The 144179-nt window shown below is 41.3% G+C and overlaps 2 protein-coding genes and 1 long non-coding RNA gene across 3 annotated transcripts; 2 read left to right on the plus strand and 1 right to left on the minus strand.

Annotated features, from left to right (window-relative positions):
* Positions 1 to 18115: 18115 nt before the first annotated feature.
* On the plus strand, positions 18116 to 55312 carry igsf10 (immunoglobulin superfamily, member 10). The gene is made up of 10 exons (XM_061878131.1): positions 18116 to 18346; positions 21414 to 21681; positions 29098 to 29227; positions 29291 to 29681; positions 34861 to 35616; positions 37758 to 39431; positions 47035 to 48225; positions 48318 to 49221; positions 51224 to 51590; positions 51668 to 55312. The coding sequence occupies exons 2-10, from the start codon at positions 21467 to 21469 to the stop codon at positions 53183 to 53185; spliced, it is 7146 nt and encodes a 2381-aa protein (XP_061734115.1). The 5' UTR covers positions 18116 to 18346; positions 21414 to 21466; the 3' UTR covers positions 53186 to 55312.
* Positions 29117 to 115364, minus strand: LOC133537207 (uncharacterized). The gene is made up of 4 exons (XR_009802619.1): positions 115271 to 115364; positions 79276 to 79377; positions 29560 to 29649; positions 29117 to 29491 (listed from the first exon to the last, which is right to left on the minus strand). It is a non-coding gene; the product is annotated as an uncharacterized LOC133537207 (long non-coding RNA).
* On the plus strand, positions 101936 to 114723 carry p2ry12 (purinergic receptor P2Y12). Its single transcript, XM_061878132.1, has 3 exons — positions 101936 to 102045; positions 106839 to 107101; positions 111175 to 114723. The coding sequence occupies exons 2-3, from the start codon at positions 106850 to 106852 to the stop codon at positions 111985 to 111987; spliced, it is 1065 nt and encodes a 354-aa protein (XP_061734116.1). The 5' UTR covers positions 101936 to 102045; positions 106839 to 106849; the 3' UTR covers positions 111988 to 114723.
* Positions 115365 to 144179: the final 28815 nt, after the last annotated feature.

The raw sequence follows: 144179 nt of genomic DNA on the forward strand, positions 1-144179 counted from the left end.
AAGCTATTAACGTTGTCTTCCATCATTTCCCCAATATTTAAACTCATTGTTTTTTCTCTCTTTTGTTTTTCCACATTTCTCAAATTATCATTACTGTGCACTTTAACAAATGTTTTTGCTAAAGGTTCTGCTGTTTCTTTACCCGTGACTACATCTTCTTTGATAAATGTGGCACATCATCCTCTTTACCCTTCATTCCTATCTTTACGAATCGTTATATATCCTTTTATTATAAAGTTTAATTTTGGCTTCAGCCCTGTTTCTTGAATACAAATTATACGTGGTTTAGTTTTCATATTTTTAATATATCCCTTTAATTCATGTTCGGTTGCTATCAAACTTCTGGCATTCCACCGGACAATTAACAGGGTGTTGGAATGTGGTAACATGACTCCGTCACGTCTACTCTCCGTAGTACAGCTTGCACCCGGTACCAAGATAGTTCTTTCAACAACTTTGATGCTGCTTTGACAATTATTTTGATCTTCTCAGTCTTATTTTTACTTTCATTTTGTATCAAAGCTGAGTTGTGCTCTCTGGTTTATTTTGCAAATGAACCGACAGAACATGATCATGTACAAGACTCGCCTACCCACAATGCACTGCAGCCCAACGCTCCTGGTCGGATGTTTTTTTCGGGGTTCATGGAGAGATGCGGTAAAGAGTGGTAGCCAAGACACACGGTCACACACGGTCACACACGGTCACACACGGTCACACTCGGCAATTATTTTGACCTGGGGAGCAGATATAGAGGAAAAAATGTGTCTGGGGGGCCGGGATATCTGATTTTCAGGTACAAAAAACTTCACAATGACACAAAATAAACACAACAGTTAAACCTCACACTAAAAACAAGACATTGACTTGTACGTTCAAAAGACAGAATAGAACAAGTCAAGACATGCAATGCCATCTACAAAATGTTATGTAAATGTTAGTCATTACACACGCGGCTATGGTTTTGATGTATTTGTTACAGACATGTTTACGTCAAGTAACATCACATGGTTCCATTTGCACCTTTCAACAAATCTGAAAAGGAATATTAAGAAGTAAAACTTATATTTAATCCTACCTCTTCTCCGAGCACACGGTGACTGTACATACGGGTCGAAAAATGTTGACCTAATTCAGCATTTCTCAAAGTGTGGGGAATAGAGACATGACAGGTGGGGCGCGAGGAAAGGGAGGAAATTTTTTATTTTTGATTTTTTTTTACTATGCTTTCATTTTCTATACACACTGTAAATCACTTTGTGATTCTGTCTGTGAAATCCGCCGTATAAATAAATGTAAATTACTTATTTTTCCTGTAGGCTTTAAATTTCTCGGCAGGAGCGAAAGTTTGACAGACATAGCAACAGTAACTTTTGCAGGCGGGGCTAAGAGGAACAAACTTTCGCGCGGATGGGTAGCAGGCTAATGTGCGAACCACAATTACACAAAATGGATACATTTGCAACTCGCACCTCAAAGGTCTGCGGAGAAACAAAAATATGACGGGTCTAATCAACCAAAAAGTCAACCTAAAAGAAAATATGGCGAAGGGTATCTTGCTCTTGGATTCACGGCAGCGGAGGTGGGGGCAGAGGAGAGACCCCTGTGTGTTCTTTGTCTAAAACGGCTAGCAGCAGACAGCATGAGACCCAACAAAGTAAAGAGACAACTCGAGACCTCACATGATGTCCAATAAATTGTTTTGTTGGGGCGATGGGGGTAGGTGGGCCTTGAAAACTAACCCCTTAGTCTAAAGTGGGGATGACAGAAAAAAAAAAAAGTTTGAGAAGCCCTGACCTAATTGTACGGATCTCACTTTAAACGGCAAACCGATCATTTAAATGTTTTCACTTTGAATATGAAACGAGGAGTAAAATGTTCAATATTATCAATTATTTCACAAGGACATGTTTTAAGGATATTGTACAGTATAATTAAATCTAAAATGAATGTGATCACTTTCAGGATCATTTTATTTTTAGCCAGTAAACAACTGTTATGTACTTTTGAATCGGGTTTTCCCCTTTAAATAACAAAAATTATAGAATTTTACAATATTCATTATTATTAAATATTAAATGTGCCAACTAGTTTTACGGCATACATCATTCCCCCTTTACCCATTTGTTAAAAAGACGAAAGTTGATGCGAACGCCTACGTGCTGTCAGAAAACTAAAAGAAGAAGAATGCCTTTGTGCAATTACTGCTATCCTGGCACAAGTTATAAAACAAACAAAGTTACCAAATTTTTTTTCTGAGGAGACAAAACGAAAAAGAAAGAAAAATAATAAATCAATCAATAAAATGCATCAGTCAAATAGTACAGGCAACTTCGTTAACATGGAGCCACAGACAATTTCATTCAAAAAGTCCCAATTGCTAACATAAAGATACAACAACAAATAAAGGCAAAGAAGGCCTAGTAGGTAATTACAACAACAGACAAAGTATTAAAAATGTCGGTCCAATAACTGCACAGGGATGGGCAGAGCCAAAACATGTGTAGCAAGTAAGCTGGAGACTGTTGACACTGAAATAAGGCTATATGTGGCACAGATACAAGATTTATAAACTCTACTTAAAGCCCCACTTAAGAATTTTCAGTTTTGGTTTATATTGGCCGCACCAGTGAACCAAAGCGATGGCGTTTTCCCAAAAGGAAAACCACATTTACCATGAGGACTAGCGCATATAGCGTCCAACTGACACGATAATGCCACAATGATTCTGTATTACTGAACTTTGCACAGTAGGAACCTACATTCGTTTTCTACCACTTATTCCCTTTTGGGGACGTTGGGGTCGCTGGCGCCTATCTCAGCTACAATCGGGTGGAAGGAGGTGTACACCCTGGACAAGTCGCCCCCTCATTGCAGGGTCAACATAGATAGACGGACAACATTCACACCAACCTACATATTTTACTCAAACCTTATATTTGCAGTTTGAAGTCACTGCATTGTTTTTTCCTTGTACAGTTCTTTTGAGTTTGTTGCGTGGTTGGTCAGTGTGGAACTGCAAAGTATCGCGCTGGTGGGTATTTATTGCTACCACACAAATTTCCAGTAGCTAAAATTAGTATTATTATTCTGATTTGAGCATTGAAAGTCACTTACTAGTTTAGCAGGAACAGATCCAAAGCAGCATTGGTCTAAAATCTCTTGTCTTTTGACCTCACGCAAGCTAGTGAAAGTCGTGCCATTGTTGATCCTTGATTGTCCCTCCCTTTTTCTTTTTTTTTGAAAACCCGATTCAAAAGTACATAACAGTTGTTTACTGGCTAAAAATAAAATGATCCTGAAAGTGATCACATTCATTTTAGATTTAATTATACTGTACAATATCCTTAAAACATGTCCTTGTGAAATAATTGATAATATTGTACATTTTACTCCTCGTTTCATATTCAAAGTGAAAACATTTAAATGATCGGTTTGCCGTTTAAAGTGAGATCCGTACAATTAGGTCAGGGCTTCTCAAACTTTTTTTTTTTTCTGTCATCCCCACTTTAGACTAAGGGGTTAGTTTTCAAGGCCCACCTACCCCCATCGCCCCAACAAAACAATTTATTGGACATCATGTGAGGTCTCGAGTTGTCTCTTTACTTTGTTGGGTCTCATGCTGTCTGCTGCTAGCCGTTTTAGACAAAGAACACACAGGGGTCTCTCCTCTGCCCCCACCTCCGCTGCCGTGAATCCAAGAGCAAGATACCCTTCGCCATATTTTCTTTTAGGTTGACTTTTTGGTTGATTAGACCCGTCATATTTTTGTTTCTCCGCAGACCTTTGAGGTGCGAGTTGCAAATGTATCCATTTTGTGTAATTGTGGTTCGCACATTAGCCTGCTACCCATCCGCGCGAAAGTTTGTTCCTCTTAGCCCCGCCTGCAAAAGTTACTGTTGCTATGTCTGTCAAACTTTCGCTCCTGCCGAGAAATTTAAAGCCTACAGGAAAAATAAGTAATTTACATTTATTTATACGGCGGATTTCACAGACAGAATCACAAAGTGATTTACAGTGTGTATAGAAAATGAAAGCATAGTAAAAAAAAATCAAAAATAAAAAATTTCCTCCCTTTCCTCGCGCCCCACCTGTCATGTCTCTATTCCCCACACTTTGAGAAATGCTGAATTAGGTCAACATTTTTCGACCCGTATGTACAGTCACCGTGTGCTCGGAGAAGAGGTAGGATTAAATATAAGTTTTACTTCTTAATATTCCTTTTCAGATTTGTTGAAAGGTGCAAATGGAACCATGTGATGTTACTTGACGTAAACATGTCTGTAACAAATACATCAAAACCATAGCCGCGTGTGTAATGACTAACATTTACATAACATTTTGTAGATGGCATTGCATGTCTTGACTTGTTCTATTCTGTCTTTTGAACGTACAAGTCAATGTCTTGTTTTTAGTGTGAGGTTTAACTGTTGTGTTTATTTTGTGTCATTGTGAAGTTTTTTGTACCTGAAAATCAGATATCCCGGCCCCCCAGACACATTTTTTTCCTCTATATCTGCTCCCCAGGTCAAAATAATTGCCGAGTGTGACCGTGTGTGACCGTGTGTGACCGTGTGTGACCGTGTGTCTTGGCTACCACTCTTTACCGCATCTCTCCATGAACCCCGAAAAAAACATCCGACCAGGAGCGTTGGGCTGCAGTGCATTGTGGGTAGGCGAGTCTTGTACATGATCATGTTCTGTCGGTTCATTTGCAAAATAAACCAGAGAGCACAACTCAGCTTTGATACAAAATGAAAGTAAAAATAAGACTGAGAAGATCAAAATAATTGTCAAAGCAGCATCAAAGTTGTTGAAAGAACTATCTTGGTACCGGGTGCAAGCTGTACTACGGAGAGTAGACGTGACGGAGTCATGTTACCACATTCCAACACCCTGTTAATTGTCCGGTGGAATGCCAGAAGTTTGATAGCAACCGAACATGAATTAAAGGGATATATTAAAAATATGAAAACTAAACCACGTATAATTTGTATTCAAGAAACAGGGCTGAAGCCAAAATTAAACTTTATAATAAAAGGATATATAACGATTCGTAAAGATAGGAATGAAGGGTAAAGAGGATGATGTGCCACATTTATCAAAGAAGATGTAGTCACGGGTAAAGAAACAGCAGAACCTTTAGCAAAAACATTTGTTAAAGTGCACAGTAATGATAATTTGAGAAATGTGGAAAAACAAAAGAGAGAAAAAACAATGAGTTTAAATATTGGGGAAATGATGGAAGACAACGTTAATAGCTTTACCAACACTATGGATATGACATTTTCTTTGAATGAAATGGTTCGAATTTTGAAAAAGGTTAAAAATACGTCACCGGGGAAAGACCTAGCGGGTTATCAAATGATCAAAAACTTAGGTGGCATCGTCAAAGAAGTGGTCTTGAAATGATATGACAGGATATATGAAGAAGGAGAATGACCGGCAGAGGGGAAAATTAGCGGTAACAATTCCAATATGCAAGTCAGGGTAAGACCCGGAAGAGGCAGGAAATTATAAATTTGGGGAAAAGTAATGGAAAAAAAAAAAAGATTAATGAAAGACTAGTATTTTATTTAGAGTCAAAAAGAAATAATCAAAAAACTAACAAAGTGGTAAATAATGTTCAAGACTGGGGAACGGCTTGAGGTTTAAGATTCTCTGTTGGAAAGACAAAAGTCATACATTTTACAAAGACAAAAGTACCAAACAAGCTCCAAATAAAAACTCTAAGGTGAAAATATAGAAGAGGTACAAGTATTTAAATATTTAGGAATATGGTTTGATAAAAATATGAACTAGTCAACCCACATCAGCAAAATAGATTTGATTAGATTAGATTAGATAGTACTTTATTTATTCCTTCAGGAGTGTTCCTTCCGGAAAATAAAAAAATAGGGGAAAAAGTAAAAAGGTGTTAAATATAATGAGGTCTTTGAGGGGTAATGATTGGGGGGCTGATAGGTTAACGTTGAAAACAATACATGTATATATTTATAACTTTAATTCCATCTGTTATTGATTACGGATGCATTATTTACCAATCTGCTTCAAAAACATGACTTGGGAAAATAGACCGGATCCAGTCACAGGCTTTAAGGTTATGTTGTGGAGCTACTACATCAACCCTAGTGCCAGTATTACAAGTAAAAATGAACGAAAAACCTTTGGACAAGAGGAGAGATCAACTCTCAGCAGTTTATCGGGCAACTTTAAAAGGATCCAAGCAAGGATATCCGACTTGTCCAGTGCTACCAATCTGCCAAGAAAAAGAGAAAACAAAAAAGAATAGTTTTGGGTGGATTATAGGAGACATATGTAATAAAGTTAAAATTGACAATATTAAAGTTAGTCCTACAGTACCAATGCCTGCAATACCACCGTGGATGTTTGATAACCCAAAAGAAAACATGCAATTACTAAAGAATAGAAATTTAAATAGTTACCGGATAGAAAAATGGATTGAGATATGATATATACGGATGCATCAAAAACTATATAAAAAAAAATAAAGGTAAGAGCTGTAGCAGTTATCCCACAAGGAAACATAGTATTAAATAAAATAATCAGTGATAAACTATCTGTTTTTACGGGGGAATTGGTAGCAATTTATATGGCAGTTAACTGGATAGAGGAAAACAAAGCAAGGAAAGTAGTTGTGTGCTCGCAGTCCAACAGTGCATTGATGAGCATAAAAAACATAGCATCAGAAACAAGACAAGATTTAGTTTATGAAATAGTTCAGGCAATCTATAGAATAAATAAAGCGGGAGGTGTGGTAACATTTCTTTGGGTTCCTTGGAAGATATTGTAGGATGGAATTCACAACACATAGGATATAAAGCATTATACACGTATTTAAAAAACATTGGGTTAAATAAAAGAATATAGAGTAGGGATCCATCTTGATCCACACTCCATTTCAACCAGAAGGTTGCTTGGCGGAAACAACCGCCCACCTCCGGAATCAGTCCCCGCCCATTCCCCTTAGGCGCGAAATTCATTTGAGCGAAAGACATTAGAGTGAGAGGAGCTCTTTAAAGCTCCTGAGAATCTTAAAAAGCTTACAGAAAACGAGAAAAACTTACAGCGGGTGCCTGTCGGACATTCACCGTCGTTTTCGATGATTTCCCCTCGGAGCAAGGATTCGATGTCTGGAGTCTTTGGCGCAATCAAGCCTTCTCCTCTGCCTGGAACGGCCGTTGACGGACCCGCCAGCGTTAAGGGAGACGAGCGAGCCGGAGATGTAAACGGAAAATCTGTAAGTAAATATATGTATATATGTATCGTATACCGCATGTTTTTTTTTCTTGTAAAATGAGAATCATTTGACTCACCAGACTGCGATTGTGTTAAAACGATCGCGTTAGGATCTTACGGCAAATCCTCTATGAAACTAAATAATGAATACACATAATATTAAATAATTTGAAGGTTTAAACACACCTCGATAATCATCTTCCAACTTTGTAAGATCGTTTAAGCAAAGTTCATCGTCTTTCACTTCGTCGTCATCGGCTGTAAAAAAAAAAGTATTACAACGTCGTACAAGTGCAATGCTTTTAACGTTTAAATGCTTAAATGGAGTTAAACCAATGTCTAATAACGTGGTAAAAACGGAGGTAATGGTGTGTGTGTGTGTGTGTGTGTGCGTGTGTGTGTGTGTGCGTGTGTGTGTGTATGTGTGTGTGTGTGTGTGTGTGCGTGCGTGCGTGCGTGCGTGTGTGCGTGCGTGCGTGTCCTGTTGTTTCAGACGATCGTAAACATTTAAACTGTCGGATGGGTGGTCAGTAAAAACTGAACCCTGCTTTGTCCCCCAAACTGACCTGTTGTTTCAAACGACCGTAAAGACCAGTTGCTACGTGACACTGTGTTCTGCGATAGTTTTTTCCATCTGTTTAAATATGTTTTCGTGAGGTATGGAAGTTGTTTCAGACGATCGTAAACATTTAAACTGTCAGATGGGTGGTCACATGCTGCTCAGATGACATTGCTTTCTTAAAAAACTGAACCCTCCTTTGTTCCCTCGTCAGGTCTTAACGATGTGTGCGTACGAATGTGTGTGTGTGTGTGTGTGTGTGTGTGTGCGTGTGTGTGCGTGTGTGTGTGTGTGTGTGCGTGTCCACCAAAAACTTCCCAATCCACGGTAGATAACGATGAAAATATCGAGAAAGGGCTTCCGTCTCTTCTTTCTTTTAGCTGAAATAAGCAGATATCACCCATTTCGTATCTGAATACAAATCCAAAAGATCCCTCCATCCCTAACCCTTCCAAGTCCCATTTCTCACGCAAAGACTCGGTCGGCGGCATCTGAATACGATTTAGAAACACTCGACTTTTTTGCGGAGCGTCAATGTAAGTTTTATTATTTTTATAAATCGACACAGGCGTTTCACTAATCATGACCGAATCGAACAAAGTCTTTACGCTAACGTATAAAGCTCCAAATAATGACTAAGCCTTACACCGCCCTTTTGTACCCCTCCTCTGCGTGTGTGTGTGTGTGTGTGTCTGTGTGTGTGTGTGTGTGTGTGCGTGTGTGCGTGTGTGTGCGTGTGTGTGCGTGTCCACCAAAAACTTCCCAATCCACGGTAGATAACGATGAAAATATCGAGAAAGGGCTTCCGTCTCTTCTTTCTTTTAGCTGAAATAAGCAGATATCACCCATTTCGTATCTGAATACAAATCCAAAAGATCCCTCCATCCCGTACGCTTCCAAGTCCCATTTCTCACGCAAAGACTCGGTCGGCGGCATCTGAATACGATTTAGAAACACTCGACTTTTTTGCGGAGCGTCAATGTAAGTTTTATTATTTTTATAAATCGACACAGGCGTTTCACTAATCATGACCGAATCGAACAAAGTCTTTACGCTAACGTATAAAGCTCCAAATAATGACTAAGCCTTACACCGCCCTTTTGTACCCCTCCTCTACGTGTGTGTGTGTGTGTGTGTGTGTGTGTGTGTGTGTGTGTGTGTGTGTGCGTGCGTGTCCACATCTCCACACGTAACATTCCCAGCCATCAATACATCGAAATCTGGAAGTTGTTTCAAACGATCGTAAACATTTAAACTATCAAATATATGGTCACATGCTGCTCAGATGACATTGCTTTCTTAAAAAAACTGAACCCTCCTTTGTTCCCTGTCAGGTCTTAACTCCACCCTCTTCCTGGTTTAACCACTCCCACCGCAGGTCTTAACTCTGCCCTCTTTCTGTTTAAAACTCCACCCTCTTCCTGGTTTAACCACTCCCACCGCAGGTCTTAACTCCACCCTCTTCCGGGTAAGCCACACCCACTTGACCTTGACATTTGAACCTGACCTTTGACTTTGACCTTTAACCTCGACCCCTCATAAATCATTTACCTTTGAACTTGACCCCTCATAAATCATTGGCCTTTGACCTTGAGGGGTCATAAATCATTGATTTATGGGGGGTCATAAATCATTTTTGACTAAAGGTGTCCCCTTAAATTCTCTTCCCTGCTTGAGCTGCTGCCCCTGCGACACCACCTCGGATAAGCGTAAGAAGATGGATGGAAGGATGGAATCGGGTCGTTTCTTATCGAACAATCTCCATAGTCCGCCATGGACTGGACTCTCACTATTATGTTAGATCCACTATGGATTGGACTTTCACAATATTATGTTAGACCCACTCAACGTCCATTGCATCCGGTCTCTCCTAGAGGAGGGGAGGGTCGCACACATCTGCGGTCTTCTCCAAGGTTTCTCGTAGTCATCCACATTGACGTCCCACTGGGTTGTGAGTTTTTCCTCGCCCTTTTATGGGCTCTGAACCAAGGATGTAGTTGTGGCTTGTGCAGCCCTTCGAGGCACTTGTGGTTTAGGCCGATATAAATAAACATTGATTGATTGATTGATTGAGAACCGGTTTTCGAACATCATCCCGAGTCCAGATGTTGGAGTAAACAAGATAGAAGACCCAACGATTAACCACTTTACTCGTCCCAGTCAATGGGGACTCCTATAATCCCTTCGTTCCAAACTGGTGAATAAGTCACTGTTTTGTCTTCTCGAAGAAAAACAACTTCTTAATCTACGATTTCACTCCCTCGAATGGCCTTGATGCAATCAGGAACAGGCTGTTCTGAAGAACTCCCCTGAGGACTCCTCAAAGATGGACGTTTTCGACCTTCCTTTTTTTCAACAACACTTAGTGTCCAACTTTGAGCTCGGCCCCAGTCCACAAAAACATTTCAACATCTCTCCCAAGTTAATTGGGCATACATGCACGCACACCCCCCCACCCCCAAAATCAACGCCTTCACCACCGCTTAATTCCTCTGGGGTTGTGGATGGCTGAGTAGTGCTCTATAGCAGCATCCGGCCTCCAGGGCCTCAACTCACCACCCCCTCTGTTGCAAGTTGATGTGATTATACGTACCATGTTTAATATGTGCCATGCTATGTGAGGTTTTCTCCTTGGACTCACCAGCCTTGGCGTCACTATAGACAGCGATTTTAAACTAGACAAACAAGTCAATGGCGTTTGAAATCGTGTTTTTATCACCTTCGTCTTTTAGTAAAGGTTAAACCATTTTTATCTTTTAACCTTTTTGAACACGTCGTGCATGCTTTTATTTCAAGTGGCCTGGACTACTGCAATGCACTTCATGCTAGCGTTAGCCAAAACGCTCTCTCCCGGTTGCAGTTAGTCCAGAACGCGGGAGCAGGACTTTTAACAGGGGCCAGGAAACGCCAGCATATAACCCCAATTCTTCAGAGTTTGCACTGGCTCCCTGTTCATTTTAGAATTGATTTTAAAACATTGCTGTTTGTTTTTAAATCTTTACATGGACTGGCACCTCAATATATTTCGGACCTCATCTCTGAGGTCCGAGAGCCAGCTCCAGCTCGTGGTGCCCAAGACCAGACTTAAGACCAGGGGAGAGAGGACCTTCTCTGTGGTCGGCCCTAAACTCTGGAACACTCTGCCCCTCCATGTTCAAACTGCTTCCACAGTGGAGTGTTTTAAGTCTCGTCTTAAGACCCACTTTTATTCTTTGGCTTTTAACACTACGTGAGTTGTGTGGTCCTCTGTTGTCCTGTGTTTTTATACTTTTTGATTTCTATTTTAGTGTTTTAATTGGTTTTACCCTTTAAAATAGTTTTTAATCATATTTGTTTTTATATTGTTTTTATTTTTATTTATTTTTTGTTTTATCAGTCATTGGTGGAGCATAATATTGTTTTTTAATCAATCAATCAATCAATGTTTATTTATATAACCCCAAATCACAAATGTCTCAAAGGACTGCACAAATCATTACGACTACAACATCCTCGGAAGAACCCACAAAAGGGCAAGGAAAACTCACACCCAGTGGGACGCCAGTGACAATGCTGACTATGAGAAACCTTGGAGAGGACCTCAGATGTGGGCAACCCCCCCCCTCCCTCTAGGGGACCGAAAGCAATGGATGTCGAGCGGGTCTAACATGATACTGTGAAAGTTCAATCCATAGTGGCTCCAACACAGCCGCGAGAGTTCAGTTCAAGCGGATCCAAGACAGCAGCGAGAGTCCCGTCCACAGGAAACCATCTCAAGCGGAGGCGGATCAGCAGCGTAGAGATGTCCCCAACCGATACAGGCGAGCGGTCCATCCTGGGTCTCGACTCTGGACAGCCAGTACTTCATCCATGGTCATCGGACCGGACCCCCTCCACAAGGGAGGAGGGGACATAGGAGAAAGAAAAGAAGCGGCAGATCAACTGGTCTAAAAAGGAGGTCTATTTAAAGGCTAGAGTATACAGATGAGTTTTAAGGTGAGACTTAAATGCTTCTACTGTTACCGGGAAGGCATTCCAGAGTACTGGAGCCCGAACTAATATTGCTTTTAACATGGCTGTGCAGCACTTTGGAAACGTTATTGTTGTTTAAATGTGCTATATAAATAAAGTGGATTGGATTGGACTCAGTCTGGACCCCTCCTGAGGGTCTAGCCTTGGATTGCTATTTTTTTTTACTCCCCCCCCTCTCCCAATGTCACCCTTTTCTCTCCTTTTTAAGGAGCGCCGTAAGTGGCTGATCTGTTGGCGGTCCCGTCTTGTCCCCCTTGTAACGTATGTCTGCTCTTAGCGGGACTCTGCCGAAAATACAATTTCAGCTCTTATGTGTCTTTCACAAAATAAAAATGAAGCTTGTCAATCCATCAACACATTTATTAGGACGTTATCTGATCTGCTTGCTTATTCCTCCGTGGTTGCAGTGTGGCTCAAAGTTCAACCTGTGCTTAAATAGATCTCGTCTGTCCTTTTGTTGCAAAGAAAAGAGCCTCTGGTCCTTGAAAGTGAATATAACACTCTGTTGTATTCCCCCATGTAATAATGTGTGTGTCAGTTCAAAGTTGCGCTCGTTTGTTGACACTAAGAGGGTGGCGGTAAAATAACAACAATATTTATTTTAGATATATCAAGGAATTTGTTTAGGGGAGGCCAAATACGCACGGTTGTTGCTGGCGGATTCTGTTTCAAGGATAGAGTTTACAACTGAGTGACTCAGAAATGCTGAGGTCACAAGACACAAATAGAAAACATGTGCAACACAACACACACAACACACACACAAAAAGTTAAACGATTTTAGACCTGTGGCTTTGACATGCATTGTTGTGAACATTTTAGAGAAGATGGTCATGGCTGGGATCTTAAAGGGGAACATTATCACAATTTCAAAAGGGTTAAAAACAATAAAAATCAGTTCCCAGTGGCTTGTTGTATTTTTCGAAGTTTTTTTTCAAAATTTTACCGGTCCCGGAATATCCCTAAATAAAGCTTTAAAGTGCCTTATTTTCGCTATCTTCAAAACCACTATCCATTTCCCTGTGATGTCATACAGTGCTGCCAATACAAACAACATGGCGGTTACCACAGCAAGATATAGCGACATTAGCTCGGATTCAGACTCGGATTTCAGCGGCTTAAGCGATCCAACAGATTACGCATGTATTGAAACAGATGGTCGGACTATGGAGGCAGATAGCGAAAACGAAACTGAAGAAGAAATTGAAGCTATTGAGCGAATAGCTATTGACGCTATTCGGCCATAGCGTGGGTGTACCTAATGAAGTGGCCCATAGCCGTATTAGCATCGCCGGTAAAATGTGCGGACCAAACGATCAGGACTTTCGCATCTTGTGACACTGGAGCAACTTAAATCCGTCGATTAGTAAGTGTTTGTTTCGCATTAAATGTGGGCATCTAGTTTCAAATGTACATACAGCTAGCGTAAATAGTAAAAAGAGCTACTTTTCAATTGACCAACTCGAGGGGATCTACCTCATTTATATATATCATTTATATTTATTTATTTATGAAAGAGACATTTTTGTAAACAAGTTAAATGTGTTTAATGATAATACAAGCATGTGTAACACATATAGATGTCTTTCTTTCACGGAGACAAGAATATAAGTTGGTGTATTACCTGATTCTGATGACTTGCATTGATTGGAATCAGACAGTAATGATGATAACGCCCACATTTTCAAATGGAGGAGAAAAAAAGTTGTCCTTTCTGTACAATACCACATGAAAGTGGTTGGTTTTTGGCATCTAATTCATCCAGCTTCCATACACTTTAAAAGAAAAACATTGGCGGCAAATTCCGTAGCTTGCTTGATTGACATTCACGGCACCCGAGGGTCTTGTGAGATGACGCTGGCTGCTGCCAGTTCATTATTATGAAAAAATGACAGAGAGGAAGGCGAGAAACACTTTTTATTTCAACAGACTTTCGCGCCGTCCCTTCCGTCAAAACTCTAAAGGCCGACTGCACATTTCCTATCTTCACAATAAAAGCCCTGCTTCATGCTGCCTGCGCTAACAAAATAAGAGTCTCGGAAAGCTGGCGTGCACAAGATATGTGCACGCCAGCTTTCTGAGGGATCGCTTGTGCTCGCCAGTTTTCCGAGACTCTGTATTTAGTTAGCGCAGGCAGCATGAAGCAGGGCTTTTATTGTGAAGATAGGAAATGTGCAGTCGGCCTTTAGAGTTTTGACGGAAGGTACGGCGCGAGAGTCTGTTGAATTAAAAAGTGTTTCTCGCCTTCCTCTCGGTCATATTTTCATAATAATGATCTTGCAGCAGCCAGCGTCATCTCACAAGACCCTCCGGTACCGTGAATGTCATTTAAGTGACGTCTTGGTGAAGATTGATGATCACTAATTTTTAGGTCTATTTTTTTTAAAAGCCTGGCTGGAGATCGACTGACACTCCCCCCGCGGTCGACTGGTAGCTCGCGATCGACGTAATGGGCACCCCTGCTCTACAGGTTATCCATCCATCTCTGTTCCATGTCTGCCTTAGCACCGCCGGTAAATAGCATGTTAGCGTCGATTAACGTAGCATGTTAGCATCGATTAGCTGGCAGTCATGCCGTGACCAAATATGTCTGATTAGCACATAAGTCAACAACATAAACAAAAATCACCTTTGTGATTCCGTTGACTTAATCATTGCAAATGCATCTGCAGGTTATCCATACATCTCTGTGCCATGTCTGTCTTAGCATCGCCGGTAAAATGTGAAGACACTCTGGCACATTCAATGAGGGTCTGGCGGCAGATTTCTTGCCAGTGGTGCAACTTGAATCCCTCCCTGTTAGTGTTGTTACACCCTCCGACAACACACCGACGAGGCATGATGTCTCCAAGGTTCCAAAAAATAGTCGAACGGAAAATAACAGAGCTGAGACCCGGTGTTTGTAATGTGAAAATGAATATGGCGGGTGTGTTACCTCGGTGACGTCATCGCTAAAAGACCGATAAACAGAAAGGCGTTTAATTTGGCAAAATTCACCCATTTAGAGTTCGGAAATCGGTTAAAAAAATACATGGTCTTTTTTCTGCAACATCAAGGTATATATTGACGCTTACATAGGTCTGGTGATAATGTTCCCCTTTAAAGCAAACTCAGATGGAATAAGATCCTCTGCAATGTGCATACACTGACCCTCCAGCGGTTTTGAGGATACCACTAGGACTCTTATAGATATGCTTTTAAAACCTTTGGACAAAAATGGAACCATGCCAGACTTTGACTTTTCTTCCAGTTTTTTACCAGTTTTAAGATCCTGATTAGAAGGTTGACTCAGCACTTTATCTTGACTCACAATTTGATAGGCTGGATCCTTCATTTTTTAACAAACAGAACCCAGAAAGTCAGGGTCAATGATGTCTTGTCTGTCAGGAAAGGTAGTTCCACGAGGTCATCCCAAAGTTACGTGTCGACTCCCCGGTTTATTTTATCCACAAATATGTGTCAGAGTACATATAACAACATATTCACCATTAATTAGTTCAATCAATCAATGTTTACTTATATAGCCCTAAATCACTAGTGTCTCAAAGGGCTGCACAAACCACAACACAAACCACTACGACATGAAAATTAGTTACATATTGGCTCTTAATTAGTCATTATTAAGTACTTATTAATTCCTTATTCTGCATGGCTTTATGATACAACAACTTGTAAACAAATGCCATTGGTGGCTCTACACCTGGCGTCCACTGTAATGATACCAAGTACAATAGCGTAACTAGTCAACACCACTATGATTACGTCGATATTTTTTGGCATCATATCGTCTTTTTGTTCAATGTTTATAAACTCAGGAAATATCACACATGAGGACTTTGAATATGACCAATGTATGATCCTGTATCTACTTGGTATCGGATTGATACCCAAATGTGTGGTATCATCCAAAACTAATGTAAAGTATCAAAAAACAGAAGAATAAGTGATTATTACATTTTAACAGAAGTGTATATAGAACATGTTAAAAGAGAAAATAAGCAGATATTAACAGTAAATGAACTAGTAGGTTAATAATTCATTTTTTACCACTTGTCCTTAATATTGTGTACAAAATAAGTGTATAGATGACACAATGTCAGCAGCTGAATTAGGAGCCTTTGTTTGTTTACTTACTAATAAAAGACAAGTTGACTTGTATGTTCACTACTTTATTTACTTGCAATAATAAAACATATGTTTAATGTACCCTAAGATTTTTTGTTGAAATAAAGCCAATAATGCCATGTTTTTGTGGTTCCATTTATTTAGAAACGTACCGAAAAGTATCAAAATATTGGTCTCGCGTCTTGTGATCATGTTTTGTTTAGTTATGCTCTGTTTTGTTTAAGACTCCATTGCTTCCTGTTTTGTCACCATGGCAACCCATTAGATTCCCCTGTCTCACGTGTTGGAATCACGTACCTGTTTCAATCATGTCAGAATTATTCATGCCTGGTTTTTCAGTAGTTTGTTGCATGATGTTTTCACACTCTGCGTCATGCCATGTTTACTCCTTCTTGCAATTTCATAGTCTATGCTGCCCTGCTCACGTCACCGCAAGTACGTTTTTCCTTATTTATGCCAAAGTTAGCATCTTCTGTTTTCTGTCCTTAGTTTACGTCAAAGTGCTTTTAGTTCCCTGCGTTAAGTTTTGTACCTCCGCTGCGAGCGCCTTTTGTTTGTACCCTTTTTTGAGTAGAAATTAAAAATGTTCCTACCTTCAAACCATGACTGGTCTAGTCCGATTGCATCCCGGGAGAACAATCCCCGCTGCAAGCCGCAACCCCCGCAGCAAGCAGCGATGGACGGGACCGACTCTTGCTGGTGTTTCCTGCCTTTACCCATTCAACGTATCTTTACCTGCACATTATCTACCTTCCCTGCATCCTGAGGTCACACTGGTGCTTCTTTCTTTCACCCATACACGCTGGTGCTTCCTGCCATCACCCAGACAACATGTCTTTACCTGCACGTTACCTCCCTTCTCTGTATCCTGGAGTCAAACTGGTGCCTCCTTCTTTCACCCAGTCAACATATCTTTACCCGCACAGTACCTACCTTCTCTGCATTGTGTGGTCACGCTAGTGCTTCCTGCTTTTAGGCGGCCATCTTGAGACGGCAGCAGCATCAGCTCAGCAGTTCTTTGAAGGCTCGTAAAATCAAAACCTGGAGCAGTTAGAAAAACTCTTTCATCAACTTTTAATCAGAAGGGTTCAATCTCTTTCCTGTGCTAGTTTGAAGCCGACACAACAAACGCGCTCAGAGGAGATAATGTTTGAAAAAAGGTGACAGGTTTTTCCAGAAATTTTGTTTTGAAGGGGTAATTTACAACTTCCTGTTGATTTTTGCTGAAGGATGTTAATTAATGAAATGTAGGTCTCAGTGAGACCTACATAAAAGTTTTTGTTTGATGTCTCTACGACATTCCTACCGGAAGTTACAAGCAGTTTTGTCTGTTTTTTTCCCAAGAGCAGTTTTGTCAGTGTTTTATTCCTAGGGGGCGCTACAGTGGAATTTTGAGTTTTTACTATTTTATTTTTTTTATTATATTGCAAGTTTCATCAGTCCTGATGTGTTTGTCGAGTCTGGTGAGTTTTGGAACATTTTAAGGGGGTCAAGTTACAGCTAAAGGAGAAAAAAATGTAATTTTTTAGGAAACTTTTGTTTTGAAGGAGTATTTGCCGACTTCCTGTTGATTTTTGCTGAAGGATATCATTTTATGAAATGTAGGTCTAAGTCAGACCTACATAGAGGTTTTTGTTTCATGTCTCTACGTAGTTTTATCTGTGTTTTTTCCTAGGGGGCGCTAGAGCGCAATTTTTAGTTTTGGGGCTTGGTTTTTTATTAGATTGCATTTTTTGCCAGTCCTCATGTAAGTGTAAAATTTGGTGAGTTTTGAAGCATGTTAAAGGGTTCAAATTCCAGCTCAAAGAGGCGGCAGTATAATAATAATAATAAAACCTTAGAAATACAATAGGGTCCTCTTTCCCAAAGGGACATACGGTCCCTAATTACTATTTTTTTCATGTTTTGTAGACAGATTGGTGGCATGTCCATTCTGATATCCTTATAAAAAGACAACCGTGCTAAAATACAAAATCATACTTCATAAAAATGTTGATTCATTTTGAATGTCTGCTTTTATTCCTGCTATGAGTTTAGAAATAGACACACATGTGTCAGCTACTATTAACTTGGCAGAAAACGGGTGGTTCCGCTATGTTGGCAAGCTTCAGCACTCTCCAACAGATGTGCGCTGTTTTTCAACATGCTTTGGACTTCACAGCTACCCGGGGACCACATTTGTGCAGGTTGCAGCGTAAGAAGGGGGGAGGCGGAGGAGACCAAAAGGAGCTCTCTACTTCAGGCGGACCCTCAGACATGCAATCCGCACTCTGCGGACTCATCTGGGGATTCTATCTGGAGGCTTACTAGGACCCAGTTTGGACCATTTTCTTCCCCGGGATTTTTTTGTTTGAACTGTGGTTTGAAGCCGTGGTTTCTTGTGAGGGGATGGTAAGAGATCAACATTGTTTTTTTTCTCCCACAACATTATGTAGTATATTAAGCAAATCCATATTTTGGTAACACTTTAGTATGGGGAACATATTCACCATGAATAAATTGCATATTAACATGCAAATTAATAACATATTGGCTCTTAATTAGTCATTATTAATGCCTTATTTTGCATGGCCTTATTATACAACTCTTAGTCATTAACTAAGAGTCTTACCTCAATAACCTCAGAATTATTGCTTATTAGTAACCCTAACCCTTATATGTTCCCCTAGTGTCCAAATAACTCTAAATTAAGTCTTTGTTACTTTAATAAGCAACTAAATAGAGGTGAATATGTTCCCCATACTAAAGTGTTACCGAAAATGCAAACGAGGAGCACAAAAATTACACTAAGACTGTATTTTCTAAATATGAGGAATTACAAAAAGCATTTACTTAAACCACATGCATTTTTTCAAATAAAATACGTAAAAAAACAGTCAAATTTGACTTTTTTACGTCGAACTTCACTGCCTGTTAGAAAAAGTAATGTAGGCCACATAGTGAAATAAATATACCCTCTCCAAAATAAGTGAACATATTTAAAGTTCAACTTATATTTTAAAAGACACTTGTGAACACAAACAAAATAAAAGTGTCTTGAAAAAAAAACACACATTATATTAGCAATAAAAAATACCCTACACACAAAAAATATATATATATTATGTGTAAATTAGGTAACACTTTAGTATGGGGAACATATTCACCATGAATTAGTTGCTTATTAACATGCAAATTAGTATCATATTGGCTCTTATTTAGTCATTATTAAGTACTTATTAATGCCTTATTTTGCATGGCCTTATTATACAACTCTTAGTCATTAACTAAGAGTCTTACCTCAATAACCTCAGAATTATTGCTTATTAGTAACCCTAACCCTTATATGTTCCCCTAGTGTCCAAATAACTCTAAATTAAGTCTTTGTTACTGAGAATATGTTCCCCATACTAAAGTGTTACTCATATTTATTTTTTCCCATGGCAGGGTAGCTTGAGATATACAACTGGAATGACTGTTAAAAGTACATAAATAAGGGTGAAAGAAAATAAATATTGAATGTGTATTACATCATGTGGAATTGCAACTACAGTGGACTACATTTCATTATGCTCGCTTTAATATTTTATATATATACATTGGGGGAGTTATATATAAAATCAGAACAACATTTGGAAAAAAAAAAAAATACAAAATTGTTTATTTGTGCTACAAAATTATAAATCTGTTCGTTTTCACCTTTTTTTTGTCCTGTCCAGCTACTCAGGCAAATCATATAATTGATGTAGATGCCCATATCGGCTGTATGTAATGATAACTTGAAATACAAAATAAAGCAGAAAAATGGAGGGGAAGAAAGAAAAGCCAGCTATATTAACCTTGTAAATTGTTATAGTAACTATAGGTTAAGCTTTGTCAGTGTGCCAGTTTACCCTAGGGCAACAACGTTAGTATATGTTTGATGAAACGTGATTATATGCATGAGTGTATGTATGTATATGTACTTGTATATGTATGTTTGTACAGTGAATGTATATGTACATGTGTGTATATATGTATGTTTGTACTGTGAATGTATATGCACATGTATGTACAGCTAATGTATATGTACATGTATGTGTATATTAATGTTTGTACTGTGAATTTATATGCACATGTATGTGTATATGTATGTTTGTATAGTGAATGTATATGTACATGTATGTGTAAGTGTATGTTTGTACAGTGAATGTAAATGTACAGTGTGTGTATATGTATGTTTGTACAGTGAATGTATATGTACATGTATGTGTATATGTATGTTTGTACAGTGGATGTATATGTATGTGTATATGTGTTTGTACAGTGAATGTATATGTACATGTATGTATATATGTATGTTTGTACAGTGAATGTATATGTATGTGTATATGTGTTTGTACAGTGAATGTATATGTAAATGTATGTATACATGTATGTTTGTACAGCGAATGTATGTACATGTATGTATATATGTATGTTTGTACAGCAAATGTATGTACATGTATGTATATATGTATGTTTGTACAGTGAATGTATATGTACAGTATGTGTACTGTATATCCATATGTACCGTACGTGTATATGTATGTTTGTACAGTGAATGTAGTATATGTACAGCATGTGTATATGTATGTTTGTACAGTTAATGTATATGTACATGTATGTACAGTATATATGTATGTTTGTACTGTTAATGTATATGTGCAGTATGTGTATATGTATGTTTGTACAGTGAATGTATATATAAATGTATGTATATATGTATCTTTGTACAGCGAATGTATATGTACATGTATGTGTATATGTATGGTTGTTCAGTGAATGTATATGTACATGTACGTGTATATGTATGTTTGTACAGTGAATGTATATGTACATGTATGTATATATGTATGTTTTTACTGTTAATGTACATGTATGTGTATATGTATGTTTGTTCAGTGAATGTATATGTACGTGTATGTATATGTACATGTATGTTTGTACTGTTAATGTACATGTATGTGTATATGTATGTTTGTTCAGTGAATGTATATGTACATGCATGTATATATGTATGTTTGTACTGTTAATGTACATGTACAGTATGTGTATATGTATGTTTGTACAGTGAATGTATATGTACATGTATGTGTATATGTATGTTTGTTCAGTGAATGTATATGTACATGTATGTGTATATGTATGTTTGTTCAGTGAATGTATATGTACATGTATGTATATATGTATGTTTTTACCGTTAATGTATATGTGCAGTATGTGTATATGTATGTTTGTTCAGTGAATGTATATGTACATGTATGTATATATGTATGTTTGTTCAGTGATTGTATGTGTACATGCATGTATATATGTATGTTTGTACTGTTAATGTACATGTACAGTATGTGTGTATGTATGTTTGTACAGTGAATGTATATGTACATGTTTGTATATATGTATGTTTGTACAGTGAATTTGTTTCCACCTTAACAGCTCTCTGCTTTGCGCTCCCTAGGTGCATTTTTAATTTTTATTGACCAAGAGGGCCAAACAAGTTTTACATCCACGATGAGCACCTGCAGAGTTTCGTACCTGCGGAGGTGTGCGCTCCCCTGGGCGACCCTGTTGTTGTTGTCGATCCCGTTGGCCGCCGCCCTGCCGGCGAGGGGTGACTGCCCCCCGTCCTGTGTGTGCTCCGCGCCCAGCGAAGTGCACTGCACCTTCCGATACCTGAACGCGGTACCTGCCCACATCAAGCCAGCCGTGGAAAGAATTAATCTTGGGTGAGCGTCTACATTTTTTTTTCTTCTGTAACATTTAGCAGACACATTGATATGTGTCAAACACAAAAACACTTACTGTGCCATGAAAGGCACGAATCTATGGCAAGAAGTGAGCAATCAGGCATCAATGGTGTGTAGAGGGTGATGTCGCCAGGCTGACTGCCTGGCAACTACAGGCTTAAATGGTGCTGTGATTACTGACATGTAATTTATCAACAACATCCTCCACATATTATTGTTTATTGTTCCATTTTTATTGTTCCATGTTTATTGTTCCATTTTTATTTTCACTCTCCGTCTGATCCTATTATTTCCTGTTTAAGTCGGTCACCTGTTTCTCACGGCCCTGCACACCTGTCCTCACTAGTCACCTGCCTTATATAAGCCTGCATCTTTTGTTGTTCAGTCTGGGATCCAAATTTGTTTCTACACAACGGTACGTCTGCTTTGCGCTTTTGCTTACATGCAAATTTCTGTATTATTCTCACGAGCTCTCACGCTGCGCAATTTTATTCAGTCTTAGCTCTCATGCTAAATGTTTTGTTTTCCCCTTTGTGTGCCTATGTGCCAGTTTAGTTTACCATTTGTCTATCCTAGCTTTCATGCTAGCGTCTTTCGTTTGCTTTTTCTTAGCTCCGGTATTTTTGTTCTCTAGCACCTTTTGTTAAATAAAATCATTAGTTCATACCTTTTGCTGTGTTCAATTTTCGGCGCATCCTCGAGGGAATCGAACCCGGCATCACAATGCCGAACAGGCGTAACACCAATAATCAAAACTGAAAGTGAACCAGTGAAATAAATCAAACAATGTTTCAATCTCTACCTCAACCAGGTTTGCCGACGTCACTACGACAAGTTAACCTCCGACAAAATTTAAATGGGAATGGAAGTGAATTACATTTATATAGCGCTTTTCTCTAGTCACCCAAAACACTTTACATAGTGAAATCCATTATCCGAATTGCATTTAAACCAGTGCGGGTGTCACTGGGAGCAGGTGGGGTACAGTATTATCTCGCTCGTAGGGGAAGCGGGAATCGAACCTGGAACACTGAAGTTGCTGACGCAGCACTTCCTGATGAGCCACGCTAACCCATTTTCTCGAGAATGCTACCTTTTAATTTACTCCATTCTCTACAAATTGTCCCCTGCCTTATCATTTTGTCCTTTGAGGAAGAGAGACGAGGTATAGCCGCCCAAACACACCTGCTCATTAGCCGGCTTTCTTCTTCTTCTACTCTACTCTACTGTTCTTTACTGTGCTTTGAAGTAAGTGTGCCATGGATACAGTATGCAGGATGTCCAAACTTATAGACCGACTGACATAGGTGCCAATTAAATTGAATGACATGCTAATGTCAATGTCGATCACAAAATTCAATAAGCCATTATATAGTGTTGAAAAAAAGGGAACCGTCCCAAAAATTGAGCCTAAAAGTGGCACACTTTGTCTTGTGTTACTGTGATAATTGATAATAGTGTGTCTAATGTCAATTGGCTTCATGAATGGCAGTGTGATTTATAAAACATGTTCAGGCTGGGCGATATGGACAAAAAAGTGATATACAAACCCCGTTTCCATATGAGTTGGGAAGTTGTGTTAGATGTAAATATAAATGGAATACAATGATTTGCAAATCATTTTCAACCCATATTCAGTTGAATATGCTACAAAGACAACATATTTGATGTTCAAACTGATAAACATTTTTTTTTTTTTTTTATAAATACTGATAAAGTTGAGGAATGCTCATCAAACACTTATTTGGAACATTCCACAGGTGTGCAGGCTAATTGGGAACAGGTGGGTGCCATGATTGGGTATAAAAACAGCTTCCCAAAAAATGCTCAGTCCTTCACAAGAAAGGATGGGGCGAGGTACACCCCTTTGTCCACAAATGCGTGAGCAAATAGTCAAACAGTTTAAGAACAACGTTTGTCAAAGTGCAACTGCAAGAAATTTAGGGATTTTAACATCCACGGTTCATGTCATCAAAAGGTTCAGAGAATCTGGAGAAATCACTCCACGTAAGCGGCATGGCCAGAAACCAACAATGAATGACCGTGAACTTCGATCTGTATCAAAAACCGACATCAATATCTAAAGGATATCACCACATTGGCTCAGGAACACTTCACAAAACCACAGTCACTAAATACAGTTTGTCGCTACATCTGTAAGTGCAAGTTAAAGCTCTACTATGCAAAGTCAAAGCCATTTATCAACAACATCCAGAAACGCCACGGCTTCTCTGGGCCCGAGATCATCTAAGATGGACTGATGCAAAGTGTAAAAGTGTTCTGTGGTCTGACGGGTCAACATTTCAAAAATGTTTTGGAAATATTTGACATTGTGTCATCAGGACCAAAGGGGAAGCGAACCATCCAGACTGTTATGTGTGATGGTATGGGGGTGCATTAGTGCCCAAGGCATGGGTAACTTACACATCTGTGAAGGCACCATTAATGCTGGTTCACTATGATGTCGGTCCACCTTTTGCAGCTATTTGTCATGATCCGTGTTTTCTGTTAGTTTTGGACTCCTTTAGTTCCTGTTTGTGCATCTCTGAGTTTGTTTTGGTTCCCATAGTTGCTCATTATGTTTACCTGTCTTTGATTAGAGTTTGCATGCTCACCTGTTACCCGTGCAGTAATCAGAGGTATTATTTAAGCCTGCCTTTGCCAGTTAGTCAGCCTGGCGTCATCGTTTGCTGTATGCAACAGTCACGTAGGTTCATGTCTTGTTTGGAGTTTATGCTAAGTGTTGGCTACATGCACCTGTAACGTGAGTTTTGCCTTGTCCATAATCCATGCTAAGTATTTGCTTTAGCTTCGAGTGCGATCAGGCACGTTGTTCTGACGGCTCGTTTTCTAAAGACGATAATACTGCTGCCATCTTCCACTAGTTTTTTTAATATATAAATCACCCTCTTCTACGACTCTATCGTCGTCATTTGGGATGTCTGTTGTGATTTTCGGTCCTGGTTCCATAACCCGCTCTATCATGCCTCTGATTGGCTTGTCCTTAAAGTTTTCCCCTAATCTCAACCAATGGTGACTCATCACAGTAAACAACCAACCAATCACGGATGTTCTTTTACGTGCAAGCACATCTTGGAAGCAGGAAGGGGAGGGATTTAGTAGCCCATGAGGGGGAGAAGAAGGAACACAACAAATAAGCGGTAGTTGGTCATCTTAACGTGAAATGAATTATATCGATAACGATATTTTCTTAATTCATATCTTGTTTAAGAATATATCCTTGTATCTTACAAACTCAATATGTCGCCCAACCCTATTACCGTATTTCCTTGAATTGCCGCCGGGTATATAGTATGCGCCTGACTAGAATTACTGCCGGGTCAAACTCGTTTCGCAAAATAATTAGCGCATGCTTAACAGTACCGCCGGCTCAGGATTAACTCGTTTCGCAAAATATTATTTTTATTAGCGCACGTCTAGAATTTCCACCAGGTCGAACTCGTTTCGCCAAATAATTAGCATATGCCTAGAATTTCCACCGGGTCAAACTCGTCACGTCACGAGTGACACTTCCCCTGTCATCATTTTCAAAATGGAGGAGGCTGATTTCAATCATTTGAAATCGCATAAAGGGAAGAAGATTAAGAGCTATTCAGTAGGATTTAAAGTCCAAGCTATTGAATATGCTAAAAAGAACAGTAAGGAGCTATGTTTTATTAATATACCGTAGCTGCGTGTGTCAAATATGAGTCATTAAATGACTCCCGCCTCCTGGCGGTAGAGGGCGCTAGTGATCCTTATTGCAACTACTCGGCTGCAGAAGAAGTGACAACAAGCAGCGTTATTTTTTCCTCTCGCTTGCACTTTAAACCTGAAGAAAGATAAGGAAGACTTCTATAAACAAGTTATCGATGCTTTTGATCAGAAGGAGCTGCGCATGGACTTCATTTATAAGTAAAGTTTTTTTTATCAAATGTGCTTTTCATGATGGTATCCTTACAGTATATCACACACAGGCCTAAATTTACCGCATGCCTTTGGTAAGCGCCGGATCGAGAAGAGGTTTTAAATTAATTAGCGCCCCGCCGGCAATTCAAGGAAATACTGTAACTGATTCCCAGCCCTTTCCTGATCAGTCACCGCTGACAGAATAAAATAGCAACATGTACTTACTCTCCCGTTAATCCGGTCACTCGAACGAGTATGACGATCCTCCTGGTAGGGGTGTATCCCTTTTATGGAGGATGCCTGTGCGTGACGTAGTGCACAAACAGTCACCACACGATCCTTGACAGAATCGGGTCAGGGTCCAGTGGCATGGAGTCCAAAACGACTGGGGACCCTTTTCTGCTGCAGCCTTCCTCCGCCATCGCAGCCGTTGTGGTAGTTCTTAAATCTACCGTCTTCCGCCTGCTCCGCTCATTGAGGTCTTCACCGTATCCCTGGCTAGGGGGCAGACAGGTACTAGGCCTTTGCCATGGGCCACCTGGGGTAACAGTTGTAAAGGGTTCATCTCCTAATGCCCCAAGACCCCCATAGAGGAGCCTCCACTGCCGGATGCATTTTAACGTCATGCCCAGGACACAACGCCCTGGTGGCGTAGTAAACCAGTCACCATATTCAAAGCGGTTAAAATTAATTACTTCCGCCTGTATCTCTGCTTATTCTCTTAGCTTTGTCTCCGAATAATCTTCTCCATTTTTCTTATGCTTGCCCCCTTTTTGCTGTCAGAGTTAGTTTGTGACAAACCCCAAGATGCAGAAAAGGAGGCAGGCATTGAATGGGAGAACATGATTTAATAAAACACTAAGACAAAACCGAACAAAAGGGTACAAACAAAAAGCGCACACCAGGCGGATAACAAACTAAAAGAGCTAGCATGAGAGTTAGAAAACAAAACGAGCTTAGCATGGAAGCTAGCAAAAACAGAAAGGGCCTAGCGTGGAAGCTAGAGGGTAGCGAGCAGGAAAACAGAAGTCGTACTTGTAATATAAAAACAAACTGGAAGCAGGGAACAAAAAACAGTAAGCTACAAACAGCTACCAAAATATAGCTTACCGCTACGACACGACACGAGCATCAATATTTGACAGTAATCCAGCATAGACTGATGGAGAAAACAGGTCTAAATAGGCTCAGGCTGATTGACACCAGGTGTGGTCAGGTGCCAATCAGCCACAGCACTCAGGGAGAAAGACAGGAAACCAACAAAGTAAGAGCGCTGACAGGAAACACTATACACACACAGAGGAAACAAAGAAAAATGCAGAGGAAAAAACTAAAACATAGTCAAACTGTCAGGGACAAGCTTGACAATTGCGACCCGAAACCACCATTACATGTGTTTTAGTTTCACCACAATAAGAACAAAAGGTCTGATGACATTGGGATCATCCTTTTTAAACACTATTTTGATTTTGGTATTCTCACATAATCCAGATGTACTATAGCTGTGGAAATTCAGCCAAGTGAAAACATGTGTTTCTGAGTGTAAAACCATCTTAAACGAATTAAAGTCGAGAAAAATGTTGTATGGAACTGTTCAATGTTCAGGGTGACTTGACCTCTCATGTCGTGTAAACCCCCCCCACCCAACTCGGTCAGGGTGACTTGACCTCTTATTTCGTGTCCTTCCCAATGTATCTAGGTCAGGGGTAGGGAACCTATGGCTCTAGAGCCAGATGTGGCTCTTTTGATGACTGCATCTGGCTCTCTGATAAATCTTAGCTGACATTGCTAAACACGATAAATAATAATTCCGCTGGTAATCAGTGTTAAAAATAACGTTAACATTTTTAAAACATTCTCATGCATTTTAATCCGACCATCCGTTTTCTATCGCACTAGTCCAGGATGTTGCAATAATGGTAAGAAGTATTATATTTATTATTGGTTAACTTTAGAATAACAATGTTATTAAAAAGAATAAGAGACTTATTATACTCTAAAAATGTTGGTCTTACTTAAAAATGCACGCTTTTAGTTGTACTGTATTTCCTTGAATTGTTGCGGGGCGCTAATTATTTTAAAACCTCTTCTCACGACGGTGTTTACCAAAGGCATGCGGTAAATTTAGGCCTGCGCTTATAAATTTGAGTGTGATGTAAGGATACCATCATGAAAAGCACATTTAATAAAAAAACAGGTTATTATGGTCTTACCTTTACTTATAAATGAAGTCCAGGCGCAGCTCCTTCTGATCAAAAGCATCGATAACTTGTTTACAGAAATCTTCCTTATCTTTCTTCAGTTTTAAAAGTCTCTCCTTCTCGCTGAAGATCTTCCTTTATTACCTCCTGCTTCGATTGAAAGTCCAGTTTAGAAAACTGTTTTATTTTTGATATGTAATCCTCCATGTTTAAAGTGCAAGCAATTAATGAATTGACAATTGTTGTCACTTCTTCTGCAGCCGAGTAGTCGCAAGAAGGATCACTAGCGCTCTCTACCACCAGGAGGCGGGAGTCATTTAATGACTCATATTTGACACACGCAGCTACGGTATATTAATAAAACATAGCTGCTTATGGTTCTTTTTAGCATATTCAATAGCTTGGACCTTAAATCCTACTGAATAGCTCTTAATCTTCTTCCCTTTATGCGATTTCAAATTATTGAAATCCGCCTCCTTCATTTTGAAAATGATGACAGGTGAAGTGTCACTTGTGACTTGACGCGTTTGACCCGGCGGAAATTCTAGGCATATGCTAATTATTTGGCGAAACGAGTTAGACCCGGCAGTAATTCTAGGCAGGTGCATACTATATACCCGACGGCAATTCAAGGAAATACGGTATTCAGTGTTAAAAAAATATTATATGGCTCTCATGGAAATACATTTTAAAATATTCGGCTTTCATGGCTCTCTCAGCCAAAAAGGTTCCCGACCCCTGATCTAGGTGAAAGTTACCCAAAACATATTTAGGACAGAAATTAGCCACTACACTATGAACTATGGGAGACCGGGCTTTCTGCTCCGCCGCTCCCAGTCCGTGGAACGCTCTCCCCGACCACCTGAGGGCACCTCAGACTGTGGGTGCTTTTAAAAAAGGCTTAAAAACCCTTCTTTTAAAAACAAAAAAAAACCTTTATAGATATATGCATACTAGTTCTAGCTATTAGGCTGTTCTAGTTTTTATATTTTATTTAATTTTATTATTATTATTTTATTTTTATATTGTTATTTTTAATACACTTTGAGGTTGTTTGCTCAATTTAAAGTGCTTTTTACAAATAAAATCTATTATTATTAGCAGCAATAGATATTTTAATCCATTCTACATTGAATAAAAATACTTTTTTCAAACGTGTCTGTGTTTTTGGGGGATCGCTTTTAATCAAAAACAATATTTGTCTTTCTTGTACATGTACTGATCAAAGTAAGAGCTCCAAAAATAATTCAACACTGAACAACTTTCTGAATTTCCTTTGTTGCAGATACAACAGTATAGCCGTCTTACGAGAGACATCTTTTTCAGGACTGGATAGATTAGAAATACTGATGCTGCATAGCAACCTTATCCACAGTATTGAAGACAGAACATTCCAGGACCTCAGATCGCTACAGGTGAATCATATTACTAAGTTTAACTCACCTTTTGAGTCTAAATGATCTGTTCTGTCCTCCAAGGCCCTGAAGGTGTCCTATAATAAAGTAAAGGAACTCAACAAACAGACATTCGAAGGCCTTGAAAGTCTGCAGAGACTCCACATGGACCACAACCACATTGAGTTCATTAGCCCCGAGGCGTTCTACGGCCTCACCCGTCTGCAGTTGGTCAATCTGGAAGGCAACCGTCTGCAGCAGCTCCACCCGGACACGTTCATCACCCTGAGACACAGTCAGGTTTTCAAGGTGTCCTCGGTTAAGACCATCTACCTGTCTGACAACCTTCTCACCAGCTTGCCTGAAGAGATTTTCTCAGGCTGCGGCCACCTGGAGAACCTCTTCCTCCACGGCAACGGCTGGATGTGTGATTGTCGAATGACCTGGTTTGCACCGTGGACGCGGAAGCACACAGGTGAGTTGGATGGCAGTTGTAGCCTGTATGTTACTTAAGTAAAGCACTGTACAAGTACTAAGTAAACAATGAATTATACAACTGGGCTAGATCAGAATAAACTAAATCCAGCTGTAGGAATGGAGAGTCATGAAGACTGAACACAGGATTTAAGTTTAAATGGTACCAAATTATATTGAAGAATTATAGGAAAAACAAACAACAACAAACAGACATGTATATTCAAACGGCCATTCACATTTTCATCATGAATTAAAGAACGTTCAATATTTACAATGTGATACAGTACTTGATTCAGTCCTTGTTTTTACCAAGAATGGTATAAGCCAGAGGTTGGGACCAAGTCATTGTTTTGCAAGTCACAAGTAAGTCTCAAGTCTTTGACCTCGAGTCTCGAGTCAAGTCCCAAGTCAAGACAGGCAAGTCCCGAGTCAAGTCCCAAGTCCTGCATTTTGAGTTTCAAGTCATTTCAAGTCCAAACGGGCGGAAGGCGGGGTACAGCCTGGACAAGTCGCCACCTCATCGCAGGGCCAACACAGATAGACAGACAACATTCACATTCACACACTAGGGCCAATTTAGTGTTGCCAATCAACATATCCCCAGGTGCATGTCTTTGGAAGTGGGAGGAAGCCGGAGTACCCGGAGGGAACCCACGCATTCACGGGGAGAACATGCAAACTCCACACAGAAAGATCCCGGGCCTGGATTTGAACCCAGGACTGCAGGACCTTCGTATTGTGAGGCAGACACACTAACCCCTCTACCACCGTGAAGCCCCATTCAGACACTAAATAATACTACTGTTTTCAAATAGCAACTATACTTCTTAATATTGTACAATACATTTTTTAATGAATCCAATTAGAATAAATAATATAATAATTGTTATATCAAAATATTAATTCTCTAATGTCAAAATGTACCCATTGCATCCACAAATAAGGTGCATAGCAGACAGTGGTTGACTGGACTGCATCATAAAATGCGTTGGATGCATAGCATTGACAACCATCGAACAATTAACACAACCCAGGAACAAATCAGACAATTGTTGACAGTGCTAACGTTTCATTCAGTTTAATATATTCAGAGAAACAGGCATAGAAGTAGATGCTAACATCCATCCATCTTCTTCTTCCGCTTATCCGAGGTCGGGTCGCGGGGGCAGCAGCCTAAGCAGGGAAACCCAGACTTCCCTCTCCCCAGCCACTTCATCTAGCTCTTCCCGGGGGATTCCGAGGCGTTCCCAGGCCAGCCGGGAGACATAGTCTTCCCAACGTGTCCTGGGTCTTCCCCGTGGCCTCCTACCAGCTGGACGTGCCCTAAACACCTCCCTAGGGAGGCGTTCGGGTGGCATTCTGACGAGATCTGGGTCCTCTCGATATGAAGGAGCAGCGGCTTTACTTTGAGTTCCGCCCGGATGGCAGAGCTTCTCACCCTATCTCTAAGGGAGAGACCCAAACTCATTTCGGCTGCTTGTACCCATGATCTTATCCTTTCGGTCATGACCATAGGTGAGAATGGGAACGTAGATCGACCGGTAAATTGAGAGCTTTGCCTTCCGGCTCAGCTCCTTCTTCACCACAACGGATCGGTACAACGTCCGCATTACTGAAGACGCCGCACCGATCCGCCTGTCGATCTCACCATCCACTCTTCCCTCACTCGTGAACAAGACTCCTAGGTACTTGAACTCCTCCCAGATGCTAACAGCTCCATTCAAAACGAATGTAGCGGCTAAGCTACACTGATGCAACTCACCAATTCCGCAGATAAATCACACTTAAACACTCTCGCACGGCTTCAGTAGTTGGCTCCTGCAGTTCGACATTATTACATTTCAGTTAAAAAGCTTAGTTAATAATTAAAGCGTCAAAACCGAGTCACATACCTGCAGCAACGTCAATCTCGCTCTTCCTGGAAGCAGCCCACTACCGGGTTTTATGCTTCCCGCAATAGGTCACGTGACCACATGACGCGCATGGTCACGTGACCGCGTGACGTAATAACGGACGCACGGACAGCTACGACAACGAAAATAAATATTTAATTGGGATTTGAAAGGTTATTTAAATAGAAAGGATATTTAAGTAAAATGATATCTAAATAGAAAGATATTTAATTAGAAATAATATTCAATGGGGTTTTGTCACCTGGGTTACACAGTACCTTTATTTCAAGTTGCTCTGGAACTTGTCATGTCCAAGTTGGAATAAAAAAAACGGCTTTATAGCGTTCGTTACAGGACTCCAAGTCAGCAATCATCCAATTAATTCAACAGCTTCTCTTTGATTGTTTTGTCAGTTTCATTTCAATACATAAGAACATTGTTAGGAAAAGAAGAACAAAAAGAGAAGAATCCGTATTGTATTATTATCAAACGTATCTTTATTTTTTATTTTTTGTTGTACTACCAATAATTCATTAATTCAACTTACTCAGTGGCAGCACGGTGGTACAGGGTTTAGTGTATGTGCCTCACAATACGAAGGTCCTGAGTTGTCCTGGGTTCAATCCCAGGCTCAGGATCTTTTGCATGTTCTCCTTTGTGACTTAAATTTAATTGTTTTTTGGATTGTTTTTTATTTTTTTATTTTTTTAAATGTAGATGCTTGAGGAACATAAGTCACTCACATTTGTGTTACTTTTATCTAATGACAATTTTTTTTTGCATTTTATATTAATAGTGGCTTATTTTTAAACCATTAAGAATTATAGTGTAACCCTAAATGTGTTGCGTCCGAACACTAAGGGATTTTACTATTTGTCAAGTGTTGTTGTTGAAGAAAAAAACAAAAAACAAAACAATGAAAGTGTCAATTGTACGTGGCTTGTAAATATGCATTTTCATGAAAGGAATAAAAATAAATGATGATGATGATGATGAAGAACCCCAATATGCAGAGAAGGCGGCAGGCATCGTGCAGGTAAACATGATTTAATTTAACACTAAAACAAAAACAAACAAAAGGCGCACACAAGGCGGAGAACAAACTTGGTTATGAAGAAAAACTAGCACAAAGGCTAACTGTGGACTAGAAAAAAAAACACTTACTGTGACACGAGCAGAGTGAACGACCCAGCTATCACAATAACTATTAATGACATTGGCAGGTAGTGGTGACAATAATCCAGCACTGACTGGAGGGGAAGGCAGCTTTAAATATTAACTGGCTGATTGACACCAGGTGTGGCCAGGTACCAATCAGCCACAGCTGGGGAGACATAGCACTCAGGGAAAAAAAACAGGAAACAGACAAAATAAGAGCGCTGACAGGAAACAAAGACAAACGCAGAGGAAAAACTAAAACATGGCCAAACTGTCAGGGACAAGCCTGACACTATTGTGACTAATAATTTATATTTCCGGTATTTCATGTGGTGGAAAGTGTTTTTTTTTTCTTCATCCTGAAACGTTGCATTGGAATATTTTCTCAGTATGAATGAAAAAAAACGACATAACTAAAAATATGAATGTGTACATCTATAAAGGTAAAATTAGTCAAATCTGAAGAGTATTGAAATGTGTTTTGTTCTGCGGTTTCTCATGAATCTAATTATTTATAGTTAACTAAAGAAAATATCCATGGTCAAAAGTACAAAACACATTTACATATGAGTTGGGAAATTGTGTTAGATGTAAATATAAACGGAATACAATGATTTGCAAATATTCAATTGAATGCACTACAAAGACAAGATATTTGATGTTCAAACTCATAAACTTATTTTTTATTTTTTGCAAATAATAATTAACATAGAATTTCATGGCTGCAACACGTGCCAAAGTAGTTGGGAAAGGGCATGTTCACCACTGTGTTACATCACCTTTTCTTTTAACAACACTCAATAAACGTTTGGGAACTGAGGAAACTAATTGTTGAAGCTTTGAAAGTGGAATTCTTTCCCATTCTTGTTTTATATAGAGCTTCAGTCCTTCAACAGTCCGTATTTTACGCTTCATATTGCGCCACACATTTTCAATGGGAGACAGGTCTGGACTGCAGGCGAGCCAGGAAGGTACCCGCACTCTTTTTTTTACGAAGCCACGCTGTTGTAGCACATGCTGAATATGGCTTGGCATTGTCTTACTGAAATAAGCAGGGGCGTTCATGAAAAAGACGGCGCTTAGATGGCAACATATGTTGTTCCAAAACCTGTATGTACCTTTCTGCATTAATGGTGCCTTCACAGATGTGTAAGTTAACCACGCCTTGGGCACTAATGCACCCCCATACCATCACAGATGCTGGCTTTCGAACTTTGCGTCTATAACAGTCTGGATGGTTCGCTGCCCCTTTGGTCCGGATGACACGATGTCGAATATTTCCCCAAAAAATTTGCAATGTGGACTTGTCAGACCACACAACTCTTTTCCACTTTACATCAGTCCATCTTAGATGATCTCGGGCCCAGAGAAGCCGGCGGCGTTTCTGGATGTTGTTGATAAACGGCTTTCGCTTTGCATAGTAGAGGTTTAACTTGCACTTACAGATGCAGCAACAAACCGTATTTAGTGACAGTGGTTTTCTGAAGTGTTCCTGAGCCAATGTGGTGATATCCTTTAGAGATTGATGTCGGTTTTGATCCAGTGCCGTCTGAGGGATCGAAGGTCACGGTCATTCAATGTTGGTTTCCGGCCATGCCGCTTACGTGGAGTGATTTCTCCAGATTCTCCCAACCTTCTGATTATATTATGGACCCAATCATGGCACCCACCTGTTCCCAATTAGCCTGCACACCTGTGGGATGTTCCAAATAAGTGTTTGATGAGCATTCTTCAACTTTATCAGTATTTATTGCCAGTTTTCCCAACTTCTTTGTCACGTGTTGCTGGCATCAAATTCCAAAGTTAATGATTATTCGCAAAAAGAATAAATGTTGGAACATCAAATATGTTGTCTTTGTAGCATATTCAACTGAATATGGGTTGAAAATGATTTGCAAATCATTGTATTCTGTTTATATTTACATCTAACACAATTTCCCAGCTCATATGGAAACGGGGTTTGTACTATCTATCTATTTATGGCTTCCGTGAGAACAAATCATTCATTACAATTCCGTACTTAAATGATGTTGTCTTATTATGTCCACATTTCCCCAATAATTTTTGTCCGGATTTACACACGTGTGTACAAAAGTTGTTTTTAACCCTTGATTTAAATGTTTCCAGGCGTGCTAAAATGCAAGCGGGATAGAAGGTATCCTCGGGGCCAGCTGTGTCCTGTGTGTGACGATCCTCCCCGATTCCACAAGAGACAACTCTCTCTTCTACCTGCCGAGGCCTTTACTTGTACCAAACCCTGGATCCACTCCCATCTAAAGCAGAAAAACATCAGTTTCGACGGAGGGCATTTTACACCAGTTTCTCCAAGGGACTTTCTAGCCCCACTCGGGTCCTTAGAAATGAACCTGACGGATCAGTTCCACACTGATGCCAGCCTATCATGCACTGTCCAAAGGCCATCCAGTTTTGACAACATTTCCCTTACCTTGGAGGAGGAGGATAGTAATAGCACTATGCTTACAACAAGCATCGGGACATATTTAGTCTGTAACATTGACGATGAACACATTCAACATCTGTGGCAAGTCCTGGCGGCCTACAGCGAGACTCCCATGAGACTGGAGAGAGGAGTGATGTCGGCCAAGCGTCCTGAAATGGTGTACAGATACAGCCAGAAGATGGTCGAGGATGAGCCGCACTCAAAGATTGACGCTGAAATCAAAGCCCTGCCGGCGTGGTTGATGCAAGGGGAGATTAACCTGCAGCTTGACCGTGCTTCCACCACATTTTCTACCCTGCACATCCAGTACCGGTCTGTGGTCAACCTACGGATAGAAAACACAATCCCTAAGAAGGACAGCTACTCATGGACGATGATCAAGAAAGACAACCAGACCAAGACTGACCACATCGTAATCACAGGTGGGTGTTAAAGGCCTACTGAAATGAGATGTTCTTATTTAAACGGGGATAGCAGGTCCATTCTATGAGTCATACTTCATCATTTCGCGATATTGCCATATTTTTGCTGAAAGGATTTAGTAGAGAACATCGACGATAAAGTTCGCAGCTTTTGGTCGCAAATAAAAAAGCCTTGCCTGTACCGGAAGTAGCAGACGATGTGTGGCGTGACGTCACGGGTTGTGGAGCTCCTCACATCTGAACAATGTTTACAATCATGGCCACCAGCAGCGAGAGCGATTCGGACCGAGAAAGCGACGATTTCCCCATTAATTTGAGTGTGGATGAACAATTTGTGGATGAGGAAAGCGAAAGTGAAGGACTAGAAAAAAAAAAAGAATAAATAATAAATAAATGATAAATGGGTTGTACTTGTATAGCGCTTTTCTACCTTCAAGGTACTCAAAGCGCTTTGACACTACTTCCACATTTACCCATTCACACACACATTCACACACTGATGGAGGGAGCTGCCATGCAAGGCGCCAACCAGCACCCATCAGGAGCAAGGGTGAAGTGTCTTGCTCAGGACACAATGGACGTGACGAGGTTGGTACTAGGTGGGATTTGAACCAGGGACCCTCGGGTTGCGCACGGCCACTCTTCCACTGCGCCACGCCGTACCATAGTTCTGTTTGTTTTGTCTGTAGTGCCTTGTGCAAGTGTTTTTGGTTCTTAGTTTGTTCTTTAGTAAAAATAAATCATCATTTCTTACCTTCACGCTGTGTCTTATCCGACTGCATCAACGAGAAAACGCAACCGCATCACCAAAATGCCAGCGAACCGTCACAATTACATTGATTTAGTTAGTTTTTGGAGACCCCTGATTTACAGTAAATAGAGCTTTTATATCTACAATATCAAAGCTGTTTTATAATGTCACCTAATTAATCAATTAAATAAATTATCGATGAACATCGACGATAAAGTTCGCAGCTTTTGGTCGCAAATAAAAAAGCCTTGCCTGTGCCGGAAGTAGCAGACGATGTGTGGCGTGACGTCACGGGTTGTGGAGCTCCTCACATCTGAACAATGTTTACAATCATGGCCACCAGCAGCGAGAGCGATTCGGACCGAGAAAGCGACGATTTCCCCATTAATTTGAGTAAGGATGAAAAATTTCTGGATGAGGAAAGTGAGAGTGAAGGACTAGAAGAAAAAAAAAACTAAACGGCAGAGCGATTCAGATGTTATTAGACTGAACTGGATTATATTTATATAGCGCTTTTCTCTAGTGACTCAAAGCGCGTTACATAGTGAAACCCAATATCTAAGTTACATTTAAACCAGTGTGGGTGGCACTGGAAGCAGGTGGGTAAAGTGTCTTGCCCAAGGACACAACGGCAGTGACTAGGACAAGTTGCTGGCACGGCCACTCTACCAACTGAGCTATACCGCCCCACAAATTTACTAGGATAATTCTGGAAAATCCTTTATCTGCTTATTGTGTTACTAGTGTTTTAGTGAGATTATATGGTCGTACCTGTACAACCTGAAGGTCAGCCCCACACCTTTCTTCAGCACCAGTCGACGGGTGGTGGCGATGCCCATCTCTGCCCTTCGCAAGGGACCCTCTTCGAAACATGATCTTTCGAAATGATCGCTGCATAAAACACTGTACTTTGTGGGTGTGGTCCAATCCAACCGTGTTCGCTTGACCGCTCTTTTCCATAGTAAAGCTTGACTGTCGTCTTTCGAGAATGTAAACAATGAAACACTGGCTGTGTTTGTGTTGCTAAAGGCGGCCGCAATACACCGCTTCCCACCTACAGCTTTCTTCTTTGATGTCTCCATTGTTCATTGAACACATTGCAAAACATTCAGCAACAGAGATGTCCACAATACTTTGGAATTTTGCGATGAAAACAGACGACTTAATAGCTGTGAACGATGCTATTAAGTGACGTCACGCGCGAAATTTAAAATTGCAATTTAGTCAACTATTGGCATGTGTTGCAATGTTAATATTTCATCATTGATATATAAACTATCAGACTGCGTGGTCGCTAGTAGTGGCTTTCAGTAGGCTTTTAAGGGATCAAGGTTGCACTGTTGTAAAGCTAAACCCTAACCCCTATTTTGTCTTTACTTCTAAAATATAGGTGGTGTGGTACAGCTTAACTGTGAAGTCCGGGGAGAGCCCAAGCCTTTGATAGAGTGGATTTTACCAGATGGAATTAAGGTTCGAGCCCCATACGTGAGTGAGGACAGTCGGATTCTAATCACAGCTGAAGCGAAGCTCACTCTTCGGGGTGCAGATATCTCAGACACGGGCCTCTATCGCTGCATTGCCACAAACTACTTGGATGCAGACATTCTCGTTTTTAGAGTGACAGTTGTCTCCCCGGATGTAGAGGAGGCCGATGTCAATGGTGTCCAGATATCGCAGAAACTGGGGGAGGATCTTGTTTTTGATTGTAACACTACAGGAAGTCCTAAGGCTTCTATACAATGGATATTCCCTGACCACTCAGTACTGGATAAGTCGCATGGGACCAGAAAGATATATGAGAACGGCACCCTGCTGATTGAGGGACTCACTCCAAAGGACCAAGGATTTTATAGGTGTTTGGTTTCTAATCATTTGGGAGTTGACATTTTGGTTTTGCAAGTGACAACAAAGGGAAGCTCCAATGGGGTGACAGGATTTGACGAGGACGGGTCTGGAATTGAGACGGAAAGTCAGATGGATACAACTTTAACTGAGAGCCGTATCATGCTCACGGACAGAGCTACTGAGGAATCAGTAGGAATAACTTTAAATCGACCACATTCCGGAAAGAAAATTCGAGGAAAAGGAGGTTCAGGAGGTCGAATGGGACACAGGAGGATTCCAGTTAGCAACAGACGCACATTTGGCAGTCGTCGGGTGTTTGATAAAGCAACAAGAACAGTGGACCCGGCAGAATTTGCGCATTTCATGAAAACTGCTCAAGATGAAGAACGGGATAAGACAAGAACAGGGAGAAAGTTGACAAAAGAGTCAAAAACTGATTTTTTAGATGACGACGACGTTGGCTCTGGCGATGTACACAATGACAACCTCATCTTGCTTACTACGGTTTTGCCAAATTCAAATAACCGGCAAGTATTTGGAACGGGAAACGGACAGCCTGACATGACCACGAAAAATGACAAAAAGGACAAACTAGCAACAGATTCTGTGACGATCCAAAGGTCTGGATTTACACACAGTCCAGATGAAAGTAGAAAAATCACTTCCCCACATTACCCGGTTTCACTCAACACAGACATATTCAACCGCGATGAAACTATTGAGAATTATTCTTTTGAAATACCTTCCAAGCCTCAAACTCACATCGATTATTCACAAGAAACCCAGCTGCAGTTCTCCGGAGAATACTCTGCAGATCCGGAGACATCCAGTGAGACACCATCGTCATTTACCATTGATCCCAATGTGACTCCCATGAGAGACGCCGGAGCCCCCTTGGAGTATTTTGTCCATTCAGATCCAGAAAGCCAGTCCACCATCACGGCCATCACCGCCACAGAGAGACGGGAAAACCAGATCACCTTCCACACGACGCAGACGATAAGATCCCCACCTTCGGGGTCCACTATCATCTCCCAGCAGCACATTCATATTATCCCAAAGAGGAAACATAAAGGAGGAGGCCGTAGGAGAATATTCCACGGTCACAGAAGAATCCTTAAACCCAACAGAATAAGTGATATACAGTCCATTATCAACAAACTCATCCAGTCATCGGGGCAGAACACGACAGGACCGTACATACCTGATCTTTCCACAGGTAAGAACGTTTTTCTCTTTGTGTTTACTTCTTTTAATTTGAATATACGACATCAAAAATGCTCAAAGTTATTTTTTCCAAGTACATAGCGTTGGACCCTGATTTAGCTACATCGAGTTTTAGATGTGTTGGACTCCGCCAAGGCTGTCCTTTGTCACCGATTCTGTTCATAACTTTTATGGACAGAATTTCTAGGCGCAGCCAAGGCGTTGAGGGGATCCGGTTTAGTGGCCACGGGATTAGGTCTCTGCTTTTTTGCAGATGATGTGGTCCTGATGGCTTCATCTGACCGGGATCTTCAGCTCTCACTGGATCGGTTCGCAGCCGAGTGTGAAGCGACCGGAATGAGAATCAGCACCTCCAAGTCTGAGTCCATGGTTCTCGCGCGGAAAAGGGTGGAGTGCCATCTCTGGGTTGGGGAGGAGACCCTGCCCCAAGTGGAGGAGTTCAAGTACCTAGGAGTCTTGTTCACGAGTGGGGGAGGAGTGGATCGTGAGATCGACAGGCGGATCGGTGCGGCGTCTTCAGTAATGCGGACGTTGTACCGATCCGTTGTGGTGAAGAAGGAGCTGAGCCGGAAAGCAAAGCTCTCAATTTACCGGTCGATCTACGTTCCCATCCTCACCTATGGTCATGAGCTTTGGGTCATGACCGAAAGGATAAGATCACGAGTACAAGCGGCCCAAATGAGTTTGGGTCTCTCCCTTAGAGATAGGGTGAGAAGCTCTGCCATCCGGGAGGAACTCAAAGTAAAGCCGCTGCTCCTCCACATCGAGAGGAGCCAGATGAGGTGGTTTGGGCATCTGGTCAGGATGCCACCCGAACGCCTCCCTAGGGATGTGTTTAGGGCACGTCCAGCTGGTAGGAGGCCACGGGGAAGACCCAGGACACGTTGGGAAGACTATGTCTCCCGGCCGGCCTGGGAACGCCTCGGGATCCCCCGGGAAGAGCTAGACGAAGTGGCTGGAGATAGGGAAGTCTGGGCTTCCCTGCTTAGGCTGCTGCCCCCGCGACCCGACCTCGGATAAGCGGAAGAAGATGGATGGATGGATGGATGGAGTTTTAGATGTCTACCAGGGGCGTCACTAGACCTAATACTGGGGCACACCTGGGGCACAAATAATTCATGTGAGCGTGCAAAGCGCGCAAGCAAAATAATTTTTTAAGCACTTATTTATCATAAAAAATACATAAATAGTGCTTTAAACTATGAAATCATATCAGATGATGTTGTATGGATCTTTGATGAACCACCTGAAATTAACTCATGCATTTGACCTACTTGTGCACTTTTTTTACTCCAGACTTCTAAACTACTACTGGTAAAATCAAAAAGGAAGAGCAATGAATCTTTTTGAAACATTTATTGCAGTAATCATCTGCAAATTTAACATCTACAAAAGTAAAACAAAACATAAAGCAGCCCTACATCTCTGGGTTCTTTTATATTATTTAATTTCCATTTATGGCAATGTGGCGAATCCTATTTCAGATACACAAAACGATAAAATATACACAAAACAATAAAGCCACAGTAGTAGAATAAATGAACAACTGTTGTGCGTCTGTTCAGGGAATCATTTTCTGAGAAGATGATTCCTGCTGCTTCTTCCCTGCTGCGGGCGAATAACGTTCTTAAATCCCTCTAGGAGTTACAGTTTGAGTCAAATCAAAATCAAAATAATGTTAATACCAAATTGTTGTTGGCTAACGATACCAACCTCAGCAGTGATTCTCATCCTCTCTCTCTCTCTCAACTGAAGTCTCGATCCACACGTGAATAAATTACCATATTAATTAGCCATGTGCTCATTGTTACGTGGAGTGAATACAGTAGCAATCAATTACCATACTAAGTAGTATGTGGGCTGTTGTCTATGTTATGTAGACTTAAAACTCTGAAGCGTTTTTTTCTTTTATTGGTGACATTTTTACTGGGGCACTGCAGATTAACAGTGGGGCACGTGCCCCAGTGAAATATGTCTGGCGACGCCCCTGATGTCAACTAATCTACCAAACCCAAAACCAGTGAATTTGGCACGTTGTTGTAATTTGTGAATTATATTTATATATAGCGCTTTTCTCTAATGACTCAAAGCGCTTTTACATAGTGAAACCCAATATCTAAGTTACATTTAAACCAGTGTGGGTGGCACTGGGAGCAGGTGGGTAAAGTGTCTTGCCCAAGGACACAACGGCAGTGACTAGGATGGCGGAAGCGGGAATCGAACCTGCAACCCTCAAGTTGCTGGCACGGCCACTCTACCAACCGAGCTATGCCGCCCCACACATTTCTAAATAAAAACAGAGTACAATGATTTGCAAAATCCTTTTCAATTTACTGTATTTCCTCGAACTGCCACCGGGGCGCTAATTAATTTAAAAGCTCTTCTCACTCCGGCGTTTACCAAACGCATGCGGTAAATTTAGGCCGGCACTTAAAAATTTGAGTGTGATGTAAGGATACCATCATTAAATTCACAATAAACAAAAACAACGTTATTATGGTCTTACCTTTACTTATAAATGAAGTCCATGCGCAGCTCCTTCTGATCAAAAGCATCGATAATTTCTTTATAGAAGTCTTCCTTATCTTTCTTCAGTTATAAAAGTCTCTCTGTCTCAATGGAGATCTTCCTTTATTACCTCCTGCTTCCATTGAAAGTCCAGTATAGGAAACTGTTTTATTTTAGATATGTAATCCTCCATGTTAAAAGTGCAAGCGAGAGGAAAAAATAAACGTTTGCTGCTTGTTGTCACTTCTTCTGCAGCCGAGTAGTCGCAAGAAGGATCACTAGCGCCCTCTACCACCAGGAGGCGGGAGTCATTTAAAGACTCATATTTGACACACGCAGCTACGGTATATGAATAAAACATAACTGCTTACTGTTCTTTTCAGCATATTCAATAACTTGGACCTTAAATCCCACTGAATAGCTCTGACGTCGCTTTTTTTATGCAGCACCGCCTAAGGGAGCAAAGGTCACGGGCATTCAATGTTGGTTTTCAGCCTTGCCGCTTACGTGCAGTGATTTCTCCAGATTCGCTGAACCTTTTGATGATATTTCCAGATCATAGATGGTGAAATCCCTAATTTCCTTGCAATAGCTGGTTGAGAAATGTTGTTCTTAAACTGTTCGACTATTTGCTCACGCATTTGTTGACAAAGTGGTGAATCCTCGCCCCGTCCTTGTTTGTGAATGACTGAGCATTTCATGGAAGCTGCTTTTATACCCAATCATGGCACCCACCTGTTCCCCAATTAGCCCGTTCACCTGTGGGATGTTCCATATAAGCGTTTGATGAGCATTCCTCAACTTTCTCAGTCTATTTTGCCACTCGTGCCAGCTTTTTGAAACATGTTGCAGGCAAAAAATTCCAAATGAGCTAATATTTGCAAGTATCTTGTCTTTGCAGTCTATTCAATTGAATATACGTTGAAAAGGATTTGCAAATTAGTGTATTCTGTTTTTATTTACGTTTTACACAACGTTTTGTAATATAGTGGTACATCAACTAACTAACTCACAGGTATTTTAGGTCTCCTTCTTAGTTTCATTCTCATTGTTATTTTTAAGTTGAGAGCATATAAGTCACAAGCCTCCACACTACTTGCTGGCATAGGTAATTCTACACCGGACCCGAGAAGGACCAAAAAAAACAGCCAGGCATCGTTTGAGATATGAGTGTTTTGAGTTAGGAATTCGTGAATGGAACATATTGAGCTCGTAAATGTAGTTAGTACTGTATAGCAATCTAATGCATGTCAAATTAAAACTACAAGATAAATACTGACTTACCATCAGTATGAACCTGGACTTGGTTTTTCGAGAGAGACCATGATATTATGGTTTGATGTGTGTGGGTGACTGTTGTAGTGTGATTTTTTTTTGTTTTTTTTTTGCCAGGAATGTCAACATCTTTAATGCAATTGTAGAAAGTGGGTACTTATTTTTATTTATTTTTTCCTTTTAAAAAAAACAACAAACTGGGCAAACACAAAAGTGATTTGGTGCATTGGCTTTGGAGCAACATGATCCCCTAATTGGATTTTAATGTGAATAAATAAGAATAAATACATTTATACAAAAGTATATTATTAAACAAAAATATACATTTTCAAAATTAAATATCTTAGATTCCGAACTATAAGCCGCTTTTTCCTACACTTTGAAACCCTGCAGTTTATAAAATGTATGGACTTTTTTTGCGAATGTCCATACTGTTTTGTGTTCAATAGTTTGTATTAAACCAGGGGTGTCCAAACTTTTTCCACAGAGGGCCGCACATGGAATAATTTAAGCATGCGGGGGCCATTTTGATATTTTTTATTTTCAAAACATAACAAAATATATGCATTTTTTTATTAAATCCTTAGGGCTCCTGGGGAGCATAGAGGGTCTCAGTCACTAAAATGTTAAAAATAAGTCAAATTATTATTATTATTTTTTGTTTAATGCTTACAATAAATCTCTATATCAACTTGAGGTTGATATCAAGTAAAACAAATAAGGTTTTATGCCTTTTCTGTCAAAGACAACTTTGTTTTTTTATAGTAAAACTGAAATATGCAGTGTTTAGATAGATAGATAGATAGATAGATAGATAGATAGATAGATAGATAGATAGATAGATAGATAGATAGATAGATAGATAGATAGATAGATAGATAGATAGATAGATAGATAGATAGTACTTTATTGATTCCTTCAGGTGAGTTCCTTTATTTAGCAATTAAAGCCCTCAAATATCAATAATGCAGGACACCATTGATTTTAAGTATTTAATATTTTTGAGTAATCACAGTAAAAAGTTTAATAAAATCCTACTAAATATATTTGAGATCCGAAAGGTTCTCTCCACTCATAAAGTGATACATTTTTATTTTTATTTTTTAAATTTTAACACTTAAATTTCAAGATCAACTTCCGATATATCTATCGATTTTAAGTTTGAACTATTATTTTGTTTGTTTTATGCTCTTTTTGTCAAAACTTTGATGTTTTTATATGGCAACCACACAATATATGCAATATTTTTTCCACATAATACATTTAAAAGTGATCATTTTTAAGTAATAATTCATTTTTAAGTAATAATTCATGCTAAAAATTTTAATTAATAAAGTATGTCTGATTGTGATTCTGATAACATGGATTTTTTGGTCCTTTTTTTTTGAGCAATGGAAAAAAAAGAAAAAAAGACAAAAGGAACAAAACAACTGCCTGCGTGGCAGCTTTGTGTAAACATTGCCACTTTTTCTCATAAAATTTCACCTCCTTCCACTTTTTTAAATGTTTTTTTTTTCATTTTTGCAATACTATCAATTTTGCAATTTTTGCAGAATGTGTGGCGGGCCGGTAAATGATTAGCTGCGGGCTGCAAATGGCCCACGGGCCGCACTTTGGACACCCCTGTATTAAACGCAAGCAAACACGCAGAAAATGTGTGTTAGTGTTTTATGGTGCTATATGTTGGATGAGTTCGCTCATTGCAAGAGTTGCATTCAATGCACTTCCCGTTTTAATGTTTTGAACTGTAAGTAAAACTGCTCAAAAAGGATTATTCATTCATCACTCCAAGCAACATTTGTAAGTTTTTTTTATTGAACTAAAAAATTGTCTGTAGGAGTGTTTTCATGCATATTTGTACATGCTGCCGTAACATAATTGATTTTGCGTCATTAGCATTAGTTAATATGTGAACACGTTTACGAGTGTCTGTGTTAGCTTAAATATATTCACCAAAACGTCACATGGACTTAATGAGTCTTATTAGCTAATTGGAGAGTCAGCATCTATAGCTCGTGGGTCCATGACTATGACTCTGTTTTGTTTGATCAGCCGTTTTACAGCCGCGTTACAGACACCGTCTGGAAACAATTAAGTTGTGTAAATAAATATCCACGAAATCTTTGTGTCCGGTGCCGCTAATACAGACAACTTAAACAAATTGAAAAACTTATTGGGGTGTCACCATTTAGTGGTCAATTGTACGGAATATGCACTGTACTGTGCAATCTACTAATAAAAGTTTCAATCAATCAATCAATCAATATGGACAAATATGTTTTTCTTATTAAATTGACTGGGTGCGGCTCTACAGTCCGGAAAATACTGTCATGATCTGCTATTTGGATCATGTCATATTCTGTTGTTGTTCCGTCTTTGTATCGTGTTCTGTTATTTGACTTCCTTAGTTCCTGGTGGCACTTCCTGTTTTGTTCCGTTGCCATAGTTACACATTTGTGTCACCTGCCTTTTTTTTTTGATGCGCACCTGCCTCCTAATTACTGTCCGTATTTAAGCCTGTCTTTTTCGTTACCCACTCTCGCAGTCTAGTTTGTATCCGATGCAATAGGTGACGTCGCTATCCCCGGTTGTGGTAAAAGACTTTTGTACTTGTTAGCTTCCACGCTATTCCGTTGCTTGTCCCTAGCTCACATGCTAGCGTTTTTTTTGTTCTTTCTAGCTCCCATGCTAGTTCTGTTTGTTTTGTCTGTAGTGCCTTGTGCAAGTGTTTTTGGTTCTTAGTTTGTTCTTTAGTATAAATAAATCATAATTTCTTACCTTCACGCTGTGTCTTATCCGACTGCATCAACGAGAAAACGCAACAGCATCACCACAATGCCAGCGAACCATCACAATTACATTGATTTAGTTAGTTTTTGGAGACCCCTGATTTACAGTAAATAGAGCTTTTATATCTACAATATCAAAGCTGTTTTATAATATCACCTAATTAATCAATTAAATAAATTATCGATGATGATAATAATGTCCTCGTAGGACAGTCTATCCTTCTGAGAATCAGCATCCTCTGCCGTGGACGTTTGTACTTTGCATAGCTGGGCTCCTTTTTTTTTCCGAAATGTGGAAGAAAAGAAGTACACCAATGTCAGACCAGGACATGGATTACAGGACGAGCCAGGCGTGAATTCAGGTACATGATCATTTATTAATACACTAAATACGAAAATAATCAAAACAAAGGGCGCTCACAAGGAGGTATATTACTAGACTACAAAATACAAACAGGAAACAAAAACACTTGCACGATGGCATGAATGAACTATGAACATAAACAGCAAGATGGCATGACTGTAAACAACTAAAACAAAACACTTACTGTGACCAAAAACAGGAGGCAAGAATAGCAAGGTGCGTGGCAGGTGATCGAATGAGTAGCATATGTAGGCAATGCAATAGCAGGCATGAAGGCAGAAAGCAAATAGCAAAGTTCCCAGGATGAGGACAGAAACAGAATGGTTTAAATAGCAGCTATGATGATTAGAAACAGGTGTGGGACTGAGGGCTGGGCGTGACTTGGAGACCAGGTGGAAACTAATGGGTTACTATGGAAACAAACAAAACCAGGAAGTGTAAAACGGGAAAAAAGAGTCCAAAAACAAAACAAACATGATCAAACTTAAAACTGAATTACAGGCATGACAACCAAAAGCAAAATGTTGACCGCATGGAACGCTGGTTTTTTAGGAGGATTTAATAAGACACTAATTTGTATGTCACACCCACATGGCCCACAATGCAATACACACAGTACTGACGATTCATGATTAACATGTTGTTGTTTTTAATAATAGATGAAGAACTTTCCATTTCCACAACTCCATTTGGGGGACAAGAGAAAGGAGGAACAACAAAAACACCACAAAGACAAAAGAAGCCTTCAATCACTACTGAAACAGTCACAATTCATCAGACTCCCACAGTAACCCTAAAAACATCCCCTGCTACCCAGCCCCCCACAACTAAACTGGACCTACCCCCTTCCAAAAAACCAGAGACAACAATGAGCATATTTGAAGAAGACAACCATGAAGAGTCATTTTCTGCCGACTTCGAGGTGCCAAATCTGAAGCCCGGTGTCCAGCATCCAATTACGATTAGCCCTACTTATTACCTCACCACTGTCGAAACACCACAAGAACCATCAACTCTTGCCTCACCGCCGACAGTCATTTTACCCTCAGGGAGAAAGTCTGACAGGGAATTTGTGTATGGGTCCGGTGGACTCCCGGATGATTTTTCTACAACAAGACACGGATCAAATGCAAAGAGAGGCCGCCAAGGAAAAAGAAAGAGGCCCCATAAGGGCAGTAAAAACTTAAAGAAACCTAAAACAAATACATTTTATCCTACGAAAGCAACTGAGTTCCACAAGAAAACAACAACTGGGATAACCATGGGAAGTACAATCCAGGCATCTATAGTACCCCAAAAGAGTGTCTCAAAACCCACGTATACACTCTCAAAGCCGATTGACAGAACCTCAGGGTCATCAGAGCAGGACACGTACACTTCCCAGGAAGTAGACTGGGACATTTCTTATACTCCAACCAAAACGCCACTTATGTCGTTTACATCAAGAGGATCTTACTCTTACTCAACAGTTCAAGATAGAGTACATAGTACTTATACACCCTCGACACACAGGAAGCATAGTCACACAACAGCTACAGGGAAAGCCAGGCCGACATTGCAAAGTCTTACCAAAGAAAGTGCAGGTAAAGACATTTTCTTTGCTACGATGACCATGCAAAACTACACCTACACATACAAAAGAAACCACGGGCATCATTCCCATGTCACTACGAGACCCGCTGTTGCTGGCTTAGAACCAACTACCAGGGTCACGTCAAGCAAACCCAGAATAGTTGGTGGTAACGCAGCCAGTTTTACAGTTTTGTCCAGCTCAGATGCTTTCCTGCCGTGCGAGGCTGTCGGAGACCCCCTGCCAGAGATATCCTGGAAACGCTTCTCCTCAAGCACAGGTACACTTGAACGATACCAAATGTGATGTATACTGTCCATGTATTTGTGCCGAGGGAAATATCACTTAAGGGATATTCTCTCTTCATTCCAGGAAACACAGTCACCATCAAGGGGAGAATAGGCAAGTTTGAGGTGTTGCACAATGGCACCTTGGCGATACAGAATGCCAACATCAAGGACCGTGGCCAGTATCTCTGTATCGCTGAAAATAATCACGGGTCGGATAAACTTATAGTCACCCTCGCCGTGGTAGCTTACCCATCACGTATCCTGGAACCCAAAATGCGTGAGATAAAGTCTCATTCAGGTAACACTGTGCAGATGAAGTGCAATGCAGAGGGTCGACCCACACCCACGATATCCTGGATTCTGGCAAACCGGACCCAAGTAAGGGGACAAAACACCACAAATGGAAGGGTGATGGTGACTGCAGGTGGGACTCTTGTCCTTACACAGGTGTCGGTTTTTGACAGAGGTCAGTACAAGTGCATCGCTAGTAACTCAGCAGGTGCTGATACTGCTACAATTCGCCTGCATGTGGTAGCTGCTCCGCCGGATATCTTGGAGGAAAAACGTCAGCCGGTGAAAGCTCTTTTAAACCAAAACCTATGGCTGCACTGCACAGGACAAGGCAACCCTCAGCCAAGGATTCACTGGGTGCTGCAAGACGGTGTGGTAGTCAGTTCAAACAGATTTGCCCGGGACAGTAGAATATTTGTCCATGAGAACGGAACCCTCCACATAAAGGATGTAAATCCAAATGATAAAGGCAAATATGAATGTATTGCAACGAGCTCTACGGGCTCAGAGCGAAGGGTGGTGACTCTAACAGTCGAGAAAACAAAATCTGCACCTAAAATAGTAGCAACATCACAGCAAGTCACTGAGTTGTATTTTGGGGACCAGCTGAAACTAAACTGCTCAGCAAAGGGAGACCCTAAACCCAGAATAATATGGAGGTTACCATCCGAAGCAGTGGTGGACCAGTGGCAAGGGTAAGATTCTTGGACTGGATTCCTTCTAAAACAGTGTGAGCTCTCTGTGTCCTCTGTTTCGTCTCTTCGTGATGCTGAATACTAATTTAATAAAATAATATATATTTAAAGCATGCTTTACCTATAAATAGTGAGGCAGTGTAGAAAGCATTTTTGTCTCCCAGCCAGAGGGTCTTAGGTTCTCAGAGTACCCCAGTCTTTGTTTATGTTATTGTAACCTGCCTGGTTCAGTCCCTGCTTTTACTGTTCCGAACCTGGGTCGCTGGCCATGAATTGATTAACATGGACCCCGACTTAAACAAGTTGAAATACCTATTGGGGTGTTACCATTTAGTGGTCAATTGTACGGAATATGTACTGTACTGTGCAATCTACTAGTAAAAGTTTCAATCAATCAATCAATCAATGGCATGAGAGACAAGTGTGCTAGCTACTCAGCCCGACCTATCAACCCGATAGCCAGCACTGCTCTTGAGGTCGTCAGGGAGAGAGGTTCTCTTGGACTAGCTGGCCTCTGTTACACTAGGTTTATTGGACCCGCCATAGGTGTGAATATACTGTAAGTATTAATGATAACTGGTATCTCTGTGCTCTGTGATTGAAGTCCAGGGTTTTTATCTTGCTTTTGCCCAAAATTTGCTGGAATGAACTTCATCCTTCACCCATGACCCTCAACTGGCTAACTGGTAGAAAATATATGAATTAAGGATTTTGAAATAAGAAAACCTTTAATAAATTAAAGCTGCAAGCAGCATTGGTCGGGCCCGCCTTTGGCTGCTGCCCCCACGACCCAAACGGTAGAAGCATGGATAGTAGCTACTATTATTATAGGGTATTGTGTGTAGAATTTTGAGGACAAAAAAGATTTAATTCCATTTTACATTGTCATTGTCTACTGTTAGCCATAAGTGTCCCAATACTTTTGCCTAGTGTTAGTCCTAAGTGTCCCAATACTTTTATCCAGTGGTAGTAGCCATCTTGAGACAACAGCAGCGCAGCAGCATCAGCGCAGTTGATTTTTGAAGGGTCATAAAATCAAAACCGGAGCAGTAATCAAACATCTGTCTAATACTTTTAATCAGAAGGGTTCAAACTCTCTCCTGTGCGAGTTTGAAGCCGAAACGACAAAGGCGCTCAGAGATAACTTTTGAAGAAAGGTGACAGGATTTTACAAAACTTTTGTTTTGAAGGGGTAATTGCCAACTTCCTCTTGATTTTTGCTGAAGGATGTCGATTATTAAAATGTCGGTCCAAGTGAGACCTACATAGAAGTTTTTGTTTCATCTCCCTCCGACATTCCTACTGGAAGTTACAGGCAGTTTTGTTTGAGTTTTCTTCCTAGGAGCAGATTTTTCTGTGTTTTATTCAAAAATTTTGAGTTTTGGGGTTTGGTTTTTTCATTACATCGCAATTTTTGCCAGTTCTGATGTGTGTGCCAAGTTTGGTGAGTTTTGAAGCATTTTAAGGGGGTCAAATTACAGCTCAAAGAGGCAAAAATAGCATTTTTTGCGAAAATTTTGCTTTGAAGGGGTTTTTGCCAACTTCCTGTTGATTTTTGCTATAGAAGTTTAAATTGGGAAATGTAGGTCTAAGTCAGACCTACATAGAGGTTTTTGTTTCATGTCTCTACGACATTCCTAACGGAAGTTACAAGCAGTCTGTTTTTTTTCCTAGGGGGCGCTAGAGCGCATTTTTGATTTTTTTTTTTTTTTTTTTTTTTAATTAGATGGCAATTTTCGCCAGTTCTGATGAGTGTGTGAAATTTGGTGAGTTTTGAAGCATGTTCAGGGGGTCAAATTACAGTTCAAAGAGGCGTCGGAATAATAATAAATAGGGAGTCCTTTGGCAATGGGCCATGCGGGCCCTAATTATAGGACTTTTTACATACTTAAAAAGTACATCAGACCTGTTTACAGTACAGCATGTTTGAATTGACAACAATCTGTCTTCCACTGATCATACTGATGTATAGTTCTTTCTCATTTGAATTTAATTTCATTAGGATGGGTAGCAGAATCCAGGTTCTGGAAAATGGTACCCTAATCATCAACTCAGTTATGGATAAAGACGAAGGAGACTATCACTGTGTCGCTAAAAGCGCAACTGGTGATGACCAACAACTCATGAGAGTCAAGGTGTCCATGAAACCAGCTAAAATAGAGCATAAGGTCTATGGCAAGAAAAAGGTCGTCTATGGTAATGACCTAAAGGTAGACTGTAAAGCCTCTGGGGCTCCAAAGCCAGAGATCTCGTGGGGTCTCCCAGATGGTACCCTTGTTAACAGTGCTCTGCAGGCAGATTCCTTTAGTGGAGGAAGCAGAATGCGACGCTACACTTTGTTTGACAATGGGACGCTCTACTTAAATGAAGTAAGTGGTCTACACTTACAGACTTCAATTTTTATAAAAAACTTGTCTTGTCAACTAACATATGTATTATTTGCCAGGTCGGCATGTCAGAGGAAGGAGACTACACCTGTATTGCTGAGAACCAAGTAGGAAAAGATGAGATGCACGTACATATCACCGTGACTACTGCCGCGCCAAAGCTACTCCAAAACAGTGAAACTCATGCCAGAGTAAAGCCTGAAGGTAACATCCGGTTTGACTGTGAAGCGGTGGGTGAACCCAAACCAAAGATTCTGTGGATGTTGCCCGACAATGATGTAATTGCGGCATCTAACGAACGCTACTTATTGCATGTCAACGGCTCTCTCGATATAAGAAATGTAAAGCTGATGGATGCCGGAGAATATGTGTGCATGGCTCGCAACCCTGCTGGTGAAAACAGAAAAGTCTACAAGCTAGAAATCGATGGTAACCCACCAGTCATCAACGGCTACCATCAGAATAGGACAGTAAGACAAGATTTCTCCACCAAATATTCCAGGAAACTTATGGACTGTAAAGCTGAAGGCCGCCCCACTCCGACAATCACCTGGATAATGCCTGATAACATATTTTTAAGAGCACCATACTTCGGGGGACGAATCAACGTTCATCATAACGGGACATTGGAAATTCGTAATGTGCGTCCTACGGATACTGGAGAGTTCATTTGCATGGCCCGGAACGATGGGGGTGAGGCGGTTTTGGTGGTACAGCTTAAGGTTACTAATATGCTCCGACGGCCCATTTTTAAGAACCCTTTCAATGAGCGGGTAGTCTCTCCATTGGGTAAAACCAATGTTCTGAACTGCTCTGCTGATGGATACCCAAAACCTGATATCACCTGGATCCTGCCTAATGGGACACGGCGTAACTCCCACGATGGGACTTTGGTCATTTATAATGCCCGCGTTGAGGATTCTGGAAAATACCGCTGTGGTGCCAAGAACATGATGGGCTACATAGAAAAGTTAATCATTTTGGATGTTGGGCAGAAGCCTTTCATTCTGACAAGACCGAGGGGCATCATCCGCGGTATGTTTGGGGATCCTCTTTACCTTCACTGTCTGTCTGATGGGAATCCGAAACCTCGAGTCTACTGGACCCTCCCCGGGGGCCACACTCTCACCCGGCCTCAAGTCCTGGGCCGTTACAAGTTGCAGGAAAACGGTACCCTAGTTGTCCAAGACGCCACTCTCCACGATAGAGGAAACTATGTCTGCAGAGCTCGGAATGATGCGGGGGAGACTTTGCTTACGGTCCCTGTTGTTATCATCGCCTACCCACCACGCATCACCACGATGCCACCGCCTAGCTTGAGTGTAATGACGGGGACACCTATCAAGCTGAACTGTGCAGCTGCTGGTATACCGAAACCAGAGATCACCTGGGAGTTGCCTGACTATTCCATTCTGTCAACAGCACAACAAGGGAGACAAACGGGAAGTGAACTGCTTCACCCTCAAGGTACGCTTATTATTCAAAGACTCACAGCCTTGGACTCTGGCACTTATAAGTGTCTGGCCAAGAACCATCTGGGTACAGACCTAAAGGCTGTATATGTGCATGTGTTGTAGGAGAATAAATCAGGGCTGGAAGACTGATTTTAGCAGAAACCTGGGTGTTCGGGGTTTAGTACCTTGTTGTATGTGATTTAAAGGCCTACTGAAAGCCACTACTAGCGACCACGCAGTCTGATAGTTTATATATCAATGATGAAATATTAACATTGCAACACATGCCAATACGGCCGCTTTAGTTTACTAAAGTGCAATTTTAAATGTTGGGCGAATTATCCTGCTGAAAACGATGACGCGTGCGCGTGACGTCACGGATTGTAGCGGACATTTTGGTCAAACACCGATCCCAGCTTTAATCGCACAATTCCACAGTATTCTGGACATCTGTGTTGCTGAATATTTTGCAATTTGTTCAATTAATAATGGAGACGTCAAAGAAGAAAGACGTAGTTGGGAAGCGGTGTATAGCGGCCGCCTTTAGCAACACAAACACAGCCGGTGTTTCATTGTTTACATTCCCGAAAGATGACAGTGAAGCTTTACTATGGAACAGAGCGGTCAAGCGAACACGGTTCCCTACCACATGTCAACCGGCATGTTTCGGTAATCAATCTATCAATCAATGTTTACTTATATAGCCCTAAATCACTAGTGTCTCAAAGGGCTGCACAAACCACTACGACATCCTCGGTAGGCCCACATAAGGGCAAGGAAAACTCACACCCAGTGGGACGTCGGTGACAATGATGACTATGAGAACCTTGGAGAGGAGGAAAGCAATGGATGTCGAGCGGGTCTAACATGATACTGTGAAAGTTCAATCCATAATGGATCCAACACAGTCGCGAGAGTCCAGTCCAAAGCGGATCCAACACAGCAGCAAGAGTCCCGTAATAAGTCGGCTCTTACCGTAGACATGAGCGGAGAGCTTGCGTCGTTCCTCCTGCAGCTGCGGACTCTCTTGCCTCCTCCCACCAGTTGCCCCTGACCGTCTGATACTTCCACCTTGGAGAAAGAAGGAAAAAAAAAAAATATCAGCCTGGCCTGACAGGCTGCATTTGCCTCGTCGGGAAACGTGGCTGCCCTCGGAAGACACTGGCGGTCACCACACCCGTGGCCACACCCCACCGACTTTCAGGTTGTACAGGTGCGACCATATAATCTCACTAAAACACTAGTAACACAATAAGGGATTTTCCAAAATGATCCTAGTACATGCGTCTAATAACATCTGAATCGCTCCCACTGCCCTCGTCTTTTTTCTTTTTCTAGTCCTTCACTCTCACTTTCCTCATCCACAAATCTTTCATCCTCGCTCAAACTAATGGGGAAATTGTCGCTTTTCTCGATCCGAATCGCTCTCGCTGCTGGTGGCCATGATTGTAAACAATGTTCAGATGTGAGGAGCTCCACAACCCGTGACGTCACGCGCACATCGTTCGCTACTTCCGGTACAGGCAAGGCTTTTTTATTAGCCACCAAAAGTCGCAAACTTTATCCTTTCAACAAAAATATGGCAATATAGCGAAATGATCAAGTCTGACACATAGAATGGACCTGCTATCCCCGTTTAAATAAGAAAATATCACTTCAGTAGGCCTTTAAGAGGACGACAGCTTACAATGGTTTCCAATGAGAAAAAAACCATTCGAACAAAGCAATGAAATAAATAACACATCTGGGGGGCTGGAATGGGTTGATGTAACTTATAAGGCAACGTTTAGAAAAATCTTCCAGTAGAAGTTTCATGTACATGTGGGATCAATCTAAAGTCAGGAGGTGATGCTGACAACACATGGGTATACTTAGCGCACATTCAGCCTCGTCAACAACTTGACCTTCAACATTAAATGACGAAAATGCATGAATGTATTGTACAAATATTTTAACAGCAAACTATCAACTGTTTTCTATTTGTTTTAATACAAACAGAGGGTAGAATGATTGTTTTTTTTACACTGGATGCATCTTGTTGGCTACAAAGTCAGTGATGGATTATGGTTTTAAGAGGATTCCCTTGTTTATTTCAACACATATAATTGGTTGATGCAGTTTTAGAAAATGTTCAATTGTGTTGTACACAATATTTTACAGTAATGTTATACATTATGCTTATCTGTAACAATACAGTATATGTTTTAGAACCTACTAATGTATGGGAGGAATAATAAACATTGAAACATATTTGAGATTTTTCATGTTTGCATGGTTCTTTTGTTTAAGATACTGTATTTTGAACTAGAAATCAGAAGTAAGTAGCAATGGGTGATACCCCCAAATGTTTGTTGATATGATTATTATGCCATACAATCATATCATACCAAGCTCCGGCATACGTGGTATCGAATTATAATATCAAACACCCGTGTCACGTCATTGTGATGCGTGTTTTGTTCAACCCCAGGATGCAATGGACCAGTCGGATAGGACTTGCAGGTAAGGGCTTGATTTAATGTAAAAATATAACCACACTGGTACAAAATAGACAGAAATCAACAAAAGGAAACGCGTGCCGAATGCACGGGAAGCTAATGCTAAAACTTAGCACCGAGTCAAGAAGTCCAAAGGCAACATGCCGAGCTCACGGGAAGCTAAGGAAATACTTAGCACAGAGACACAAACTAGGAAACATCCACGTGAGTGTTGCTTACCGCAAACAAAGGATCAAGATCGAACGAAGGGAGAAGGCAGGCTTGTATAAGGAAGTAATCAATAAACACAAGTGTGTGTCAAAAGCAAGTAGTAGGTAGAACAAATCAGAAACTATGGTAACAGAACAGAAAAAAACGGAAATGCTGATTATCGGTCCTGCTAGACACCGACCTCTATTTAATAATACAACTTTAACATTTGACAACCAAATAATAAAACAAGGGGACTCGGTAAAAAATCTCAATCAATCAATCAATCAATGTTTACTTATATAGCCCTAAATCACTATCATCAATCAATCAATGTTTATTTATATAGCCCCAAATCACAAATGTCTCAAAGGACTGCACAAATCATTACGAGTACAACATCCTCGGAAGAACCCACAAAAGGGCAAGGAAAACTCACACCCAGTGGGCAGGGAGAATTCACATCCGGTGGGACGCCAGTGACAATGCTGACTATGAGAAACCTTGGAGAGGACCTCAGATGTGGGCAAACCCCCCCCAGGGGACCGAAAGCAATGGATGTCGAGCGGGTCTAACATGATACTGTGAAAGTTCAATCCATAGTGGCGAGAGTTCAGTTCAAAGCGGATCCAAGACAGCAGCGAGAGTCCCGTCCACAGGAAACCATCCCAAGCGGAGGCGGATCAGCAGCGTAGAGATGTCCCCAACCGATACACAGGCGAGCGGTCCATCCTGGGTCCCGACGAGCGGTCCATCCTGGGTCTCGACTCTGGACAGCCAGTACTTCATCCATGGTCATCGGACTGGACCCCCTCCAAAAGGGAGGGGGGGACATAGGAGAAAAAGAAAAGAAACGGCAGATCAACTGGTCTAAAAAGGGAGTCTATTTAAAGGCTAGAGTATACAAATTAGTTTTAAGGTGAGACTTAAATGCTTCTACTGAGGTAGCATCTCGAACTTTTACCGGGAGGGCATTCCAGAGTACTGGAGCCCGAACGGAAAACGCTCCATAGCCCGCAGACTTTTTTTGGGCTCTAGGAATCACTAATAATCCGGAGTCCTTTGAACGCAGATTTCTTGCCGGGACATATGGTACAATACAATCGGCAAGATAGGATGGAGCTAGACCGTGTAGTATTTTATACGTAAGTAGTAAAACCTTAAAGTCACATCTTAAGTGCACAGGAAGCCAGTGCAGGTGAGCCAGTACAGGCGTAATGTGATCACACTTTCTTGTTCTTGTCAAAAGTCTAGCAGCCGCATTTTGTACCAACTGTAATCTTTTAATGCTAGACATGGGGAGACCCGAAAATAATACCTTACAGTAATCGAGACGAGACGTAACAAACGCATGGATAATGATCTCAGCGTCTTTAGTGGACAAAATGGAGCGAATTTTAGAGATATTACGGAGATGAAAGAAGGCCATTTTAGTAACGCTTTTAATATGTGACTCAAAGGAGAGTTGGGTCGAAGATAATACCCAGATTTTTTACAGTCACCTTGTTTTATTATTTGGTTGTCAAATGTTAAAGTGGTATTATTAAATAGAGGTCGGTGTCCAGCAGGACCGATAATCAGCATTTCCGTTTTTATTTTGTTCTGTTACCATAGTTTCTGATTTGTTCCACCTGCTACTTGCTTTTGACGCGCACCTGTATTTATTGATTACTTCCTTATATAAGCCATTTGCCGCTTTTCCACCAATGCAGGGTTAGGCAACCCAGAACGTTGAGCCACTTTGGACCCAAATAACAACGCTGTCAAGCACCATTCATATAAAACTTGCGGGCCGCTCTAACATAAAAATTTGATATTAAGGTGGGGTGCCGCAAAATAACGTCTAGCGGGCCACAATTGGCCTGTGGGCCACAATTGGCCCGTGGGCCACATTTGGCCCGCGGGCCACAGGTTTGGGACCCCTGCTGTAAGAGCTAGCAGAAGTGTTTTGTACATGAACGAGTGGAAAATGAAATGGAACTATAGAGCAGTAGTCCCCAACCACCGAGCCGCGGAGGAATTTTTAAAATTTTTTAATTTTTATTCTTATTTTTATTTTTAATTAAATCAACATAAAAAACACAAGATATACTTACAATTATGGTACCGGGCCGTGGCTCGATTGGTACCGGGCCGCATAATAATTTTTTACAGTTGTATTTTTTTATTTTTTATTAAATCAACACAAAAAACACAAGATACACTTACAATTACGATACCGGGCCGTGGCTCGATTGGTACCGGGCCGCAGACATTTTTTTTACAAATTTTTTTATATATTTTTTAATTTTTTTAATTGTTTTTATTAAATCAACATAAAAAACAAAAGATACACTTACACTTACGGTACCGGGCCACAGAAGATTTTTTTGCCTTTTTTTTTTTTTATTATTATTTTTCTTTTTAATTAAATCAACATAAAAAACACAAGATACACATACAATTATGGTCCCGGGCATTGGTACCGGGTCGCAAAAGAATTTTGTACTAATTTAAAAAAATTTTTATTCATTTATTTATTTACTTATTTTTTTTAATAAATCAACACAATAAACGCAAGACACACTTACAATTCCGGTACCGGGTCGCGGCTTGATTGGTACCGAGTTGCAGAAGAATTTTTTCACTTTTTAAAAAAAAATTAAATCAACATAAAAAACACACCATACACTTACAAAAGTGGTTTGTGCAGCCCTTTGAGACACTAGTGATTTAGGGCTATATAGATAAACATCGATTGAATGATTGATTGAATTACCGTACCGGGCAGCTGCTCGATTGGTACCGGGCCACAGAAGAATTTTGTACAAATTTGTTTTTATTTATTTATTTTTTTAATCGTTTTTATTAAATCAACATAAAAAACACAAGATATACTTACAATTACGGTACCCGGGTCGCGGCTTGATTGGTACCGGGCTGCAGAAGAATTTTTTGCCTTTTTTTTTTTTTTTTTAATTAAATCAACATAAAAAACACATCATACACTTACAAAAGTGGTTTGTGTTATAATTTGTGCAGCCCTTTGAGACACTAGTGATTTAAGGCTTTATAAATAAACATTGATTGAATGATCGGTTGAATTACGGTACCGGGCACAGAAGAATTTTTTATTTTTATTTTATTTTTTTATCAAATCAACATAAAAAACACAAGATACACTTATAATTAAAATATCGGGCCGCAAAATATTTTTATTTTTAATTATTATTATTATTTTTTTATTTTTATTAAATCAACATAAAAAATGCAAGATACACTTACAATTACGGTACCGGGACGCAGAATAATTTTTTTCAAATTTTTCATTTTTCATTTTATTAAATCAACATAGAAAACACAAGATACACTTAAAATTAGTGCACCAACCCAAAAAACTCCCTTTTTAATGACCAACCCTGGGCCGCGGGGCAGATTATCAAGTGTTGACCGGTCCGCAGCTCCAAAAAGGTTGGGGACCACTGCTATAGAGGGTATTGACTCGACTTTATTTGTGTTAGAATGCAGGCTAATTGCTGAGAGCTTTTATATGGCAGCACCATTTGAAAGAACCACAAACAGTAGTCATGGTGCATCACTACTTCATTTAAACCACATGCCTTCTGTGGGTAGTGAACTTTATTCATGTTTTTTTGCAGGCATGACCTTCCCTCTGACATCAATAATATTTTAAAATGTAGATCGTCCGATTTGAATCCCCCGATCTGGATGTTTAAAGAAAAAGAAACATCCATCACGTCACTTGACATGTGGTCAATATGCTGCTACTGAAAGGAAGTGTGTGTTTTGTCTAGCTGAAAAACTACAGCTGCTGAAGTGAGACGCTGGCGAGGTGGAAGGTTGTTCCCCGGCCACCTCGAAGATGCTGAAAAAACAAAGCCATTTCTGCTCGGAGTCAAACTTTTTGACGTTTTGCTCAGGTTGCCATCAGCAGAATATTTTACAGTTTCCATTGCCATGTTTACATAGCTTGTAACATCAAATAAAATGAGAAAAGGGGGATAAAAAAGCAAACAGTCATGAACAAAAGTGGAACCAAACAAAAGTGGTTATTACCCCCCCCCCCCCCCCCATCCGAATGATCAGAATCGAGTGCCCTAATCACTTAATCAAACACTTAGGCATGGAGACTGTTTCTACAAACATTTGTGAAAGAATGGGCCACTCTCAGTGATTTCCAGTGTGGAAACCTGTGCAACAAGTCCAAAATAAAGTCAACTTTATTATAAGAAAAGTGAAGAATTTGGGAACAACAGCAACTCAGCCACAAAGGGGTAGGCCAGGTAAACTGACAGAGAGGAGTCAGCGGATGCTAAAGCGCATAGTGCAAATACTTTCTGTACAGTCAGTTGCTACAGAGCTCCAAACTTCAAGTGACCTTCCAATTAGCCCACATACAGTACGCAGAGAGCTTCATGGAATGGGTTTCCATGGCCGGGCAGCTGCATCTAAGCCATACATCAGCAAGTCCAATGCAAAGCGTCGCGACTGGACTCTCGAACAGTGGAAACGCCTTCTCTGGACTGATGAATTACGCGTTTCCCATCTGGCAATCTGATGGACCAGTCTGGGTTTGGAAGTTGCCAGGAGAACGCTACATTTCGGACTGCATTGTGCAGAGTGTGAAATTTGGTGGAGGAGGATTTATGGTGTGGGATTGTTTTTTAGGAGTTGGGGTTGGCCGCTTAGTTCCAGTGAAAGGAACTTAGAATGCTCCAGGATACCAAAACATTGTGGACAATTCCACAGGATGGCACTTCAAGTTGACATCTGAGTAAAGGCAGGTGGCCAAATACTTTTGGCAATATAGTGTATCTCAGGGGTCACCAACACCAGGTCGCCCATAAGGACCAGATGAGTCGCCCGCTGGCCTGTTCTAAAAATAGCTCAAATAGCAGCACTTACCAGTGAACTGCCTCTATTTTTCAAATGTTATTTATTTACGAGCAAGCTGCTCTCGCTTTGCTGGACATTTTTAATTCTAAGAGAGAAAAAAACTCAAATAGGATTTGAAAATCCAAGAAAATATTTTAAAAACTTGGTCTTCACTTGGCAGATAATTTTGGTTAGTTCAAATAAAATACACTGACATTTTGCAGTTTGCATGCATTGCCACAACACCAGGCTTAAAGGTAGACAAGACATATTTTTTTTCCATCTTACTAAGGACAATAATGTTATTTTAACCTTCCTCTTGTGTTAGCTTTCTGTTACCATCTCTTATGTTAACGGGTCGGTTTTGACCCATGTTTTAAATCAGCTGTAAAATACACTAAAAACAATGATCTATCATCCAATTTGTTTCTCATCTCTTGGTGACCTCGTTAGGTTTCCTTATCCATGAAAATATTGGTTTTAATATTTTTGGTTTGGGCCATTGGGCCTTTTTTTTGTCAGTATACCCCTCGATTTCAATTGAAAAAAATGGTAAAACGAACCTCAAGAGAATCGTATAAATAAAAAAAAGGTTGTTGTGTTACCTGACCATTACTGAGGGGTATTAGAACACATCTCTTAAATACATTTGTTTTATTTATTTTTTAATTTTAATAATTTTAACTATAGTAACAACTCTATACTGAATTGACCTCAAATCTCTGGACATTTTAGTTTTTAAATGCATAAAAGAACCACATAAATTTGGTTCGTTTTTGTACAGGATAACAAGGTAAAATGAGAATCCACTAAAGCTCACATGATTGGGAGAGGAGCTGGCCGTCAGTGTGTTCAGTTTTGGCTCTACTTAGTGCTTTATAGTCTTATTTTTATAACTGGGTCAAAACCGACCCTAACAACACCAAGGTCATAATTTCAACCAGAGCATTTTATAATTTAGTGAAACAAAAAAACAAGTTTTATTTTGTTGAAATAGAGGTTCCTGACAAAGTCAAAAATCCTTGATGCATAAAAATACATTTATGTGGTTCTTTTATGCATTTAAAAACTAAAACGGGTCCTAACACAAGACGAAGCTTAAGTGGATAGTACACTTCTTCGTGCTATAGTATCTGCACACGTTACCTTTCTACAGTTGTGTCGCCTGAGGAAAGGGAACAATAAATGTTGCTGAAATGTGTCGGGTGTGAGTGTAACAAGAGTTGTCAAAAGACTGACTACACGCACGATACTATTCCCAACCCACCGACATTTTTCGGTGTCTGCGCCGATGACGGAATTTCACACCAGAGCCACACAATCCTCATGTCAGCTTTCAAGCCACAAGTAAGATGGACTCACCTTTGCGCGCCGTCTTTGGGGAAGATGTGTCATGCCGTGGTCGTCACAAACATCCGCTCCGGCCAGTTTTTGAAAAAGATTTCCGCAGTCTACTTCAAACTTCGGGGCCCATCTCCATAATGCTGGGTTTTTTTTTTAAAGGAAACATACTGTTGGAGAGTTACTCATTTTCCATATCAGTGTTTGTTTGGCCTGAAGACAGTAAAAGTACTTTGGTGGGAGTTCTCCCTTCTGACTGGATGCAGATGCACGACCCTTTTGAGGAGGTATTCTCAAACTGTGGTTAGCGGTGCACCGGCTTCATTCATGCAGGGGTCGGCAACCCGAAACGTCGAAAGAGCCATATTGGACCAAAAATACAAAAAACCAATCTGTCTGGAGCCGCCAAAAATGAAAAGATTTACATAAGACTTATAATGAAGGCAACACATGGCGTATTTTGATAGAGGCTAAAATAGCCTACTATCAAAATGACTACGCATCACAAGCTGAAGGAAATCTTCCTTGACAGAAATGTTGAAATGTAATATTCATTCTACACATTTTTAGAACATTAGAAACCATCAGAGGCTACTCAGAAGGTGAGATAACTCCTGGAAATTACTGGCTAGGCTGTTTTAGGCATGGAGACTGTCTCTACAAATGTTTGTGAAAGAATGGGCGGCTCTCAGTGATTTCCAGCATGGAACTGTCGTAGGATGCCACCTGTGCAACAAGTCCAGTCGTGAAATTTCCCCTCGCTCCTAAATATTCCAAAGTCAACTTTATTATAAGAAAAGTGAAGACTTTGGGAACAACAACTACATTACGGACTGCATTGTGCCGAGTGTGAAATTTGGTGGAGGAGGAATTAAGATGTGGGGTTGTTTTTCAGGATTTGGGCTTGGCCCCTTTAGTTCCAGTGAAAGGAACTTTGAATGCTCCAGGATACCAAAGCCTTTTTGGACAATTGCATGGGATGGCACTTCAGGTTCTTCCGCTTATCAGAGGTCAGGTCGCGGGGGCAGCAGCCTAAGCAGGGAAACCCAGCCTTTCCTATCCCCTGCCACTTTGTCAGGTTCTTCCCGGCGGATCCCGAGGCGTTCCCAGGCCAGGCGGGAGACATAGTCTACCCAACGTGTCCTGGGTCCTCCCCGTGGCCTCCTACCGGTCGGATGTGCCCTAAACACCTCCCTAGGGAGGCGTTCGGGTGGCATCCTGACCAGATTCCCGAACCACCTCATCCTCTCCATGTGGAGGAGCAGCGGCTTTACTTTGAGCTCCTCCCGGATGACAGAGCTTCTTACCCCAAGTGGGCGGAGGAAACTCATTTGGGCCGCTTGTACCCGTGATCTTGTCCTTTCGGGCATAACCCAAGCTCATGACCATAGGTGAGGATGGGAACGTAGATCAACCGGTAAATTGAGAGCTTTGCCTTCCGGCTCAGCTCCTTCTTCACCACAACGGATCAAAACAGCGTCCGCATTACTGAAGACGCCGCACCGATCCACCCGTCGACCTCACTATCCACTCTTCCCTCACTCGCGAAGAAGACTCCTAGGTACTTGAACTCCGCCACTTGGGGCAAGGTCTCCTCCCCAATCCAGAGATTGTACACAACCCATTTCCGGGCGAAAACCATGGACCACTTCAAGTTTATATGTGAGTAAAGGCAGGTAGCAATATTGGCAATATTCAAAGCGCTTTGAGTTCCTTTAAAAAATGAGGTAGAAAACTGCTATACAAGTATAACCCATTTACCGTTTATCCATACCATCACAGATGCCGGCTTTTGAACTGTGCGCCTATGACAATCCGGATGGTTATTATCCTCTTTGGTCCGGAAAAAGTTTCCGAAAACTATTTGAAATGTGTACTAGTCGAACCACAGAACAAATTTCCACTTTGCATCAGTCCATCTTAGATGAGCTCAGGCCCAGCGAAGTCGGCGGCGTTTCTGGGTGTTGTTGATAAATGGTTTTCGCAGGTGGCCAAATACTTTTGGCAATATTCAAAGTGCTTTGAGTTCCTTTAAAAAAAAAAAAAAGGTAGAAAACCACTATACAAGTATAAACCATTTACCGTTTATCCATACCATCACAGATGCTGGCTTTTGAACTTTGCGCCTTTGACAATCCGGATGGCTATTATCCTCTTTGGTCTGGAAAAAGTTTCCGAAAACTATTTGAAATGTGTACTAGTCACACCACAGAACAAATTTCCACTTTGCATCAGTCCATCTTAGATGAGCTCGGGCCCAGTCAAGTCGGCGGCGTTTCCGGGTGTTGTTTATAAATGGCTTTCGCAGGTGGCCAAATACTTTTGGCATTATTCAAAGTGCTTTGAGTTCCTTTAAAAAAAAAAAAAAAAAAGATAAAAAAAACGCTATACAAGTATAACCCATTTACCATTTACCATGTATTCATACCATCACAGATGCTGGCTTTTGAACTGTGCGCCTTTGACAATCCGGATGGTTATTATCCTTTTTGGTCCGGAAAAAGTTTCCGAAAACTATTTGAAATGTGTACTAGTCAAACCACAGAAAACATTTCCACTTTGCATCAGTCCATCTTAGATGAGCTCGGGCCCAGCCAAGTCGGTGGCGTTTCCGGGTGTTGTTGATAAATGGCTTTCGCAGGTGGCCAAATACTTTTGGCAATATTCAAAGTGCTTTGAGTTCCTTTAAAAAAAAAAAAAAAAGGTAGAAAACCACTATACAAGTATAAACCATTTACCGTTTATCCATACCATCACAGATACTGGCTTTTGAACTGTGCGCCTATGACAATCCGGATGATTATTTTCCTGTTCGGTCCGAAAAAAATTTCCGAAAACTATTTGAAATGCGTCCTCGTCAGACCACAGAATACGTTTCCACTTTGCATCAGTCCATCTTAGATGAGCTCGGGCCCAGCGAAGTCGGCGGCGTTTCCGGGTGTTGTTGATAAATGGCTTTCGCAGGTGGCCAAATACTTTTGGCAATATTCAAAGCGTTTTGAGTTCCTTTAAAAAAAAAAAAAAAGGTAGAAAACCACTATACAAGTATAACCCATTTACCATTTACCATTTATCCATGCCATCACAGATGCTGGCTTTTGAACTTTGCACCTTTGACAATCCGGATGGTTATTATCCTTTTTGGTCCGGAAAAAGTTTCCGAAAACTATTTGAAATGTGTACTAGTCAGACCACAGAACACAATTCCACTTTGCATCAGTCCATCTTAGATGAGCCCGGGCCCAGCGAAGTCGGCGGCGTTTCCGGGTGTTGTTGATAAATGGCTTTCGCAGGTGGCCAAATACTTTTGGCAATATTCAAAGCGCTTTGAGTTCCTTTAAAAAAAAAAGGTAGAAAACCACTATACAAGTATAACCCATTTACCATTTACCGTTTATCCATACCATCACAGATACTGGCTTTTGAACTTTGCGCCTTTGACAATCCGGATGGTTATTATCCTCTTTGGTCTGGAAAAAGTTTCCGAAAACTATTTGAAATGTGTACTAGTCGAACCACAGAACACGTTTCCCCTTTGCATCAGTCCATCTTAGATGAGCCCGGGCCCAGCGAAGTCGGCGGCGTTCCCGGGTGTTGTTGATAAATGGCTTTCGCAGGTGGCCAAATACTTTTGGCAATATAGTGTAGCTTTGTCTTAAGTTTGCCACATGTATTGTAAACACACCAGATATTCCTTGTGCTCTGAAACGGCATCGGTTTATAAATTCATATCCGTCAACTGGGTTGGCAAAGTTCTTGCGTCGCATTTCGTTCGATTGTGTGCCTAATGAAGCGACCTCCGAGTGTGCATGGGTCGGTATTCTTCCATCGAGGTAGTTAGCATCTGACACGTCTCCTCGCTTCTGGCCCGTCTGCAAGCTCTTGTGCGCACACACACACACACACACACACACACACACACACACACACACACACACACACACACACACACACACACACACACACACACACACACACACACACGGGTGTCTGCTGAGCACACAGAGATGCGGTGTCAAATATGTGCGGTATCTCAACTTGGCCAGCCAGTCAAAGGGTGCTGTTGTCTTTTTTTTCCTCTCCTTCGTAAAGACACTTCTCCACATCCCGCTATCACAGGCACATGGGCGGAGGATTGACGGGACAAACAGTAGAGGGCAATGACGTTCCTGACCGCCGCTTGAGGACACACATTGAGAATATTAGCATTAGTGTTTTTGTTCTGATGTTTACAGTACTCGACGGTACTAATTTGCGGTACCTCTGTGTGTGTTCATGTGTGAGTACATGATAATTTGTCTAATACCCAAAAGCAGTGAAGTTTTTGCGTTTAAATGGTAAATAAAAACAGAACACAATGATTTGCAAATCCTTTCCAACCTATTTTCAATTGAATAGACTGCAAAGACAAGATATTTAACGTTCCTGTTATGGTTTAACAGGGGAAGGTGACGGCAACAGACACTAGAGGAATAGAGTCCAGTCCATAGTGGATTTAGCATAATAGTGAGAGTCCAGTCCATTGTAGATCTAACATAATAGTGAGAGTCCAGTCCATAGTGGATCTAACATAAGTGAGAGTCCAGTCCATAGTGGATCTAACATAATAGTGAGAGTCCAGTCCATAGTGGATCTAACATAATAGTGTGAAAGTCCAGTCCATAGTGGATCTAACATAATAGTGAGAGTCCAGTCCATAGTGGATCTAACATAATAATGTGAAAGTCCAGCCATAGTGGATCTAAAGTAATAGTGAAAGTCCAGTCCATAGTGGATCTAACACAATAGTGAGAGTCCATCCATAGTGGATCTAATATAATAGTGAGAGTCCAGTCCATAGTGGATCCAACATAATAATGTGAAAGTCCAGCCATAGTGGATCTAACATAATAGTGAGAGTCCAGTCCATAGTGGATCTAACATATTAGTGGGAGTCTAGTCCATAGTGGATCTAAGATAATAGTGTGAGAGTCCAGTCCATAGTGGATCTAACATAATAGTGTGAAAGTCCAGTCCATAGTGGATCTAACCTAATAGTGTGAAAGTCCAGTCCATAGTGGATCTAATATAATAGTGAGAGTCTAGTCCATAGTGGATCCAACATAATAATGTGAAAGTCGAGCCATAGTGGATCTAAAGTAATGGTGAAAGTCCAGTCCATAGTGGATCCAACATAATAGTGAGAGTCCGTCCATAGTGGATCTAATATAATAGCGTGAAAGTCCAGTTCATACTGGATCTAACATGATAGTGTGAAAGTCCAGTCCATAGTGGATCTAAAATAATAGTGAGAGTCCAGTCCATAGTGGATCTAACATAATAGTGAGAGTCCAGTCCATAGTGGATCTAACATAATAGTGAGAGTCCAGTCCATAGTGGATCTAACATAATAGTGAGAGTCCAGTCCATAGTGGATCTAACATAATAGAGTGAAAGTCTAGTCCATAATGGATCTAACATAATAGTGAGAGTCCAGTCTATAGTGGATCTAACATAATAGCGAGAGTCCAGTCCATAGTGGATTTAACATAATAGTGAGAGTCCAGTCCATAGTGGATCTAACATAATAGTGTGAAAGTCCAGTACATAATGGATCTAACATAATAGTGTGAAAGTCCAGTCCATAGTGGATCTAACATAATAGTGAGAGTCTAGTCCATAGTGGATCCAACATAATAATGTGAAAGTCGAGCCATAGTGGATCTAAAGTAATAGTGAAAGTCCAGTCCATAGTGGATCTAATATAATAGCGTAAAAGTCCAGTTCATACTGGATCTAACATGATAGTGTGAAAGTCCAGTCCATAGTGGATCTAAAATAATAGTGAGAGTCCAGTCCATAGTGGATCTAACATAATAGTGACAGTCCAGTCTATAGTGGATCTAACATAATAGCGATAGTCTAGTCCATAGTGGATCTAACATAATAGTGTGAAAGTCCAGTCCATAATGGATCTAACATAATAGTGTGAAAGTCCAGTCCCTAGTGGATCTAACATAATAGTGAGAGTCTAGTCCATAGTGGATCCAACATAATAATGTGAAAGTCGAGCCATAGTGGATCTAAAGTAATAGTGAAAGTCCAGTCCATAGTGGATCTAATATAATAGCGTAAAAGTCCAGTTCATACTGGATCTAACATGATAGTGTGAAAATCCAATCCATAGTGGATCTAAAATAATAGCGATAGTCTAGTCCATAGTGGATCCAACATAATAGTGAGAGTCCAGTCCATAGTGGATCTAACATAATAGTGAGAGTCGAGTCCATGGTGGATCTAACCTAATAGTGTGAAAGTCCAGTCCATAGTGGGGCCAGCAGGAGACCATCCCGAGCAGAGACGGGTCAACAGTGCAGAGATGTCCCCAACCGAGTCACAGGCAAGCGGTCCACCCCGGGTCCCGACTCTGGACAGCCAGCACAACCAAAACAACCACCTTACTGCTGCCAAAAATTGATGAGCGCACCAGAAACTCCAGAAAATCTTGTCCGCACGAGATACGTATCTAAAAAAATTGTCCCCCATGTCTCTTTAGGGCCGTTAAAAGTCATACCAAAGAATATATTTGAAAATATTGCCGTGGACATATTTTGCTGACCACCCTTCTTAATTCATCTCTTAAGATGTTAAACTAGTCAAGTCCCGAGTCAGTGATGTCAAAGTCCAAGTGGAGTCTGTGTGAAGTCGTGTCCAAAGTAATTAAAAATGGTAAAAGTAATGGATAGCTACGACTTTTTGCTATTTTAATTGTGAACACGGTTCATCAACATGTGGATTTTGTAATGTTCCTTTGCGGAAGCGGAGTGGAGTTGCCACACTCGCTTTGTCTGCTCGCCGCTTCTGCTAAAGTCTCACGCAACCGCTTTAAGTTCTTAGGCACTTGTTTAATTGGTTACGTCAGAAGTTTCGTAAACATTAACATTTGAAATTAGTGGGTCTGCGTGTCTGCCTGCTTGATGAACTTTGTGCATTACAGGGAACGTTCCAAAAAACACAATACTCTCGACCAGGGGTCTCAAACTCAAATTATCCGGGGGCCACTGAATGCAGAGTCTGGGTGAGCCCGGGTCGCAAGAAAAGATTTCTTAAAAAATATATTTTTAAATGTCTTTATTTTATTTTCAACGCAAAATAAAATCAAATTGTGAATGAACAAAAAGAGGATTAAGAAATGGGAGGCAATGCAAATGAGATAATAATACAAAAATAACGGTTTGAATTGGTCCAGGTTATCGGGGACTGTTATTACTAACGGTATTACTGACGAACTGCAGCCAGCCACGTTAGAAAACCCTAGTCTCCATGGCAACATCTCTGTCGCTTTCCCTCATTGGCCGCTTTTCCACTAATGCAGGGGTAGGCAACCCAGAACATTGCCAGAGCCATTTTGGACCCATATAACAAAACTTTTCTCTGTCTGGAGCAAACGGGGGTTTCTCTGCTTGCATCATGCAAGTGACGTCAACGTTCGGCCCCTGAGAGCCACATACCACACCGTGATTGGTCGATTCCTTCCGCTCTGCACACAACGCTGTCAAGCGCCATTCATACAAAACTCGCGAATAACGACTCGGGGGCCGCGTATCTGAGACCCATGCCCTATACGATTTCCAACTAGTCTTAGAATTGCACTTCTACAACTTCTGAAGCAGCGAGAAATATATATTTAAATATATTTCAAATACATATTTTTAAAGCTGTAACTACAATGAAGACTAAGAGAGCTGAGTTCCACTACGTCTCTTAGGAACGCCTCACTGGATGGATGGATGGATGGATGGAAATAGACAACTAAGATGCACATTCAACTTCAACAGCTGATAAAAGTCATAAAATACTTACAGGGCAAACACTTTCTAAAAAAACACCCATCACCACGCAGTCTGATAGTTTATATATCAATGATGAAATATTAACATTGCAACACATGCCAATACGGCCTTTTTAGTTTACTAAATTGCAATTTTAAATTTCCCGGGATTTTATTCTTGAAAACGTCACGTAATGATGACGTGTACGCGTGACGTCACGGGCTGTTATGAATATGAGCGCTGCACACACACACAACTAAAAGTCGTCTGCTTTAACGGCATAATAACACGGTATTTTGGACATCTGTGTTGCTGAATCTTTTGCAATTTGTTCAATGAATATTGGAGAAGTCAAGGTAGAAAGACGGAGTTGGGAAGCTTTAGCCTTTAGCCACACAAACACACGGTGATTCCTTGTTTAAAATTCACGAAGTATGGATCAGAGCGGACATGGATCCCGACTACATGTCAACCAGCAGGTTTCGGTGAGAAAATTGTGGTTAAAAAGTCGCCACTTACCGGATATCAGCTGAGCTTGTGCTGTCCATACAGCTGCCGTCGACTTCCCCGAGACACTGGGCGTCAACACCCGGCCGCGGACGTACACTCCCGACTATCAGGTACTGTTAAACCCACTAAAACACTAGCAACACAATAGAAAGATAAGGGATTTCCCAGAATTATCCTAGTAAATGTGTCTAAAAACATACCTCAATGCAACGCAATTTTTTTAGCTTGTTTTTTTTTGTTTTTTGTTTTCCTAGTCCGTCGCTATCAATATCCTCAAACACGAATCTTTCATCCTCGCTCAAATTAATGGGGAAATTGTCGTTTTCTCGGTCGGAATAGCTGTTTTTGTTGGAGGCTCCCATTAAAAACAATGTGAATATGTGAGGAGCCATTAACATGTGACGTCATCGTCTGCGACTTCCGGCAGAGGCAGGGCTTTTCTCCAGTTGCCAACTTTATCGTGGATGTTCTCTACTAAATCCTTTCAGCAAAAATATGGCAATTTGGCGAAATGATCAAATATGACACATAAAATGGACCTGCTATCCCCGTTTAAATAAGAAAATCTAATTTCAGTGGGCCTTTAAGGCACAAGATTATTTTCTTTTTTTCTTGGCCGAAACCAACTTTGGGGTCACAACACCAAAAACTTAAAATAGAAGGATTGTTTTTCTTTTCAGCAACCTGTTGCTAAGCAACGTGTATAGCGCACCATCCTAACTTCCCAATAGGCCAGGGGTCGGCAACCTTTACCAGTCAACGAGCTATTTTGATCCGTTTCACAAAATAAGGAAAACAATGGGAGCCTCAAAATTCTTTTGAAAAAAAAAATGAAATAGTGAAGTGAAGTATATTTATATAGCGCTTTTTCTCTAGTGACTCAAAGCGCTTTACATAGTGAAACCCAATATATAATTTTTACATTTAAACCAGTGTGGGTGGTACTGGGAGCAGGTGGGTAAAGTGTCTTGCCCAAGGACACAACGGCAGTGACTAGGATGACGGAAGGGGGGATCGAACCTGCAACCCTCAAGTTGCTGGCACGGCCGCTCTACCAACCGAGCTATACCGCTCAATAAGACTGTATACAGAGGTTGTTTTTTTTGCTTTGTGCTATGTATAAACCAGGGGTCTCAGACACGCAGCCCGCACCTTAATGAGAAAATTTTATGTCAGTGCGGCCCGCGAGTTTTACATGAATGCCGCTTGACAGCATTACACTTATGTTGAAGAGGTTCATTCAGCCTACTGACGTGTATTTATAAATGGTTGATTTATATAGTTATGAACAGAATCGGTGACAAAGGACAGCCTTCTGTTCTGTTCATAACTTTTATGGACAGAATTTCTAGGCGCAGTCAAGGCGTTGAGGGGTTCTGGTTTGGTGACCGCAGGATTAGGTCTCTGCTTTTTGCAGATGATGTGGTCCTGATGGCTTCATCTGACCGGGATCTTCAGCTCTCACTGGATCGGTTCGCAGTCGAGTGTGAAGCGGCCGGAATGAGAATCAGCACCTCTATATCCGAGTCCATGGTTCTCGCCCGGAAAAGGGTGGAATGCCATCTCCGGGTTGGGGAAGAGACCCTGCCCCAAGTGGAGGAGTTCAAGTACCTAGGAGTCTTGTTCACGAGTGGGGGAAGAGTGGATCGTGAGATCGACAGGCGGATCGGTGCGGCGTCTTCAGTAATGCGGACGTTGTACCGATCCGTTGTGGTGAAGAAGGAGCTGAGCCGTAAGGCAAAGCTCTCAATTTACCGGTCGATCTACGTTCCCATCCTCACCTATGGTCATGAGCTGTGGGTCATGACCGAAAGGATAAGATCACGGGTACAAGCGGCCCAAATGAGTTTCCTTCTCTCCCTTAGAGATAGGGTGAGAAGCTCTGCCATCCGGGAGGAACTCAAAGTAAAGCCGCTGCTCCTTCACATCGAGAGGAGCCAGATGAGGTGGTTCGGGCATCTGGTCAGGATGCCACCCGAACGCCTCCCTAGGGAGGTGTTCAGGGCACGTCCAACCGGTAGGAGGCCACGGGGAAGACCCAGGACACGTTGGGAAGACTATGTCTCCCGGCTGGCCTGGGAACGCCTCGGGATCCCCCGGGAAGAGTTAGACGAAGTGGCTGGGGAGAGGGAAGTCTGGGTTTCCCTGCTTAGGCTGTTGCCCCCGCGACCCGACCTCGGATAAGCGGAAGATGATGGATGGATGGAATAATTTATATAGAGTAGTAAGGTACCTTAGTATCCTATATAAATCCACCATTTATAAATAAAAAGCATTACACTTGCCAACCCACCCATATTTTCCGGAGGTTCACGAATTCAAAAAAATACAACAAGCCACTGGGAACTGATTTTTATTGTTTTTAACCCTTTTGAAATTGTGATCATGTTCCCCTTTAACATGTGGACAATCCTGAAGAAACAAGTCCATGTCAGAAAAAACAACACATTTAGCTGAACTGCAGCAATTTTGTCAAGAGGAGTGATCTACAAATCAGCCAGAAGCTTGTGGATGGGTAACAAAGGCACCTTATTGCAGTGAAAGTTGCCAAAGGACATGTAAGCAAATATTAACATTGCTGTCTGTATACTTTTGACCCAGCACATTTGCTCACATTTTCAGTCGACTCATAATAATTTAGTAGACCCATAATAAAAAATAAGAGTTGTAGAAATGATTGGAAACTCAAGACTTCCATGACATTATGTTCTTTACAAGTGTATGTAAACTTTTGACCACGACTGTATACCACTATACAAACTGTACACCGGCTACACTAATATATGCAAAATTCTTGTCTGCGTAGCGAGACAAGTTATGTACTCGTATTTGTGGGGGTGGCTGGCCTGGGTGGGAAGTGTTGTCCTGCACGACTGGAACTTCCATCAGGAATAAGGTCAAGTCATGAATGTTAAAACAATAATCCACTGAAAATGAGAAGATTGATTTCTAACAAGGTTGCAACCCTGCTTAGAAACAGAAACTTGTCATGATCCATGGTCCGGATCATGTTTTCGTTTTGTTCTGTTAGTTTTAAACTCCGTTCCTTCCTGTTTATGGAAGGATGAGATCACCTACCTAGGTTCCATTCTAGAGGCTAATCTTTCCTGTGATAAAATGGCAACCAAGGTGATCAAAAAGGTCAACCAAATAATCTCCTCTCTGGTCAACAAAAGCAACCTTGAGGATTCTAGCGGGAACTCTCATTCAACCCTTCTTCGATTACGCTTGCACCTCCTGGTATCCCAGCACCTCCAAAACCCTCAAATTGTAACGATCTGTCACTTACTTTCTGATAGTTTTTCGTGTTTTGTACTTTATTTCCTGTTCAGTGCTCTTATTTTGTCATACTTCCTGTTTACTCCGCTGAGCACTGTTTTTGTCACACTCGCCGTTGATTGGTAGCGGTGCTCATGCTGCTGTAAATCAACATAGGTCTATTTATGTTTCACTCGAGCACTCCTCAGTGCTCGAAGTTAAAACCATGTTGGGAACATCTCCATGCAAGACTGCTTTCTGTTTATATCTTTTACTTTGATGAAATTAAAATCATCTTACCGGCTTTCTGCTCTCCTGGATTTTTGCATACTTGAGGTCACACAACTGCAGCCATGCGACATCCCAACAGTAACTTCGAGCCAGAAAATTGTGACCTCGCGAGAATCCCTGTCGGCAATCCTCAGCCGACGTTCTGGACCGCACAATTCCTGGAGGACTTGAAGGCCAGGTTTGTGCGGTACCAGCCTACAGACGCGGACCCTCTCTCCGCGGCAACGCCACCGGCTTCGGCTCTCCGACCGGTGCGTCCCCCGCCGCCATCTTTCCTCTCGGCTCAACGGCTGGCTACGGCTCTCCGACCAGCACGTCCGCCACTTCCTGCATGCCTCACGGCTCCCGCGGCAACGCTAACGGCTACGGCTCTCCGACCGGCGCGTCCTCCGCCGCCATCCTTCCTCTCGGCAACGCTGCCGGCTACGGCTCACCGACCGGCGCGCCCGCCTCCTCCTTCACGTCTCGCGGCTCCTGCCGCTCCGTCGCCGACTGCGGCTCTCCGACCGGCACGTCCGCCGCCGCCATCCTTCCCGTCGTCTGCTGAGCTGCTTCTCCCTGCTCCTACGCAGCTTCCAGCGGCTGCTCCCCGGCTGCTCTTTTTGCCAGCTCCCGCTCTCTTTTTTGGTTCGCCGAGAGCTCCAGTGGAGCCCACAGTGAGGTCGCTTTTGTCCTCCTGCTGGGACTCGGCACAGGACGTGTCTTCGTCCCTCCTCCTGGTCCCCTCCCGCCCGTCCCTGGTTTTCGCACCGGGGGACTCCGACGAGCAGGCACGTTTTCCCGCATGTGTGAACGGTGTCTGGCAGCCACCTAGTGGAGGGGGGCCCACTATACACTGCGGTGCAGCCAGGCACACACCGCTGTCATCCCCGCCAGCGTCTCCTTCCACGGAGACATCTACGTCCCTGGCGGGCTTTCGCACAGCTCCAACGCCGGCTCCACGCCGAGCCCCAACGCCGGCTCCACGCCGAGCCCCAACGCCGGCTCCACGCCGAGCCCCAACGCCGGCTCCACGCCGAGCCCCAACGCCGGCTCCACGCCGAGCTCCAACGCCGCCAAGAGCAGCACCACGCCGGGCTTCGTCACCGCCGGCATCCGCTATTCCTCGGCCGGCATTTGCTGCTCCTCGCCCGGCGTCATCTGCCACTTTCACGCCGCCGATGACATCTGCAACAATCACGCCGCCGATGACATCTGCAACAATCACGCCTCCGATGACGTCTGCCGTTTTCACGGCGCCGATGACATCTGCCGCTTTCACGCCGCCGATGACATCTGCCGCTTTCACGCCGCCGATGACATCTGCCGCTTTCACGCCGCCGATGACATCTGCCGCTTTCACGCCGCCGATGACGTCTGCCGCTTCCACGCCGTTGATGACGTCTGCCGCTTCCACGCCGGCACCAACATCGGCTCCTCAGCCGCCTCCTGCAGAGGTATCTGTTTTGGCTGCAGTCCCCGCCGCTTTGTCTGCTGTCTCCGGGCCTGCTTCAGCGCGCCCGCCTCCACGTCAGCCGCGGATGTGGCCGTGCCCTGGGCGTCTTCCTCGCGGGATGCACTCATCTCTTTTTCGGCCAATGATGTGGCTGTTCCGTGGCCGCCCGCCCCGCCAGTTCCAGCGGCGCTCTACGCGCCGTCGCCACCTGACTTTTCCTCGCTGGCTGCGGGGACACGAGATTTGGCGACCTTCCACCAAATCCTCCCTCCACCCTCCCTTACTTTGTGGACATTTTTTTCCATTTTTCTTTTCCAGGGAACATCTGGTATCTGTTCCTTGAGGGGGAGGTCCTGTAACGATCTGTCACTTACTTTCTGATAGTTTTTCGTGTTTTGTACTTTATTTCCTGTTCAGTGCTCTTATTTTGTCATACTTCCTGTTTACTCCGCTGAGCACTGTTTTTGTCACACTCGCCGTTGATTGGTGGCGGTGCTCATGCTGCTGTAAATCAACATAGGTCTATTTATGTTTCACTCGAGCACTCCTCAGTGCTCGAAGTTAAAACCATGTTGGGAACATCTCCATGCAAGACTGCTTTCTGTTTATATCTTTTACTTTGATGAAATTAAAATCATCTTACCGGCTTTCTGCTCTCCTGGATTTTTGCATACTTGAGGTCACACAACTGCAGCCATGCGACATCCCAACAGTAACTTCGAGCCAGAAAATTGTGACCTCGCGAGAATCCCTGTCGGCAATCCTCAGCCGACGTTCTGGACCGCACAATTCCTGGAGGACTTGAAGGCCAGGTTTGTGCGGTACCAGCCTACAGACGCGGACCCTCTCTCCGCGGCAACGCCACCGGCTTCGGCTCTCCGACCGGTGCGTCCCCCGCCGCCATCTTTCCTCTCGGCTCAACGGCTGGCTACGGCTCTCCGACCAGCACGTCCGCCACTTCCTGCATGCCTCACGGCTCCCGCGGCAACGCTAACGGCTACGGCTCTCCGACCGGCGCGTCCTCCGCCGCCATCCTTCCTCTCGGCAACGCTGCCGGCTACGGCTCACCGACCGGCGCGCCCGCCTCCTCCTTCACGTCTCGCGGCTCCTGCCGCTCCGTCGCCGACTGCGGCTCTCCGACCGGCACGTCCGCCGCCGCCATCCTTCCCGTCGTCTGCTGAGCTGCTTCTCCCTGCTCCTACGCAGCTTCCAGCGGCTGCTCCCCGGCTGCTCTTTTTGCCAGCTCCCGCTCTCTTTTTTGGTTCGCCGAGAGCTCCAGTGGAGCCCACAGTGAGGTCGCTTTTGTCCTCCTGCTGGGACTCGGCACAGGACGTGTCTTCGTCCCTCCTCCTGGTCCCCTCCCGCCCGTCCCTGGTTTTCGCACCGGGGGACTCCGACGAGCAGGCACGTTTTCCCGCATGTGTGAACGGTGTCTGGCAGCCACCTAGTGGAGGGGGGCCCACTATACACTGCGGTGCAGCCAGGCACACACCGCTGTCATCCCCGCCAGCGTCTCCTTCCACGGAGACATCTACGTCCCTGGCGGGCTTTCGCACAGCTCCAACGCCGGCTCCACGCCGAGCCCCAACGCCGGCTCCACGCCGAGCCCCAACGCCGGCTCCACGCCGAGCCCCAACGCCGGCTCCACGCCGAGCCCCAACGCCGGCTCCACGCCGAGCTCCAACGCCGCCAAGAGCAGCACCACGCCGGGCTTCGTCACCGCCGGCATCCGCTATTCCTCGGCCGGCATTTGCTGCTCCTCGCCCGGCGTCATCTGCCACTTTCACGCCGCCGATGACATCTGCAACAATCACGCCGCCGATGACATCTGCAACAATCACGCCTCCGATGACGTCTGCCGTTTTCACGGCGCCGATGACATCTGCCGCTTTCACGCCGCCGATGACATCTGCCGCTTTCACGCCGCCGATGACATCTGCCGCTTTCACGCCGCCGATGACATCTGCCGCTTTCACGCCGCCGATGACGTCTGCCGCTTCCACGCCGTTGATGACGTCTGCCGCTTCCACGCCGGCACCAACATCGGCTCCTCAGCCGCCTCCTGCAGAGGTATCTGTTTTGGCTGCAGTCCCCGCCGCTTTGTCTGCTGTCTCCGGGCCTGCTTCAGCGCGCCCGCCTCCACGTCAGCCGCGGATGTGGCCGTGCCCTGGGCGTCTTCCTCGCGGGATGCACTCATCTCTTTTTCGGCCAATGATGTGGCTGTTCCGTGGCCGCCCGCCCCGCCAGTTCCAGCGGCGCTCTACGCGCCGTCGCCACCTGACTTTTCCTCGCTGGCTGCGGGGACACGAGATTTGGCGACCTTCCACCAAATCCTCCCTCCACCCTCCCTTACTTTGTGGACATTTTTTTCCATTTTTCTTTTCCAGGGAACATCTGGTATCTGTTCCTTGAGGGGGAGGTCCTGTAACGATCTGTCACTTACTTTCTGATAGTTTTTCGTGTTTTGTACTTTATTTCCTGTTCAGTGCTCTTATTTTGTCATACTTCCTGTTTACTCCGCTGAGCACTGTTTTTGTCACACTCGCCGTTGATTGATAGCGGTCCTCAGCTGCTGTAAATCAACATAGGTCTATTTATGTTTCACTCGAGCACTCCTCAGTGCTCGAAGTTAAAACCATGTTGGGAACATCTCCATGCAAGACTGCTTTCTGTTTATATCTTTTACTTTGATGAAATTAAAATCATCTTACCGGCTTTCTGCTCTCCTGGATTTTTGCATACTTGAGGTCACACAACTGCAGCCATGCGACATCCCAACACAAATCTAGACTCCAAACATCCCAGAATAAGATAGTCTGGTTACTTTTAGACCTCCACCCCAGATCACACCTCAATCCAACCCACTTCTCCAAAGTGGGCTGGCTCAGGGTGGAGGACAGAGTAAAACAACTTGCACTGAGCCTAGTCTATAAAATCCGCTACACCTCCTTGATACTGAAGTACATGTCAAATTACTTCCTTAACGTAAATGACCGCCATAACCACAACACCAGGGGGAGCTCCACAAACCACGTTAAACCCAGATTCCGATCTAACAAAGGTCTTAACTCATTCTCTTTCTATGCCACATCAATGTGGAAAGCACTCCCAACAGGTATAAAAGTAAGTGCATCTCTATATTCCTTCAAAACTGCTCTAAAACAACACCTCCAGGCAACTTCAACACTTTACTAATACCCTCCTCCATTCACATCCCATCTCCCCGGATTATAAACAACTCAAATGTATTTCTAATGTATATACTTGTTCTTATGCTATGTGAACTCACTATGTTCTCTGCTGGCTGTACATATCCTACTAAATAAGACCTACATTTCTCTGTTGATGCAATTGTTGATGACTGAAGTTCTGATATCAACCAAAGCTCCTCATCCCACCCCCCGGATTGTAAATAATGTAAATAATTCAATGTACATACTATGATGATGACTGTATTATGTTGATAGTATATATTTGTACCATGAATTGATTAACGTTGACCCCGACTTAAACAAGTTGAAAAACTTATTGGGGTGTTACCATTTAGTGGTCAATTGTACGGAATATGTACTGTACTGTGCAATCTACTAATAAAAGTATCAATCAATCAAATGCTCCCTTGTTTGTTTTAGTTACCATGGCGACGTATGATTTTCACCTGCCTCCGGTGTTCGGTCCGCACACCTGTTTCCAATCGAGAAACATTATTTAAGCCTGTCTTTGCCAGTCAGTCGTCCTGGCGTCATTAGTTGTTTCATGCCACAGTTTTATGCAATACCATAGTTCATGCTGTTTGTTTCTTGTTATGCCATAGTTTATGTCAGTTGTTCGCTTTATGTCTCATGCCTGGACTTTGCAAGTCGTGTTTATTCCATGTCACAGTTTTATAAGTTCTTTATGTCCATAGTCTATGCTAAGTATTTACTTTAACTCCAAGTGCAATCAGCCTTGTTTTCCGTTTTTTTAATATTTTTTTTGAGTGAAGATTATTAAAAATGTTCCTACCTGCAAGCCTTGTCCGGAATAGTCCGTTTGCGTCCCGGGAGAATAAACTTCACAGTAAGCTGGTAATTGAACCCAGGATCTTCTTTTTCCACCGTGCTGCACCTGTATAATCATAACAATAGTATATTACATGACAGGTAGTATTGTTGTCCCGATACCAAAATGTATTTCGATACTTTTCTAAATAAAGGGGACCACAACAAATAGCATTATTGGCTTCATTTTTTAACAAAAAATATTAGGGTACATCAAACATATGTTTATTATTGCAAGTGTGTCCTTAAATAAAATAGTGAACATACTAGACAACTTGTCTTTTAGCAGTAAGTAAACAAACAAAGACTCCTAATTAGTCTGCTGACAAATGCAGTAACATATTGTGTCATTTATACACCTATTATTTTGTACACATTATTAAGGACAAGCTGTAAAAAATGATCATTAATCTACTTGTTCATTTACTGTTAATATCTGCTTACTTTCTCTTTCAACATGTTTTGTCTACACTTCTGTTAAAATGCAATAATCAATTCTCTTCTTTGATACTTTACATTAGTTTTGGATGATACCACACATTTAGGTATCGATCCGATATCAAGTAGTTACAGGATCCTGCATTGGTCATAATCTAAGTCATTGTGTGTCCAGGAACATATTTCCTGACTTTAAAAACACAACATACATTTTAAAAGAAGGAAAAAAAGATTTTGTGATGCTAAAAAATATTGATGTGATCATAGTAGTATCGACTAGATACGCGCCTGTACTTGGTATCATTACAGTGGATGTCAGGTGTAGATCCACCCATTGGGTTTGTTTACATTGTGACGCTAGGGTGTGTCGTGAAGCACGTTTAGCTATTCCTCGTCCTGCAGTGATAATGTTACTTGAAAGAAACATACTTTATTATTATTTATTAGATGCTAAAATACTGCAGACTGCTAGCTAGGTAGCCAGGTCTTAAACCACCTCTTCCTGAGGGTGTTTCAGGGTTATAATTTGACCTTAATATTTACTTTTTAAGCTAAAATGCGTCCGTTCTCCCTTTTCTGTCTACACACAGTGTCTGTTTGTAAGTACTCAGTGTGTGTGTGCTGCCGTACATGCTCCTCTGCTACTAAAACCGGCAATGTCACGACATGACGACAACACGCCCTCATGACTGTTGAAAAAAGATGGGACAGATACTTTTTAGAGGCGGTATAGTACCGAATATGATTCATTAGTGTGACGGTTCGCTGGCATCGTGGTGCGGGTTCGTTCTCTCAATTATGCAGTCGGACTTGGACAAAGCGTGAAGGCAAGAAATTATGATTTATTTACACTAAAAGACAGACTAAGAACAGAAAAACTTGCACTAGGCATAAACAGGTAAAACAAAGAGCTAGCATGGGAGCTAGAAAACAGGAAGCATAGCGTGGAAGCTAGCAAGTACAAAAATAGTTTTACCACAGTCGGGAATCAGCGTCGTCACCTGTTGCATGGAACAGAAACTAGGAAGCGAGGACGAGTCAACTGAAAAGGCAGGCTTTAATAAGGAGAGTAATTACAAGCAGGTGTGAGTCCGGAAACAAGAAGCAGGGGAAACTAATGCGTGACCATGGCAACCGAACAAACAGGAACTAAGGAAGTCAAACACTAACAAGATCTGTTACAAAAACGGAACAAAACCAAAATATGACATGAGCGTGCAGGACAACAGTCCCGAAATTCAGCGCCTCTACCGAAAAACTCCCGGGACAAATTTTCTCCCAAAAATCTCCCGAAATTCAAGCGGAGCTGGAGGCCACGCCCCCCCAACATTGAGTCAGACCTGATTTAATGTTAAACAGGACAATACTGCCATCTACTGTACATATAATAGAATTTAAATATATTCTACATTTAAGTGCAGTCAAGGAACATGCATTAGGGAGTCTGTTGTTCTGATGTCCACAGTAAAGAGACGTAACTTCATCACGTCGCCTAGTTATTGACTCCAACCCAATATATTACACCGTCGACGAGCACAATGAAGAAATACGCTTGCAAGTTCCAGAACGATTAGAAACAAGAATTTCAGTTTATCCAGGAGAGTTCGGAGAGGAAGGGGTATGTTGCCTGTAAATTTTGTAGAACATACTTCTTGGGGGGCGGTATAACTCGGTTGGTAGAGCAGCCTTGCCAGCAACTCAAGGGTTGCAGGTTCGATTCCTGCTTACGCCATCCTAGTCACTGCCGTTGTGTCCTTGGGCAAGACACTTTACCCACCTGCTCCCAGTGCCACCCACACTGGTTTAAATGTAAAAACGAGAAATTGGGTTTCACTATGTAAAGCACTTTGAGTCACTAGAGAAAAAGCACTATATAGATATAATTCACTTCACTTCTCCATTGAACACGGCGGCCGAACGGATATTCAGCCATGAAAGATCAGCGAAGCACAAAGCGTCCGCAGCGCAGCATCGTTCACAACCCAGTATTATGGCCCGCCTCGGAAAATGTAGACCAGATGGTGTATCTTATGCTGAGACAAAGATGGCTATGCTGATAGCTGGAAGCAACATCCCGTTCTCATTTGTGGATGTCTACAACAAATCCGTAAAGGTTATGTTCCCGGATTCGGAGATCGTTCGCCAATACGCAAACGGCAGAACAAAGGTTACTCAAATAGTGAAAGGTAAGTGTTGTTGTTTTTTTTTTTTAGTAACAAGCAAGCACAGTACAGTTAGTAGAACTGTGTTTTTATTACTGTGCATTTGATAAGTGCCGTCGGAAATTCAACTATTTATTTTATTTATATATGTAATAAAATAAATATATATAGCTAGAATTCACTGAAAGTCAATGATTTCATACATATATATGTATTCACATATATGTAGGTGTGGGAAAAATCACAAGACTACATCATCTCTACAGAACTGTTTCATGAGGGGTTCCCTCAATCATCAGGAGATTTTAATGGAAGCATTCACATACAATGGTTTATATAGGGCACAGAGTGGGTGGGTACAGGCAGGCGTAGGGGCGTGGTGATTGGCTCATGTGTTACCTAGGAGGTGTTTCTGTCTGTGGCGGCATGTTGAAATGATTTCACTGCGCTTGTTGAGGGATGACAGGTCTGGATGATATATAATAAACAGTTTCTCTTTTAAGCATAGGTTGCATCTTTTATTACCACTGTTGTAAGGTGTGCTGGATGCAAGAATTTGCCATGTTATTGAATATTCAACAGTATTGTCTTTGAGGTTCCAAATGTGCTTGCTGAGTTCTGTAGAATTCCGCAAAGTCTGGTTTCTAAAGGAGGCGTTGTGATTATTCCATCTTGTTTTGAACGCTCCTTCGGTTAATCCTACGTACGTGTCGGATGTGTTAATGTCCTTGCGTGTTACCTTTGCTTGGTAAACGACTGATGTCTGTAAGCACCCTCCGTTGAGAGGGCAATCAGGTTTCTTGCGACAGTTACATTCCTTATTGGTTTCAGAGTCGTTTAGTCTGGGGGTAGGCAGTCCTTTTGCAATTGCTTTGCTGTGGTTTGAAATGATTTGGTGTATGTTATTCATTCAGCTGTAGCTCAATTTAATGTTGTTCTTGTTAAATACTTTTCTTAGGGTGTTGCCTTTGGGGAAGTATTTGTCGATCAGAGTGAGGAACTTGTGGCCGATGTTGGTTGAGACGTCTTTGCTGAATGGCGGATTGTACCAGATGATGTTGTTTCGTTTTCTGCTCTTTTTTGGTTGGTTTCCTGGAGTGGGTTCATAGGTGAGGGTGAAGTTGTATCCGCTTTCATCAAGTGCTTTCTGGTACTTGGGGGTTGCTTGGTCGAATTCAGCTTTGCTAGCTGATAGCATCGATAGCCTTTTATTAATTCCGGTAGGTATTCTTTTCGTGGTGGTGGGTGGGTGGTTGCTGTCATGGTGCACGTATTGGAGTGTTGTGTTGGGTTTCGTGAATGGTTGGTAGCAGTTATTTCTCAGGTTGAAAGTGACGTCGAGGAAGTTGACGGTTTGCTTGTTGGCTTCAATCGTATATATATAGATATATATATCAATCAATCAATGTTTACTTATATAGCCCTAAATCACTAGTGTCTCAAAGGGCTGCACAGACCACCACGACATCCTCAGTAGGCCCACATAAGGGCAAGGAAAACTCACACCCAGTGGGACATCGGTGACAATAATGACCCAGTGGGACGTCGGTGACAATGATGACTATGAGAACCTTAGAGAGGAGGAAAGCAATGGATGTCGAGCGGGTCTAACATGATACTGTGAAAGTTCAATCCACAATGGATCCAACACAGTCGCGAGAGTCCAGTCCAAAGCGGAGCCAGCAGGAAAACATCCCAAGCGGAGGCGGATCAGCAGCGCAGAGATGTCCCCAGCCGATACACAGGCGAGCAGTACATGGCCACCGGATCGGACCGGACCCCCTCCACAAGGGAGAGTGGGACATAGGAGAAAAAGAAAAGAAACGGCAGATCAACTGGTCTAAAAAGGGAGTCTATTTAAAGGCTAGAGTATACAAATGAGTTTTAAGGTGAGACTTAAATGCTTCTACTGAGGTGGCATCGCGAACTGGTAGCTAGACCGTGTAGTATTATATATGTGAAATATATATGAAATACTCGCGTTGGTGAATTATAAGCCACCCCTCTTAAACATGCCCCCAACCACGCCACCGCCCCAACCTCGACCACGCCCCCCCCCCCCCCCCCCCCCCCCCCCCACCTCCACCTCGCAAAATCGGAGGTCTCAAGGCTGGCAAGTTAGGATCATGACAATTAGTATCGCGGTACTATACTAGCACAACTATACTACCGTTCAACCCGGACAGGTAGTGTTTTTTTCCCTGCAAAACAGAAACCGATGCAAAATCCAGACCCGAGAAAAGCCACATCTTCATATCCAAATCGAAGCGCGTGTAGGAGGTCAGCATGGAAGCCGAGACGTCATTTTGCTGCTAGACAGGAAGCCCAGTAAGCCAAATGGATCCACCACTATGTGTTTTCTGTGTCCTTTTTTATGGAGGATAACATTAGAAGCAGGACCAAACCGGGTCTCATGGGGCTAATGAGAACCGAGGTCAGTCATTGTGCAGAGCCCCTCAACAGGAAATAAAACATGGGCTCGTAGGACACTTGTCATGGTCTTCCAGTGATGCTTTGTGACCTCTCCCTTAAAAATAAACCTGGCTGCAGAAGAGGGTGTATTATGTCTGTCATCCATCTGCCCTTCCCTGCATGGGAGCAGCTCCATGTGGGACACAGACACTGGCGCCGACACTCCATCACGGCCCGGCAGCAAAAGCTCAAAGAAACCTTACACTGTCCAAACACAATTTGCAGGCACACGCTTCATGAGTGAAGGCTTGTGTTACAAATTTATGCATGGAAGCAAACATCCAGGCAGAAAGTCACACATTTGGACCACCCTCTATGGCAGGGATGTCCAAAGTGCGGCCCGCAAGCTAATTGCTTACCGAACCCGCCACACATTCTGGAAATGCTATTGCAAAAACAAAAAAAGACATTAAAAATATTGGAATGAGGTGAAATCTAATGAGAAAAAGTTGCAATAGTGATACAAAGCTGCCATGCAGGCTGTTTTTTTTTCTTCTTTTGTCTTTATTTACCACAGGGGTGTCAAACTCAAATACAGAGTGGGCCAAAACATAAAACTGAACAAAGCCGCGGGCCAAGGTTGAACAAATTAACCTTTTAATAGAGACCCAAACAAGTTTTGCATTGAATATTAAACAAGCAAGGCTTTTCATCCTCTTCTTAAAAGACCTAACCTCGATCCTGACCTCATGGTGAACTACCGACCGGTGTCTCACCTTCCCTTTATTTCAAAAATCCTCAAAAAAATTGTTGCGGAGCAGTTAAATGAACACCTAGCGTCTAACAATCTATGTGAAACCTTTCAATCCGGTTTCAGGGCAAATCACTCCACGGAGACAGCCCTCGCAAAAATGACTAATGATCTATTGCTAACGATGGATTCTGATGCGTCATCTATGTTGCTGCTCCTCGATCTTAGCGCTGCCTTCGAATCCGTCAATCATAATATTTTATTAGAACGTATCAAAACACGAATTGGTATGTCAGACTTAGCCCTGTCTTGGTTTAACTCTTATCTTACTGATAGGATGCAGTGCGTCTCCCATAACACTGTGACCTCGGACTACGTTAAGGTAACGTGTGGAGTTCCCCAGGGTTCGGTCCTTGGCCCTGCACTCTTCAGCATCTACATGCTGCCGCTAGGTGACATCATACGCAAATACGGTGTTAGATTTCACTGTTATGCTGATGACACCCAACTCTACATGCCCCTAAAGCTGACCAACATGCCGGATTGTAGTCAGTTGGAGGCGTGTCTTAATGAAATTAAACAATGGATGTCCGCTAACTTTTTGCAACTCAACGCCAAAAAAACGGAAATGCTGATTATCGGTCCTGCTAGACACCGACCTCTATTTAATAATACAACTCTAACATTTGACAACCAAATAATTAAACAAGGCGACTCGGTAAAGAATCTGGGTATTATCTTTGACCCAACTCTCTCCTTTGAGGCACACATTAAAAGCATTACTAAAACGGCCTTCTTTCATCTCCGTAATATCGCTAAAATTCGCTCCATTCTGTCCACTAAAGACGCTGAGATCATTATCCATGCGTTTGTTACATCTCGCCTCGACTACTGTAACGTATTATTTTCGGGTCTCCCCATGTCTAGCATTAAAAGATTACAGTTGGTACAAAATGCGGCTGCTAGACTTTTGACAAGAACAAGAAAGTTTGATCACATTACGCCTGTACTGGCTCACCTGCACTGGCTTCCTGTGCACTTAAGATGTGACTTTAAGGTTTTACTACTTACGTATAAAATCCTACACGGTCTAGCTCCAGCCTATCTTGCCGATTGTATTGTACCATATGTCCCGGCAAGAAATCTGCCTTCAAAGGACTCCGGCTTATTAGTGATTCCCAAAGCCCAAAAAAAGTCTGCGGGCTATAGAGCGTTTTCATTTCGGGCTCCAGTACTCTGGAATGCCCTCCCGGTAAAAGTTCGAGATGCCACCTCAGTAGAAGCATTTAAGTCTCACCTTAAAACTCATTTGTATACTCTAGCCTTTAAATAGACTCCCTTTTTAGACCAGTTGATCTGCCGTTTCTTTTCTTTTTCTCCTATGTCCCACTCTCCCTTGTGGAGGGGGTCCGGTCCGATCCGGTGGCCATGTACTGCTTGCCTGTGTATCGGCTGGGGACATCTCTGCGCTGCTGATCCGCCTCCGCTTGGGATGGTTTCCTGCTGGCTCCGCTGTGAACGGGACTCTTGCTGCTGTGTTGGATCCGCTTTGGACTGGACTCTCGCGACTGTGTTGGATCATTATGGATTGAACTTTCACAGTATCAGGTTAGACCCACTCGACATCCATTGCTTTCCTCCTTTCCAAGGTTCTCATAGTCATCATTGTCACCGACGTCCCACTGGGTGTGAGTTTTCCTTGCCCTTATGTGGGCCTACCGAGGATGTCGTAGTGGTTTGTGCAGCCCTTTGAGACACTAGTGATTTAGGGCTATATAAGTAAACATTGATTGATTGATGTTGTGCAACGGTACCGATGTTCTCCCAAAATGTATTTGTCATTCTTGTTTGGTGTGGCTTCACAGGGTGGCACATATTTGTAAAAGTGTTATAGTTGATTATACGGCCACCCTCAGTGTGACCCTTATGGCTGTTGATCAAGTACGCCTTGCATTCACTTGTGTGTGTTAAAGCCGCATATATTATGTGACTGGGCTGGCACGTTGTTTGTATGGCGGAAAAGCGGACGTGGCGACAGGCTGTAGAGGACGCCAGTATTGTTGTCCAGGTGGAAATCGGTAGAAATTTGGAAGAATGGTTGCCCTGGGAGATTTTCGGGAGAGCCACTGAACTTTGGGAGTCTTCTGGGAAAATTTTAGGGTTGGCAAGTACGAGTATCAGCGGTGAATGCTTTAATCTTAATTTGATATTACCTCAAGGGCCAAATGAAATTACACGGCGGGCCAGATTTGGCCCGAGGGCCAGAGTTTGACACCCATGATTTACCATGTAAAAACCATCTTTACCATGAATTGATTAACGTGGAGCCCGACTTAAACAAGTTGAAAAACTTATTGGGGTGTTACCATTTAGTGGTCAATTGTACGGAATATGTACTGTACTGTGCAATCTACTAATTACATGTTTCAATCAATCAATCAATGATTTATTTTTATTTTTTTTTGCCATTGCCCTAAAGAAAAAATTATGAGGAAAAAAATCCATGTTATAATGAATTATTTTCAAAGATCCAATTAGTTCAAAATTTCACTTTAAAATGTTTTATGTGGTAAATATCGCATATATTGTGCATTTGCCATATCAAAACAAAGTTTTCTTTGACAAAAGAGCATAAAACAAACAAAATAATAGTTAAAACGCAAAATCGACTGATATATCTGAAGTTGATCTCGTAACTTAATGTATCACTTTCTGAGTGGGGCACCTTTTGGATCCCAAATATATTTTTTGATATTTTATTATCTTTTTACTGTGATTACTCATAAATAATAAAGAATTAAAATCAACGGTGTCCTGCTTTATTGATCTTTTAGGGCTCTAATTACTAAATACTGCATATTTCTGTCACAAAATGGCTTGGACATGGATTGTTTCTTCGATGCAGATGAGGATCAGCACGAGCGAGGCGTGGACGTTTATTTAAACACTATAATAAAAAATAAACAAACTGAGGGCGCTCACGAGGAGGTACATACACTTGGCTATGAACAAACAAAAGACTAATATAAATGCTGCAAACTACAAACATGAAACAAAAACACTTGCTCGATGGCATGAAATGACGGACATGAACTAAAGGACTTTGCACAAAAACAATTGGCTATGAACTATAAACAAAGACTTACTTGGACAAAATGAACAGCGTGGCAAGGCATGAAGCAGATAAACGAGGGTGTGAAGGAGGTGCAGCGTGGATAGCGTGTGAAGATCCCAGACTGAGGGACAGAAAGTAAAATCCTCAAATAGTAGCAGTGGTAATGAGAAACAGGTGTGAGAGGCTGATGATCGGGGCGTGACTAGGGTAAACTAATGAGTAGCTATGGTAACAAAACAAACCAGGAAGTGAAATGTCCAAAAAACTAAAAATAACCTGACCAAAACCAAACATAAACTTACAGGCGTGACAATTTCAGTTTTACTGTTAAAAAAAACCAAAGATTTTTTTAACAGAAAAGCCATAAAACTTTTTTTTTAAGTTAATATAGAGATTTACTGTAAGCGTTAAATACAAAATAATAATACAATTTTAGTTACTTTTCACATTTTAATAACTGAGACCCTTTATGGTCCCCGTGACTCCTAAAGGTAAAATAGATTTTAAAAATCCATATATTTTGCTATGGTTTGAAAATGAAAAATATCAAAATGGGCCCCGAATGCTTTAATCTTTCCAGGTTTGGCCCTCAGTGGAAAAAGTTTGGACACCCCTGCTCTATGGAGTAAAAGTACCGTATTTCAATATCGGTTATTTGAAATTGCATAAAGGGAAGAAGATTAAGAGCTATTCAGTAGGATTTAAGGTCCAAGCTTACATCACACTCAAATTTTTACTGCATACCTTTGGTAAGTGCTGGAGTGAGAAGAGGTTTTAAAATATTTAAATGGTAAATGGGTTATACTTGTATAGCGCTTTTCTGTCTTTTTAAGGACCCAAAGCGCTTTTACACTATTTCCACATCCACCCATAGCGCATGCTTACTTTTACCGCATGCCTTTGGTAAGCGCAGGAGTGAGAAGAGGTTTTAAATTAACCAGCGCCCCGGCGGCAATTCAAGGAAATACGGTAAATACACCAAATTGCCAAAAGTATTCAAACACCTGCCTTTGCTCACATGTGAACTTGAAGTGGCATCCCAGGGAATTGTCCAAAATGTTTTGGTTCTAACTCCTCCCAAAAGGTGCTCTATCGGGTCAGGACTCTGTGCAGGCCAGTCAAGTTCATCCGCACCAGACTCTGTCATCCATGTCTTCATGGACCTTGCTTTGTGCACCCTTGCACAGTCATGTTGGAAAAGGAAGGGGCCCTCTCCAAAATGTTCTCACAAGGTTGGGAGCATGGTCTTGTCTAAAATGTTTCGGTATCCTGGAGCATTCGAAGTTCCTTTCACTGGAACTAAGGGGCCTGAAAAACAATCCCACACCATAATTCCTCCTCCACCAAATTTCACACTCGGCACAATGCAGTCTGAAATGTAGTGTTCTCCTGGCAACCTCCGAACCCAGACTGGTCCATCAGATTGTTTGATGGAAAAGTGTGATTAATCACTCCAGAGAAGGCGTTTCCACTGTTCTATAGTCCAGTGGCGATGTGCTTTACACCACTGCATCCCACGCTTTGCAGAGGACTTGCTGATGTAGGGCTTGGATCAGGGGTGTCCAAAGTGCGGCCCGCGAGACGTCATGAGTTTAATAAGAAATCTTGCCCGCTGGGAGATTGCATCAATTTAAAATGTATAACATTTTAAATGCTGAGATTTTGACTCAAATTTGTGGACAACATTAGTTTTTCCTGGTCAATGACTTTTTATGTTTGGAATGTGTAGCATTTATTTATGCAAATAACCTTGCCTAGTCATGGTGCAAAAAAAAAAAATCCACCCAATACAAAATGTAAACAGACAAGGTCACTGAACTTTGTGGATATTTTGGAGAAAAGTACAATCAAGTGAAGTGAATTATATTTATATAGCGCTTTTTCTCTAGTGACTCAAAGCGCTTTACATAGTGAAACCCAATATTTAAGTTGCATTTAAAGCAGTGTGGGTGGCACTGGGAGCAGGTGGGTAAAGTGTCTTGCCCCAGGACACAACGGCAGCGACTAGGATGGCGGAAGCGGGAATCGAACCTGCAACCCTCAAGTTGCTGGCACGGCCGCTCTACCAACCGAGCTAAACCGCCCCTCACCATAAAAAAAAAAAAAATTACACCCATCCATTACAAAGCGTGATGAGAAAATGACCAGTACTTTTTAGAGGCGGTGTAGTACCGAATATGATTCATTAGTATCGCGGTACTATACTAATACCGGTATACCGTGAAACCCTAATATATATATATATATATATATATATAGATATGTATATGTGTATATATATATGTATATATATGTGTGTGTGTATATATATATATATATATATATATATATATATATATATGTATATGTGTATATATATATGTATATATATATATATATATATATATATATATATATATATATATATATGTAGGTGTGGGAAAAAATCCCAAGACTACTTCATCTCTACAGATCTGTTTCATGAGGGGTTCCCTCAATCATCAGGAGATGATTGAGGGAAAAAATCTCCTGATGATTGAGGGAACCCCTCATGAAACAGATCTGTAGAGATGAAGTAGTCTTGTGATTTTTTCCCACACCTACATATTGCGCTCTACCACGGTATCGAGCACTATTCTCTGGATAATCCAATCAAGACATATATATATATATATATATATATATATATATATATATATATATATATATATATATATATATATATATATATATATATATATAGTTACTCTACATGCAGTCGACTTTCGGCCCTCAACAACATTTTTTTAGCCCAATGCGGCCCAAAAGTCAAAATGTTTGGACACCCCTGGCTTGGATGCAGCTGCCCGGCCATGGAAACCCATTCCATGAAGCTCTCTGTGTACTGTACGTGGGCTAATTGGAAGGTCACATAAAGTTTGGAGCTCTGCAGCGACTGACCGTGCAGAAAGTCCTTGCACTATGTGCTTCAGCATCCGCTGACCCCTCTCTGTCAGTTTACCTGGCCTACCACTTGGCGGCTGAGTTGCTGTTGTTCCCAAACTCTTCACTTTTCTTTTAATAAAGTTGACTTGGGATTATTTAGCAGCGTGGAAATTTCCCGAGTGGATTTGTTGCACAGGTGGCATCCTATGACAGTTCCACGCTGGAAATCAAAACATTTTTGTAGAAACAGTCTCCATGCCTAAGTGCTTGATTTTGCACCGGGCCAAGTGATCGGTGGTGTTGCGTTGTGACCAGATGATCCTCCGAGGGAATTTAAGTTGCTGGTCAATCCCAAATTCTTTTAATAATAATAATGGATTAGATTTATATTGCGCTTTTCTATTGTTAGACACTCAAAGCGCTGACAGAGAAGTGGGAACCCATCATTCATTCACACCTGGTGGTGGTAAGCTACATCTGTAGCCACAGCTGCCCTGGGGTAGACTGACGGAAGCGTGGCTGCCAGTTTTGCGCCTACGGCCCCTCCGACCACCGCCAATCATTCATTCACCAGTGTGAGCGGCACCGGGGGCAAAGGGTGAAGTGTCCTGCCCAAGGACACAACGGTAGCGATTTTTTGGATGTCAATAGGTGGGAAGCGAACCTGCAACCCTCCGGTTTCTGGCACGGCCGCTCTACCCACTACGTCATGCCGCCCCCTTTTGATGACACATAAGCTGATTTTACGATCAGTGCCAGAGCTTGGTCCGCATTGCCGGCAGTAAGTCGAACACATTTCCAGTGAGGGTTGGACTCCGCCAAGGCTGTCCTTTGTCACCAATTCTGTTCATAACTTTTACGGACAGAATTTCTAGGCGCAGTCAAGGCGTTGAGGGGTTCCGGTTTGGTGACTGCAGGATTAGGTCTCTGCTTTTTGCAGATGATGTGGTCCTGATGGCTTCATCTGACCGAGATCTTCAGCTCTCACTGGATCGGTTTGCAGCCGAGTGTGAAGCGACCGGAATGAGAATCAGCACCTCCAAGTCCGAGTCCATGGTTCTCGCCCGGAAAAGGGTGGAAGGCCATCTTCTGGTTTGGGGAGGAGACCCTGCCCCAAGTGGAGGAGTTCAAGTACCTAGGAGTCTTGTTCACGAGTGAGGGAAGAGTGGATCGTGAGATCGACAGGCGGATCGGTGCGGCGTCTTCAGTAATGCGGACCTTGTACCGATCCGTTGTGGTGAAGAAGGAGCTGAGCTGGAAGGCAAAGCTCTCAATTTACCGGTCGATCTACGTTCCCATCCTCACCTATGGTCATGAGCTTTGGGTCATGACTGAAAGGATAAGATCACGGGTACAAGCGGCCCAAATGAGTTTCCTCCGCCGTGTGGCGGGTCTCTCCCTTAGAGATAGGGTGAGAAGCTCTGCCATCCAGGAGGAACTCAAAGTAAAGCCGCAACTCCTTCACATCGAGAGGAGCCAAATGAGGTGGTCCGGGCATCTGGTCAGGATGCCACCCGAACGCCTCCCTAGGGAGGTGTTTAGGGCACGTCCAAACGGTAGGAGGCCACGGGGAAGATCCAGGACACGTTGGGAAGACTATGTCTCCCGGCTGGCCTGGGAACGCCTCGGGATCCCCCGGGAAGAGCTAGACGAAGTGTCTGGGGAGAGGGAAGTCTGGGTTTCCCTGCTTAGGCTCTTGCCCCCGCGACCCGACCTCGGATAAGCGGAAGAAGATGGATGGATAAGCTGATTTTAAATGATAACCCAGAACAGAATAGGTATTTTGCAATTTATCCCAAAGCTTTGGAGAGACCAACCTAAAAAAACAACACATTCAATTCGCATCGCCTAGTTGATCTGAAAAACCCTACGGACGCGCTGTATACACCTACCGGAACGAATACACTTATCTGTTGTTCTGCTAAGCCTGGGACAGAAAGAGATAAGAAAGGAGTATGGCTACTTTTTTACATTCCAAAAGCTTACTAGCGGACAACCAAAAAGAGAAGAAATGAAAAAACACTAGCTGTTTTCAAATATGACTATGAATAAAAATAAATAACTCTTAAATATGGATATATGTAGATATCTATCTCCGTCAATGGCCACATACTTTTGGCAATATAGTGCATGTCTGCCTGTCATAACGTCAAGATGATTGACGTTCGGGCTGTTTTTTTTCTTAAGGGTCAGAGGTCACAGTTGGTCAGCGGACAGCTGTTGCAGCACCGTGACTTCTGTTTGCTTGCCCTCAAATACCAGCGTCCCCTCGCCGTCACCTTTTCCATAACCTCTCACTCAGAGTCGTGCGCGGAGGCGCCCTCTGCAAGGACAAGATTAGCTTCCCGTATTTACAGCCACTCGGCTTCCTGTTTGCCACACTTGTTTATCTCGAGCCGCGCAACAAAAAGACTTGCGGTTTGGAATTGGCAGGGGGGGCGGGGGGGGGGGGGGGGGGGGAGTGACAGCAATGACTCAGAGGTCAGCGGGTGATGTGGGAAAGCTGCGGAAAGTGCAATGAGGAAAAAACATTATGTGTGTAGGAAGGGGCGGCGGAGGTACATTCGAGGTCCCCGGGGGGGGATTTTAATGGAAATTCAGACGAGTGGTGCGTTTACTTCCTCACCTCATTCTTGTCTTCCTGTCTGTCTGAGAGGTCGATGATGAGGATTGCCATGTGTGAAGCTTTGTGTGCTTTGTGAGTCTACGTTTGCACAGATGAGAGACTGCTGCTATTGGGCATGACGATGCTCAGAAGTCCTCTGAAAAATACTTGAAGTATGAAAGCACGTCATTCCTACTTGCATTGTACTGAAACATGTGTAAATGCTGAGGATCAAACGGCCTAAGATGGCGGTGAGGAGGCGTGGCCGGCAGTCCAACAGCGAGGCTGTCAGGCTTGCCCGTGTCAGTTAGTTTGTGTTTTACTTTTTCTTCTGTGTGTGTAGTATTTCCTGTCTTTAGTTCCTATTAGCACTCTTATTGTGTCTGTTTCCTGTCTTGCTCCCTGAGTGCTGTGTACCCTAAGCTGTGGTTGATTGGCACCTGGCCACACCTGGTGTCAATCAGCCCTCTCATATTTAGACCTGTTTTCTCCTCCAGTGTGTAGTATTTCCTGTCTTTAGTTCCCATCAGCACTCTTATTTTGTCTGTTTCCTGTCTTTCTCCCTGAGTGCTGTGTCTCCTCAGCTGCGGTTGATTGGCACCTGGCCACACCTGGTCAAACGTTACTAAGACTATTCTGCAATGAAAAACATAAAAGATAACAAATCAAATATGAAGCTGATATGTGGAGAGGCGGAGCCACACCTGGTGTCAATCAGCCCTCTCATATTTAGACCTGTTTTCTCCTCCAGTCTGTGCTGGATTATTGTTGCTGTCACTTCCTGTCGTGTCGTTTCGTGTCGTGTCATTGCAGCGTAGCGGTAAGCTATATTTCGGTATCTGTTTGTAGCTTACTGTCTTTTGTTCCCTGCTTCCGTTTTGTTTTCATTCTACAAGTAACGACTTTTGTTTTCCTGCTCACTACCCGCTAACTTCCACGCTAGGCCTCTTTTTGTTTTTGCTACCTTCCATGCTAAGCTCCTTTTATTTTCTAGCTCCCATGCTAGCTCTTTTAGTTGGTTATCCGCCTTGTGTGCACCTTTTGTTGTACCCCTTATAGTAACTTTATTAAATCATGTTTTACTATCCAATGGCTGCCTCCATCCCTGCATCTTGGGGTTCATCCCAAACTAACTCTGACAGAGGCGGGGCACGCCGGAGCCCAGCTCAAGATGGCAGCGAGGAGGCGTGAACTGCGAGCAAGCAGCGAGGCGGGGCGCGCTGGCATCAACCCTGCAAATATTATCTGAGTCGCCCAGGTGGGCACAATTTAAATCTCCTCTCGCACTGTATAAGAGGGCAGCGGCCATAAACACCGGGGGAAGAGACGGAGAGAGAAGGAGCCAGAAGCAAGCGGATGCTGAACGAGCACGAAAGAAAGCCACAGGAAGACGAAGACGCACGCGACTGAAAAGGTGGAACGGCAGAGTAAGCAGGACACGGCAAGGCTGAGAAAGCAACCCGTAGAGACTTTTTATTATTGAAAAATAAAAGAAAGTCTAACATGCGCCGCAATGTCCTTCCTAGGTGGTCCTGAGAACCCGCACGACAGCAAGAGACTGCCACATGATAATTCAACTTTTCTGGCGAATAATAGTCTTCTACCTCCCATTCACTCTGAGACCATGAAAGCAACACAGTCTTGATCCTATTAACAAGGCTTCTAGACCCCAAAGATAATAAGCGGTAGAAAATGGATGGATGGATGGGTATTAGTATGTTTTTAACAGATGCAAGGCAAGGCAACTTTAATTATATAGGACGTTTACAACAATTTTTATTTTTGACCAAAGTGCTTTACAGGTTACAAAGCACAAAGCATAGAGTAAAAAACAAATCAAAAACAAACAAAGTCTTATGATCCGCTTCCCGGATCATAGACTGTTTATGTTGTCTAGACACTTGTGTTATCAGCACCTCTTGATTTTGTTTGTTTCAGTTGCCATGACGGCAGATTGCACTCACCTGCCTCTGCTTAGTGTTCAGGACACTCACCTGTTGTCCGGGCACCAATCAGAGGGCTATTTAGTCTATGCCCTGGGTTCACTCGGTCTGGCTTCCTAAAATTTGCTTCATGCAACAGACGACAACATTTTTGGATTCCTGCTAGCTTCCACGCTAGGCTCTTTTGCTTGCTAGCTCCCTAGCTAGCTCCTTTAGTTTTTGCCTTAAGTGCTATGAGCACGTTTTTCTTTGTACTCATCTGATTTATTTCTAAAATAAATATTTTTTTCCTACTTGCACTCTGTGTCCGAAGCCCGTCCGCATTCCTGGGAGAACAAACCCCGCATCATGATGCGACCAGGTCGTCACACAACGAACATAAACAATGAATGCGCTAAACAAGATAGTGCAAAAGCAATACGGTAAAAGGGTTCGAAAAAAAACTAAAGTGAACAGGGGGTGGGGACTAGAAATGGTGGCCTAGTGGGCAGGCTCAGCTCAGGTTAAAGGCCAGAGAGAAGAAGTGGGTCTTAAGAAGGGTTTTGAAGACCCCTAGGCTCTGGGCTGACCTAATATGGAGGGGAAGGATGTTCCAGAGCTTAGGGGCGGCGACGGAAAAGGCTCTGTCCCCTCTGGTCTTTAGCCTGGATCTGGGGACTGCCCACAGCAGTTGGTCGGCTGACCTTAGGGCTCTAGACGAGGTATGATGGTGCAGAAGCTCGGTCAGGCCATTTAGGGATTTTAAAACAATTAAAAGTAATTTAAAACCAATGTGGCGACAGACAGGGAGCCAGTGGAGTGAGACCAGGACTCGGGTGATGTGCTCGCGTTTTTTGGTACTGGTGAGGAGAGGGGCTGCCGCGTTTTGCACAATCTGCAAACGGCGGAGTGATGCCTGATCAATGCCAGAGTACAGTGAGTTGTTATTGTTTCGCCGGTATGTGATAAAAGCAGGAATAGCAGTCTTCAGGTCGCTCTGGGAGAGATAGGCCTTGGTCTTTGCTAGGGTTCGGAGATGGTAAAAGCTGGTACTAACCATTGAGCTGACCTGTTTGGTGAATTTAAAGGCTCTATCAAAGTACCGGAAAAGGGTGGAATGCCATCTCCGGGTTGGGAAGGAGACCCTGCCCCAAGTGGAGGAGATCAAGTACCTAGGAGTCTTGTTCACGAGTGAGGGAAGAGTGGATCGTGAAATCGACAGGCGGATCGGTGCGGCGTCTTCAGTAATGCGGACGTTGTACCGATCCGTTGTGGTGAAGAAGGAGCTGAGCCGGAAGGCAAAGCTCTCAATTTACCGGTTGATCTACATTCCCATCCTCACCTATGGTCATGAGCTTTGGGTCATAACCGAAAGGATAAGATCATGGGTACAAGCGGCCGAAATTAGTTTCCTCCACCGTGTGGCGGGTCTCTCCCTTGGAGATAGGGTGAGAAGCTCTGCCATCCGGGAGGAACTCAAAGTAAAGCCGCTGCTCCTTCACATCGAGAGTTGCCAGATGAGGTGGTTCGGGCATCTGGTCAGGATGCCACCCGAACGCCTCCCTAGGGAGGTGTTTAGGGCACGTCCAACCGGTAGGAGGCCACGGGGAAGACCCAGGACACGTTGGGAAGACTATGTCTCCCGGCTGGCCTGGGAACGCCTCGGAATCCCCCGGGAAGAGCTAGACGAAGTGGCTGGGGAAAGGGAAGTCTGTGTTTCCCTGCTTAGGTTGTTGCCCCCGCGACCCGAACTCGGATAAGCGGAAGAAGATGGAAGATGGATATCAAAGATCACTCCGAGATTTCTCATGGAGGACCGGATGTTTTCGCCCAGAGGACCTAGAGCACTGACAAACGAGACTGGAGATGTTTCGTCGAATATTATGATCTCGGTCTTGTTTTCATTAAGGTTGAGGAAGTTAGCACTCATCCATGCTTTGATGTCAGTCAGACAGTCTAGCAGTGGCTGAAGTGCGACCTGTCCTATGGCCTTAAGAAGCAAGTAGATCTGAACATCATCGGCGTAATAATGGAATGAGACATTGTGCCTGACCAGGATTTCCCCTAAAGGTAGTATGTACAGTAGGAAGAGTATGGGACCTAGGATTGACCCTTGAGGAACACCACAGGTAAGGGAGGCCACCGAGGAGAGAAAGTCTCCTAGCTGCACAGGGAAACGCCGGTCAGTTAGATAGGACTGAAACCAGCTTTGGTTTGCCCACGTACTGCTTCAGTCCTGACAGTAGCATCCTGTGATCCACCGTGTCGAAGGCAGCTGTGAGGTCCAGGAGTATCAGGATCACAGGACTACTAGAGTCAGCGGTAAGGAGCAGATCGTTTTGCACTCTCAGGAGTGTCGATTCAGTGTTGTGAGATGTTTTGAAACCAGACTGGAATTTCTCCTGGATGTTGTTGATAACTAGAAAAGATTGCAACTGGACATACACTACTCTCTCTAGGACTTTGGACAGAAAGGGGAACTGATAGATGGGCCTGAAGTTGAAAAGAGCAGAAGGGTCGAGGTTTTTCTTTTTAATTTAACAGACACAACCACTCCAAAGGACTTCTTGGCTGAGGGGCAACATCTATGCAAAAAACTGTGTTGTACAGGGCTGTGTTCCAGTGGAATATATTGTTTTGCTGAAATAAGCAGGGGCGTCCATGATAACATTGCTTGGATGACAGCATATGTTGCTCCAAAACCTGTATGGACCATTCCGCATTACTGGTGCCTTCACAGATGTGTAAGTTACCCATGCCTTGGGCACTAATACACCCCCATACCATCACAGATGCTGGCTTTGGAACTTTGCGTCTATAACAATCCGGATGGTTATTTTCCTCTTTGTTCCGGAGGACACCACGTCCACAGTTTCCAAATATAATTTGAAATGTGGACTCGTCAGACCACAGAACACTTTTCCACTTTGCATCAGTCCATCTTAGATGAGCTCAGGCCCAGCAAAGCCGGCGGCGTTTCTGGGTGTTGTTGATAAATGACTTTCGCTTTGCATGGTAGAGTTTTAACTTGCACTTACAGATGTAGCGACCAACTATAGTTACTGACAGTGGTTTTATGAAGTGTTCCTGAGCCCATGTGGTGATATCCTTTACACACTGATGTCGGTTTTTGATCGCCTGAGGGATCAAAGGTGCGTAATATCATCGCTTACGTGCAGGGATTTCTCCAGATTCTCTGAACCTTTTGATGATTTTGCCGGCCGCAATACACCGCTTCCCACCAACGGCTTTCTTCTTTGACGTCTTCATTATTAATTGAACAAATTGCAAAAGATTCAGCAACACAGATGTCCAGAATACTGTGTAATTATGCGACTTATAGCTGGGATCGGGCTGGAACAAAATTTCCGCTAAAATCGTGACGTCATGCGTACGTTTTCAACAGGATACTTTGCGCGAAATTTTAAATTGCAATTTAGTAAACTAAAAAGGCCATATTGGCATGTGTTGCAATGTTAATATTTCATCATTGATATATAAACTATCAGACTGCGTGGTCGCTAGTAGTGGCTTTCAGTAGGCCTTTAAGACCACATGTGTCAGAAAGGTGTCCTCAGCGATGACTAGTAGTACAGTGAAAGTGTAGAACCCCCCACACATGCACCCACACATACTGGATGTACGCGTGCACTGCTGCAAATTACGGAAGTAAATGATGCTGACCTTTCAGTCGGGCTCCAGACACCGGGGGACTTTTTCAGCCCTGCTGCCGGTTTGTCAGAAAATAAGGATAGAGAACTGCTGAAGTCATGTGGTACGAAATGGAACACGCTGGATTTCAGTTCCTCCAATCTAGACGATCCGATTATGAGAAAAAGTGATACGGTTTTCTAGGAGTCACCTAAAGTTTAGCACACTTTATCAGCCAGCATTTTTGATACAGTTTGGGCCTGAGCTCCAAAAGGCTTGGGTGTATTAAAACTCGATTCTGGATGCACAGCGCGACTACTGACTGAAACAGTTCTACAGCCGATGTTTTGCATCTGCAGTATATTTAACGCAGCTATCAATCCATCAATGTTTATTTATATAGCCCTAAATCACAAGTGCCTCAAAGGGCTGCACAAACCACAACGACATCCTAGGTAGGGCCCTCATAAGGGCAAGGAAAACTCACCCCAGTGGGCAGGGAGAATTCACATCCGGTGGGACGCCAGTGACAATGCTGACTATGAGAAGGCAGCGGTTCATTACACAATCCGACATTATTGTGTGGTTTTGTATTAGTGTTCCTAAAAATCGATATACCAGTCCCGCAGACACATTTTTGTTCTCTAAATTTGCCGTCCCCGAGGCAAAATATTTGCCTAAACCTGTGCTACGGACTACCACAATTTATTTTCTTGATTTATTTCAGTGTTTCTTAAAGCTTGAAAGTTGCCAATTAAAAATGTTGGTAACACTTTAGTACGGGGAACATATTCACCATTTGTAAGTTGCTTATTAAAGTAACAAAGACTTCATTTAGAGTTATTTGGACACAAGCGGAACATATACGGGTTAGGGTTAGGGTTACTAATAAGCAATAGTTCTGAGGTTATTGAGGGAAGACTGTTAGTTAATGGCTTACTGATTGTAAGCCATTAACTAAGAGGGTTTGTTCCCCCAGGATGCAAACTGATCACTCCGGACAGGACTTGCAGTTAGGGACATAATTTAAAGGCCTACTGAAACCCACCATTCCAGCACCGTTCACAGCTATAGGTTGTCTGTTTTTTATCGCGTAATAAAATTGCACAGTATTCTGAACATCTGTGTTGCTGAATTTTTTGCAATTTGTTCAATGAATAATGGAGACGTCAAAGAAGAAAGCTGTAGGTGGGAAGCGTTGTATTGCGGCCGCCTTTAGCAACACAAACACAGCCGGTGTTTCATTGTTTACATTCCCGAAAGATGACGGTGAAGCTTTACTATGGAACAGAGCGGTCAAGCGAACACGGTTGGATTGGGCTACACACACAAAGTACAGTGTATTATGCAGCGATCATTTCGAAAGATCGTGTTTCGAAAAGGGTCCCTTGCCAAGGGCAGTGATGGGCATCGCCACCACCCGTCGACTGGTGCAGGGCCGACCGTCAGGTTGTACAAGTACGACCATATAATCTCACTAAACCACTAGTAGCACAATAAGCAGATAAGGGATTTTCCAGAATTATCCTAGTAAATTTGTCTAAAAACATCTGAATCGCTCCCTTCACTCTCACTTTCCTCATCCACGAATCTTTCATTCTCGCTCAAATTAATGGGGAAATCGTCGCTTTCTCGGTCCGAATCGCTCTCGCTGCTGGTGGCCATGATTATAAACAATGTTCAGATGTGAGGCGCTCCACAACCCGTGACGTCACGCGCACATCGTCTGCTACTTCCGGTACAGGCAAGGCTTTTTTATTAGCGGAGAAAAGTTGCGAACTTTATCGTGGATGTTCTCTACTAAATCCTTTCAGCAAAAATATGGCAATATCGCGAAATGATCAAGTATGACACATAGAATGGACCTGCTATCCCCGTTTGAATAAGAAAATCTCATTTCAGTAGGCCTGTAACGACTTAATTTAGAGTTATTTGGACACTAAAGTGAAGTGAAGTGAATTATATTTATATAGCGCTTTTCTCTAGTGACTCAAAGCGCTTTTTTACATTGTGACACCCAATATCTAAGTTACATTTAAAGCAGTGTGGGTGGCACTGGGAGCAGGTGGGTAAAGTGTCTTGCTCAAGGACACAACGGCAGTGACTAGGATGGCACAAGCGGGAATCGAACCTGCAACCCTCTATCAACCGAGCTAAAGGTTAGGGTTAGGGTTACTAATAAGCAATAATTCTGAATTTATTGAGGGAAGACTCTTAGTTAATGACTTACTGGTTGTAAGCCATTAACTAAGAGGGTTTGTTCCCCTAGGATGCAAACGGATCACTCCGGACAGGACTTGCAGGTAGGGACATGATTTAATCCTGAACAAAAACTCAAAGAGGTACAAATAATGACTAATTAAGAGCCGATATTTTACTAATGTGCATGTTAATAAGCAACTAATGATGCATATGTTCCCATACTAAAGTGTTTTAGGTCATTTCTGATACCTGCTTTTTATCCCCCCTACAAAATAAGAACAACTCTTTGAACATCCTCCAAGACTGGCAATTTTATCATTTAATGTAATAATTTAACGACAAACAGTTGTAGACTTTTCCCTTGAGAGGATAGAAGAAAATGATTCCTGAAATGTGGGGGGTGTTTAATGTACTTACTTTTGTGGTATCGCGCTTCGAGTGTGGTTTTCTCATGACAGGAAAGAGAAAGCAGAAGTCAAAGGGAAAGTCTCCACTCAGACGGTCAACAACTTATTCGACCGCGAGCCTCCAAACTGGGCAGAGGGACCAGAACAACGACAATTTGGACAAAAGGTCAGTTATTTACTCGAATGTGTAACTTTATCATGCACTGTAAAAAAAAAAAAATGCTGTAAAAAAAAACGGTCATCTATTGGCTGCCAAACAAAACCCATAAAATAAAAGTAAAACATTGTAAACCAAATAATGATCAAAAACATTATATTTACAGACATTTTCATGAAACTTTTTACGGAAAATATCGTAATTTTACTGATTTTTACTAAATTATTACAATCAACCACCTTTAATGAAGTGACAATGCTGGCAATTCCACAGAAAAATACCATTATTTTACAGACTTTTTCTGAATTGTTAAGATCAGGGATCTCAAACTCACTTCAACTGGGGGCCACTGGATGCAAAAACTTGTTGCTAAGTAATCCTCCTTTAAATGGTTATCTTGCCCTAGCAACATACTGGCCAATCCTACGGATTTTACAGAGAGGATTGTCCCGATGATCGCCCGGTAACTATTATTATAGGCATGCCGTGACAGCACTGCTTTTATCAACCTCTCGTCGCGTTCGCTTGATCGCCATATAAACAGCGTGTCGACTTGGCCGCATGTTGTACAAGGCTTCGGCAGACATACAAAAAGAGACTGCGAGACATACATGATCAACAGCCGTACAGGTCACACTGAGGGTGGCTGTACAAACAACTTTAACACTGTTACAAATATGCGCCACACTGTGAACCCACATCAAACAAGAATGATAAACACATTTCGGGAGAACATCTTCACCGTAACACAACATAAACACAAAAGAACAAATACCCAGAATCCCATGCGGCCCTTACTCTTCCGGGCTACACCCCAGCTACCCATCCCCCCCCCACACACACACCACCGCCCCCCTCCGTGCGTCGGTTGAGGTGAGCGAGGTTTGGTGGTAGCTTGGTGTACCGGTGTATTGTAACACGGAAAATTCAGGGCTGCATGGGATTCTGGGTATTTGTTCTTTTGTGTTTATGTTGTGTTACGGTGAAGATGTTCTCCCGAAATGTGTTTTTCATTCTTGTTTGATGTGAGTTCACAGTGTGGCGCATATTTGTAACAGTGTTAAAGTTGTTTGTATGGCCACCCTCAGTGTGACCTGTATGGCTGTTGGCTGTTGATCAAGTATGTCTTGCAGTCACCAACAAATGTTAAATTGTTAGTATGAGCATAAACCTTTACATAACAGGCATGCTATAACAGCAGTGCCTTATCAACCTCTCGTCGCGTTCGCTCGATCGCCATACAAACAGCGTGTCGACTTGGCCGCATGTTGTACGAGGCTTCGGCAGACATACAAAAGGAGACTGCAAGACATACATGATCAACAGCCATACAGGTCACACTGAGGGTGGCTGTACAAACAAATTTAACACTGTTACAAATATGCGCCACACTGTGAACCCACATCAAACAAGAATGATAAACACATTTCGGGAGAACATCTTCACCGTAACACAACAAAAACACAAAAGAACAGATACCCAGAATCCCATGCGGCCCTTACTCTTCCGGGCTACACCCCAGCTACCCATCCCCCCCCACACACACACCACCGCCCCACCCCCGTGCGTCGGTTGAGGTGAGCGAGGTTTGGTGGTAGCTTGGTGTACCGGTGTATTGTAACACGGAAAATTCAGGGCTGCATGGGATTCTGGGTATTTGTTCTTTTGTGTTTATGTTGTGTTACGGTGAATATGTTCTCCCGAAATGTGTTTTTCATTCTTGTTTGATGTGAGTTCACAGTGTGGCGCATATTTGTAACAGTATTAAAGTTGTTTGTATGGCCACCCTCAGTGTGACCTGTATGGCTGTTGGCTCTTGATCAAGTATGTCTTGCAGTCACCAACAAATGTTAAATTGTTAGTATGAGCATAAACCTTTATATAAGAGGCTACATATATTTTTCAAGTTGAATGTAAAAATATGCATACAATAAATATTAAAAGAATAAGATTTACCTTAAAATTAAATATAAAACTGTTAGATTGTTAGTATGGACATAGACTTTTATATATCAAGCTACATATTTATCCATCCATCCATCCATTTTTCTACCGCTTATTCCGTTTTGGGGTCGCGGGGGGTGCTGGTGCCTATCTCAGCTACAATCGGGCGGAAGGCGGGGTACACCCTGGACAAGTCGCCACCTCATCGCAGGGCCAACACAGATAGACAGACAACATTCACACTCACATTCACACACTAGGGCCAATTTAGAGTTAAGGTACATATTTAATGAAAGTTAATTACTGTAATTTTACATGAATTTGAAAGTAATTTGTTTTTTATGTTGATTTAACAAAAATAAAAATAATTTGAAAAAAAAATAACAATAAAAAATTATTCTGCGGCCCAGTGGTTGGGGACCACTGACATAGATGACCATAATAACTAATTAGATGACCATAGTAACTAATTAGATGACCATAGTAACTAATTAGATGACCATAGTAACTAATTACATGACCATAGTAACTAATTGGATGACCATAGCAACTAATTAGATGACCATAGTAACTAATTAGATGACCATAGTAACTAATTACATGGCCATAGTAACTAATTACATGACCATAGTAACTAATTACATGACCATAGTAACTAATTACATGACCATAGTAACTAATTAGATGACCATAGTAACTAATGATATGACCATAGTAACTAATTGGATGACCATAGTAACTAATTAGATGACCATAGTAACTAATTACATGACCATAGTAACTAATTACATGACCATAGTAACTAATTAGATGACCATAGTAACTAATTACATGACCATAGTAACTAATTAGATGACCATAGTAACTAATTACATGACCATAGTAACTAATTACATGACCATAGTAACTAATTACATGACCATAGTAACTAATTAGATGACCATAGTAACTAATTACATGACCATTGTAAATAATTAGATGACCATAGTAACTAATTACATGACCATAGTAACTAATTACATGACCATAGTAACTAATTATATGACCATAGTAACTAATTACACGACCATAGTAACTAATTGGATGACCATAGTAACTAATTACATGACCATAGTATACAATTACATGACCATAGTAACTAATTGGATGTCCATAGTAACTAATTAGATGACCACAGTAACTAATTAGATGACCATAGTAACTAATTACATGACCATAGTAACTAATTAGATGACCATAGTAGCTAATTAGATGACCATAGTAACTAATTACATGACCATAGTAACTAATTACATGACCATATTAACTAATTAAATGACCATAGTAACTAATTAGATGACCATAGTAACTAATTACATGACCATAGTTACTAATTACATGACCATAGTAACTAATTAGATGACCATAGTAACTAATTACATGACCATAGTAACTAATCAGATGACCATAGTAACTAATTACATGACCATAGTAACTAATTAGATGACCATACTAACTAATTACATGACCATATTAACTAATTAAATGACCATAGTAACTAATTAGATGACCATAGTAACTAATTACATGACCATAGTTACTAATTACATGACCATAGTAACTAATTAGATGACCATAGTAACTCATTACATGACCATAGTAACTAATCAGATGACCATAGTAACTAATTACATGACCATAGTAACTAATTAGATGACCATAGTAACTCATTACATGACCATAGTAACTAATTAAATGACCATAGTAACTCATTAGATGACCATAGTAACTAATTAGATGACCATAGTAACTAATTAGATGACCATAGTAACTAATTAGATGACCATAGTAACTAATTACATGACCATAGTGACTAATTAGATGACCATAGTAACTAATTAGATGACCATAGTAACTAATTACATGCCTAGTCACTGCCGTTGTGTCCTCGGGCAAGACACTTTACCCACCTGCTCCCAGTGCCACCCACACTGCTTTAAATATAACATAGATATTGGGTTACACTATGTAAAGCGCTTTGAGTCACTAGAGAAAAGCGCAATGACACGATGGCGAGGCATAATGGATGCGTGTTGCTACCCCAGGGATGCAAGAGGACCAGGACAGGCAGGAGTTGCAGGTAAGATTAGATTTAATACAAAAAACAAAAATAATACTGGTACAAAATGCAAAGAAAAGGCGTGCCGAATGCACGGAGAGCTATGCTAAGAATTAGCAACGAGAGCAGAGTACAGGAATAGAGGTGCAGAGCGCACGCAAAGCTAAGGCGAGACTTAGCAATAGTGATTACAAAAATAAGAACCAACGTGCGTGTTGCAAGTAGCAAACAAAACAGCCAGGAGGAACTAAGGTAGCAGGTGGTCTTAAATACAACACAAATAATTCAAAACAGGTGTGCGTAATGAGTCCGTGCAGGAGGCATACTTAGGTTGCCATGGTGACAATACAAAACAAGGAAGTGCGCTAACAAACGGGATCGGTAGAGTCCAAAACATGATCAAAACATAGTAGGACAATACAAAAAAGACAAACATGCTAGAGATGTGTGATCCGGAAGCCGGATCACAACACGCAATATATAAATATAATTCACTTCACAAAACAGAAAATGATATGTACAATTAATTTGGTATTTTTCTGTAAAAAAATAGAAATATACATAGTTTGTCATTACTGGCATATTACTTAGAATAACAGGCGTTTTTTTTTTTTTTTACAGATAATGTCTTCAATTCTACAGTTTTATAACCTATTTAAAAAAAATAGAACAATTACAGTAGAAATTAACCATAAAAATAGGATTTTTTTTTTTGTAGAGTGCAGTTCCATGTGTTCAACTACTATTTGTATATCTACAGACAACTCACTCATGGACCGTAACGCGACCCTCCTCGTTCCCTCCAACAACCGCAGCATTACCAATGTCACTTGTTCCCGTGACAATGTTGTGAAGACGGTGATATTCCCCCTCCTCTACACCACCTTGTTCCTGGTCGGGCTGTCACTCAACAGCCTGGCGGTCTGGGTCTTCTTGCGCATTCCCTCACGCTCCCACTTTGTCATCTACCTGAAGAATGTGGTGGTCGCTGATGTCATCATGACCCTCACCTTCCCTTTCAAGGTACGAACACATTCCTTTTTTTTTGGTTTGTTTTACCTTTCAAAGTACAATGCTATAGAAATAAAAACTTGGATATAGTTGGAATGCAATGATTTGCAAATCATTTTCAACCCATATTCAGTTGAATATGCTACAAAAACAACATATTTGATGTTCAAACTCATAAACATTTGTAATAATCATTAACCTTAGAATTTGATGCCAGCAACACGTGACAAAGAAGTTGGGAAAAGTGGCAATAAATACTGATAACGTTGAAGGAATGCTCATCAAACACTTATTTGTGCAGGCTAATTGGGAACAGGTGGGTGCCATGATTGGGTATAAAAACAGCTTCCCAAAAAAATGCTCAGTCTTTCACAAGAAAAAATGGGGCGAGGTACACCCCTTTGTCCACAACTGCGTGAGCAAATAGTCAAACAGTTTAAGAACAACCTTTCTCAAAGTGCAATTGCAAGAAATTTAGGGATTTCGACATCTACGCTCCATTAATCATCAAAAGCTTCAGAGAATCTGGAGAAATCACTCCACGTAAGCGGCATGGCCAGAAACCAGATCCCTCAGACAGCACTGTATAAAAAACCAACATCAATCTCTAAACGATATCACCACATTGGCTCAGGAACACTTCAGAAAACCACTGTCACTAAATACAGTTTGATGCTACATCTGTAAGTGCAAGTTAAAGCTCTACTATGCAAAGCGAAAGCCATTTATCAACAACATCCAGAAACTCCACCGGCTTGTCTGGGCCCGAGATCATCTAAGATGGACTGATGCAAAGTGGAAAAGAGTTCTGTATCTGACGAGACCACATTTTAAATTGTTTTTGGAAATATTCGACATCGTGTCATCTGGACCAAAGGGGAAGCGAACCATCCAGACTGTTATCGACGCAATGTTCAAAAGCCAGCATCTGTGATGGTATGGGGGTGCATTAGTGCCCAAGGCATGGGTAACTTACACATCTGTGAAGGCACCATTAATGCTGAAAGGTACATACAGGTTTTGGAACAACATATGCTCCCATCTAAGCGCCGTCTTTTTCATGGACGCCCCTGCTTATTTCAGCAAGACAATGCCAAGTCCCATTCAGCACGTGTTACAACAGCGTGGCTTCGTAAAAAAGAGTGCAGGCACTTTCCTGGCCCGCGTGCAGTCCAGACCTGTCTCCCATCGAAAATGTGTGGCGCATTATGAAGCGTAAATACGACTGTTGAAGGACTGAAGCTCTACATAAAACAAGAATGGGAAAGAATTCCACTTTCAAAGCTCCAACAATTAGTTTCCTCAGTTCCCAAACGTTTATTGAGTGTTGTTAAAAGAAAAGGTGATGTAACACAGTGGTGAACATGCCCTTTCCCAACTACTTTGGCACGTGTTGCAGCCATGAAATTCTAAGTTAATTATTATTTGCAAAAAAAAATAAAGTTTATGACTTTGAACATCAAATATCTTGTCTTTGTAGTGCATTCAACTGAATATGGGTTGAAAAGGATTTGTAAATCATTGAATTCTGTTTATATTTACATCTAACACAATTTCCCAATTCATATGGAAACAGGGTTCGTAAATAACCGGATCATTTTGATTTTCCGATAGTCAAGCATGGCGTTATGGTCTAGGGCTTCGGAGTCAGAGATGTTCCTCCATGTGGCCCCTGAGCTAAAATGCGTGTGACACCCCTGGTCGATGGATTAATGAGTGAGGCACTGATGTGGTTGATTGTGTGAACATGAACTGTGACATTGTGGTTTTCACTTTGGTTGCACAATTGCTCTGGTTGATCATATTCTGCCCCTCTGTAGCGAAAAACCTTGAGATATAAATAGTATCTGTGTGCTGTAATCAGTGGTTTAGTTCCTCAAGAAATGTAATGCAGCCATCATTGCATATCTTCGTTTGTATAAGCTCATTCTTGGACTCAAAGGCGGATTTGAAATTTCTCCCACAGCCTGATGCGGTCTTGGACGCGGATTGTTTTCCCGAGGTGCGAAGCGATTGGAGTGGACTTTGGGGTTTGTTTTTCCAGAAGGCAAAGGAAAGTTGGCGCGGACAAGGCATGAATATAAGTACATATTTTTATTTCAACACTATAACTACAAAAAAGGCAAATAAAAGGCGCGCACAATGGCGGAGAACAAACTTGACTAAGGAAACAAAACTTGCACAAGGGCAGAAACTATGAACAATAAACAAACGCTTACTTGGCATGGAACTGTGAAACATGACATGAAGCAGAGTGGAGGTAACATGGCATGACGTGAGTAGAGGTATCGAGGGTGATAAACGGTGGTAGAAGGTGATGTTGCCAGGACGAAGAACAGAAACAGACAGGCTTAAATAGCAGTGACATGATCAGTGAAAACAGGTGTGCGAGTGCAAAACGTGGGACAGGTGCGTGACAGATAAAAACTAATGGGTAGTCATGGTAACAAAACAAACTAGGAAGTGCAAAAACAGGAACTGAGTGTCCAAAAAACAAAACATGATCACACAGTGGGATCTGAACCGAGGATGTCGTCGTGGCTTGTGCAGCCCTTTGAGACACTTGTGATTTAGGGCTGTATAAATAAACATTGATTGATTGATTGATTTGTTTTATGCCACTTCTTTTTCTGTCTCATTTTGTCCACCAAACTTTTAACGTTATGCATGCATGCATACTCAGAGGTGAGTTTTTGTTAATGTTTATGACTTATGTGGAATGCTAATCAGACATATTTGGTCACTGCATGACTGCAAGCTAATCGATGCTATTTAGGCTAGCTATATGTATATATTGCATTACGATGCCTCATTTGTAGCTATATTTGAGCTAATTTAGTGTCCTTTAAGTCCTCTTAATTCAATTTATATCTCATGACACACTATCTGTAAGTAAAATATGGCTTTTATTTTTTGCGGCTTCAGACAGATTTGTTTTTGTATTTTTAGTCCAATATGGCTCTTTCAACATTTTGGGTTGCCGACCCCTGGGCTAGAGTATCCATCCATCCATCCATCCATCCATCATCTTCCGCTTATCCGAGGTCGGGTCGCGGGGGCAACAGCCTAAGCAGGGAAACCCAGACTTCCCTATCTCCAGCCACTTCGTCTAGCTCTTCCCGGGGGATCCCGAGACGTTCCCAGGCCAGCCGGGAGACATAGTCTTCCCAACGTGTCCCGGGTCTTCCCCGTGGCCTCCTACCGGTTGGACGTGCCCTAAACACCTCCCTAGGGAGGCGTTCGGGTGGCATCCTGACCAGATGCCCGAACCACCTCATCTGCCTCCTCTCGATGTGAAGGAGCAGCGGCTTTACTTTGAGTTCCTCCCGGATGGCAGAATTTCTCACCCTATCTCTAAGGGAGAGACCCGCCACACGTCGTAGGAAACTCATTTCGGCCGCTTGTACCCGTGATCTTATCCTTTCGGTCATGACCCAAAGCTCATGACCATAGGTGAGGATGGGAACATAGATCGACCGGTAAATTGAGAGCTTTGCCTTCCGGCTCAGCTCCTTCTTCACCGCAACGGATCGGTACAACGTCCGCATTACTGAAGACGCCGCACCGATTCGCCTGTCGATCTCACGATCCACTCTTCCCTCACTCGTGAACAAGACTCCTAGGTACTTGAACTCCTCCACTTGGGGCAGGGTCTCCTCCCCAACCCGGAGATGGCACTCCACCCTTTTCCGGGCTAGAGTATACAAATGAGTTTTAAGATGAGACTTAAATGCTTCTACTGAGGTAGCATCTCATTGCATATCATTGTATTGAAAGGGCGGTATAGCTCGGTTGGCAGAGTGGCCGTGCCAGCAACTAGAGGGTTACAGGTTCGATTCCCGCTTCTGCCATCCAAGTCACTGCCGTCGTGTCCTTGGGCAAGACACTTTACCCGCCTGCTCCCAGTGCCACCCACACTGGTTTGAATGTAACTTAGATATTGGGTTTCACTATGTAAAGTTCTTTGAGTCACTTGAGAAAAAGCGCTATATAAATATACTTCACTGTATTCTGTTTTTATTTACAACTTCACTGGTTTTGGGTTTTGTACACTAACATAAATGTTCTTGTGCGACTCCACCCAGGTTTTATCGGACTCCAACATGGCTTCCACCGACCTACGGATCTTCGTGTGCCGGGTCTCGTCTGTGCTGTTCTACCTCACCATGTACATCAGCATCCTCTTCTTTGGCCTCATCAGCATCGACCGCTGCAGGAAGACACTCAACCCATTCAGGGGCACCAACGCGGCCCGCCTGGCCCGCCGGAAGCTCCTCTCTGGCGCGGTCTGGATCTTCCTGCTGGTTCTCTGCCTTCCCAACGTGGTTCTAACCAGTCGAAAGCCACGTTCGCCTTACTTCAAGTGTAGCGACCTGAAGGACCGGGCCGGGCTGTACTGGCATGAGGTGGTCAACCACGTGTGCCAGGTCATCTTTTGGGCCAACCTGGTGATCGTGATCCTTTGTTACACCCTCATCACCAAAGAACTGTACAAGTCGTACTCCCGCACCAAGTCCCGTGGCTCCGAAAGCCGTCAAAAGCAAGAAAGTAAAAGGAACATGAACACCAACGTCTTCCTGGTCTTGGCCGTGTTTTTTGTGTGTTTCGTGCCGTTCCATTTTGCACGGGTTCCGTACACCATGAGCCAAACCCGAGGCCTTCTCTTCGACTGCCGTCTCAAGCTCTTCTTCTTCCATCTGAAAGAAAGCACGCTCTTCCTGTCGTCGCTCAACTCCCTCCTGGACCCGCTCATCTACTTCTTCCTCTGCAAGTCCTTCCGGACCACCTTGTTCAAGACCCTGCGGCTGCACCCGGGGACTTGCGGCCGGCTGCTGGGGAGGAGCTCGGACAGCGATTCGTGCAACACCCCTCTGAGAGAATCCTCCGTGTGCGCATAAAGACCGTGATGTACTGCAGGGATTATCAAACCTTTAAAGGCCTACTGAAAGCCACTACTAGCGACCACACAGTCTGATAGTTTATATATCAATGATGAAATATTAACATTGCAACACATGCCAATATGGCCTTTTTAGTTTACTAAATTGCAATTTTACATTTTGCGCCGAAAACGTCGCGGTATGATGACACGTGCGCGTGATGTCACGCATTGTGGAGTACATTTTGTTCCAGCATTGTTCTCAGCTATAGGTCGTCTGTTTTCATCGCAAAATTCCACAGTATTCTGGACAACGGTGTTGCCGAATCTTTTGCAATTTGTTCAATGAACAATGGAGACGTCAAAGAAGAAAGCTGTAGGTGGGAAGCGGTGTATTGCGGCCGGCTTTATAGCAACACAAACACAGCCGGCGTTTCATTGTTTACATTCCCGAAAGATGACGGTGAAGCTTTACTATGGAACAGAGCGGTCAAGTGAACACGGTTGGATCGGACCACACACACAAAGTACAGTGTACTATGCAGCGATCATTTCGAAATATCGTGTTTCAAAGAGGGTCCCTTGTGAAGGGCAGAGATGGGCATCGCCACCACCCGTCGACTGGTGCTGAAGAAAGGTGCGGGGCTGACCTTCAGGTTGTACAGGTACGACCATATAATCTCACTAAAACACTAGTAACACAATAAGCAGATAAGGGATTTTCCAGAATTATCCTACTAAATTTGTCTAATAACATCTGAATCGGGGCTTCACGGTGGAAGAGGGGTTAGTGCGTCTGCCTCACAATACGAAGGTCTTGCAGTCCTGGTTTCAAATCCAGGCTCGGGATCTTTCTGTGTGGAGTTTGCATGTTCTCCCTGTGAATGCGTGGGTTCCCTCCGGGTACTCCGGCTTCCTCCCACTTCCAAAGACAACACTAAATTGGCCCTAGTGTGTGAATGTGAGTGTGAATGTTGTCTGTCTATCTGTGTTGGCCCTGCGATGAGGTGGCGACTTGTCCAGGGTGTACCCCGCCTTCCGCCCGATTGTAGCTGAGATAGGCGCCAGCGCCCCCCGCCACCCCGAAAGGGGATAAGCGGTAGAGAATGGATGGATGGAACATCTGAATCGCTCCCACTGTATAGTCTTTGTTTTTCTAGTCCTTCACTCTCACTTTCCTCATCCACGAATATTTCATCCTCGCTCAAATTAAAGGGGAAATCGTCGCTTTCTCGGTCCGAATCGCTCTCGCTGCTGGTGGCCATGATTGTAAACAATGTTCAGATGTGAGGAGCTCCACAACCCGTGACGTCACGCGCACATCGTCTGCTACTTCCGGTACAGGCAAGTCTTTTTTTATTAGCGACCAAAAGTTGCGAACTTTATCGTGGATGTTCTCTACTAAATCCTTTCAGCAAAAATATGGCGATATGATCAAGTATGACACATAGAATGGACCTGCTATCCCCGTTTAAATAAGAACATCTCATTTCAGTAGGCCTTTAACGCCGAGTGACGCCTAGAACATTTTTCTTTTGCTTTTTTTTGCTGCTTCTGCTTCTCAAATATGTGGCTTGTACTCACATGTACAGTTGTGATCAAAAGTTTACATACACTTGTAAAGAACATAATGTCATGGCTGTCTTGAGTTTCCAATAATTTCTACAACTCTTATTTTTTTGGTGATAGAGTGATTGGAGCACTTACTTGTTGGTCACAAAAAGCATTCATGAAGTTTGGTTCTTTTATGAATTTATTTTGGGTCTACTGAGTCATAAGTTTACATACAGCAATGTTAATATTTGCTTACATGTCCCTTGGAAAGTTTCACTGCAATAAGGTTTTGGTAGCCATCCACAAGCTTCTGCTTGAATTTTTGACCACTCCTGTTGACAAAATTGGTGCATTTCAGCTAAATGTGTTGGTTTTCTGACATGGACTTGTTTCTTCGGCATTGTCCACATGTTTAAGTCAGGACTTTGGGAAGGCCATTTTTAGTGTTCTCGTGGGACGTGTAAAAACGCCAACTCAACACCAAGCCAAACCGAGTCAATGAAGAGAACGTCGTTGTAAGCTTGACCATTTACTTTTGACCATTCTTCATAGACAAGATGGTGAAAAAGTGAAAAGAACAAAGAGACACAAACACACTTATTGCCTCTGTACATATTTGTCTACAACAGGGGTCGGGAACCTTTTTGGTTGAGAGAGCCATGAAAGCCAAATATTTCAAAATGTATTTTTTTAACACTGAATACAACTAAATGTGTGCATTTTTAAGTAAGACCTGTCATGTCTTTGTGATCATGTTCTGTTTAGTTATGTTCTGTTTTGTTTTTGACTCCATTACTTCCTGTTTTTGCGCACCCTGGTTGGTTTTTGTTTCCATGACTACCAATCAGTTCACGACTCACGCACCTGATTCACTTGAACTCATGTACCTGTTGTCAATCACCACGTCACCATTTAAGCCTGCAGTTGCCAGGCTTAAATATTACACTTTTCAGCCTTCTACTCACCCTCTCTCACCTCCTACACACCTATGTTATCCATGCCAATGATCCATATTCTTTCTCGGTCCAAGTAAGTTTTTCATGCCATAGTTTGTAAGTTTTATTTTATGTTCATAGTTCTCCCATTGTGCGAGTTTTAGTTTTCATAGCCAAGTTTTTAACCTTCACTGAGAGCGCCTTTTGTTCATACCCTTTGTTTTTGTAATATTTTTGAGTTGAGATTAAAGATGTCATTACCTTCACGCCATGTCCGTTCCAATCGCTTTGCACCACGGGAAAAACCACACCATAGTCCAGGTCTTGACAAGACCAACATTTTTAGAGTATAATAAGTCTCTTATTCTTTTTAATAACATTTTTATTCTAAATTGAACCAATAATAAATATAATACGTCTTACCATTAATGCGACATCTTGGACAGGTGCGATAGAAAACGAATGGTTGGATTAAAATGCATGAGAATGTTTTATAATTTGAACGTTAGTTTTAACACTGTGATTACCAGCGTAATTATTAAGTACTTATCGTGTTAAGCAATGTCAGCTAAGATTTATCTGGAGCCAGATGTAGTCATCAAAATGTCTCTCGAGCCATAGGTTCCCTACCCCTGGTCTAAAATGACATAAAAAATGTAACGATAATGTCCCAAAATGTCCAGCAGAGGGAGACTCCCGTCTGCCTGAATGACTTGAACACATTGTATCCAATTCGACAATTATATTCAACGTATCGGCACTATTACACTTTTTTAACGTGTCTCACATATTAACTTATTAAAGACAACTTACAGCTTTGTTTCTTAGTCGCTTTGTGTAGGATGGCAACAGAAATGACTACAGAAGACCGCAACATGTATGACTTGCTTTGAACGAATACCGGAAGTCAACCAAGAGGAAGTCATTTAGCGGAAGTGACATCATCTAACTGCTGTTTACCGATTATAGTGTAAAATAAATATAAACAACTTTAGCTCTAAATTAAAGCATTACAGTCACTAATACAAAAATATTATCAAGTAATTATGTAAAGAATATTAACAATTGACTTCAGGACAACACACCATTCTCAATCAATCAATCAATCAATCAATCAATGTTTACTTATATAGCCCTAAATCACTAGTGTCTCAAAGGGCTGCACAAACCACCACGACATCCTCGGTAGGCCCACATAAGGGCAAGGAAAACTCACACCCAGTGGGATGTCGGTGACAATGATGACTATGAGAACCTTGGAGAGGAGGAAAGCAATGGATGTCGAGCGGGTCCAACATGATACTGTGAAAGTTCAATCCATAGTGGATCAAACACAGTCGCGAGAGTCCAGTCCAAAGCGGATCCAACACAGCAGCGAGAGTCCCGTTCACAGCGGAGCCAGCAGGAAACCATCCCAAGCGGAGGCGGATCAGCAGCGCAGAGATGTCCCCAGCCGACACACAGGCAAGCAGTACATGGCCACCGGATCGGACCGGACCCCCTCCACAAGGGAGAGTGGGACATGGGAGAAAAAGAAAAGAAACGGCAGATCAACTGGTCTAAAAAGGGAGTCTATTTAAAGGCTAGAGTATACAAATGAGTTTTAAGGTGAGACTTAAATGCTTCTACTGAAATTCTAAAACTTAACCATTCCTTTACCATTTTTGATGTGTTTTTGGGGTCATAGTCCTGTTGGAACACCCAACTGCGCCCAAGACCCAACCTGCATGTTCGAAATAAACTCAAACTCCGGGCTGATGATTTTAGCTTGTCCTGAAATGGTAATCATCCTTTTACATCATCAGCCCGGAGGTTGCACTGCAAAAACTGAAATCTAAGTAAGATTAAATATCTCAAATAACGATATTTGCTTATTTTCTGTCTGATAAGATAATTCTTTTCACTAAGCAGATTTTATGTTAGAGTGTTTTACTTGTTTTAAGGGATTTGGTCCTAAATGATGTCAGTAAGATATTACAGCTTGTTGCTGAGATGTGATGACCTATATTGAGTAAAACATGCTTGAAACTAGAATATCAAGTGTTGCAAAGTTTTGTCATCAACACTCACAAGTATAAAAATACTTTTTTAAAGTAATAATTTCTTATTTCAAGCATTAAAAAAAAAAACCAAATTCGACACAATTGTGTCTCATGATTAAAACAGATGACAGCCAAATGGACTTTGCTGTTTTATTTTCAATGAAACAATATAAAATACGTACTTATATAGTAGTACAGTTGGCACAGTACAGTAAACTAACTGACAGTTAATATTTAAACATTTAACGTGTGACATTTCAAACAATTTTGAACAAAAATAGTTCTTGCACATTCAGATAAATTCTTCAAAATTACATTTTTTGTTATTTTATTCAAATACCATTAAATGTGACGCAAAACAACTTTGACTTTGAGAGAGTTTTAATCCATTTGTTTGCATTTATTTTCCCTGGTGCTGTGAACACTTCTTAATACAACGTGTGTATCAACTGCCCTCTAGTGACCAAATCAGAGATAACAGATACTAAAATACATCTTCAAGATTTCCATTTCTACGCCCTGCTATTATTACTTCATCACATTGCATTCTAAAAAAAAAAAAAGAAATTGAACTTGGGGTTTTCTTAGTGTCTGCACATTATTATTTTTAATTGTAGTAGTATTGCATTTCACTGCCTCACAGATTTAAGTAAAGTAAAAAGTAAAGTACCAATGATTATCACACACACACTAGGTGTGGTGAAATTTGTCCAATGCATTTGACCCATTTCCTTGTTCACCACCTGGGAGGTGAGGGGAGCAGTGAGCAGCAGCTGCGCCGCGCCCGGGAATCATTTTTGGTGATTTAACCCCCAATTCCAACCCTTGATACTGAGTGTCAAGTAGGGAGGTAATGGGTCCAATTGTATATTCTTTGGTATGACTCGGCCGGGGTTTGAACTCACAACCTACCGATATCAGGGCGGACACTCTAACCCAGGGGTGCCCAGACTTTTTCTGCAGGCGAGCTACTTTTCAATTGACCAACTCGAGGGGATCTACCTCATTTATATATATCATTTATATTTATTTATTTATGAAAGAGACATTTTTGTAAACAAGTTAAATGTGTTTAATGATAATACAAGCATGTGTAACACATATAGATGTCTTTCTTTCACGAAGACAAGAATATAAGTTGGTGTATTACCTGATTCTGATGACTTGCATTGATTGGAATCAGACAGTAATGATGATAACGCCCACATTTTCAGATGGAGGAGAAAAAAAGTTGTCCTTTCTGTACAATACCACATGAAAGTGGTTGGTTTTTGGCATCTAATTCATCCAGCTTCCATACACTTTACAAGAAAAACATTGGCGGCAAATTCCGTAGCTTGCTTGATTGACATTCACGGCACCCGAGGGTCTTGTGAGATGACGCTGGCTGCTGCCAGTTCATTATTATGAAAAAATGACAGAGAGGAAGGCGAGAAACACTTTTTATTTCAACAGACTTTTGCGCCGTCCCTTCCGTCAAAACTCTAAAGGCCGACTGCACATTTCCTATCTTCACAATAAAAGCCCTGCTTCATGCTGCCTGCGCTAACAAAATAAGAGTCTCGGAAAGCTGGCGTGCACAAGTGATGTACACGCCAGCTTTCTGAGGGATCGCTTGTGCACGCCAGTTTTCCCAGACTCTGTATTTAGTTAGCGCAGGCAGCATGAAGCAGGGCTTTTATTGTGAAGATAGGAAATGTGCAGTCGGCCTTTAGAGTTTTGACGGAAGGTACGGCGCGAGAGTCTGTTGAAATAAAAAGTGTTTCTCGCCTTCCTCTCGGTCATATTTTCATAATAATGATCTTGCAGCAGCCAGCGTCATCTCACAAGACCCTCCGGTACCGTGAATGTCATTTAAGTGACGTCTTGGTGAAGATTGATGATCACTCATTTTTAGGTCTATTTTTTTTAAAAGCCTGGCTGGAGATCGACTGACACACCCCCCGCGGTCGACTGGTAGCTCGCGATCGACGTAATGGGCACCCCTGCTCTAACCACTACACACTAAAAAATATTGGGTTAAAACAATAACCCAGTTTTAATACGAATGCTGGTTCAGAGATGGACGAGCCCTTCATTTGAGTTGTTTGAACTCAACATTTTGGGTTAATTTTTTTCAACGCAACTTTTGCGTTGAATGGTTTAACACAAAAGTTGAGTTATGCTAACTCAATGTTGGTTGATTAATTTAAATCAGTAGAAAATGGATGATTTAACACAAACGCTGAGTTATACTCACTACAAGATGACACAACAGGGGGGAGGTCCCATTACAGGGGGGGATGAGTCTGCATACAGAGATGAGATCCTGAAACAATCAACGTGGTGTTCAGTGAATAATTTGCCACTGAACACCACAAAAACCAAGGAACTCATCTTTGACTTCAGGAAAAACACTGCAGACCCCGCCCCCCTCTACATCAACGGCGAGGAGGTGGAGAGAGTCAGCTCATTCAAGTTCCTCGGCAGCCTCATATCTGCTGACCTGTCCAGGACCCAAAATACAACTGCGGTCATCCGGAAGGCCCAGCGGAGACTCCATTTCCTGAGGGTGCTGAGGAAGAACAGACTGGAGAGGCAGCTGACGGTGACCTTCTATCGCTCGGCTGTCGAGAGCCTGCTGACGTACTGTATAACAGCGTGGTACGCCAGCTGCACTGAAGCAGACAAACAGGCGATTCAGAGGGTCATAAAGTCTGCACAAAAAAATATCGGCTGGCCCCTGCTTTCCCTGAAGGATTTACACAACTCCCGTTGCCTCAACAGAGCAAAAAACATTACCAAGGACAGCACACACCCTGGCTCCCACCTGTTCGACTTGCTACCATCAGGCAGGCCCTACAGGTGTAACAAAGCCAGAACAAACAGGCTCAGAGACAGCTTCTTTCCCAAAACTGTCACCATGTTGAACTCTAAAATAAAATAATAATAATTCACCCCTAATACCTTACTGTGCAATACTACCCTTTCAGTGCAATACGTCCGACACTGATTGTTATTTATTACTTCGGTACTCTTGTCTTGTTCTGTATATTGTACAGTATTTTGTACTTCTATAGTGTTTTGTATATTGTACAGGATTGCTTATTATTTGTATTGGATAGTAGTCTGTTTATTTCCCTTTATTACCTCTTATGTCATTTATTTCACCCCATATTTGTTCCCACGACCGCAACTTAAGTTGGAGTCTTTAATCTTGTTATATGCAAATAGAATGACAATAAAGTTCATTCTTTTCTACAATGTTGGGTTATTCCCAACCAAACTATTGGGTGGTGCAATTTAGCTCTCCTTGACCCAATAGTTGGTTAAAAATAATACAATTTACAGCTGGTTTGTCCTACTCCTTCCCAACTACTCAGTGGCCTAGTACAGTGGTTCTCAAATGGGGTTACGCGTACCCCTGGGGATACTTGAACATCTGCCAAGGGGTACGTGAGATTTAAAAAAAATATATTCTAAAAATAGCAACAATTCAAAAATTCTTTATAAATATATTTATTGAATAATACTTCAACAAAATATGAATGTAAGTTCATAAACTGCGCAAAGAAATATAACAATGCAATATTCAGTGTTGACAGCTAAATTTTTTGTGGACATGATCCATAAATTTTGATGCTAAATATTTCTTTTTTTGTGAAGAAATGTTTAGAATTAAGTTGATGAATCCAGATGGATCTCTATTACAATCCCCAAAGGGTGCACTTTAAGTTGATGATGTGTCCGCCAGGCCCTTTGCAAAGGACTCCACAGGACCCTATTGAAACTGCTGTGTTTTATTATTATTCCGCACCTACGCGCTGTAATTTGACCCCCTTAACATGCTTCAAAACTCACCAAATTTGACACACACGTCGGTATAGCAAACTTTCCCAACATATTAAGCAACCAATCCCCCAAAATGAAAATTGCGCTCTAACGCTCCCTAGGAAAAAATTACAGACAAAACTGCATGTAACTTCTGTTAGGAATGTCATAGCGACATGAAACAAAAACTCCTATGTAGGTCTGACTTAGACCCAATTTTCATACACTGACTTCTTTCAGCAAAAATCTACAGGAAGTTGTGAAAAACCCCTTCAAAATAGAATTTTTGCAAAAAATGCAATTTTTGCCTCTTTGCGCTGTAATTTGACCCCTTTAAAATGCTTCAAAAGTCACCAAACTTGGCGCACACATAAGGACTGGCGAATATTGCGATCTAATGAAAAAAACAAACCCCAAAACTCAAAATTGCGCTCTAACGCTCTTTTTGAATAAAACACTGAAAAAACTGCTCCTAGAAAGAAAATACAGACAAAATTTATTGTAACTTCCAATAAGAATGTCGGAGAGACATGAAACAAAAACCTCTATGTAGGTCTTGCTTAGACCTACATTTCATAGACTGACAACCCCCAACAAAAATCAACAGGAAGTTTGCAATCCCCGCTTCAAAACAAAAGTTTTGTAAAAACCGGTCACCTTTCTTCAAACATTATGTCCTCTGAGTGCGTTTGTTGTTTTGGCTTCAAACTCGCACAGGAGAGAGATTGAACCCTTCTGATTAAAAGTCTAGAACAGAGTTTTGATAAGTTCTCAGGTTTTGATTTTACGCGCCTTCAAAGAACCCCTACGCAAAGTCTCCTAAAAAATGTCATTTTTGCCTCTTTGAGCTGTTATTTGACCCCCTTAAAATGCTTCTAAACTCACCAAACTTGACACACACATCAGGTCTGGCAAAAATTGCGATCTGATGAAAAAATCTAACCTCAAAACTCAAAATTGCGCTCTACCGCCCCCCGTGGAATACAACACGGACAAACTGCTCCTAGGAAGAAAACACAGACAAAACTGCTTGTAACTTCCGGTAGGAATGTCAGAGAGACATGAAACAAAAACCACTATGTAGGTCTCACTTAGACCTACATTTTAACAATTAACAAACTTTAGCAAAAATCAACAAGAAGTTTGATATTTTCACTTCAATACAACAACTGCATTACTTTCACAATGCATTAGATTCTCAAAATAGTGGCTCCAAGGCGTCTTCTAACGCCTATCCAGCCGTGGGTCTCGGGGGCAGCAGCCAAAGGCGGACCCGACCAACGCTGCTTTCACTTGTTTATTTTCAACATGTGTTTAGTTATTTTTATATATTTTTTTTCCAAATAGTTCAAGAAAGACCACTACAAATGAGCAATATTTTGCACTGTTTTACAATTGAATCAATCAGAAACTGATGACATAGTGCTGTATTTTACTTCTTTATCTCTTTTTTTCCAACCAAAAATGCTTTGCTGTGATTAGGGGGTACTTGAATTTAAAAAAAATGTTCACAGGGGGTACAGCACTGAAAAAAGGTTGAGAACCACTGCTCTAACGTGCAACCTAAATCAACAATGACTAGAGCTGCACATATGAATTTAGGAGAAAAAAATAAGAAAAAAAGTATGTATGCCTCACCTGGTGTTTAGTTCACCGCACGTCACTGATATATACAAGCGTATAAGTAATTTACTCAACTTAGATACTGTTTTCTATCAATAACTATGCAGTATATCTTACATATTGATGAAAATGAAAACATTTATGGATCCATTATTCCCAAAGGAACGAGGGTTCGTAAATATCATCGTATATATATTTAATAGTGTGATGTTGTTGCGCTATATCAGGGGTCGGGAACCTTTTTGGCTGAGAGAGCCATGAAAGCCAAATATTTCAAAATGTATTTTTGTGAGAGCCATATCATATTTTTTTAACACTGAATACAACTAAATGCGTGCATTTTTAAGTAAGACCAACATTTTTTTAGTATAATAAGTCTCTTATTCTTTTTAATAACAGTGTTATTCTGAAGCTAATCAATGATAAATCAAATGTCATGTCTGTTGATCATGTTTTTGTTTGGCCATGTGCTGTTTGTCTTTTGGACTCTTTAAGTTCCTGTTTTTTTTCCACTCCCTTGTCTGGTTTCCTTGGTTACTCATTTTGTCCACCTGTCTCTGGTGGACAAAATGCCCGCTCACCTGCTTCCTGAGCACGAATCAGAGGCAGTATTTAAGCTTGTCTTTGCCAGTCAGTCGCCCTGGCGTCAATGTGATCTTTTCTTGCTCCGTGCTGACTTGTTTCATGCCTTGCCATAGTTTCGTGCTTCATGCCATGCCAAGTAAGTTTTGTTTGATTTATGTTCCTAGTCTGTCTCGGCGTTAGCTTTCTTCCTTAGCCCAAGTTATGCCTCCGCTGTGAGCGATTTTTATTTGTATATTTTTTTAGTTTAAATTAAGTCATGTTTTTACCTAAATGCCATGTCCCGAGTAGTCCGTCTGCCTTCCTGGGAGAAAGACCCCGAAGCAAGCTACGAAGCTACGAAGCAAGCTACGACCCTCCTCCCCATCATGACATAAAATACTTCTTACCATTAGGGGGTCCGGTCCGATCCGGTGGCCATGTACTGCTTGCCTGTGTATCGGCTGGGGACATCTCTGCGCTGCTGATCCGCCTCCGCTTGGGATGGTTTCCTGCTGGCTCCGCTGTGAACGGGACTCTCGCTGCTGTGTTGGATCCGCTTTGGACTGGACTCTCGCGACTGTGTTGGATCCATTATGGATTGAACTTTCACAGTATCATGTTAGACACGCTCGACATCCATTGCTTTCCTCCTCTCCAAGGTTCTCATAGTCATCATTGTCACCGACGTCCCACTGGGTCATTATTGTCACCGATGTCCCACTGGGTGTGAGTTTTCCTTGCCCTTATGTGGGCCTACCGAGGATGTCGTAGTGGTTTGTGCAGCCCTTTGAGACACTAGTGATTTAGGGCCATATAAGTAAACATTGATTGATTGATTGATTGAATGTGACTTCTTGAACAGGTGCGGTAGGAAACGGATGGATGGATTTAAATGCATGAGAATGTTTTATATTTTGAACGTTATTTTTAGCACTGTGAATTCCAGCGGAATTATTCATAATTATCGTGTTAAGCAATGTCAGCTAAGATTTATTTATCTGAGAGCCAGATGCAGTCATCAAAAGAGCCACATCTGGCTCTAGAGCCATAGGTTCCCTACCCCTGCGCTATATTATGAACTAGACAGGAAGAGATGTGAAATGAGGTCTATATGTCAAATTCCAGTTAAGGATAGTATTAATTACCTAGGAATACTTATTAAAAATTTGAGTTTTAGATGGGTCTTGAACTTTAATTCAATTGTAGAAAAAACTAAGAAAAGATTCAACCAATGTTTACAGAGAGATTTATCCTTAAAAGGCAGAACCTTGCTTTCCAAAGCAGAAAGTATCTCCCGGCTTACGTATGCAGATATTTCTTTAGATGTTAACCAAAAAATGTGTAAAACTTTTGACAAAACACTGGTTGACTTTATTTGGAAAAACAAAATGAATGATATTAAGAAATGTTATAATGAACAATTACAATCAGGGTGGTCTAAACTTTCTTGATTTCACTACACTAAACAACACCTTTAAAATGAATCGGATAAAACACTACTTGAAAGACCCTATCTCAATTTAGAACTTCATTTCTCATGTATTTTCTAACCTTGGAGGACTAAAATTGTTGCTATTGTGTAATTATAACATTGATAGCATTCCTGTTGCGCTCTCAAACTTCCACAAACAAGCCCTTCGAGCATGGTCTTTTAGCACAATTTTTTTTGTACTGTTTTTATAATGTTTTATACTGTCGTTGGACTTATTTTGATTATTGTTTCTAAACTGTTTGTAAATGTTGAAATTTAGAAAGAAATAAAAAAAATAATTATGAAATAGACAGGATGTTATGTTTTATTTTGACGTATGGCTTTTATTTTGGAAGAACCAGATATCCGGAGCGGGAAGTGTCTTCGCGGTTTTTTGATTCTACTTCCTCTTTCTTCGGAGTCTAAAGATGAAAGGTAATTGTTAATCACTGCTCCGTGTTTACCTTGTAAATATTCTTCCTAAACCTTCTTAAATACTTGAAATGTTAACACAATAATGTGGCAGGTACCAGTGACGTGTTGTATTAAGTGATTTTTCTGCACAATTTTGCCAATTAAGAAGTTTAGCGTCGAATGTGTGAATTGTTTGACGGTGGCTTTGATGAATGACGCTTGGTAATTACACCTCACAGGAGCAGATATCACTCCGCCGGAAAGATGACGTCTGTGGTGGTGTTTTGTGTTTCCAACACAGGTATGTGGATTTGTGTATTACTATTGTTTTCTGATAAAAACGTTTTTGTTTATGTAATTGATGTATTATTATTATTAATAAAACGAATGAATGTTTGTTTTACTTCCTCTTGCTTTGGACTTGAATGACGCTTGGTAATTACACCTCACAGGAGCAGATAACACTCCGCCGGAAAGATGACGTCTCTGGGGGTGTTTTGTGTTTCCAACACAGGTATGTGGATTTGTGTATTACTATTGTTTTCTGATAAAAACGTTTTTGTTTATGTAATTGATGTATTATTATTATTAATAAAACGAATGAATGTTTGTTTTACTTCCTCTTGCTTTGGACTTGAATGACGCTTGGTAATTACACCTCACAGGAGCAGATAACACTCCGCCGGAAAGATGACGTCTCTGGGGGTGTTTTGTGTTTCCAACACAGGTATGTGGATTTGTGTATTACTATTGTTTTCTGATAAAACGTTTTTGTTTATGTAATTGATGTATTATTATTTTTATACGAATGAATGTTTGTTTTACTTCCTCTTGCTTCGGACTTTTGAGCTGGTGGAAGGAGCAGATATCAGTCCGCCAGAAAGCGTAGATCAGGGGTCACCAACCTTTTTGAAACCAAGAGCTACTTTTTGGGTATTGGTTAATGGAAAGGGCTACCAGTTTGATGCACACTTAAATAAATTGACAGAAATAGCCCAATTCGCTCAATTTACCTTTAATAAATAAATCTATATATATATATATAAAAAATGGGTATTTCTGTCTGATAAAAATCACACTTTTTTTTTCCTTTTACGGAAGGTTTTTTAGAGACTAAATGATGAAAAAAAACATTTAATTGAACGGTTTAAAAGAGAAGAAAACACGAAAAAAATGAAAAGTAAATTTTGGAACCGTTTATCTTCAATTTCGACTCTTTAAAATTCAACCGAAAAAAATTAGAAAATCTAGCTATTTCGAATATTTTGGAAAAAAAATAATTTATGGAACATCATTAGTCATTTTTCCTGATTAAAATTAATTTTAGAATTTTGATGACATGTTTTAAATAGGTTAAAATCCAATCTGCACTTTGTTATAGTATATAACAAATTGGACCAAGCTATATTTCGAACAAAGACAAATCATTATTTCTTCTAGATTTTCCAGAACAAAAATTTTAAAAGAAATTTAAAAGACTTTGAAATAAGATTCAAATTTGATTCTACAGATTTTCTAGATTTGCCATAATATTTTTTTTGAAATTGAATAATAAGTTTGAAGAAATGCGCAACCCGAGGGTCCCTGGTTCAATTCCCACCTAGTACCAACCTCGTCACGTCCGTTGTGTCCTGAGCAAGACACTTCACCCTTGCTCCTGATGGGTGCTGGTTGGCGCCTATCATGGTAGCTCCCTCCATCAGTGTGTGAATGTGTGTGTGAATGGGTATATTTGGAAGTAATGTCAAAGCGCTTTGAGTACCTTGAAGGTAGAAAAGCGCTATACAAGTACAACCCTTTTATTTATTCAAGAAATGGGGCGGCATGGCTTAGTGGGTAAAGCGGCCGGCCAGAAACCTGAGGGTTGCAGGTTCGCTTCCCACCTATTGACATCCAAAAAAAAATTAAAAATCGTTGCCGTTGTGTCATTAGGCAGGACACTTCACCCTTTGCCCCCGGTGCCGCTCACACTGGTGAGTGAATGATGAATGAATGAAAAGTGGTGGTCGGAGGGGCCGTAGGCGCAAACTGGCAGCCACGCTTCCGTCAGTCTACCCCAGGGCGGCTGTGGCTACTGATGTAGCTTACCACCACCGGGTGTGAATGAATGATGCGTTCCCACTTCTCTGTCAGCGCTTTGAGTGTCTAGAAAAGCGCGATATAAATCTTACGTTATTATTATTAAATATTTCACAAATATTCTTCAAAAAAACAGAAGCCAAAATGAAGAATTAAATTAAAATTTATTTATTATTCTTTACAATAAAAAATATAATTTACTTGAACATTGATTTAAATCAGGGGTCTCAAACTCAATTTACCTGAGGGCCACTGGATGCAGAAACTGGGTGAGGCTGGGCCGCAAGAAAAGATTTCTTAAAAAATCTATGAATGGCTTTCCCGCCCTTTGCAACATACTTGCCAACCGTCACGATTTTTCCGGGAGACTCCTGAATTTCAGTGCACCTCTCGACAATCTACCGGTGCAACCATTCTCCCGAATTTTTCCCAATTTTCACCGTGCCGACATTATTAAGGGCTGCTGTGACTGCACTGCCTTTAACGTCCTCTACACCAGTGGTTGTCAAACTTTTTTCAGTGATGTTCCCCCTGTGAATTTTTTTTTAATTCAGGTACCCCCTAATCAGAGCAAAGCGTTTTTGGTTGAAAAAAAGAGATAAAGAAGTAAATTACAGCACTATTTCCTCAGTTTCTGATATATTAAGTTGTATGATAGTGCAAAATATTGCTCATTTGTAGTGGTCTTTCTTGAACTATTTGGAAAAAAAGATATAAATATAGCTAAAAACATGTTGAAAAATAAACAAGTGGTTCAATTATAAATAAAGATTTCTACACATAGAAGTAATCATCAACTTAAAGTGCCCTCTTTGGGGATTGCAATAGAGATCCATCTGGATTCATCAACTTAATTGTAAACATTTCTTCATTAAAAAAAGAAATCTTTAACATCAATATTTATGGAACATGTCCATAAAAAGTCTAGCTGTCAACACTGAATGTTGGATTTTGTATTATTTCACAGTTTATGAATTTACATTCATATTTTGTTAAGGTATTTGTAATGACTGATTGGCATAGTAATGCCGGGTTTCTCCCTCCGTGGATCCGTCGACAAGAACACAGTAATGTTAAGTTTAAATGATTTATTAAACTTAACAAAAACAGGCTACGAACAAAAATACAGGAGCTAACCGACAAAATAAACCAAGGGCGCTAGCATAAAAGCTAGGAATAGGAAACAGAAAAACTAAGACTGGCAAGAAGGCACACAAAAAAGGAAAAACAATTCATCAGCGTGAGAGCTGGAATAAATCAAAGGCTTAGTGTGAAAAGCTAGCGAGATTATATATACGTGAAGTCAGTCGATACTGTTGCTCAAAGACAAATTATGAACCCAGACTGAACAAAGAAAAGAGGAAGGCTTATATATAGGGAGTAATCAAGGAGAACCAGGTGTGTGTAGAAAACGAGGAGCAGGTGAAATCAATGTGTAACCAAGGTGACTGACAAAACAGGAAGTAAGCTGGTCAGATGGAGAATGAGACAATGGAACAATAAACAATATGTGAAGATCCGTGTAACGGATCGCAACAGTACTATCCAATAAACATATTTTTAACAGATTTTTGAGTTGCTGATACTTTTTAAAATGTTTTTAATAAATCTCACTTATCCCTTGACATACCTTCAAGTACCCCTCTTAGAGGACTACTGCTCCACCACATGTCATCGCGCACGCTTTTAAATCTCACAACCAACGTACCGGCTCTGTAACATATTGTGTGAGACTTGTGCAGAACAACATCAGCGGCTGCAAAACGTACTTGGTCAACAGCCATACAGGCCACACTGAGAGTGACCGTATAAACAACTTTAACACTGTTACAAATATGCGCCACACTGTGAACCGACAAACAAGAATGACCAACACATTTTGGGAGAATTTCCGCACCCTAACACCCTGCAGACCCATCTCTCCCAGGCTACATACACCACCTCAACCGACGCAAGTAGGGAGCGTGGGGGGTTGGTGGTAGCGTGGGTCTGTGTATTGTAGCCCGGAAGAGTCAGGGTTGCATGGAATTGTGGGTATTTTTTCTGTTGAGTTTATGTTGTATTACAGTGCGAATGTTCTCCTGAAATGTTTGTCATTCTTGTTTGGTGTGGGTTAACGGGCTGGCACATATTTGTAACAGTGTTATAGTTTTTTTTACGGCCACCCTCAGTGTGACTCGTGTAGCTGTTGACCAAATATGTCTTGCGACTTCACTCTTGTGGACTGCTCAGTCAAAGGTGACTATCAATTTGGCTTGAACACTGCCTGTACAGAATTCAGTGGGTGTTAAGAACAGTGCAGTTACGGCACTCCATGAATAGCATGATTGAGTAAAAATCGGTCTTGATTCTATGGGGGCTCCCATGAAAATTGAGAATATTGAGTAGTATGACGCTGTCAAGTTCTGTTCATGTTAACCTCGCGGGCCGCATATACATTAAATTGTCATATCTAAGCGCGGGCCACAAAACAACGTTTGGCCCGCATGTTTGAGACCCCTGATTTAAATTGTCAGGAAAGCAGAGGAAGGAATTTAAAAAATTTAAAAGGTGAGTGTTTAAAAATCCTAAAATCATTTTTAAGGTTGTATTTTTTGTCTAAAATTGTCTGAGAGTTAAAAGAAACAAAGTAAAAAAATAAATGAATTTATATTAACAAGTGAAGACCAAGTCTTAAAGATATTTTCTTGGATTTTCAAATTCTATTTGAGTTTTGTCTCTCTTAGAATTAAAAATGTCGAGCAAAGCGAGACCAGCTTGCTAGTAAATTAAAAAAATAAATACAATTGTGGCAGCTCACTGGTAAGTGCTGGTATTTGAGGTCTTTTTAGAACAGGCCAGCAGGCTACTCATCTGGTCATTACAGGCTACCTGGTGCCCGCGGGGGGTGCTGGAGCCTATCTCAGCTACAATCGGGCAGAAGGCGGCGTACACCCTAGACAAGTCCCCGCATCATCGCATTGCCAACACAGATAGACAGACAACATTCACACTCACACTAGGGCCAATTTAGTGTTGCCAATCAACTTATCCCCAGGTGCATGTCTTTGGAGGTGGGAGGAAGCCGGAGTACTCGGAGGGAACCCACGCAGTCACGTGGAGAACATGCAAACTCCACACAGAAAGATCCCCAGCCCGGGATTGAACCCAGGACTACTCAGGACCTTCGTATTGTGAGGCAGACGCACTAACCCCTCTTTCACAGTGCTGCCCAATTTAACCACTACATCTCTTTTGAAAATATTACTGTTTCAATAAACACAAAACATTACCAACTAAATTACTTTTATAAGTGTTGACCTGTATAAAGAACATGGAACATTATATATTATATCGGACATATATTATGTTCTTAATGATCAAACTTTTAATGAACACAAAAAATTCCTCTCCAAAGTTTTGAGGAGACATCATTCCAAGCATTATAAAAGAAAACAACTTCATTTATGTCACAAATTATATTGTCTTCTCTCTGCCTTAAACCAAGCATACAGTAGAGGGCGTCTAAGCCCACACAGCGGTGGTACTATGACTGTAGTTGCTTTAAAACTGGCATGATAGTGATCACATGGCCTGCTCTTCTCCTTATTGAGCTCCCATTAGTGTGCTTAATGATGTCATAATAAAACTCAATGAAGATTAGATGTGTTCCAGCTCTGTGCTATCAAAGAAAAGAGTGTGTTCTCCAGAAAACATTTTAGTCCTGTAAGACTCAAAAGAGCTGGTTAGGACTGCGTTATTGCTCACAGATATTCTTTATGTTGGAGGCAACATAACCGTGTCCTTCCAAACCTTCGCTTTCTTCTCACGCACAACGCTATAAAAAATAAAGACCTTGGTGTTGGCTTCTATAGCTCAGGCGTCAAACTAACGTGGCCGCTGAAAACTTAAAGTTAGAATGCGTCTTTTCTCAATAAAAGTATGCAACTTTCTGTTTTGACAGAAAAATACATGTACTGCGTGCGATATATACTGAACTTGATCTAATATTGCTGTAAATATTATATTATCATATATTTCTAACATTGTTTTGTTTAAATCTAAATACTAGGGCTGCAAATCTTTGGGTCTCCCACGATTCGATTCAATATCGATTCTTGGGGTCACGATTCGATTCACAAACTATTTTTTCCCGATTTAAAAGGATTCTGTATTCATTCAATACATAGGATTTCAGCAGGATCTACCCCAGTCTGCTGAAATGCAAGCAGAGTAGTAGATTTTTGTAAAAAGCTTTTATAATCGTAAAGGACAATGTTTTATCAACTGATTGCAATAATGTAAATTAGTTTTAACTATTAAACGAACCAAAAATATGACTTATTTTATCTTTGTGAAAACATTGGACACAGTGTGTTGTCAAGCTTATGAGATGCGATGCAAGTGTAAGCCACTGTGGCACTATTGTTCTTCCATCCATCCATTTTCTACCGCTTATTCCCTTTTGGGGAATACGGGGGGCGCTGGCGCCTATCTCAGCTACAATCGGGCGGAAGGTGGGGTACACCCTGGGATATTGTTCTTTTTTTTTTATATATAAATGTCTAATGATGTCAATGAGGGATTTTTAATCACTGCTATGCTGAAATTATAACTAATATTGATACGGTTGTTGATAATATTAATTTTTGTTTCACTACTTTTGTTTTGTTCTGTGTTGTGTTTGTGTCTGTTAATGCAGTTCTGAGTGTTGCTGGGTCAGGTTTGGTTTTGGAATTGGATTGCATTTTTATGGTATTGCTGTGTATTGTTTTGTTGGATTGATAAAAAAAACAAACAGATTTTTTCAAAATGAGAATCGATTCTGAATCGTACAACGTGAGAATCGTGATTCAAATTTGAATAGATTTTTTCCCCACACCCCTTCTAAATACGTACTTAAATGTCTGCTTGTTTCATGATTATTCATCAAATTGTACACCATTAAATTATTTTTACAGAAAAAAAAAACTGGGAGCCCAGTCGCCAGAAATTCACTGTGAAAGAAAAGAAAAACTTTGGTCAAGTATTTCCATTTCCATGTACCGTATTTTTCGGTTTATAAGTCGCACCGCCGAAAATGCATAATAAAGAAGTAAAAAAACATATAATTGGCACTAAAGTATGAGTCACATTTTTTGGGGAAATTTATTTTAAAAACTCAAAACACCAAGAATAGACATTTGAAAAGGCATTTTAAAATAAAGAATAGTGAACAGGCTGAATAAGTGTACGTTACATGAGGCATAAATAACCAACTGAGAAAGTGCCTGGTATGTTAACCTAACATATTATGGTAAGAGTCATTCAAATAACTGTAACATATAAAACATGCTATACCTTTACCAAACTATCTCTCACTCCTAATCGCTAAATCCCATGAAATCTTCTTCCTTGATGTCGCTTCTAAACAACTCTGCCAACTCCAAAGGTAGACAATGCGCCGCTTCCTCTATCGGTACATCTAGTTTCTTACGTGAATAAGATAAATAATATTTGATATTTTACGGTAATGTGTTAATAATTTCACACATAAGTCGCTCCAGAGTATAAGTCGCACCCGGCCAAACTATGAAAAAAAATGACTTATAATCCGAAAAATACGGTGTATAGTCTGTAAAAAAAAACAAAAAACACACAAATATCAGTTTTTACTGATGATCAAATGTAAATTTTTAATCTAATAAAGAATACTTGACTTTACACTTTAACTCACTCCGATAAATAGGCAACATAATACTAAAGCTATGTCAACCACAACTACAATAACCTCAGCAACAACAACCACAACAACGAGAAGAGCAACAACAAAATGTACAGCAGCAGCAACAAAAACCACAACGAGGAAAAGAGCAGCAACCCATCCATCTTAGAAGGGACAAGAACAACATGAACAACCACAACAACCCTACATTCTGTCAGTAAGATAGTTAAATCAAGAAATGTCTGACACATTGTACCAATACGTTTTGATACGTTCTAATAAAATATGATGGACGGTATCAAAATCAGGTAGATATAGATAGATAGATAGATAGATAGATAGATAGATAGATAGATAGATAGATAGAACTTTATTGATTCCTTCAGGAAAATTAAAATGTCCGGTAAGGTTTTTTTTGCCAATATCCGATATTGTCCAACTCTTAATTACCGATTCCGATATCAACCGATATATACAGTCTTGGAATTAACACATTATTATGATTAATTTTGTTGTGATGCCCTGCTGGATGCATTAAACAATGTGATTTACCATGAATTGATTAACGTGGATCCCGACTTAAACAAGGTGAAAAACTTATTCGGGTGTTACCATCTAGTGGTCAATTGTACGGAATATGTACTGTACTGTGCAGTCTACTAATACAAGTTTCAATCAATCGATCAAAAACAATGTTTTCCAAAATAAGAGATACCAGTTATGGAAAAAAGTGCCAACATGGCACTGCCATATTTATTATTGAAGTCACAAAGTGCATTATTTTTTGAACATGCCTCAAAACAGCAGCTTGGAATTTGGGACATGCTCTCCCTGAGATAATCCTAATACCCACTACAACTATGGGAAATACTATACTTTTGACTTTCACAAAGTGCATTATTTTTTATTTTTTTTAAACATGCGTCAAAACAACAGCTACAAAAACAATGAAGGCACACAGCTTCAGTCCAGAGTATACTAGAGCAGTGGTTCTCAAACTTTTTTCAGTGATGTACCCCCTGTGAACATCTCTTTTAATTCAAGTACCCCCTAATCAGAGCAAAACATTTTTGGTTGGTTGAAAAAAAGAGATAAAGAAGTAAAATACAGCACTATGTCATCAGTTTCTGATTTATTCAATTGTATAACAGTGCAAAATATTGCTCATTTGTATCTGTCTTTCTTGAACTATTTGGAAAAAAATATATAAAACTAACTAAAAACTTGTTGAAAAATAAACAAGTGATTCAATTATAAATAAAGATTTCTACACATAGAAGTAATCATCAACTTAACGTGCCCTCTTTGGGGATTGTAATAGAGATCCATCTGGATTCATCAACTTAATTCTAAACATTTCTTCACAAAAAAATAAATCTTTAACATCAACATTTATGGAATATGTCCACAAAAATCTACCTGTCAACACTGAATATTGCAATGTTGTATTTTTTTTTCAGTTTATGAACTTATATTCATATGTTGTTTAAGAATTCTTCAATAAATATATTTATAAAGGATTTTTGAATTGTTGCTACTTTTAGAATATTTAAAAAAAAATCTCACGTACCCCTTGGCATGCCTTCAAGTACCCCCAGGGGTACGCGTAACCCCATTTGAGAACCACTGTACTAGAGCATACTTGCCAACCTTGAGACCTCAAAATTCGGGAGATGGGGGGGTGGGCGGCGGGGTTGAGGTTTGGTAATAGCGGGGGGGGGTGTATATTGTAGCGTCCTGGAAGAGTTAGTGCTGCAAGGGGTTCTGTTGTGTTTTTGTGACACGGTGCGGATGTTCTCCCGAAATGTGTTTGTCATTCTTGTTTGGTGTGGGTTCACAGTGTGGCGCATATTCCTAACAGTGTTAAAGTTGTTTATACGGCCACCCTCAGTGTGACCTGTATGGCTGTTGACCAAGAATGCCTTGCATCCACTTGTGTGTGTGTAAAGGCCGCATATATTATGTGACTGGGCCGGCACGCTGTTTGTATGGAGGAAAAGCGGACGTGACGACAGGTTGTAAAGGACGCCAAAGGCAGTGCCTTTAAAGCGGTCCTCCAATATTGTTGTCTGGATGGAAATCGAGAGAAATTCGGGAGAATGGTTGCCCCAGGAGATTTTCGAGAGGGGCACTGAAATTTGGGAGTTTCCTGGGAAAATTGGAAGCTTGATACCGATAATATCCGATATAACATTTTAAAGCATTTATTATATTCCGATATTACATTTTAAAGCATTTATTATTTTCGGACATCTCCAAAAGCAGCACTAAGATCAAAAAGCAGCAACATGGATGACGCATCAACATCCATCGTTAGCAGAACATCATTAGTTATTTTTGTCTCCATAGTAATTTGCCCTGAAACAAGACTGAAAGGGTTCACAGAGATTGTTATACGCTTAGTGTTCATTTACTGCAGCTGCTGTGTAACAATTTTTTTGAGATAAAGGTGGGGTAGTTTACCATGAGATCGAGGTTAGGTCTTTTGAGCAGAGGATGAATAACCGCTTTTTTGAATGCTAGTTGAACAGTGCCAGAGGAAAGTGAAAAAGTTTACAATGAGTGTTGGATGCCAAACAGAGGGACAGCAGAGCATCAGGTGGTGTTATTGGAATGTGTGACTTCACACAAACAACTAATGTCCTTTAGTAGCCTCTGTGGGAGCAATCACTGCAATTATGATTGTGACTTTTGCTACCATATTTTTCGGATTATAAACAGCTCCGTAGTATAAGCCGCACTGGCCAAAAATGGATTATAAAGAAGGAAAAAATATAAGTCGCACAAGAACAGGGGTCACCAACGCGGTGCCCGCGGGCACCAGGTCGCCCGTAAGGACAAGATGAGTCGCCCGCTGGCCTGTTCTAAAAATAGCTCAAATAGCAGCACTTACCAGTGAGCTGCCTCTATTTTTAAAATTGTATTTATTTACTAGCAAGCTGGTCTCGCTTTGCTCGACATTTTTAATTCTAATAGAGACAAAACTCAAATAGAATTTGAAAATCCAAGAAAATATTTTAAATACTTGGTCTTCACTTGTTTATATAAATTCATTTATTTTTTTACTTTGCTTCTGATAATTTTCAGAAAGACAATTTTAGAAAAAAAAAATACAACCTTAAAAATTATTTTAGGATTTTTAAACACATATACCTTTTTACCTTTTAAATTCCGTCCTCTTGTTTCCTGAAAATTTAAATCAATGTTCAAGTATTTTTTTATGTATTGTAAAGAATAATAAACACATTTTAATTGAATTCTTCATTTTAGCTTCTGTTTTTTCGACGAAGAATATTTGTGAAATATTTCTTCAAACTTATGATTAAAATTCAAAAAAATTATTCTGGCAAATCTAGAAAAATCTGTAGAATGAAAATTAAATCTTATTTCAAAGTCTTTTGAATTTATTTTAAGATTTTTGTTCTGGAAAATCTAGAAGAAATGATTTGTTTTTGTTAGAAATATAGCTTGGTCTAATTTGTTATATATTCTAACCAAGTGCAGATTGGATTTTAACCTATTTAAAACATGTCATCAAAATTCTAAAATTATTCTTAATCAGGAAAAAATTACTAATGATGTTCCATAAATTCTTTTTTAAATTTTTTCAAAAAGATTGGAATTAGCTAGTTTTTCTTTTCATTTTTTTCGGTTGAATTTTAAATTTTAAAGAGTTGAAATTGAAGATAAACTATGTTTCAAAATGTAATATTCATTTTTTTTCGTGTTTTCTCCTCTTTTAAACCATTCAATTAAGGGTTTTTCATCATTTTTTCTCTACAAAAAACCTTCCGTAAAAAGAAAAAAAATGTAGGGAAATTTTTTAAATAAATTGAGCAAATTGGCTATTTCTGGCAATTTATTTAGGTGTGTATCAAACTGGTAGCCCTTCGCATTAATCAGTACCCAAGGAGTAGCTCTTGGTTTCAAAAAGGTTGGTGATCCCTGCACTAGAGTATAAATCGCATTTTTTGGGGAAATTTTTCGCCAGGCCCTTATAAGTTTCTCTCTTACTCCAAATTTCCTTTCTGCTGCTCGATTGCCATTTTCTGATGCATATTTCATTACTGCCAGCTTGCAAACTGCAGCCTTTCTCAGTTTTTAGGAATTACCGCCAATGTTGGAATTATCAATTTTCATTGGTACAGAAGTAGTAGCAGGTAGCATCTTTCTTTTCACAATGCACTTCTGCCATGACTCCCAGCCAAATTGTTATTGGTTGATGTGTGAATGAGATGAATAATATTTGATATTTTACGGTAATGTGTTAATCATTTCACACATAAAATGCTCCAGAGTATAAATCGCACCCACGGCCAAACTATGAAAAAACCTGCGATTTATAATCTGAAAAAATATTTTACTTTATGGTATAATTATGGTACTTGTTTTAGGAATGTGGCTGTTGACACAGATAGTGACCTCTGTGGATGCAATCAGAGCTGAGCTGCAGCTTTGAACCGTCAACTATACGCCAAGTGGCACCTTTGGAACGACTCCAGCAGCGTACTTGCTAACATAATCCATGTAGAATTCTCAGTATAACTACTTGCTGGCACAATCCATGAAGCGTTGTTACCATAACTGTACTTCTTAGCACAATATATGTAGCATTGTTAGCATAACTGTACTTGTTAATACAATCTATGTAGCATTGTTAGCATAACTCTACTTGCTAGCATAATCCATTTAGTGTTTGTAGCATTACTGAAATTGCTTGCACATTCCATGTAGCGTTGTTAGCATAACTATACTTTCTGGCATATTCCATGTAGGGTTTTAGCATAACTGTACTTGCTGGCACAATGTATGTAGCGTTGTTAGCGTAACTGTACTTGTTAGCATAATCATGTAGCATTGTAAGCATACTTGTACTTGTTAATACAAGCCATGCAGCGTTGTTACCCAATTTATACTTGCTGGCACAATCCAAGTATCATTGTTAGCATAACTGTACTTGCTGGCATAATGTATGCAGCTTTGTTAGCATAACTGTACTTGTTAGCATAATCATGTAGCATTGTTAGCATAACTATACTAGTAAGCATAATCATGTAGCATTTTTTGCATAACTGTAGTTGCTGGCACAGTCCATGCAGCGTTGTTAGCGTAACTGTACGTTCTGGCACAATCCATGTAGCATTGTTAGCATAACTGTACTTGTTAATAGAATCCATGTAGTGTTGTTAGCATAACTGTACTTGTTAGCACAATCTATGTAGTGTTGTTAGAATAACTGTTCTTGTTAGCACAATCCATGTAGCGTTGTTAGCATAACTGTACTTGTTAGCATAATCATGTAGTATTGTTAGCATAACTGTACTAGTAACCATAATCATGTAGCATTGTTAGCATAACTGTACTTGCTGGCATAATCCATGTAGCATTGTTAGCATAACTGTACTTGCTGGCCTAATCCATGTCGTGTTATTAGCACAACTGTACTTGTTGATACAATCCGTGTAGCATTGTTAGCATAACTGTACTTGCTGGCACAATCCATGTAGCATTGTTAGCATAACTGTACTTGTTAATACAATCCATGAAACGTTGTTAGCATAACTGCATTTGCTGGCACAATCCAAGTAGCGTTGTTAGCATAACTGCATTTGCTGTCACAATCCATGTAGCATTGTTAGCATAACTGTACTTGCTGGCACAATCCAAGTATTGTTTTTTCAACAACTTTAGTTGCTAGCATAATCCATGTAATGTTGTTAGCATAACTGTACTTGCTAGTACAATCCATGTAGCGTTGTTAACAACTGTACTTGCTGGCACAATCCAAGTATCGTTGTTTCAACAACTTTAGTTGCTAGCATAATCCATGTAGCGTTGTTAGCATAACTACTTGCTGGTACAATCCATGTAGCATTGTTAGCATAACTGTACTTGTTAATAAAAATCCATGTAGCGTTGTTAGCATAACTGCATTTGCTGGCACAATCCATGTAGCGTTGTTAGCATAACTGCATTTGCTGGCACAGTCCATGTAGCATTGTTAGCATAACTGTACTTGCTGGTATAATCCATGTAGCGTTTTTATCATAACTGTACTTGCTGGTATAATCCATGCAGCGTTGTTAGCATAACTGTACTTGCTGGCATATTCCATGTAGCATTGTTAGCATAACTGTAATTTTTGGTATAATCCATGTAGTATTGTTTCAATAACTTTAGTTGCTCGCATAATCCATGTAGCGTTGTTAGCATAACTGCACTTGCCAACACACAGTCCATGTAGCGTTGTTAGCATAACTGTACTTGTTGATGCAATCCATGTGGCGTTGTTAGCATAACTATGATTGTTAGCACAATACATGTAGCGTTGTTAGCATAACTGTACTTGCTGGCATATTCCATGTAGCGTTGTTAGCATAACTGTACTTGCTTGTACAATCCATGTAGCTTTTTTAGCATAACTGTAGTTGCTGGTATAATCCATGTAGCGTTGTTAGCATAACTGTACTTGTTAGCATAATCCATGTAGCATTGTTAGCATAACTGTACTTGTTAGCATAATACATGTAGCATTGTTAGCATAACTGTACTTGTTAGCACAATCCATGTAGCATTTTTAGCATAACTGTACTTGCTGGTATAATCCATGCAGCGTTGTTAGTTTAACTATACTTGCTGGCATATTCCATGTGGCATTGTTAGCATAACTGTACTTGCTGGTGTAATCCATGTAGCGTTGTTTCAATAACTTAAGTTGCTCGCATAAACCATGTAGCGTTGTTAGCATAACTGCACTTGCCAACACACAGTCCATATAGCGTTGTTAGCATAACTATACTTGTTGATGCAATCCATGTAGCGTTTTTAGCATAACTGTAATTGTTAGCACAATAATGTAGCATTGTTAGCATAACTGTACTTGCTGGCATATTCCATGTAGCGTTGTTAGCATAACTGTACTTGCTGGTACAATCCATGTAGCATTGTTAGCATAACTGTACTTGTTAAAAAAAATCCATGTAGCGTTGTTAGCATAACTGCATTTGCTGGCACAATCCATGTAGGGTTGTTAGCGTAACTGCATTTGCTGGCACAGTCCATGTAGTGTTGTTAGCATGACAATACTTTCTGGCACAATTCATGTAGCGTTGTTAGCATAACTGTACTTGCTGGTATAATCCATGTAGCATTGTTAGCATAACTATACTTGCTGGTATAATCCATGTAGCGTTTTTAGCATAACTGTAGTTGCTGGTATAATCCATGCAGCGTTGTTAGCGTAACTGTACTTGCTGGTATAATCCATTTAGCGTTGTTTCAATAACTTTAGTTGCTCGCATAATCCATGTAGCGTTGTTAGCATAACTGCACTTGCCAACACACAGTCCATGTAGCGTTGTTAGCATAACTATACTTGTTGATGCAATCCATGTGGCGTTGTTATCATAACTGTAATTGTTAGCACAATAATGTAGCGTTGTTAGCATAACTGTACTTGCTGGCATATTCCATGTAGCGTTGTTAGCATAACTGTACTTGCTGGTACAATCCATGTAGCATTGTTAGCATAACTGTACTTGTAAAAAAAAATCCATGTAGCGTTGTTAGCATAACTGCATTTGCTGGCACAATCCATGTAGCGTTGTTAGCATAACTGCATTTGCTGGCACAGTCCATGTAGCGTTGTTAGCATGACTATACTTTCTGGCACAATTCATGTAGCGTTGTTAGCATAACTATACTTGCTGGTATAATTCATGTAGCGTTTTTAGCATAACTGTACTTGCTGGTATAATCCATGCAGCGTTGTTAGTGTAACTGTACTTGCTGGCATATTCCATGTAGCATTGTTAGCATAACTGTACTTGCTGGTATAATCCATGTAGCGTATTTTCAATAATTTTAGTTGCTCGCATAATCCATGTAGCGTTGTTAGCATAACTGCACTTGCCAACACACAGTCCATATAGCGCTGTTAGCATAACTGTACTTGCTGGTATAATCCATGTAGCGTTGTTTGCATAACTGCACTTGCTAGCACACAGTCCATGTAGTGTTGTTAGCATAACTGTACTTGCTGGTATAATCCATGTAGTGTTGTTAGCATAACTGTACTTGTTTATACAATCCGTGTAGCGTTGTTATCATAACCGTACTTGTTGGTACAATCCATGTAGCGTTGTTAGCATAACTGTACTTGTTAGCATAATACGTGTAGCATTGTTAGCATAACTGTACTTGTTAGCATAATCCATGTAGCATTGTTAGCATAACTGTACTTGTTGATGCAATCCATGTAGCTTTTTTAGCATAACTGTACTTGCTGGTATAATCCATGTAGCGTTGTTAGCATAACTATACTTGTTGATGCAATCCATATAGCGTAACTGCACTTGCTAACTGCACTTGCTAACACGCAGTCCATGTAGCGTTGTTAGCATAACTGTACTTGCTGGTATAATCCATGTAGCGTTGTTAGCATAACTGTACTTGCTGGTATAATCCATGTAGCATTGTTAGCATAACTGTACTTGTTGATGCAATCCATATAGCGTTTTTAGCATAACTGTACTTGCTGGTATAATCCATGCAGCGTTGTTAGCCTAACTGTACTTGCTGGCATATTCCATGTAGCATTGTTAGGATAACTGTACTTGCTGGTATAATCCATGTAGCGTATTTTCAATAACTTTAGTTGCTCGCATAATCCATGTAGCGTTGTTAGCATAACTGCGCTTGCCAACACACAGTCCATGTAGCGTTGTTAGCATAACTGTACTTGTTGATGCAATCCATGTAGCGTTGTTAGCATAACTGTAATTGTTAGCACAATAATGTAGCGTTGTTAGCATAACTGTACTTGCTTGTACAATCCATGTAGCGTTGTTAGCATAACTGTACTTGCTGGCACAATCCATGTAGCGTTGTTAGCATAACTGTACTTGCTGGTTCAATCCATGTAGCGTTGTTAGCATAACTATACTTGTTAGCATAATCCATGTAGTGTTCTTAGCATAACTGTACTTGCTGGTACAATCCATGAAGCGTTGTTAGTATAACTGTACTTCTTAGCACAATATATGTAGTGTTGTTAGCATAACTGTACTTGTTAATACAATCTATGTAGCATTGTTAGCATAACTCTACTTGCTAGCATAATCCATTTAGTGTTTGTAGCATTACTGAAATTGCTTGCACATTCCATGTAGCGTTGTTAGCATAACTATACTTTCTGGCATATTCCATGTAGGGTTTTAGCATAACTGTACTTGCTGGCACAATGTATGTAGCGTTGTTAGCATAACTGTACTTGTTATCATAATCATGTAGCATTGTAAGCATACTTGTACTTGTTAATACAAGCCATGCAGCGTTGTTACCCAATTTATACTTGCTGGCACAATCCAAGTATCATTGTTAGCATAACTGTACTTGCTGGCATAATGTATGCAGCGTTGTTAGCATAACTGTACTTGTTAGCATAATCATGTAGCATTGTTAGCATAACTATACTAGTAAGCATAATCATGTAGCATTTTTTGCATAACTGTACTTGTTAGCATAATCATGTAGCATTGTTAGCATAACTGTACTAGTAACCATAATCATGTAGCGTTGTTAGCATAACTGTACTTGCTTGCATAATCCATGTAGCATTGTTAGCATAACTGTACTTGCTGGCCTAATCCATGTCGTGTTATTAGCACAACTGTACTTGTTAATACAATCCATGTAGCATTGTTAGCATAACTGTACTTGCTGGCACAATCCATGTAGCATTGTTAGCATAACTGTACTTGTTAATACAATCCATGAAACGTTGTTAGTATAACTGCATTTGCTGGCACAATCCAAGTAGCGTTGTTAGCATAACTGCATTTGCTGTCACAATCCATGTAGCATTGTTAGCATAACTGTACTTGCTGGCACAATCCAAGTATTGTTTTTTCAACAACTTTAGTTGCTAGCATAATCCATGTAACGTTGCTAGCATAACTGTACTTGCTAGTACAATCCATGTAGCGTTGTTAACAACTGTACTTGCTGGCACAATCCAAGTATCGTTGTTTCAACAACTTTAGTTGCTAGCATAATCCATGTAGCGTTGTTAGCATAACTACTTACTGGTAAAATCCATGTAACATTGTTAGCATAACTGTACTTGTTAATAAAAATCCATGCAGCGTTGTTAGCATAACTATACTTGCTGGCACAATCCATGTAGCGTTGTTAGCATAACTATACTTGCCAACACACAGTCCATGTAGCGTTGTTAGCATAACTGTACTTTTGATGCAATCCATGTGGCGTTGTTAGCATAACTGTGATTGTTAGCACAATACATGTAGCGTTGTTAGCATAACTGTACTTGCTGGCATATTCCATGTAGCGTTGTTAGCATAACTGTACTTGCTTGTACAATCCATGTAGCATTGTTAGCATAACTATACTTGCTGGCACAATCCATGTAGCGTTGTTAGCATAACTATACTTGCTGGTACAATCCATGTAGCGTTGTTAGCATAACTGTACTTGTTAGCATAATCCATGTAGCATTGTTAGCATAACTGTACTTGTTAGCATAATACATGTAGCATTGATAGCATAACTGTACTTGTTAGCACAATCCATGTAGTGTTGTTAGCATAACTGTACTTGTTGATGCAATCCATGTAGCTTTTTTAGCATAACTATAGTTGCTGGTGTAATCCATGTAGTGTTGTTAGCATAACTGCACTTGCTAACACGCAGTCCATGTAGCATTGTTAGCATAACTGTACTTGTTAGCATAATAAAAGTAGCATTGTTAGCATAACTGTACTTGTTGATGTAATCCATGTAGCGATTTTAGCATAACTGTACTTGCTGGTATAATCCATGTAGCGTTTTTAGCATAACTGTACTTGCTAGTATAATCCATGCAGCGTTGTTAGCGTAACTGTACTGGCTGGCATATTCCATGTAGCATTGTTAGCATAACTGTACTTGCTGGTATAATCCATGTAGCGTTGTTTCAATAACTTTAGTTGCTCGCATAATCCATGTAGCGTTGTTAGCATAACTGCACTTGCCAACACACAGTTCATGTAGCGTTGTTAGCATAACTGTACTTGTTGATGCAATCCATGTAGCGTTGTTAGCATAACTGTAATTGTTAGCACAATAATGTAGTGTTGTTAGCATAACTGTACTTGCTGGTATAATCCATGTAGCATTGTTAGCATAACTGTAGTTGCTGGTATAATCCATGTAGCGTATTTTCAATAACTTTAGTTGCTCGCATAATCCATGTAGCGTTGTTAGCATAACTGCACTTGCCAACACACAGTCCATGTAGCGCTGTTAGCATAACTGTACTTGCTGGTATAATCCATGTAGCATGGTTAGCATAACTTTACTTGCTGGTATAATCCATGTAGCGTTGTTTGCATAACTGCACTTGCTAGCACACTGTCCATGTAGTGTTGTTAGCATAACTGTACTTGCTGGTATAATCCATGTAGCGTTGTTTGCATAACTGCACTTGCTAGCACACTGTCCATGTAGTGTTGTTAGAATAACTGTACTTGTTTATACAATCCGTGTAGCGTTGTTATCATAACCGTACTTGTTGGTACAATCCATCTAGTGTTGTTAGCATAACTGTACTTGTTAGCATAATACGTGTAGCATTGTTAGCATAACTGTACTGGTTAGCAAAATCCATGTAGCATTGTTAGCATAACTGTACTTGTTGATGCAATCCATGTAACTTTTTTAGCATAACTGTACTTGCTGGTATAATCCATGTAGCGTTGTTAGCATAACTTCACTTGCTAACACGCAGTCCATGTAGCGTTGTTAGCATAACTGTACTTGCTGGTATAATCCATGTAGCATTGTTAGCATAACTGTACTTGTTGATGCAATCCATATAGCGTTTTTAGCATAAATGTACTTGCTGATGCAACCCATGTAGCGAATTTAGCATAACTGTACTTGCTGGTATAATCCATGTAGCGTTGTTAGAATAACTGTATTTGTTTATACAATTTGTGTAGCATTGTTAGCATAACTGCATTTTCTGGCCTAATC

Source organism: Nerophis ophidion, linkage group LG18 (assembly GCF_033978795.1).
Source record: "Nerophis ophidion isolate RoL-2023_Sa linkage group LG18, RoL_Noph_v1.0, whole genome shotgun sequence".
NCBI lineage: Eukaryota > Metazoa > Chordata > Actinopteri > Syngnathiformes > Syngnathidae > Nerophis > Nerophis ophidion.

Bases quoted from the DNA above. Each gene is read 5' to 3' on its own strand.
- igsf10 (XM_061878131.1), top strand. From the start codon at position 21,467: ATGAGCACCTGCAGAGTTTCGTACCTGCGGAGGTGTGCGCTCCCCTGG. The intron at 21,682-29,097 runs GTGAGCGTCTAC...CCTTTGTTGCAG, and splicing joins GTGGAAAGAATTAATCTTGG to ATACAACAGTATAGCCGTCT. The intron at 29,682-34,860 runs GTGAGTTGGATG...AAATGTTTCCAG, and splicing joins GTGGACGCGGAAGCACACAG to GCGTGCTAAAATGCAAGCGG.
- p2ry12 (XM_061878132.1), top strand. From the start codon at position 106,850: ATGGACCGTAACGCGACCCTCCTCGTTCCCTCCAACAACCGCAGCATT. The intron at 107,102-111,174 runs GTACGAACACAT...GACTCCACCCAG, and splicing joins CCCTCACCTTCCCTTTCAAG to GTTTTATCGGACTCCAACAT.